Source organism: Pecten maximus, chromosome 5 (genome assembly GCF_902652985.1).
Source record: "Pecten maximus chromosome 5, xPecMax1.1, whole genome shotgun sequence".
Classification (NCBI taxonomy): domain Eukaryota; kingdom Metazoa; phylum Mollusca; class Bivalvia; order Pectinida; family Pectinidae; genus Pecten; species Pecten maximus.
Window position 1 is genome coordinate 39,269,041 of NC_047019.1, and position 122,830 is coordinate 39,391,870.

General features: G+C 36.4%; 3 protein-coding genes across 3 annotated transcripts; 2 read left to right on the plus strand and 1 right to left on the minus strand.

The window, feature by feature from the left end:
• The first annotated feature begins 6,068 nt into the window (after positions 1–6,068).
• LOC117327996 (biogenesis of lysosome-related organelles complex 1 subunit 3-like) lies at positions 6,069–12,687 on the plus strand. Its single transcript, XM_033885289.1, has 6 exons — positions 6,069–6,197; positions 6,653–6,764; positions 7,195–7,306; positions 8,995–9,014; positions 9,295–9,416; positions 12,058–12,687. Exons 1-6 carry the CDS (start codon positions 6,117–6,119, stop codon positions 12,190–12,192), a joined length of 582 nt encoding a protein of 193 aa, XP_033741180.1. The 5' UTR covers positions 6,069–6,116; the 3' UTR covers positions 12,193–12,687.
• A 2,922-nt stretch (positions 12,688–15,609) lies between these two features.
• On the plus strand, positions 15,610–51,760 carry LOC117327998 (splicing factor 3A subunit 3-like). The gene is made up of 17 exons (XM_033885291.1): positions 15,610–15,791; positions 34,053–34,100; positions 34,338–34,390; positions 34,692–34,797; positions 35,054–35,126; positions 36,261–36,352; positions 36,863–36,945; positions 37,339–37,411; positions 37,704–37,769; positions 39,833–39,901; positions 41,810–41,877; positions 44,156–44,266; positions 45,790–46,021; positions 46,443–46,553; positions 46,698–46,788; positions 50,181–50,236; positions 50,713–51,760. The coding sequence occupies exons 1-17, from the start codon at positions 15,696–15,698 to the stop codon at positions 50,788–50,790; spliced, it is 1,506 nt and encodes a 501-aa protein (XP_033741182.1). The 5' UTR covers positions 15,610–15,695; the 3' UTR covers positions 50,791–51,760.
• An 8,216-nt stretch (positions 51,761–59,976) lies between these two features.
• LOC117327997 (M-phase phosphoprotein 8-like) lies at positions 59,977–102,261 on the minus strand. Its single transcript, XM_033885290.1, has 15 exons — positions 102,085–102,261; positions 86,334–86,495; positions 84,775–85,242; positions 84,196–84,232; positions 83,029–83,658; positions 82,783–82,847; positions 66,651–66,690; positions 65,696–65,827; positions 65,293–65,390; positions 64,546–64,632; positions 64,105–64,259; positions 62,295–62,446; positions 61,810–61,937; positions 61,346–61,432; positions 59,977–61,013 (listed from the first exon to the last, which is right to left on the minus strand). The coding sequence occupies exons 1-15, from the start codon at positions 102,244–102,246 to the stop codon at positions 60,966–60,968; spliced, it is 2,451 nt and encodes an 816-aa protein (XP_033741181.1). The 5' UTR covers positions 102,247–102,261; the 3' UTR covers positions 59,977–60,965.
• Between the last annotated feature and the right edge of the window lie 20,569 nt (positions 102,262–122,830).

The following is a 122,830-nucleotide window of genomic DNA, read 5'->3' on the forward strand; positions in this document are numbered from 1 at the left end:
CAGGTCCAAATATTACATTCTTGGATCCTATTTGTTACCACGCGACACTCAAAACGGGATACACGCTACATGTTCTTTGTTGTCCCTACTTTTTAGCAAATCTCGCACAATGTAACGTGGATTATAATAAAATATATTGCATTTGTTTCATTAGTAGCTATATGTGATTGAGGATTATTATAATTAACAATACACTCATCTTATCTATAAAGGAAGCAAGGACTATGTAAGAAACAGATAACAAACTTCCATCTTCCTTTCAACCAGGTCCATGTTCGACTGTCTTTCTGTGTCCTACCAATCACTTCCAGTGTCAGAATTAGACGGTATGTACATTTATTTATTTGGTTGGGTAAGGTTATTAAACTGTGCCGTGATATATCGGTCATTCCGTCGTGATCGCCAAACCATGTAGGCATAACCGACTTCAGTTAGTGGCCATTCCATCGTGATCGCGAAACCATGTAGGCATAACCGACTTCAGTTAGTGGCCATTCCGTCGTGATCGTCAAACCATGTAGGCATAACCGACTTCAGTGAGTGGCCATTCCGTCGTGATCGTCAAACCATGTAGGCATAACCGACTTCAGTTAGTGGCCATTCCGTCGTGATCGTCAAACCATGTAGACATAACCGACTTCAGTTAGTGGCCATTCCGTCGTGATCGTCAAACCATGTAGGCATAACCGACTTCAGTTAGTGGCCATTCCGCCGTGATCGTCAAGCCATGTAGGCATAACCGACTTCAGTTAGTGGCCATTCCGTCGTGATCGTCAAACCATGTAGACATAACCGACTTCAGTGAGTGGCCATTCCGCCGTGATCGTCAAACCATGTAGGCATAACCGACTTCAGTTAGTGGCCATTCCGTCGTGATCGCGAAACCATGTAGGCATAACCGACTTCAGTTAGTGGCCATTCCGTCGTGATCGTCAAACCATGTAGACATAACCGACTTCAGTTAGTGGCCATTCCGTCGTGATCACCAAACCATGTAGGCATAACCGACTTCAGTTAGTGGCCATTCCGTCGTGATCGTCAAACCATGTAGGCATAACCGACTTCAGTTAGTGGCCATTCCGTCGTGATCGTCAAGCCATGTAGGCATAACCGACTTCAGTTAGTGGCCATTCCGTCGTGATCGTCAACCATGTAGGCATAACCGACTTCAGTTAGTGGCCATTCCGCCGTGATCGTCAACCATGTGGACACCAACAGCCAGGGTCATATGAGTACGGCACCCACTAGACACCAACAGTCAGGTTCATATGAGTACAGCACCCACTAGACAACAACAGTCAGGGTCATATGAGGACGGCACCCACTAGACACCAACAGTCAGGGTCATATGAGGACGGCACCCACTAGACACCAACGGGCAGGGTCATATGAGGACGGCATCCACTAGACACCAAGAGTCAGGGTCATATGAGGACGGCACCCACTAGACACCAACAGTCAGGGTCGTATGAGGACGGCACCCACTAGACACCAACAGGCAGGGTCATATGAGGACGGCACCCACTAGACACCAACAGTCATGGTCATATGAGTACGGCAACCACTAGACACCAACAGTCATGGTCATATGAGTACGGCAACCACTAGACACCAACAGTCAGGGTCATATGAGGACGGCATCCACTAGACACCAATGAGTCAGGGTCATATGAGGACGGCACCCACTAGACACCAACAGCCAGGGTCATATGAGGACGGCACCCACTAGACACCAACAGCCAGGGTCGTATGAGGACGGCACCCACTAGACACCAACAGTCAGGGTCATATGAGGACGGCACCCACTAGCTAGACACCAACAGCCAGGGTCATATGAGGACGGCACCCACTAGACACCAACGGTCAGGGTCGTATGAGGACTGCATCCACTAGACACCAACAGCCAGGGTCATATGAGGACTGCATCCACTAGACACCAACAGTCAGGTTCATATGAGGACGGCACCCACTAGACACCAACAGTCAGGGTCATATGAGGACGGCACCCACTAGACACCAACAGGCAGGGTCATATGAGGACGGCATCCACTAGACACCAACAGTCAGGGTCATATGAGGACTGCATCCACTAGACACCAACAGTTAGGTTCATATGAGGACGGCACCCCGTAGACACTAAAAATCAGGGTCGTATGAGGACGGCACCCACTAGACACCAAGAGTCAGGGTCATATGAGGACGGCACCCACTAGACACCAAGAGTCAGGGTCATATGAGGACGGCACCCACTAGACACCAACAGCCAGGGTCGTATGAGGACGGCACCCACTAGACACCAACAGCCAGGGTCGTATGAGGACGGCACCCACTAGACACTAAAAGTCAGGGTCGTATGAGGACGGCACCCACTAGACACCAATGAGTCAGGAACATATGAGGACGGCACCCACTATACACCAACAGTCAGGGTCATATGAGGACGGCACCCACTATACACCAAGAGTCAGGGTCATATGAGGACGGCACCCACTAGACACCAAGAGTCAGGGTCATATGAGGACGGCAACCACTAGACACCAACAGTCAGGGTCATATGAGGACGGCACCCACTATACACCAACAGTCAGGGTCGTATGAGGACGGCACCCACTAGACACCAACAGCCAGGATCATATGAGGACGGCACCCACTATACACCAACAGTCAGGGTCATATGAGGACGGCACCCACTATACACCAAGAGTCAGGGTCATATGAGGACGGCACCCACTAGACACCAAGAGTCAGGGTCATATGAGGACGGCAACCACTAGACACCAACAGTCAGGGTCATATGAGGACGGCACCCACTATACACCAACAGTCAGGGTCGTATGAGGACGGCACCCACTAGACACCAACAGCCAGGATCATATGAGGACGGCACCCACTAGACACCAACAGTCAGGTTCAAACAGTCAGGGTCATATGAGTACCAACAGTCGGGGTCATATGTGGACGACACCTACTAGACACCAACATCAGGGTCAGATTATATATTGGTCATACGAAAAAGTGTTTTTTCCCGAAGAAAAGTGTACCTCCCGGTGTCTATATATCGTTGTTGCAATATCGTCTCAATCGCTCGATGTAGCTGCTGCCGAAAAGAAGTGATGTCATGTTGAATTATTAACTAGCAATGGTACAGAGGTAAATAGTGGTCTATACTGGTCTATGATCTTACGAAGCTCCGCCCTCTAAGTTGATGGGCGTGGCTTGAACTGAAATTGCACCAACCGCGGTGCGTCAGCGTCTGCGTAGCCCAAGACATCTTAGGTGTCCCGCCCCCGTTTATCAATGTCCTCTCCGTAATACAAGTATACATGTCCTCTCCGTAATACAATTATACATATAACTTATCAATGTCCTGTCCATAATACAATTATACATATAACTTATCAATGTCCTCTCCGTAATACAATTATACATATAACTTATCAATGTCCTCTCCGTAATACAATTATACATGTCCTATCCGTAATACAATTATACATATAACTTATCAATGTCCTATCCGTAATACAATTATACATATAACTTATCAATGTCCTATCCGTAATACAATTATACATATAACTTATCAATGTCCTCTCCATAATACAATTATACATGTCCTATCCGTAATACAATTATACATATAACTTATCAATGTCCTCTCCGTAATGCAATTATGCATATACAAAACTTAGCAATGGTTTAATGATAATCAACATATTATAATAATCATAGTATTTTTACAGAGCAGAAAAGAAAAGGATGGATAGGGGAGGAGAGACTTCATAGACATAGACATCAAGACTAAATATTCTTAGAATATGAAACATAAAGTTGATAGAAATACTCTCATAACAATATATATAGCATTACACCAACGGAGGCAGAAACATCATCTGATGCGGAAAATACTTTGTGTCCCAACAACACATATAACTGAGCCTAAAAACAGACCCTTGTGTTAGAAAATTAGATTTTGGGACCTGATCAGCACATCTTTGCCAAGCGTCGTCGTATATACTAACGAACAACTGACAAACTTCCTGGCAAACTGTGTCGGTGAGGGCTGAGGGGATAGTATAGTTGGCATTGATAGGACGTTTAATCTGGGGAGGTGTTTTGTGACGCCACATACATACAAAAATCAAGGGGTAGAACATCGCACGACGAACGAAAAGCCAATTATGTTAGGACATTTGGACTAACAACAACGCAGAATCCATAGATAACAGACTGAAACAGGTTGTTGACTGGAAAGTACGGAAACTGTCCGACCTCGTAAATGGCACTGGTTTCAGAGATGCAAATGCTGGATCTCAGGCGTGCTCTACACGGTACAGGCAATTTTAGACTAACTCATCAAACTAAATCCTTTCAGGTCGACCCACATATTTGCATGGCAAGATAAAACATCTGAAACAATTCATTTCCATAGAGTTTTGGCAACCAAGAAACGTTCCCAAATCAGAAAGCTTTGTTATGGCCTCTAATGTTGAGTTTCAGTGTCCGAGGCCAAAACAATCTTGCGTCAAAAAGCCATGTCAACGCAAACGTGTGAAATCATCAAAATCCAGAACATAGATAAACTGTAGAAATCAGACATTTTCTTCATGGGCTAGTCTAGTATATTGACTTAACACTGACGTAAACCATGTATACACATTTTAATTGACTGTTGTAAAATTTTGCATTTTTGTGATTTTAGAGGTCTATGCACTGTGTAACAGTATAGTCCATTTCAGACTCGTCACCTCGTCAGGTGCGCTTTTGCCAGCGCTAATGTGAGAACTGAAATTTGTCTACTGTATCAGTCAACGGCCACGTGTACATTTCTAATCTATAATACTTTTGTCTTTATGTCATATGTAGATCGAATGATAAATCTTTCGTCTCCATTCGATATGAATGTGATATTTGAATGGTTAATTCTAGTCAATTTCAGACTCGTCACCTCATCATGTGCACTTTACATTCGGGCTTAAGTAAGAACTGAAATTTGACATTTAGTTGAATATAAACATTTTTGAATTTTTATTTCATATTGTTACTACGTATGGATAATGTACTTTATTAAGTGTGTACATTTTGGAGTTTGTACAGGGTTTTTTAATATAATATTTGATATACATCTAACATGGTTTTTATATGTGTGAAATGGATTATGAGATAAATTACTATTTATATTATATTTGTTGTTCGACAGAGCGACATGTTTACTGCTGATTTTAACGATATTCGAAATTATTCAAATACATAGTAATTTTATGAATGTATGTAAAACATCTCTATTTATGTAACAACTGGATTTTAACATGATATACAGACGTTTATATTTACAAGCTTAGAATGAGAGAAGACTTTTGTCTAAGAATTATTACATGCTAGCTTTTATACATCGACTTCACGCATTGCTTGTTACATACTCAATATTCTAAGTAATAAATTATTAAAATATTATTTAACCAGGTCTATATGCATAAGGGGAGATAGCCGCTACTTAAGTTAGATTGTATATGTACAATAGATTGATTAATTCATGGTGCTTTATGCCACAATGTTGCACTATTTTTTTTTTTATTTTATTTTTTTTTATTTTACAAGTTCACTTTCTCAAATTATAAGTTGGGTAGATTTGGGTAATTCGTCGCACCCTCATTATTTGGTAGGTATCCCTGAATGGGTATGTAATATTGAGCACCATTCTATAGTATAGGTGCCCCCAAAGATTTTGCTTCCTGAAATGGCAAAGATTAGTTTTACACCGATTTACCGATTTCATGACTTCCTGGGGGGAATGATTTGATGTTTTCTTTTCTTTTATTTACGTTTTCTTTTTTTGGTAAAATTAATGTGTTTATAAATTTTTTATCTATTTTTATCAAATGACATTTTTCTCGTCTTATTTTTGTCTTTATATTTTATATCATATATTTGCCTGTGCATAGTTGTACATGCATAACAAAGACTACTGATATATCGCATTGGCCTTATTGTGTTAGATAATCTCAATTAGAACTTGAGCAAGGCTATTTCGAGTCGAACAAGTGTTTGATTCTATTGCGGAAAAATAAGCGTTTTTGTGACAGTGGTTAGTTTCATTTCGTGGGAGGAGAACTATTGCGATGGAACCTGCTGTGCAGACAGTTGTCCCCGGTGAAGCTTCCGAGTCGGACGACGATGAAGTTGATGCTACAGTGACGAATGTTCGTCTTTTCTTAAATTATTTTGTGATGAATTGCATTAACATATTTCTTCAATTCCGTAAAGTTCAATCTCGTTGGTGTACCGACAATAAAGTCTGTGATAAATTTTAATGAAAACGACAAATTTCACTTTTGCCAACATTTTCCCATTTATTCATCCACTATTAACGTCTGACATCTGGTATTATATGTCGGCCATTGCACCTACCTCTTATATTTTTTATTGTTGAATAGTTTGGTAATCGTGTATGAAAACATTTGCAAAGTGTGGTCATTGGTAAAAGTGTTAAAATTTGTTTAATAAAATGCACTGGTAGATTTCATTCGTGTACATACGATAGGAAACTATCTGATATAACGAAGATCTTCACCCAGATCTTTAGTGAATTGATCATCCCTCCTGCTTTTCCCGTCCTGTATGATTTATTTGACATTTTAACCTTATGTTTATATAGAATACCACAGATCCTGAGCAGACTGTGGTATCTGGAGAAGCTTCAGAGTCTGAGGATGATGAAGCAGATGTCCCTACTAAACAGGACAGACCAGAATTTCCTCCTCTAAAAGGTTGGGGGAAATAATAAAAAATACCACAAATAGGTTGATCTACTCATTTTATGATCCAGCTCTGAGTTTCGAAACATTTCGGGGCCATATTTGTAATACAAATCACATGATTTTATGTAATGTCTGGTCAAATACTTTTTTCATCCAGAGGATTTTTCTGTATCAAGTGAGATCTTGTCAGCTCACGCTAAAAAAAAATTCAGTGAGACTTAATAATAATTAAAACTTTGATAATTGAAATCACCTTTTTTTAAGATTAATTTAGAAAACTAGAAATTATCATGTAATAGTTTTGTATATGTAGTTTCATAAAACAAAATGATGAAATATGTGTTGCTATGTAATGATATCGATTTACAATTTTGCATTGATACAAAGATAGAGACATCATGCAGGTTTGTGTTATTTATAACTTTGGTTCATTTTATAGTGGACACGAATGGTAAAGGAGACAATGATGATATCATTTCTGGAGACCAATTGTCAACCTCTACCTCCCCAACTCTAAAGTCAGCTGATGTCTATAGACCTAAACATGACACGTAAGCTAGTCCATCTCTCCCACCTATAACTTCCCAACCCAGCTGATGTCTACAGATCTAGTTAGATAGTCCATCTCTATCACCCATCAGTCCCCCACCCAGAGACAGCTGATGTCTACAGATCTAGTTAGATAGTCCATCTCTATCACCCATCAGTCCCCCACCCAGAGACAGCTGATGTCTACAGATCTAGTTAGATAGTCCATCTCTACCACCCATCAGTCCCCCACCCAGAGACAGCTGATGTCTACAGATCTAGTTAGATAGTCCATCTCTATCACCCATCAGTCCCCCACCCAGAGACAGCTGATGTCTACAGATCTAGTTAGATAGTCCATCTCTACCATCCATCAGTCCCCCACCCAGAGACAGCTAATGTCTACAGATCTAGTTAGATAGTCCATCTCTATCACCCATCAGTCCCCACCCAGAGACAGCTAATGTCTACAGATCTAGTTAGATAGTCCATCTCTATCACCCATCAGTCCCCCACCCATAGAGAGCTGATGTATAGATGTAAATACAACACAAAAGTTAAGCTGATCTCCCACTTAGTTTTTATACTCCCGACGAAAGACGGGACGTATTATGTTATCATGTTGGCGGGCGGACGGGCGTTCGGGCGGGCACATATGGTGTCCGGACCATAACTCCAATACTACTCGACCCAGGCTCTCCATACTTGACACAAATATACATCTTGATGAGCTGGAGTGTCGCATACCAAAATCATGCCCCTTACCCCCATATTTGCGAAGTTATTCCCCTTTGATGATTTTACTTGTCCGGACCATAACTCCAGTACTACTCGACCCAGGCTCTCCATACTTGACACAAATATACATCTTGATGAGCTGGAGTGTCGCATACCAAAATCATGCCCCTTACCCCCTGTATTTGTGGAGTTATTCCCCTTTGATGATTTTACTTGTCCGGACCATAACTCCAATACTACTCAACCCAGGCTCTCCATACTTATCACAAATATACATCTTGATGAGCCGGAGTGTCGCATACCAAAATTTTACAAGTAGAAGTTGAAATTGTAAAAATTATTATGATTTTTTAAAAATTTTGGCATATTATGGACTTAACTGTTTTTCCAATATTCTTGAGTTAATGTTTTGGTTAAAATTTTGTAATTGCTCACCATTCACTTAATAATGGTATTAGGAGGCTGATTCTTTGCAAAGAGGTTGTTTTAATATATATATTCTGTATATAACATGTGAACTAATTTTTGTGTTGTTGTGTCTAAACCAAGGTTTCCCATATTTGCAACATATATACATCTCGTCATTTAAAGTTGCCCTTCGGTTTCGACTACACACCATTATGTGTATCAATATCTCCTTCCAACTTTCCAACAATGATACTTCATTTTAAAGCATTACAACCTGTGAAACTACCCTCTTCCAAGTGTCAAATATTGCGGCGGGCGTATGTTGTGGCCCTCCAACGACCAACGGGCCCTTGTTTAATTAATTTAATATTGCTGAATCATTTTCGTAGTTGCTAGTTGAAGTATCATCATGAATGCACAAATGATATTTTTAATGTTGAACTTTAGTAAACTATAGCTAATAATATGGTTATAATGATTTGATTACAAAATGAATTTGATTTGAAGATACATACAGATTATTGATCACTTATATAAGTTGTATGATGAACTTTTTATATTTCAGCTTGCTCCATAGGAAATTAAGTAAGTAATTTCTTAATGGATGTCATGATTGATCTTTTTTATAAAAGGAAATATAATTATTGTAAGCAGTTTTAGTCTCCTGGTCAAATGTTGATTATAAGCTTATACATGTACAACATAACACAATATCAATTGTCACTCTGAAAATGTACTTCACACTGTACATAACCATGTCTTTCTTCAGCTCTTTAAAGAGATTATAATTTGATAACCAACCCAATATCAATATCAGCATGATGATAATCACAAGATTTGTATCAAAGTGATGTGAAATTTGTAGGGGAGAGGAATACCTCATTGAGACGCCATATTGTTGATGCTGTTCACCAGGCCTATCAAACGTCAACTAAAGACCTCCACAACACGACACAGCAACTCCACAAATCACAGAGTGTTGTCATGGTAAGGTTTACCACATATAAATTGTAGTGGTTTAATTTCTTTGGACTAATTATATAAGCTTTGTTGTGAAATTACCTGTTACATTCAACATTCTTTCAGAATTATTAGTTATTCAGCCATTTTCATATCCTGCTACATAATAATACGTCAGAAACACATTTGCAATGATAAAATACTTAAGCCCAAATAAACCATGTAAGTAATGCTGTATTTTCATAGTGATTATACAGTTAGGTAGAGAGTACATCTGTACAAACCCTAATTTTAAAAGAAGACTTTCTTTTTTCTTTTTTTCTTTTTTGGTAGATTATTCTTTCTATAACAGAAAGGCTTTTATTCTGGTTAAAGTTACTTCCCTTTCAAATTGTTCAGAGATTTCCATCTAAATTGATGTAATAACACATTTTTCAGAGCCCAGTGTGAAATTTGATACAGGATGTTGACAATGTTAAATTTGTGCTTTGTTCCATTTAATCAAAAAACTGTAATTTGCTTCAGAAGTAACAACCTTTAACTGTCTCTTGTAAATAAATTATACCTTCACAAGATTGAAACCTTTGCAGAAAATGCACCAGTAAGTCATTGTAAAGGCTGTGGTATGCTTTATTTATGAGAAATAATTGAAATGCTTTTAACGAAGACATACCAGGTAAAGCAAGTATACATGTTGTATCTACATTTTCTATGACGTCTGATAAGTTTCTGCTTCATGCAATATGTTAACACTACATGTATACGAATTATACAGCTTTGTAATTTGATATTTATAGTATTCTTACAATCATATTTGTTATTTACAAAACTTTTACAGAGGTTTTACAATCCAATTTGCTATTTATAGATTATTTACAATCCTTATTAGCCCACCATCATCAGATGGTGGGCTAATCAAATTGCCCTGCGTCTGTGGCCTGTGGTCCGTGGTCCGTCCGTCCGTCCGTCCGTTCGTCCATCCGTCCGTCCATCCATCCCTCCATCCCTCCATAAACAATTCTTATTATCATTATTTTTCAGAAAGTGCTAAAGGGATCTTTCTGAAATGTCATGTATAGGTTGCCATTGCTCCCTAGTTATGCATATTTCATTTTGGGACCAGTCGGAAAACAACATGGCCGACAGGCAGCCATCTTGGATTTTGACAATTGAAGTTTGTTATCGCTATTTCTCAGAAAGTACTGAAGGGGTCTTTCTGAAATTTCATATGTAGGTTCCCCTTGCTCCCAAGTTGTGCATATTGCATTTGAGATTGATCAGAAAACAACATGGCTGACAGGCCGCCATCATGGATTTTGACCATTGAAGTTTGTTATCGCTATTTCTCATAAAGTACTGAAGGGATCTTTCTAAAATTTAATATGTAGGTTCCCCTTGGTCCCTTGTTATGCATATTGCACTTTTTGGAACCAGTCAGAAAACAACATGGCCGACAGGCAGCTATCTTGGATTTTGACCATTGAAGTTTGTTATTGCTATTTTACAGAAGGTACTGAAGGGATCTATCTCAAATTTCATATGTAGGTTCCCCTTGGTTCCTTTTATTGCATTTTGGGACCAATCTGAAAACAACATGGCCGACAGACAGCCATTATTGCTAAATCTCAAATTTCATATATAGATTCCCCTTGTTTGAAAATTACTAGAGGGATGTTTCTCCATTTTGCACAGATTAGTAAGAGGAAGGGGAAAATAGAGAGAAGATCAATCTGACTATAAAGATCATTCAATGGTGGCGCCAAGATCCCTCTAGTTTACAGTACATTTACAGTGTTAACGTTATTTACAGTATATTTACTGTCCTATTTGTTATTTACAGTCCTATTTATTATTTACAGTATATTTACAGTCCTATTTATTATTTACAGTATATTTACAGTCCTATTTGCTATTAACAATACATTCACAGTCCTATTTGCTATTTACAGTATATTTACAGTACTATTTGTTATTTACAATACATTCACAGTCCTATTTGCTATTTACAGTATATTTACAGTACTATTTGTTATTTACAGTATATAATATTTACAGTCCTATTTGCTATTTACAATACATTCACAGTCCTATTTGCTATTTACAGTATATTTATAGTCCTATTTGCTATTTATAGTATATTTACAGTCCTATTTATTATTTACAGTATATTTACAGTCCTATTTGCTATTAACAATACATTCACAGTCCTATTTGCTATTTACAGTATATTTACAGTACTATTTGTTATTTACAGTATATTTACAGTCCTATTTGCTATTTACAATACATTCACAGTCCTATTTGCTATTTACAGTATATTTACAGTACTACATGTATTTGTTATTTACAGTATATTTACAGTCCTATTTGCTATTTACAATATATTTACTGTCCTATTTGTTATTTACAGTATATTTAGTCCTATTTGTTATTTACAGTCCTATTTGTTATTTACAGTACATTTACTGTCCTATTTGTTATTTACAGTCCTATTTGTTATTTACAGTACATTTACAGTCCTATTTGCTATTTACAATATATTTACTGTCCTATTTGCTATTTACAGTATATTTATAGTCCTATTTGCTATTTACAGTATATTTACTGTCCTATTTATGTACTGTTCTGTTTGGTACACAATAGATTTACTATCTTATTTGTTTTACAGGATATTTCCCACAACATGAGATTACTGACTAATGACCTGTTTTACCTGGAGGATAAAATTGACATCATAACAACATGTAAAATACTACCAGACATCAACATTGCTGTGCCTAGTACTTCAAATCCATCAACATAGTCCTGTCAGACATCAACATTTCTGTATCCTGGTACACTCATACACATATAATGACACGAACAAAAAAAATGGCTGCAGTTTTATGGAGATATATAATATTGTACACTTGTATTTATAAAAAACTTTATAATAATATATTTAACTGATCACCAATTTAAAGAATTTGTTTGTTTTTTTTTTTTTTTTTTTTTTGTAACATTCCTATGTTAATTGTTATTTTTTTACAGTAAATACTGTTGTTTGTATTAATATGTCACATGTGACTCATGAGAACATGTGTTTATTAGCCTTCCATCATCAGATGGTTGGCTGTTTGAATTGTCTTTCGTCCTTGATCTAGAACAGTCAATGTATAATCAGCACTTAATTGTTAGATTTGATATGTACATAATTATATCCCTTATCAAATGTTTAAACAAAAAGTAATTTGCCAAAGGCTTTGAAATTGAGGATGATTAATTCAAATGTGCAATATGAATAAAAATATAAACATTATTCTGTAGTCTAGTTGTTATTAACCATTATCAGATGGTAAACATTACTTTGTAGTCTAGTTTTTATTAGCTCACCTGGCCTGAAGTGCTGGTGAGCTTATGGCATGGCGCGGCGTCCATCGTCCGTTCGTCAACTTTTCCTTTAAAGCGCTACTAGTCCTAAACTACTCAGTGGATTTTGACCAAATTTGAATCGCTCCTTTAAATCGCTACTAGTCATAAAGTTATAAATGAATTTGAACCAAATTTGGTCAGGAACATCCTTGGAAGAAGGGGAGCAGAGTTTGTATAAATGTTTGATCTGAACCCCCAGGGGCCTGAGGTGCGGGGCCAAATAGAGATTAGTCTTTAAATTGCTACTAGTCATAAAGTTTTTAATGGATTTTAACTAGATTTGGTCAGGAACATCCTTGGGGGAAGGGGAACAGAGTTTGTATACATTTTTATTCTCATTCCCCAGGGGCCTGAGGGGTGGGGCCAAAAAGGGAAATAGGGGTCAATCCTTTAAATCGCTACTAGTCATAAAGTTATGAATGAATTTTCACCAAATTTGGTCAGGAACATCCTTGGGGAAGGGGAACAGAGTTTGTATGAATTTTTACTCTGAACCCCCAGGGGCATTTGGGGCGGGGCCCAATAGGGAAAATAGGGGTTTATCCTTTAAATCGCTATTTATCATACAGTTATGAATGGATTTGAACCAAATTTGGTCTGGAATATCCTTGGGGGAAGGGGGAAAGAGAGTTTATATAAATATTGACTCTGACCCCCAAGGGGCTTGAAGGGTGGGGCCAAATAGGGGAAATAGAGATTTGTCTTTATATCGCTACTAGTCAAAGTTTTAAATGGATTTGAACCCAATTTGGTCAGAAACATTCTTGGTGAAAGGGGAACAGATTTTGCATAAATGGTTACTGTAACCCTCCATCCCATAACTATGTATAGCATCGCTGGACATTAAGGGATAAACACAATTCTTATGTAAAAATAGGCCCAAGGGTCTTTCCCCACCCTAAGGGAATTAGTTTCTTTAAACACAATTATGTTGTAAAAATAATACATAGGGTCTTTCAGTCCCTTAGAGAGTATGTGTATTAACAAATTGAACATGAACATTATTTTGACGTTTTGTCAAATCAAACCAGGTGAGCGATACAGGCCCCATGGGCCTCTTGTTCACCATCATCAGATGGTGGGCTATCATCCTTCACCCATGGTCTGTTATCATTCTGTTTGTAAGCAATCCTTATCATCACTTTTTATTTATACTGTAAAGATCAATCTTTCTCAAATTTCATGACAAGCAGACATTTTGAATTCTGACAGTTTGATATCACCTTTTTTCTTGGAAAGTTCTTCATGGATCTTTCTCAAATTACAAATGTAGATTTCCCTTTGGCCTTTTGCATTATCCATTTTGAGACTGATTGGGTAACAAAATGGCTGACAAGCAGCCATCTTGGATTTAGACAAAATAAATTTGTTATTGTTTGCCTCGGGGGAAATTTTTCATGGAACTTTCTGAAATGATGTATGCATATTCCTATACAGTAGGTCTCCTTGTAAAATAGATAACTGATCGAATAAACAAATGGCAGACAGCAGCCATTTTGCATAGATTTGCTGTTCTTGTTTTTCTAATTTCACATATATATAGGCTCCCCTATGTTGAATTTTGAGTGATCCAAATAGACAATGGCTAACAGGCAAACATCTTAGATTTCAGTAGTTAAGTTTGTTATCGCTATTTCTCAGAAAGTGGAAGATGATCGAATCTTTCTTGAATTCCATGCTGATGGTAAATTCTCTTGCTGATCTAAAAAACAAAATGTCCAATAGGCCAATGTTACTAGCATCTACAACTTAAAACTAAACTGTATATGATAATAGCATGATAATTTCAATTTTCCAATTGTTATTTTTCCATTTCTAGACAGTAACATTCCTGCATCCCCTACCTACCATGTTAGACCCAGTTGATTCAGTATGCAAGGGTTTGTTAATTCCCTTTATCACACTAACTTTGACAGATGTTGACTTTGATGGAAAAAATAGCATTACAAGGTTCTGAGAGATGCAGCTATAGCTGGTTGATGAAGCCTGTCGGAAAGTTTTATGGTCAACATTATGATCTCATTTGGAAATCATATCAACATATTTGATGTTTGTTGATATGCCTAGTGGTTCTGTAATTGTCATCTTAAGTCGTCTTATTAAGAATGTCGTCAACATTTTTGGTAAAGTATATAAAGATACTTTATTCACAGTTTGCCCTCGCTTTATAAACTTTGAGTTCAAATTATGGTTTTAATATATTGGTATTTTGCTGTCAATTTTAGTTATCATTCAACTATTTTCTCAGGAATTAAGTTCCTGGCTGGTCTTGCAGGTTCCCTCTTTTTAATTAAGAGAAAAGACAAAATGCAACAAAAAAAAAAGAGAAAAGACAAGTCTAAGTACTGCATGTACACCAATCCTTAGTGATACTAATTAAATTAATGATGGTTTGGTTTTGTGCCATGTCACAGTTTATATATTAATACTGAAATGATGCCTAATAGGCATATATAGATGGAGAACAGCTGGCACTTATAACTCATTACTGATATCATTTTTGGGAGAAAAACATTATTCAGGGGAGGTAACTGTATTAATTTCAGGACAGTTGATTTTAAGACCTCTGAATGCAAACGTTAAAAGTGGGAGGCAACTTCAATGTTATCTTAACTGTAAATATTGTAAAAGAATTGTTCATTATTACTTTAATTCATTTTAATTATCTTTGAGTGATATAAAACAATGCTGGATTATGCATCTTTTAACACTTGAAAACGTTTTAGTTTCGTAAATTTCCAAATAAGCAGCTAGCTTTAGCAATTAGGTGATCGGAGCGCTTAATTTCAGCGTGGATATCCGTGTGTCTGTTAAGCATTTATTAGACACTGATCAACACGCATCGCCGGTGCGTATGTTGAATATATTCAGAGGAGGATTTGTATTTATCTAACGATGGAGGCTTTATTGGAACAGCAGCGTCGCTACCATGAGGAGCGAGAAAGACTTACAGATGCGATGACAAAAGAAATGCTTCATCCTGCAAAACCGGTAGGCACAATAAGTCTCGGGTAACTTAGCATGTGATGGCCACAAATGTTGATGTTTTGAAAACAACGAAACATTCTTCCGTTATATGCCACGGACAGATGATAATTTGGCTTATTGCCTGTAGGTAACATGCCATGGCTTTATTGTCTCAGGTTTGGTTAATCCGATAAATTACTGTTCACTTAATCGATATTCTATTTTCAATAATGAGACTAATTCGATATACACATTATGACATAGACTATCATAGAGACTTTTTATTATAAAATTAGACAAAACTATCTAGGCCTCTACAGTGATTATTTATACGGTAAACCTCCGGTTAATTCGAACAAAATTAAATAAATATTGACGAACTTGTTCGAATTATTCGAAATTATGCTTCAGAAAATAAGCGCGAGTTCGAACTATCCGAGTCTTAGCCCGAGTTTTCTCTGGCCCTGTCGCCATGTCTGGTGTAGGGCCAGAGCGCACTACTATTATCAGGTCGTGGAAACCCCTGGATCAGCGTATAATACATCGATCGGCCTATTATACGCCAATCGACCTATAGGTGTATACCGCGATCGACGTATCACGTGCATTTCGGGCCGAGCAAGTCATTACGAACAGAGTCGCAAGATGGTAAGTATCGGAGCGTGTTCTCTTGCTTTTACGAATGTCCATGAATGAACATTTCATGAATGTAGATGCTATGTAAATAATTTCAGATAATTGTGATGACCCTACTACAATATTAATTAAAATAAGTTTTAAATGCCATTTTATGCATTAAAACTACCCAAACCTGATTGCGAATTATGTCAAGTGTCTGACTGGTCCAGGTATGCCGCCATCTTCAATTAACCCGGATGTAGGGGCTCACTATTTCTCGGAATCTTCATCCGTTACAAAGGAGATGATGTTATCTATGGAAACGCAGTAGGAGCATATATGCATAGATAACCATAATTGTTATTTGGATGTCGAGAAACATGTTAAATCAACCAAACAAAGCACATTTCTTAACAATCAATGTATTGAACTAAGTTTTCGTTTATCATTAGTAATTATTTCAATGATGTTACATTTATGTGTTCAATTTTCGTTGTTATTGTTGTTCAAAACATACTGAAACTAATATTTATATGCAAACTAATTGAAATCCATAAAATAATTCCTGGTAACACGAACCTGACAAAGCTTTGCAAAATTTTAATTGTAAATATGACTACAACCTGGCGATTTTAAGGAATGTATTCAAATGAGCAATGATTTTCTTTCCACTAAAAATCAAATGCAAATGATTAAGCTAATAATATTTTGAACAACTAGGCTCGGAAATGTAGAATTCTACTTTTTTTTTATAATTTTATTGAAACTTAAGTAATATAAATGTATAAATTTTCAATTGTGGTATTTTGAATATTGTAATGAATAATTATATAACAATTAAACACATTTTGTATTCCGGTTTTAAATGTTTGTGTTGGGTTCTAAGTATAACGTTGCAATGTATGTCTACATGTATTTCTCAATATTGTATAGCACTTGTGGTTCACCGTAGAATACATGTTTGCATGAACTTATGTAATTTTACGTACCAAAAAGTCGGATATCTTCCGAATGCTACGCTTTCCATATACGTGTACTTCTGCAATGGCGGGTGATGTAACATGTGTACAGGCTGCTTCGTAGGAACTCGCAAGAATAAAGCCAACACAGGTGAATTTATACCAAAATGTTTAATGCCACGTCAGTTTGAGTACATATTGCATGCTTTTACAGCTTTTTCGGCTAGAAGTAAGACCAAGGCTGTGCGCACGAAAAATGTTTACCTGCGGTGATTGCATGATTTTGATTCGCCGTGTGACTGAGGCACAAACTGTGTCAAAAACGTGTCAATATACGTCGATCGCGGTATACACCTATAGGTCGATCGATGTATTATATGCCGATCCAGGGGTTTCCCCGACCTGATTATATGATACTATATATTATATACGGATGGAATAAAACACCCAGGTGGGACTAAATGGGTGTTCTGGGGTAAATACCTTATTTGACCTAATAAGGGCACCCCTACCTTTTTTCAAGGAAATAAATCTTTGAGTGTCAAAATGGTGTTCAAAAGTAATAATTCATGTGAAATGTTTTGCTACTTTATGTGTTCAATTTTCTTCAGCAAATTAAGTATTACTTAATTTGCTGAAGAAAATTGAACACATAAAGTAAACTGGAAGACAGTTTTCACCAAATTTTGTCTATTCCTACAGATGACATGTCAGTGCAAAGAGCACCCGAAACTAAACACTGTACATACAAATAATAACTTACCATCTTTATTTGAAGATAAATTAAAACTTAAAAGACTTCATTCTTGTTGATAAATAACTTTTGTTCAGAACAGAAAGCTAGTAAAAGACATTGTAAATCAATTATTAGGTCAAAGAAAACGATGTCTGATATGATCTGGGAAATCACCTGTGTCTATAAATAGAACACAAAAGAGTTCCATTTGAACATACAATGTAAATGGTGGAACACGTTCTCTGGTCTAAAGATCAGCTGGCATAGTTTACAAGTTTACAGGAATATTCAAGTGATGTTTAAGCTTAATATATGATAATGAACAGATATCTTCATCTGGAATATTTTTATGACTGCATATTTTATCGTTTCCACATGTACAGCCTTGGGTATTCTGCTATAAGGTAGAGTCTGTTTCATAAAACTTCAGAATAACTAATCTTAATAAGGGCGCCCCCCACTGTCAATTACCCGCGCCCTGCGCCCTTATTAGGTCAAATACGGTAAATATCTCATTTATCCATATATGTAAGGTAGGTGTTATGCCACTCCCGATTTTATTGTATTTGCACCAGATTCTTAGCGACACCAAACGGTGTCAGATAATTCCACGTTTTCATAAAGTAGTGCGCTCTGGCCCTACACCAGACATGGTGAAATGGCCAGAGAAAACTTGGGCTATCCAAGTCTATATCGACGAAAATCTCGGCAGAGTAAAATCATTTGACATAAACACATCCATTGTAAATCTGATACATCTGCCTGAACAATGGCATATTTATAAATAAGTAAAATGATAGTATTTTATTTAAATCAATGTCAATTGATCGTTAAACCTTCTTTCTTTCGCAATATTGTGCGAAGCTGCTCGAGCAATGCGTAGCCTATAGGCCCCAAAACAGTACAGGTTTCATTTGTGACACAAAAGTTAAACATTTGTACAGTATAATCTCTGCATGGCTATATTTTTTATCTGAATCAGAAACTATTGCGTAATTATTAGGTCATCTGACCCAAAGGGTCAGGATGACCTATAGTCATCGTGCTTCGTCCGTCGTCGTCCGCCGTGCGCCGTCTGTAAACTTTTTCTTTCAAAACGCTACTCCTCCTTAACCCTTGGGTGGATTACTTCCAAATTTGGTTTGAAGCATCATTGGGGGAGGGCAATCATATTTTATATAAATGAGGCTGGTCTGACCCCTGGGGCCAGAAGGGTGGGGCCCCAAAAAGGGAACTTAGGTGAATATTGCTATAAAATCCTACTCCTCCTTTACCCTTGGGTGGATTACAACTAAATTTGGTGTGAAACATCATTAGGGGAGGGCGGCCATATTTTTAGCCCACCATCATCAGATGGTGGGCTATTCAAATCGCCCTGCGTCCGTGGTCCGTGGTCCGTCCCTCCGTCCGTCCGTCCGTCCGTAAACAATTCTTGTTATCGCTAATCCTCAGAGAGTACTGAAGGGATCTTTCCCAAATTTCATATGTGGGTTCCCCTTGGTGCCTAGTTATGCATATTGTATTTTGAGACCAATCGGAAAACAACATGGCCGACAGGCAGCCATCTTGGATTTTGACAACTGAAGTTTGTTATCGCTATTTCTGAGAAAGTACTGAAGGGATTTTTCTCAAATTTCATATGTAGGCTTCCCTTGGTGCCTAGTTATGCATATTGCATTTTGAGACCAATCGTAAAACAACATGGCCGACAGGCAGCCATCTTGGATTTTGATAATTGAAGTTTGTTATCGCTATTTCTCAGAAAGTACTGAAGGGATCTTTCTCAAATTTCATATGTAGGCTTCCCTTGGTGCCTAGTTATGCATAAAGCATTTTGAGACCAATCGGAAAACAACATGGCTGACAGGCAGCCATCTTGGATTTTGATAATTGAAGTTTGTTATCGCTATTTCTGAGAAAGTACTGAAGGGATCTTTCTCAAATTTCATATGTAGGTTCCCCTTGGTGCCTAGTTATGCATATTGCATTTTGAGACCAATCGGAAAACAACATGGCCGACAGGCAGCCATCTTGGATTTTGACAATTGAAGTTTGTTATCGCTATTTCTGAGAAAGTACTGAAAGGATCTTTCTCAAATTTCATATGTAGGCTTCCCTTGGTGCGTAGTTATGCCTATTGCATTTTGAGACCAATCGTAAAACAACATGGCCGACAGGCAGCCATCTTGGATTTTGACAATTGAAGTTTGTTATCGCTATTTCTCAGAAAGTACTGAAGGGATTTTTCTCAAATTTCATATGTAGGCTTCCCTTGGTGCCTAGTTATGCATATTGCATTTTGAGACCAATCGTAAAACAACATGGCCGACAGGCAGCCATCTTGGATTTTGATAATTGAAGTTTGTTATCGCTATTTCTCAGAAAGTACTGAAGGGATCTTTCTCAAATTTCATATGTAGGCTTCCCTTGGTGCCTAGTTATGCATATTGCATTTTGAGACCAATCGGAAAACAACATGGCCGACAGGCAGCCATCTTGGATTTTGATAATTGAAGTTTGTTATCGCTATTTCTGAGAAAGTACTGAAGGGATCTTTCTCAAATTTCATATGTAGGTTGCCCTCTGTGTCTAGTTATACATATTGGATTTTGAGACCAGTCAGAAAACAACCTGGCTGACAGGCAGCCATCTTGTATTTTGAAAATTGAAGTTTGTTATCGCTATTGTACAGAAGGTACTGAAGGAATCTTTCTCAAATTTCATATGTAGGTTCCCCTTGGTCCCTGGTATTGCATTTTGGGACCAATCGGAAAACAACATGGCTGACAGACAGCCATTATCGCTAAATCTTAAATTTTATATATAGGTTCCCCTTGTTTGAAAAGTACTAGATCTAGAGGGCTGTTTCTGAATTTACACAGATTAGTAAGACTTAGAAGAAGGGAAAAGTAGAGAAAAGATCAATCTGACATGGAACCTATAAAGATCATTCAATGGTGGGTGCCAAGATCCCTCTGGGATCTCTTGTATATAAATGAAGTTGGTGTGACCCCTGGGGCCTGAGGGGCGGGGCCCCAAAAGGGGAACTTTAATGAAATTTTGCTATAAAATCCTACTCCTCCTTAACCCTTTAGTGGATTTCAACCAGATATGTTGTGAAACATCATTTGGGGAGGGCGGTCATATTTTATATAAATGAGGCTGGTGTGACCACTAGGGCCTGAGGGGCGGGGCCCCAAAAGGGGAACTTTGATGAAATTTTGCTATAAAATCCTACTCTTCCTTAACCCTTTAGTGGATTTCAACCAGATATGTTGTGAAACATCATTTGGGGAGGGCGGTCATATTTTTAGCCCACCATCATCAGATGGTGGGCTATTCAAATCGCCCTGCGTCCGTGGTCCGTCGTCCGTCCGTCCGTCCGTCCCTCCGTCCGTCCCTCCCTCCGTCCGTCCGTAAACAATTCTTGTTATCGCTAATCCTCAGAAAGTACTGAAGAGATCTTTCTCAAACTTCATATGTAGGTTCCCCTTGGTGCCTAGTTATGCATATTGCATTTTGGGACCGATCAGAAAACAACATGGCCGACAGGCAGCCATCTTGGATTTTGACAATTGAAGTTTGTTATCGCTATTTCTGAGAAAGTACTGAAGGGATCTTTCTCAAATTTCTTATGTAGGTTCCCCTTGGTGCCTAGTTATGCATATTGCATTTTGGGACCGATCGGAAAACAAGATGGCCGACAGGCAGCCATCTTGGATTTTGACCATTGAAGTTTGTTATCGCTATTTCTGAGAAAGTACAGAAGGGATCTTTCTCAAATTTCATATGTAGGTTCCTCTTGGTGCCTAGTTATGCATATTGCATTTTGGGACCGATCGAAAAACAACATGGCCGACAGGCAGCCATCTTGGATTTTGACCATTGAAGTTTGTTATCGCTATTTCTGAGAAAGTACTGAAGGGATCTTTCTCAAATTTCATATGTAGGTTCCCCTTGGTGCCTAGTTATGCATATTGCATTTTGGGACCGATCGGAAAACAAGATGGCCGACAGGCAGCCATCTTGGATTTTGACCATTGAAGTTTGTTATCGCTATTTTGAGAAAGTACAGAAGGGATCTTTCTCAAATTTCATATGTAGGTTCCTCTTGGTGCCTAGTTATGCATATTGCATTTTGGGACCGATCGGAAAACAACATGGCTGACAGGCAGCCATCTTGGATTTTGACCATTGAAGTTTGTTATCGCTATTTCTGAGAAAGTACTGAAGGGATCTTTCTCAAATTTCATATGTAGTTTCCTCTTGGTGCCTAGTTATGCATATTGCATTTTGGGACCGATCGGAAAACAACATGGCCGACAGGCAGCCATCTTGGATTTTGACCATTGAAGTTTGTTATCGCTATTTCTGAGAAAGTACAGAAGGGATCTTTCTCAAATTTCATATGTAGGTTCCCCTTGGTGCCTAGTTATGCAGATTGCATGTTGGGACCGATCGGAAAACAAGATGGCCGACAGGCAGCCATCTTGGATTTTGACCATTGAAGTTTGTTATCGCTATTTCTGAGAAAGTACTGAAGGGATCTTTCTCAAATTTCATATGTAGGTTCCCCTTGGTGCCTAGTTATGCATATTGCGATTTGAGACCAATCGGAAAACAACATGGCCGACATGCAGCCATCTTGGATTTTGACAATTGAAGTTTGTTATCGCTATTTCTGAGAAAGTACTGAAGAGATCTTTCTCAAATTTCATATGTAGGTTTCCCTTGGTGCCTGGTTATGCATATTGCGATTTGAGACCAATCTGAAAACAACATGGCCGACAGGCAGCCATCTTGGATTTTGACAATTGAAGTTTGTTATCACTATTTCTGAGAAAGTACAGAATGGATCTTTCTGAAATTTCATATGTAAGTTTCCCTTGGTGCCTAGTTATGCATATTGCGATTTGAGACCAATCTGAAAACAACATGGCCGACAGGCAGCCATCTTGGATTTTGATAATTGAAGTTTGTTATCACTATTTCTGAGAAAGTATTTAAGGGATCTTTCTCAAATTTCATATGTAAGTTTCCCTTGGTGCCTAGTTATGCATATTGCATTTTGAGACCAATCTGAAAATAACATGGCCGACAGTCAGCCGTCTTGGATTTTGACAATTGAAGTTTGTTATCGCTATTTCTGAGAAAGTACTGAAGGGATCTTTCTCAAATTTCATATGGAGGTTCCCCTTGGTGCCTCTTTATGTTTATTGCATTTTGAGATCAATTGGAAAACAATACGGCCGACAGACCGCCATCTTGGATTTTGACAATTGAAGTTTGTTATCTCTATTTCTCAAAGTACTGAATGGATCTTGCTCAAATCTCATAAGTAGGTTCCCCCTGGTCCCTTGTATTGCATTTTTGGACCAGTCTGTCCTCAAAACAACCTGGCAAACAAACAGCCATTATCGTTAAATCTCAAATTTCTTATATAGCTAGGATTCCCTTGTTTGAAAAGTACTGGAGGGATGTCTCAATTTGCACAGATTAGTAAAATGAAGGGAAAAGTAGAGAAAAGATCAATCTGACATGGAACTTATGAAGATCATTCAATGGTGGGCGCCAAGATCCCTCTGGGATCTCTTGTATATAAATGAAGTTGGTGTGACCCCTGGGGCCTGAGGGGCGGGGCCCCAAAAGGGGAACTTTGATGAAATTTTGCTATAAAATCCTACTCCTCCTTAACCCTTTAGTGGATTTCAACCAGATATGTTGTGAAACAACATTTGGGGAGGGCGGTCATATTTTATATAAATGAGGCTGGTGTGACCACTAAGGGCCTGAGAGGCGGGGCCCCAAAAGGGGAACTTTGATGAAATTTTGCTATAAAATCCTACTCCTCCTTAACCCTTTAGTGGATTTCAACCAGATATGTTGTGAAACATCATTTGGGGAGGGCGGTCATATTTTATATAAATGAAGTTGGTGTGACCCCTGGGGCCTGAGGGGCGGGGCCCCAAAAGGGGAACTTTGATGAAATTTTGCTATAAAATCCTACTCCTCCTTAACCCTTTAGTGGATTTCAACCAGATATGTTGTGAAACATCATTTGGGGAGGGCGGTCATATTTTATATAAATGAGGCTGGTGTGAGCCCTGGGGCCAGAGTGACGGGCCCAAAAAAGGGAACTTTGATGAAATTTTGCTATAAAATCCTACTCGTCCTTAACCCTTTGGTGGATTTCAACCAGATATTGTGTGAAACATCATTGGTGGAGGGTGGTCATATTTTTAGCCCACCATCATCAGATGGTGGGCTATTCAAATCGCCCTGCGTCCGTGGTCCGTCGTCCGTCCGTCCGTCCGTCCGTCCGTCCCTCCGTCCCTCCGTCCGTCCCTCCGTCCGTAAACAATTCTTGTTATCGCTATTTCTCAGAAAGTACTGAAAGAATCTTTCTCAAATTTCATATGTAGGTTCCCCTTGGTGCCTAGTTATGCATATTGCATTTTGAGACCAATCGGAAAACAAAATGGCCGACAGGCAGCCATCTTGGATTTTGACAATTGAAGTTTGTTATCGCTATTTCTGAGAAAGTACTAAAAGGATCTTTCTCAAATTTCATATGTAGGTTCCCCTTGGTGCCTAGTTATGCATATTGCATTTTTAGACCAATCGGAAAACAAAATGGCCGACAGGCAGCCATCTTGGATTTTGACAATTGAAGTTTGTTATCTCTATTTTTGAGAAAGTACTGAAGGGATCTTTCTCAAATTTCATATGTAGGTTCCCCTTGGTGCCTAGTTATGCATATTGCGTTTTTAGACCAATCGGATAACAACATGGCCGACAGGCAGCCATCTTGGATTTTGACAATTGAAGTTTGTTATCGCTATTTTTGAGAAAGTACTGAAGGGATCTTTCTCAAATTTCATATGTAGGTTCCCCTTGGTGCCTAGTTATGCATATTGCATTTTGAGACCAATCGGCAAACAAAATGGCCGACAGGCAGCCATCTTGGATTTTTAGCCCACCATCATCAGATGGTGGGCTATTCAAATCGCCCTGCGTCCGTGGTCCGTCGTCCGTCCCTCCGTCCGTCCGTCCGTCCGTAAACAATTCTTGTTATCGCTATTTCTCAGAAAGTACTGAAGGGATCTTTCTCAAATTTCATATGTAGGTTCCCCTTGGTGCCTAGTTATGCATATCGCATTTTGAGACCTATCGGAAAACAACATGGCCGACAGGCAGCCATCTTGGATTTTGACAATGAAGTTTGTTATCGCTATTTCTCAGAAAGTACTGAAGGGATCTTTCTCAAATTTCATATGTAGGTTCCCCTTGGTGCCTAGTTGTGCATATCGCATTTTGAGACCTATCGGAAAACAACATGGCCGAGAGGCAGCCATCTTGGATTTTGACAATGAAGTTTGTTATCGCTATTTCTCAGAAAGTACTGAAGGGATCTTTCTCAAATTTCATATGTAGGTTCCCCTTGGTGCCTAGTTATGCATATTGCATTTTGAGACTAATCGGAAAACAACATGGCCGACAGGCAGCCATCTTGGATTTTGACAATTGATGTTTGTTATCGCTATTTCTGAGAAAGTGCTGAAGGGATCTTTCTCAAATTTCATATGTAGGTTCCCCTTGGTGCCTAGTTATGCATATCGCATTTTGAGACCAATCGGAAAACAACATGGCCGACAGGCAGCCATCTTGGATTTTGACAATTGATGTTTGTTATCGCTATTTCTGAGAAAGTGCTGAAGGGATCTTTCTCAAATTTCATATGTAGGTTCCCCTTGGTGCCTAGTTATGCATATCGCATTTTGAGACCAATCGCAAAACAACATGGCCGACAGGCAGCCATCTTGGATTTTGACAATTGAAGTTTGTTATTGCTATTTCTCAGAAAGTACAGAAGGGATCTTTCTCAAATTTCATGTGTAGGTTCCCCTTGGTTCTTAGTTATGCATATTGCATTTTGAGACTAATCGGAAAACAACATGGCCGACAGGCAGCCATCTTGGATTTTGACAATTGATGTTTGTTATCGCTATTTCTGAGAAAGTGCTGAAGGGATCTTTCTCAAATTTCATATGTAGGTTCCCCTTGGTGCCTAGTTATGCATATCGCATTTTGAGACCAATCGCAAAACAACATGGCCGACAGGCAGCCATCTTGGATTTTGACAATTGAAGTTTGTTATTGCTATTTCTCAGAAAGTACAGAAGGGATCTTTCTCAAATTTCATGTGTAGGTTCCCCTTGGTTCTTAGTTATGCATATCGCATTTTGAGACCTATCGAAAAACAACATGGCCGACAGGCAGCCATCTTGGATTTTGAAAATTGAAGTTTGTTATCGCTATTTCTCAGAAAGTACAGAAGGGATCTTTCTCAAATTTCATATATATGTTCCCCCGGGGTGCCTAGTTATGCATATTGCATTTTGAGACCAATCGGAAAACAACATGGCCGACAGGCAGCCATCTTGGATTTTGACAATTGAAGTTTGTTATCGCTATTTCTGAAAAAGTACTCAAGGGATCTTTCTCAAATTTCATATGTAGGTTCCCCTCGTTGCCTTGATATGCATATTGCATTTTGAGACCTTTCGGAAAACAACATGGCCGACAAGCAGACATCTTGGATTTTGAAAATTGAAGTTTGTTATCGCTATTTCTCAGAAAGTACTGAAGGGATCTTTCTCAAACTTGTTTGTAAGTTCCCCTTGGTCTGTAGTTTCATCTTGGGACCAATAGGAAAACAACATGGCCGACAGCCAGCCATCTTGGATTTTGACAATTGAATTTTGTTATCGCTATTTATCAGAAATGGCTGAAGGGATCTTTCTCAAATTTCATATGTAGGTTGCCCTCTGTGCCTAGTTATGCATATTGGATTTTGAGACCAATCAGAAAACAAACTGGCCGACAGGCAGCCATCTTGTATTTTGACAATTGAAGTTTGTTATCGCTATTTTACAGAAGTTACTGAAGGGATCTTTCTCAAATTTCATATGTAGGTTCTCCTTGGTCCCTGGTGTTGCATTTTGGGACCAATCTGAAAACAACATGGCCGACAGACAGCCATTATCGCTAAATCTTAAATTTTATATATAGGTTACCCTTGTTTGAAAAGTACTAGAGGGTTGTTTCTGAATTTACACAGATTAGTAAGACTTAGAGGAAGGGAAAAGTAGAGAAAAGATCAATCTGACATGGAACCTATAAAGATCATTCAATGGTGGGCGCCAAGATCCCTCTGGGATCTCTTGTGACAATTGAAGTTTGTTATCGCTATTTCTGAGAAAGTACTGAATGGATCTTTCTCAAATTTCTTATGAAGGTTCCCCTTGGTGACTAGTTATGCATATTGCGTTTTGAGACCAATCGGATAACAACATGGCCGACAGGCAGCCATCTTGGATTTTGACAATTGAAGTTTGTTATCTCAGTTTTTGAGAAAGTACTGAAGGGATCTTTCTCAAATTTCATATGTAGGTTCCCCTTGGTGCCTAGTTATGCATATTGCGATTTGAGACCAATCGGAAAACAACATGGCCGACAGGCAGCCATCTTGGATTTTGACAATTGATGTTTGTTATCACTATTTCTGAGAAAGTACTGAAGGGATCTTTCTCAAATTTCATATGTATGTTCCCCTTAATGCCTAGTTATGCATATTGCGATTTGAGACTAATCGGAAAACAACATGGCCGACAGGCAGCCATCTTGGATTTTGACAATTGATGTTTGTTATCACTATTTCTGAGAAAGTACTGAATGGATCTTTCTCAAATTTCATATGAAGGTTCCCCTTGGTGCCTAGTTATGCATATTGCGTTTTTAGACCAATCGGATAACAACATGGCCGACAGGCAGCCATCTTGGATTTTGACAATTGAAGTTTGTTATCGCTATTTCTGAGAATGTACTGAAGGGATCTTTCTGAAATTTCATATGTAGATTTCCCTTGGTGCCTAGTTATGCATATTGCGATTTGAGACCAATCTGAAAACAACATGGCCGACAGGCAGCCATCTTGGATTTTGACAATTGATGTTTGTTATCACTATTTCTGAGAAAGTACTGAATGGATCTTTCTGAAATTTCATATGTAGGTTTCCCTTGGTGCCTAGTTATGCATATTGCGTTTTGAGACCAATCCGAAAGCAACATGGCCGACAGGCAGCCATCTTGGATTTTGACAATTGAAGTTTGTTATCGCTATTTCTGAGAATGTACTGAAGGGATCTTTCTGAAATTTCATATGTAGATTTCCCTTGGTGCCTAGTTATGCATATTGCGATTTGAGACCAATCTGAAAACAACATGGCCGACAGGCAGCCATCTTGGATTTTGACAATTGATGTTTGTTATCACTATTTCTGAGAAAGTACTGAATGGATCTTTCTCAAATTTCATATGTAAGTTTCCCTTGGTGCCTAGTTATGCATATTGCGATTTGAGACCAATCTGAAAACAACATGGCCGACAGGCAGCCATCTTGGATTTTGACAATTGAAGTTTTTTATCACTATTTCTGAGAAAGTACTGAAGGGATCTTTCTGAAATTTCATATGTAGGTTTCCCTTGGTGCCTAGTTATGCATATTGCGTTTTGAGACCAATCAGAAAACAACATGGCCGACAGGCAGCCATCTTGGATTTTGACAATTGAAGTTTGTTATCACTATTTCTGAGAAAGTACTGAATGGATCTTTCTGAAATTTCATATGTAAGTTTCCCTTGGTGCCTAGTTATGCATATTGCATTTTGAGACCAATCTGAAAACAACATGGCCGACAGGCAGCCATCTTGGATTTTGACAATTGAAGTTTATTATCGCTATTTCTGAGAAAGTACTGAAGGGATCTTTCTGAAATTTCATATGTAAGTTTCCCTTGGTGCCTAGTTATGCATATTGCGTTTTGAAACCAATCTGAAAACAACATGGCCGACAGGCAGCCATCTTGGATTTTGACAATTGAAGTTTATTATCGCTATTTCTGAAAAAGTACTGAAGGGATCTTTCTCAAATTTCATATGGAGGTTCCCCTTAATGCCTCGTTATGCTTATTGCATTTTGAGATCAATTGGAAAACAATATGGCCGACAGACCGCCATCTTGGATTTTGACAATTTAAGTTTGTTATCTCTATTTCTCAAAGTACTGAATGGATCTTTCTCAAATTTCATAAGTAGGTTCCCCTTGGTCACTTGCATTGCATTTTTGGACCAGTCTGTCCGGAAAACAACCTGGCAAACAAACAGCCATTATCGTTAAATCTCAAATTTCTTATATAGCTAGGATTCCCTTGTTTGAAAAGTACTGGAGGGATGTCTAAATTTGCACAGATTAGTAAAATGAAGGGAAAAGTAGAGAAAAGATCAATCTGACATGGAACCTATGAAGATCATTCAATGGTGGGCGCCAAGATCCCTCTGGGATCTCTTGTATATAAATGAGGCTGGTGTGGCCCCTGGGGCCAGAGGGGCGGGGCCCCAAAAGGGGAACTTTGATGAAATTTTGCTATAAAATCCTATTCCTCCTAACACCCATAGTGAATTATTACCAAATTTGGTGTGAAACATCATTGGAGGAGGACAATCATATTTTATATAAATGAGGCTGGTTTGACCCCTAGGGCCAGAGGGGCGGGGCCCCAAAAGGGGAACTTTGGTGAATTTTTGCTATAAATCTACTTCTCTCTAACCCTTGGGTGGATTAATACGAAATATGGTGTGAAACATCCTTTGGGAAGGGTGGTCATATTTTTAGCCCACCATCATCAGATGGTGGGCTATTCAAATCGCCCTGCGTCCGTGGTCCGTCGTCCGTCCGTCCGTCCGTCCGTCCGTCCGTCCCTCCGTCCGTCCCTCCGTCCGTAAACAATTCTTGTTATCGCTATTTCTCAGAAAGTACTGAAGGGATCTTTCTCAAATTTCATATGAAGGTTCCCCTTGGTGCCTAGTTATGCATATTGCGTTTTGAGACCAATCGGAAAACAACATGGCCGACAGGCAGCCATCTTGGATTTTGACAATTGAAGTTTGTTATCGCTATTTCTCAGAAAGTACTGAAGGGATCTTTCTCAAATTTCATATGTAGGTTCCCCTTGGTGCCTAGTTATGCATATTGCGTTTTGAGACCAATCGGAAAACAACATCGCCGACAGGCAGCCATCTTGGATTTTGACAATTGAAGTTTGTTATCGCTATTTCTGAGAAAGTACTGAAGGGATCTTTCTCAAATTTCATATGAAGGTTCCCCTTGGTGCCTAGTTATGCATATTGCATTTTGAGACCAATTGGATAACAACATGGCCGACAGGCAGCCATCTTGGATTTTGACAATTGAAGTTTGTTATCGCTATTTCTGAGAAAGTACTGAAGGGATCTTTCTCAAATTTCATATGAAGGTTCCCCTTGGTGCCTAGTTATGCATATTGCGTTTTGAGACCAATCAGGGAAAAAAATGGCCGACAGGCAGCCATCTTGGATTTTGACAATTGAAGTTTGTTATCGCTATTTCTCAGAAAGTACTGAAGGGATCTTTCTCAAATTTCATATGTAGGTTCCCCTCGGTGCCTGGTTATGCATATTGCATTTTGAGACCAATCTGAAAATAACATGGCCGACAGGCAGCCATCTTGGATTTTGACAATTGAAGTTTGTTATCGCTATTTCTGAGAAAGTACTGAAGGGATCTTTCTCAAATTTCATATGTAGGTTCCCCTTGGTGCCTCTTTATGCATATTGCGTTTTGAGACCAATCGGAAAACAACATGGCCGACAGGCAGCCATCTTGGATTTGACAATTGAAGTTTGTTATCACTATTTCTGAGAAAGTATTTAAGGGATCTTTCTCAAATTTCATATGTAAGTTTCCCTTGGTGCCTAGTTATGCATATTGCGTTTTGAGACCAATCTGAAAACAACATGGCCGACAGGCAGCCATCTTGGATTTTGACAACTGAAGTTTGTTATCGCTATTTCTGAGAAAGTACTGAAGGGATCTTTCTCAAATTTCATATGGAGGTTCCCCTTGGTGCCTCATTATGCTTATTGCATTTTGAGATCAATTGGAAAACAATATGGCAGACAGACCGCCATCTTGGATTTTGACAATTTAAGTTTGTTATCTCTATTTATCAAAGTACTGAAGGGATCTTTCTCAAATTTCATATGTAGGTTCCCCTTGGTCCCTTGTATTGCATTTTTGGACCAGTCTGTCCTGAAAACAACCTGGCAAACAAACAGCCATTATCGTTAAATCTCAAATTTCTTATATAGCTAGGATTCCCTTGTTTGAAAAGTACTGGAGGGATATCTCAATTTGCACAGATTAGTAAAAGGAAGGGAAAAATAGAGAGAAGATCAATCTGACATAGAACCTATAAAGATCATTCAATGGTGGGCGCCAAGATCCCTCTGGGATCTCTTGTATATAAACGAGGCTAGTGTGACCCCTGGGGCCTGAGGGGCAGGGCCCCAAAATGGGAACTTTGGTGAATATTTGCTGTTAAATCCTAATCCTCCCTAACCTTTTGGTGCATTACAACCAAATTTGATGTGAAACATATTAGGTGACGGCAATCATATTTTTTAATGAGACAGGTTTGACCCCTGGGGAAAAAAAGATGGGGCAAAAGGAGTGCTTAGGTTAAACATTTCTTAAAAATGGAATTCCTCCTTAATGCCTTAATTGATTACAACCATATTTAGTATGAAACATCATTGGGGAAAGGCAATCCTAATTGATATAAATGAGTCTTGTCTGACCCATTGGGACAGAGGGGCATCGCCCCAAAAATGGGAACTTGGCTAAAATTTTGCTTTATGATGCTGCTCTTCCTGGACAAGCTAAATGGATAAAAACCAAATTTGATCTAAAACATAACTGGCTGCGATAAATAATTGATGGTAATAATGCTGGATTGGGGTGTGTGTCCCTGCTGTAAGTGTAAGTGTTTGTCAGATGACCGTTAAGGCCCATGGGCCTCTTGTTATAATAAATGGTGTCTTTAATACATCAAAAGCATAGTCTACATAACTTGTTGCATTTACGAAAGCACCACTATAAAAATAGGTGAGAACATCAATATGTCTGCTTTTAAATATGCCCAGTCGTATTATCTATCAAACATATATTTGATACCTGCAAAATTATCAATCACTAATTGGCCTGGGACACCTGTGGTTTGTTTTGACTGGATATAAATGCTTAGCATGTCACTCAGCATGACCGGGTGGCCTATCCTTTCAACTTTACAGCAAGCGACACCTCACGTGGCCTGCTTACCTAGCGTGAGGTCGCAGGTTTTCAGATAATACCTTGATTGGCAATAATTAAGAGATGTCCAGTCACAATAAAATAATCATAATGCTAAGTTAACACTATATTTGAAAATACTCAGATGAATTTCTTAGTTTGCTATAACCACCAAGAATACAAATATCGCATGTTATTTATACATTGTCGGGGCCTAAATTAGCAATCAGCTGTCTCGTGCGTGGGGTATTTTGCAATGTAAAAAACTGAATTAACGCTAAAATATGTGGCATATATTAAATCACAGACGCATTCCAATGATCATGCATACATTCATCGGGACTGGGTTGTCGCGAGCTTTCAATGGAGTTTGCCGAAAAAAAACTTACTTTACGTTCTTAATTTGACAAGTTTGAACTATCCGAAATAGTGTCAGTTATAAACAACCAGAGTCGAACTATTAGTAGCTAAAAAATATTGTTTTTCTTGAAAAAAATGTGTGTTCGAACTATCCGCGTGTTCGAACTAACCGGAGGTTTACCGTAAGTCTTTATATATATTTCTCTCGGTACAACTATGACAGGAAATTCCAATCTATATCTTCGGATCACCAACACATAGTGTATATGATACATTGTGCTAATTAATAGATATATAACTTAGCAACACAAATGACGAAAGAAGACAACTTTTTTTGACTTGTGCCCTGACCGGGCCTCGAACTCACGATCTACGGCACCCAATCGCCTAGCCAGAAATACCCGCAGCTTATTCTTAAAAAAGAATGTTTTAATGACGCAGTGATGGTCGGCCCGATACCCTGACCTGATCATACAGTAGTATCTGGGTCCATTAGAAGGACCTATTCACCTGAATAAAAAATCTTGTGAAAATTCCCAATTTGCAAGTACAAACAATGTCACAGGGGTCAAATATGCTAAAATCTTTAAAATGACTTCTTCTTGATAACCAAAAGACCCAGAGACCCAATATTAAGTCTGTAGCATGCTGCTGCGATGAAGGGCTACCAAGTTTTGTTCAAATGGATGACCTCTATTCAAGGTCACAGGGGCCAAATGTGCTAAAATATATCAAAACTCAGGTGACTGTTAGGGCCCATGGGCCTCTTGTTATTATATGTGATCAATGATGAGCACAATATCATGTCTAATCTGCCATTTTTGGCTGGGCACCTTTATAACTTTAGCTTTTATACACCTGTATAAGAAAATTGTGCTATTCATGTGAATGTTTTGATTGATGCTTGATATATGTAAATAAAACAATGGAACCTATTTCCATTATATACGCTGTACAAGTGACTACATCTCTCAGGTTATCTGTCCACTCTCTGCATGCTGTGACTCTACCATAAATCAGGTCCCCTGTTCCTGGCTATCATTTAGTAGGTACTGAGAATACCTCAATCTGGTCTGTCCACACTTTGTGTAATGACTTCCTCAGGTCACCTGTTCCCTCTAAACATCATTATCAAACTGGATACACTAAAAGAATATATTCTTGTGTGGTAAAGTGACATCAAAATAATGTGTCCATGATTGATTTTCATCTTTTTCGAAGAAAGAAATTTTACTCAGGACAATGGTGATCAACATTAATAGTGATCCCAGAAACATTCCAGTATATTTTAAGGGAAAAACCCCATTATAAAATAGTTCCTAAGGTACAACAGAAGGCAAAAAACCTAATAGACATTTGTAAATAACTTTCTTTCTTTGATTATAGGGCAGAGAACAAATCAATTCTGATCACAGACTGAGGCATTTGCTTGATGTAAGTACAAAATTCATTTCCTAGTACATACATGTATGGTATTAAAGATACACATTGATCTCTTTAGCTTATATTAAATGTGTAATTGAAAATTTAATAAAATCAATACCATTGCTATAAATATTCCTTTTAAGTTATATAATTATCCTCCATAAAAGTGTCTGGTAATAGTCATGTATTAACATGGTACCTCATTTAATATCAGTTCCATTTTGAACCTGTAACTTTTGATTGTAGAGATATCAAGAAGGAACGACAGAACTGAAAGAGCTGTATGAGGACAAAGATGGGTAAGGAGAGAACTTAATACTTTTTTACGTTTAACTCATCTGTCATGAATTAAATGCCTATCAGATATGTCCTCTGTCTGCCAACTTTTGCTTTGAACAACTGGAACCAATATATATATTCTCAAAAAGATTCATTCAAGATGTTGTGCATCAGACTTTTGTATATACATGTACATGTAATGCAGACAAGCTCTGAACATTGGACTATTTTCATTATGCAATGTTTTATGTTAGAAATACTTTTTTTTAAATGTCACAATTCATTAGGCATAATTACATTGTATTTATATTTACATATCAGCTTAAGGAAAGAGGAAGTGCAGGCTTTATCAGGACCAAATGAGTTTGCCGAATTTTACTCCAGATTAAAGGGATTAAGAGACTTTCATAGAAAACACCCGAATGAGGTATGTAAATTAAACTTACAGTGTATTACATAGTATTGTGATAATGTATACATATCATAGGTTCCTATTTAGTGAAACCAGGGGGACTTTCAGTTAAGGTTTACTGTCTGTTACCAGTAATGTACCACTCTCCTGTCCCAAACATATCCAGAATTCACAGCTACCAGGGTTGCCTATTGATTTATCTAAATACCTGGCTGAAGTAAAACTGTCCTCCACACTGGTGAGAAAATGACAATTTATTCTGATATTCCAGATCAGTATACCTATGTCGGTGGAGTTTGATGAACTAGCAAAGGCCAGAGACAACCCATCAGATGAAGGACAGTGTGAGTAAAATTTCACCTTGTTATAGTAAGACACCTTGTTATAGTAAGACACCTTGTTATAGTAAGACACCTTGTTATAGTAAGACACCTTGTTACAGTAAGACACCTTGTTATAGTAAGACACCTTGTTATAGTAAGATACCTTGTTACAGTAAGACACCTTGTTACAGTAAGACACCTTGTTATAGTAAGACACCTTGTTATAGTAAGACACCTTGTTACAGTAAGACACCTTGTTACAGTAAGACACCTTGTTATAGTAAGACACCTTGTTACAGTAAGACACCTTGTTATAGTAAGACACCTTGTTATAGTAAGACACCTTGTTACAGTAAGACACCTTGTTATAGTAAGACACCTTGTTATAGTAAGACACCTTGTTACAGTAAGACACCTTGTTATAGTAAGACCCCTTGTTACAGTAAGACACCTTGTTATAGTAAGACACCTTGTTATAGTAAGACACTGATAAGTATCACTCATAGTAAGATTTCACCTTGTTATAGTAAGACACTTTTCCTGGTAAGTATTACTTAAACATCGATTATAATACCTCAGTGTATCCTTAACTACTGACATAAGTACTGATGTGTTTGGTATGCTGATCATAAGATCTGTTCGGTTATTACTCCCAAAGGGAGACAAATATTTGATCCCAGTTTGGTAGTGTATATTTTCTGGCATTAACTTGAAATAGTTTTCATTAATTCCCAGGGCCCAGTTGTTCAAAAGGTGATGAAGCTAATCACAATTTAACAACAATCTTAAAATTGTGATAAAAAAATTTCTGGTACAACTAACATCACAAAATTTTGTGAAACTATAACACACCTCAGTTTCTTCTTATTTGCCTATTTTAAGGAACATACACACGGAGGTTCTGAAGTAAAGGCGAAATAAAATTTTCACTGATCAAGTGATTAAGCTAATCAACTTTTGAACAACTGGGCCCAGATGTGTCTTTATCAAAAAAAGGAAATATTTTACACTAGGTGCCATTGTATGTGATGTTAATATTAAGACTGCATTATTAAATGTTCACTCTATCCCAATCAACACAGTTTAGTAAGGGAATGTTGAGTGTATTGGAATCAGGGTATTGGTCCAATTATGATCTGTGCATTTGATTTGCAGACCTGGCTGAATTTGCTGATGAAGAAGGTTATGGCAAATATCTTGATCTTCATGAGTGTTATGAGAAATATATCAACCTGAAAGGAATTGAGGTTTGTTGAGTCTTTGAATAAAACAGCAAATACCATTATAAATTACTTAAATTCTTTCTCTTTTTGTCTCCAATGATTTCATTTTGTTAGAAAAAATCCCCTTAAATTCAAGAACGTCTGTAACACTAGAGTAAATATAAATGATGTTTACCTTGTGTGTATCCCCTTTTATGATTCATGCTGAGAAGTATGATACAGCTACAGCTGTATGAATTATAGGTAACTACAAACCAATATGTTCCACCTCAGCGACATAGCTTAGATTTTGTATTTCTGGTTACATATAGGTTTATAGCCGTTTCTTATTTACTGAATGACCAGTCATCAGACTGATCTTGTGGGAGGACAACTGTATCACTGTATCAACTGTAGGTTTTAATTTAGTAGAAGTCTTATGAAAAAGTGGCAATAATTTGAAAGGATTTAGATCCATTATATTAGTCAAAAGCTGAATAAGTGTCAACTTTCATAAAGGGTGCTGTCATAATCTGTTATTATTGTCTGTTTCAGAAAGTAGATTACCTGACTTATATGTCGACGTTTGACCAACTGTTTGAAATTCCAAAAGACAAGAAGAATGCAGCATATAAAGAGTAAATATTCTGTTTGTTGTCTTATCACAATCTTTGGTAAAAAGGTTTTCAGGTTACACAGGCTCAGAAGCAGTGTTTCCATTTAAGAAAGAATATTGTATTAAAGATAATTGTTCATCTCCAAAACAGGTGCTTCTACCCTCAGCCTTCCAGGGCTGATTTATACAAAAAATCATAACGAGGTTACAAGATTCAGGAAGTCGGGCAAATGTAGCGGAAACATTAGCTGCATGGCTAGGTCATATGTCTCTTATATTATGACAATAATGACAATCATGCCAATGTTATATATTGTATTATTACAGAAATTCGTACCTACTGCATACTGTTGTAATGTTGTTTCAATTCTTATCAACTCAAGACTAGTGAATACATTATAAGATATGATTGTAGATATTTGCTGTTCCTGTTGGAGTACCTGGAGGGTTACACACAAAGGGTGCGACCTTTACTGGATATTGGCGACGTAAGTTAAACACTTCGTGTTCCAGTGAACTAGACAGTTATAAAAGTGCACATGGAGATACAGATACTTTTTTTGAAAAATCATATTTAAAATGAAAACATGGCTATACATTTAAAATCAAGCAAAATTTCACCATGAAAGCCACTCTAAAACAGTTGTGAGAAAATATTAACATTTGAAAATTATTATAGCTAAAAATCCAGTAAACACTATAAAATCTAGAGAATAATTGGGTAGATTAAGCTTGTCTTTAATGTACAGTCAAGCTGATATATCACATTTTTACCTACAGGAAATGGACAGTGTAAAGCTGGAGTTTGAAGCACAGTGGGTAGATGGCTCATTTCCAGGCTGGCCAGTAAGTTTTAGTCTATTATACTTTGATAATGATTTAATGAATTATTTTCATGCTCTTTACAGTGTTTCACTGAGATCAGCACTAGTGTCCTTTTGGTGTGTTATTAGCTCACCTGCCCGAAGGGCAAGTGAGCTTATGCCGTGGTGCGGCGTCCGGCGTCAACTTTTTCATTCAAACAACTTCTTCTCAATAACCAAAAGGCCCAGGGACTTGATATTGGGCATTTAGCATGCTGGGGTGAAGGGCTACAAAGTTTGTTCAAATAAATGACATTGACATTCATTCAAGGTCACATGGGTCAAATAGGCTATAATCTTCAAACGACTTCTTCTAAATAACCAAGAGGCCCAGGGACTTGATATTGGGCCTGTAGCATGCTGGGGTGAAGGGCTACAAAGTTTGTTCAAATAAATGACCTTGACCTTCATTCAAGGTCACATGGGTCAGATAGGCTATAATTTTCAAACGACTTCTTCTCAATAACCAAGAGGCCCAGTGACTTGATATTGGGCCTGTAGCATGCTGGGGTGAAGGGCTACAAAGTTTGTTCAAATAAATGACCTTGGCCTTCATTCAAGGTCACATGGGTCAAATAGGCTTTAATCTTCAAACAACTTCTTCTCAATAACCAAGAGGCCCAGGGACTTGATATTGGGCCTGTAGCATGCTGGGGTGAAGGGCTACAAAGTTTGTTCAAATAAATGACCTTGACCTTCATTCAAGGTCACATGGGTCAAATAGGCTATAGTCTTCAAACGACTTCTTCTCAATAACCAAGAGGCCCAGGGACTTGATATTGGGCCTGTAGCATGCTGGGGTGAAGGGCTACAAAGTTTGTTCAAATAAATGACATTGACCTTCATTCAAAGTCACATGGGTCGAATAGGCTATAATCTTCAAACAACTTCTTCTAAATAACCAAGAGGCCCAGGGACTTGATATTGGGCCTGTAGCATGCTGGGGTGAAGGGCTACAAAGTTTGTTCAAATAAATGACCTTGACCTTCATTCAAGGTCACATGGTTCAAATAGGCTATAATCTTCAAACGACTTCTTCTCAATAACCAAGAGGCCCAAGGACTTGATATTGGGCCTGTAGCATGCTGGGGTGAAGGGCTACCAATTTTGTTCAAATAAATGACCTTGACCTACATTCAAAGTAACAGGGTTGAAATCGGCTTAAATCTGTAAACAATAATTCTGCGATAGCCAAGAGCCTCCAAGACCTGATATTAGGCCAATAGAATGCTGGAATGAAGGACTAGAAAATTTTTAATATGAATAAAACTAGCTTACAATGATATTTGAATAAAGAGGTAATCAACATAGTATCTTTAGAAATGACCTCAATCAACTTCAAAGTTGCTGTAGAGCCAGGTGAGCGATACAGGCCCATTGGGCCTCTTGTACAGTGTAGATTGCTATTAGGATATTTTGGTGTGTTATACAGTGTAGATTGCTATTAGGATATGTTGGTGTGTTATACAGTGTAGATTGCTATTAGGATATTTTGGTGTGTTATACAGTGTAGATTGCTATTAGGATATTTTGGTGTGTTATACAGTGTAGATTGCTATTAGGATATTTTGGTGTGTTATACAGTGTAGATTGCTATTAGGATATGTTGGTGTTATACAGTGTAGATTGCTATTAGGATATTTTGGTGTGTTATACAGTGTAGATTGCTATTAGGATATTTTGGTGTGTTATACAGTGTAGATTGCTATTAGGATATTTTGGTGTGTTATACAGTGTAGATTGCTATTAGGATATTTTGGTGTGTTATACAGTGTAGATTGCTATTAGGATATGTTGGTGTGTTATACAGTGTAGATTGCTATTAGGATATTTTGGTGTGTTATACAGTGTAGATTGCTATTAGGATATTTTGGTGTGTTATACAGTGTAGATTGCTATTGCAATATTCTATTTTCATTGAAATGAATCATTTCCCTGTTGTCCTTTGTTATTAAGCATATTTTTTGGATTATCTTGTTTAGTAACCAAAATCCAATTTTTGATAATTTCATGTACTGATATATGTAAACTTGTCTCCCTTTACAGAAAGAGGCAACAGGTGCATTGGCCCACACAGGTGCCCATTTAGATCTATCTGCCTTCTCTTCCTGGGAGGTGAGTGGAGTATTGTTAAATATGTGTAACACAATGTAATAATACAATATAACACGATGTTATAACAATGTAATAACCCAGTGTAACACCATGTAATAACCCAGTGTAACACAATGTAATAACACGATGTTATAACACAATGTAATAACCCAATGTAACACAATGTAATAACCCAGTGTAACACAATGTAATAACACAATGTAATAACACAATGTTATAACACAATTTAATAACACGATGTTATAACACAATGTAATAACCCAGTGTAACACAATGTAATAACCCAGTGTAACACAATGTAATAACAAAATGTAACACAATGTAATAACACAATGTAATAACACAAGTGTAACACAATGTAATAACCCAGTGTAACACAATGTAATAACAAAATGTAACACATTGTAACACAAGTGTAATAACCCAGTGTAACACCATGTAATAACAAAATGTAACACAATGTAATAACACAATGTAATAACACAATGTAATAACCCAGTGTAACACAATGTAATAACAAAACGTAACACAATGTAATAACACAATGTAATAACCCAGTGTAACACAATGTAATAACAAAATGTAACACAATGTAAAAACACAATGTAATAACACAATGTAATAACCCAGTGTAACACAATGTAATAACAAAATGTAATAACACAATGTAATAACAAAATGTAATAACCCAGTGTAACACAATGTAATAACCCAGTGTAACACCATGTAATAACCCAGTGTAACACAATGTAATAACAAAATATAATAGCCCAGTGTAACACAATGTAATAACCCAGTGTAACACAATGTAATAACCCAGTGTAACAAAATGTAATAACACAATGTTATAACACAATGTAATAACACGATGTTATAACATAATGTAATAACCCAGTGTAACACAATGTTATAACACAATGTAATAACCCAGTGTAACACAATGTAATAACAAAATGTAACACAATGTAATAACCCAGTGGAACACAATGTAATAACCCAGTGTAACACAATGTAATAACCCAGTGTAACAAAATGTAATAACACAATGTTATAACACAATGTAATAACACGATGTTATAACATAATGTAATAACCCAGTGTAACATAATGTTATAACACAATGTAATAACCCAGTGTAACACAATGTAATAACCTAGTGTAACACAATGTAATAACCCAGTGTAACACAATGTAATAACCCAGTGTAACACAATGTAATAACCCAGTGTAACACTATGTAATAACCCAGTGTAACACAATGCAATAACAAAATGTAATAACCCAGTGTAACACAATGTAATAACCCAGTGTAACGCCATGTAATAACCCAGTGTAACAAAATGTAATAACACAATGTAATAACACAATGTTATAACACAATGTAATAACACGATGTTATACACAATGTAATAACCCAGTGTAACACAATGTTATAACACAATGTAATAACCCAGTGTAACACAATGTAATAACCCAGTGTAACACAATGTAATAACCCAGTGTAACACAATGTAATAACCCAGTGTAATACAATGTAATAACAAAATGTAACACAGTGTAACACAATGTAATAACACAATGTAACACAATGTAATAACAAAATGTAACACAATGTAATAACACAATGTAATAACACAGTCTATCACAATGTAACATGTTACATGGGTAAGAGCAATATAAGTAAAGGACTGTAACAAAAGATCTCATACTGTATTTATTTTCAAAATGTTCACATATGATTTAAATACTCAGAAACTGAGTGTACTGTTATCAAAATGACTGACTTCAATTTCTTATTGGTAATTCAGCGGTAGAATTATTTTACAATTGTTCAACATTTCCATGGTTTAAAAATATAAGAAAAAGTTAACGAGTTTGCAAATTAATGACTATATTTTGTTTTTGAAGGAATTGGCGTCCCTGGGATTGGACAGATTAAAGAGTGCCCTGATGGCGTTGGGGGTCAAGTGTGGCGGGTAGAGTATTTCATTTCTGTGTACCTTATTACAGCCAGGACCCAAACCAATCCTTCTCAGAATTAATCGCCTCTTGATACCAAACAGCCATGTGTGGGGAAAATAACTTCCTACACCAACCCCTCTGAATTCTGTGTATCAAACTGATTTTGTGCTCAGAATGTTAAAAAATATTTATAAATCTATAGATGAATCTATATATAAATCTCTATCTATAAATTCTATATGTCGGTGAACTTGAAAGCAACACATGTGAAAATTTATTTGACTGATGTTTTAATTTGTATATGTAATGTTCGAAACAGGAACTATATCGGGAACATCACTGGTCAGCTTAATTCACTTCTGCAAACTGTACCCTCCCTTAACTGACCAGATGTTCATGTCCCTTGCAATTTTCTCAATAACATTATTAATTTCATATTAAGATTGTCAATGTTGTAGATACATGAACCATGTCATTTAGAAAATCTGTGTGACAGCAATCTGAATGATGTAGAATTTGTATTTAATTAAAAAATTGCTTCATTAGAGTACACTGTACTCTAAATATCGGAGATACTTATACTGGTACAGCTGTATATCTAAAATATTTCTCTTAATAGAGAACGACTTTACAAGTGTCCAAAATAGTTATCAAAAAGAGTAAGAATTAAAAACAATAACTGTTCACACGTTCTCACAAATAAGAAATGAATGGGGATTCAATACTACTGTTGCGTTTCTGCTAACCGTTTATTTCTTCTGACACCACATCGTTACGTTAATCGATGAAATTCAAAACAAAACATACACAGGTATATAAAATTCCTTCAGTTTTATTAAGATATGACTTTCATTCAAAGTACTTGCCAACCAAGATACTATATCAAATTCCAATCCAATATATACTCCAGGAGTAGAACGTATAAATTCACAAATAATTCACAAAGTAAATAAGAAAGCCTGAAGTTGAATAAATTCCAGCAGTATCTAAATAAAATCCACTCCAATTCCTTTTAGAAGTAACCAAGATGAAGAAAATAATTGCACAATAAAAGGTTCTGTAAAGTTCCTAATTACATATCACTAAACTAGACTCAAAAATATAAACTAAACTAATCTACACATTTCTATACACTCTATCTAAAATAAGCACATAACAATCCAATGTCTCTCAATTAATAAGACCTACGTACATGAATGTATATACTCTAAGCACTAACTCTAATAACTCTCTAAAACTAACTCCTTTGTTCCAGACTCGCTCTGAAAACTCCTCTAACCACTCGATGTCGAAAAGAAAAAAAAAACCTACTCTAAGTTAACAGACCTTTATATATGGCCAGCAAACTATTCTTGACCAGTGACATCACTTACTTAACCCCACTACCTACACAGTAGATGCTGAACTTAAACACCAACACAGTCTAATCAAAGAATGACATCATGGTCAAGTTCTATATATACAACCTCTAGGAACCGACTATAAACAGATCATAACCTCATACTTATTTATACCACAGCATGGGAAGCTATTTTAAGGCAGTCCACCCAATGACCACATACCTATTTAAACCAGAGCTGAGAATCTATTTCAATGCAACCCCCTGGATGATCGCATACCTATTTATAAACCAGTCCTCGAGAGGCTATGCATATACCAGTCCTGGAGACTGACCACGGGTCTATTTATAAACCACCCATACAGACCTAACCCAGCCTCTGATAATATATACACACCAGCCTCTGAGAGTGACCACCAAGGTACAATATATCATCCCCAGAAGGAACTGACAACTATTCACATCTAACATACTTAAGACCTAATAATTACACCACAGGCTTAAACAACCTCCACTGGTGTTAACTCTATCAATTACTAATTAAAACCTTATCTCTGACCTTCACAGTCGCCAAGGCCATTTAGAGGCCACTTCCATACTACCACTAAACTGACCATCTACAATTAACCTCTTACTTGTTACTCACCTTAAAAATTGGAAACAAAGTAAAATCCAAATAAATGAAAATGAGAACCTCGCACTACTGTATAACCTTTTTTTTTCATTTTACAAAGATGTTATTTAATTACATGTAACTCCGTGGGTATTGGGCAGGAGGCTAATGCCTTTATAAACCCTCTCCCTAGATTATATCTTGTTCTGGTCATTAACAAATATTGGTATCTCCTGGAAATTATTTCTGTGATTTAATTTAGTATTTATTAGAAAATTGGCCTATTGATTTTATTTACAATTCCTTCAAAGTAGTAAAATAAGTGATTTTTCTTTTGTAGTACTTTAGAGGAACGAGCTATACGATTATTTAGCACAAAAGGCAAGAACTTAGAAGATCTGGACCCAGCATTGTTTGCAAAATCTAAACCTGGTCGGGCAGGCAAAAGTCGGTAAGATTTCCCAGAAGATTATGTAACTTTCTATACTTGTAAGTCCTAATATTTCTCTTTTTACAGAAGCCTAGGTAACCTTGACCTAGTTTGACCACTTGTTATATATAGATCTGTCGGTAACCTAATTGTGTGAATCTCTAGCTTGATCAGAACAGTCGTTTGATTTCTGATCTACAGTCAAACCTGTCTATAGCGACCGCCCAAGGGGAGGCAGAAAAACGGTCACTATAGACAGGTTGCCTTTATAGACAGGTCAAAATTATTGCACCAACCAATTTACTTAAAACTGCCATAAATAAATTGTCATTGAACAGGGCATTCAGAAGACCAGTCAGAAGTTAAATAAATGCATAAACTTTATAAATCTGAAGGGTTTAATATTTAATGATTTGTGGACCCACACACAAAATATAACTCAAAATGGTCTTATAGATTTTTTTTTTTTTAATTTTGTTCTGAAATAATGCTATATGTATCTATCAAATTATCTCCCTTTCTTTCATAAATAAAGAAAAAGAATACACAATAATTAATTAATTAATTATATTTGTGTTCCTACTAATTATTTCATGTTATAGTCTTACTTCTTAAAACCAAAATATTTTTTTCTGACCCAAATTTTTATTTTTATTAGTATTGACTAATTAAAGATGGCGGCAGTACAAACGCTAGTATCGACAGCTACGATTAAGAAAGGCAATATTGGCTTTCATGTGAGTAAATCTTGTTGACAGATTTGACCAGTGTTTGTTATTGAAGTGGTGTATCCTAGTTGTAATCACAAAATTAACTGTCCGTGTCAAATGAAGCCACCTATGCACAGTTGTAATGTAATACCGACACGCATGGTGACCCGACTCCCCTCTTACCGAGCCCCAGGCCAGGGCAGCTACAGTAATTATAGGCTAATAGGTGGTAGGGGTCTTTTGTTTATATACTCAGGCCAGGGTTGTGGTGCTCCTTTGTTTGTATAATCAAGCCAGGGTCGATGTGTCTGAATTTTCCGGGGATTTTATGAGGGATGACTGCCGAGAGCAGAAAATGGCTGACAGAAATCGGTCGCTATAGAAAACAAATTAGCGACCGCCGTTCCGAAATCACCGGTCGTTAGCCACATTAGACAGGTAGTCGCTATACAGAGGGTCGTTATATAGTAAAATCTCACGGGGAATCTTAAAACCGGTCGTTATAGACAGGCAGTCGTTATATACAGGGGGTCGTTAGAGCAGGTTTGACTGTATTTTCAAACTAGCCGGAATAGATGTCATTGAATGATTTTACAATTTTTGTTTCCAAATCTATGGCTTTGTACAGTCATGTATTTGTATCAGCTACTACTATGAGCAGTAACTAATAATTAACATAATGTGCATGTATTTTGTAGCATTTTTGATTTTTTTTTTCTTCTAAATCTTGCAAAATTCACATTTGATATCAATTTCCATCCTATTTGAAACCTTTGTTTGATCTTTCTTCCTAAGATGACGTGTTTACACTGATGTGATTATTATGTGTTGTAGAGATACAGAACGACAGAGGGAGATAGGGCACCTTGAGGGCCAGGTGTACAGGTTTGCAGAAATACTGGGTGAACAGAGGTCCTCAACTCGTGATAACGTTCAGAGAAAACAGGCACGGACTGGTGAGGAGAGAGAGGAGTCTGATGATGAACAGTATGCAGAGTCAGATTCAGATGATGATGATGATGTACCATACAACCCAAAGAATCTGCCACTTGGTTGGGATGGAAAGGTTTGTGTTGTGTATAATGATGTGTATAATTATGTTAACTAAATAGTGGATACCACGAAGCTACCACTGCCGACATGATAATATAAAAAACTTTTTGATTTGCATACCTCTAAATAGAAGTTATAGATCAAAGTTAAAGACCACATTTCTACATTTCTTTTTGAACAAACTGTAAACAATTCTGATACCAGTTACTTCAATAAATGGTATTAGAGATGTTTACAGTTTGTTAAAATGCAGTTTGTCTTTCCTCTGTAAATGAGAGAACAATACTTTGATACTGTTTTTTATGAATTGAATCAACACAGGTTTGTTTGTCATTCCATTGTGTTTCAGTTCCAATGTAACCACTTATTCCTAACATTTTAAAGTATTTTGATATTGATCTTGATTAATTTTTTGCATTGGTTTTATTTCACAGCCAATCCCATACTGGTTGTACAAGTTACATGGCCTAAACATCAGCTATACCTGTGAGATATGTGGAAACTTCACATACAAGGGACCTAAGGCATTCCAGCGACATTTTGCTGTATGTATTCTCTAGCATTGATTTAAATTTGGTTCATTATTCATCCATATAATGGATATCTTTATGTAGAAACTTGGAAAAAATGTTTTCATGGTTGCTTTTTGGAATAATCCTATATGAACGTTATGGTTTTTTGATTGACAGGAATGGCGACATGCTCATGGAATGAGGTGTCTTGGGATCCCAAACACTGCTCACTTTGCCAACGTCACACTGATAGAGGATGCCCTAGCTTGTAAGTTAAGGCTGTAACAATAACGGTCATACTGGTCATACTACTGGTCATACTGGTCATACTACAAGTCATACTGGTCATACTACTGGTCATACTGGTCATACTGGTCATACTACTGGTCATACTGGTCATACTACTAGTCATACTACTGGTCATACTACTGGTTATACTAGTCATACTGGTCATACTGGTCATACTACTAGTCATACTACTGGTCATACTAGTCATACTGGTCATACTGGTCATACTAGTCATACTGGTCATACTGGTCATACTAGTCATACTAGTCATACTGGTCATACTACTGGTCATACTGGTCATACTGGTCATACTACTGGTCATACTACTGGTCATACTAGTCATACTGGTCATACTGGTCATACTACTAGTCATACTGCTGGTTATACTAGTCATACTGGTCATACTGGTCATACTGGTCATACTACTAGTCATACTGGTCATACTGGTCATACTACTAGTCATACTACTGGTCATACTAGTCATACTGGTCATACTGGTCATACTGGTCATACTAGTCATACTGGTCATACTAGTCATACTGGTCATACTGGTCATACTAGTCATACTGGTCATACTACTGGTCATACTGGTCATACTGGTCATACTAGTCATACTGGTCATACTACTGGTCATACTGGTCATACTGGTCATACTACTGGTCATACTAGTCATACTGGTCATACTGGTCATACTAGTCATACTGGTCATACTAGTCATACTGGTTATACTACAGGTCATACTGGTCATACTGGTCATACTGGTCATACTAGTCATACTGGTCATACTGGTCATACTGGTTATACTACAGGTCATACTGGTCATACTACAGGTCATACTGGTCATACTACTGGTCATACTGGTCATACTACAGGTCATACTACTGGTCATACTACTGGTCATACTGGTCATACTACAGGTCATACTACTGGTCATACTACAGGTCATACTGGTCATACTACTGGTCATACTACTGGTCATACTGGTCATACTGGTCATACTACTGGTCATACTGGTCATACTACTAGTCATACTACTGGTCATACTAGTCATACTGGTCATACTGGTCATACTAGTCATACTGGTCATACTACTGGTCATACTGGTCATACTGGTCATACTACTAGTCATACTACTGGTCATACTACTGGTCATACTACTGGTCATACTACTGGTCATACTACAGGTCATACTGGTCATACTACAGGTCATACTGGTCATACTACTGGTCATACTACAGGTCATACTACTGGTCATACTGGTCATACTACTGGTCATACTGGTCATACTACTGGTCATACTGGTCATACTACTGGTCATACTGGTCATACTACTGGTCATACTACTGGTCATACTACAGGTCATACTACTGGTCATACTGGTCATACTGGTTATACTACTGGTCATACTGGTCATACTGGTCATACTACTGGTCATACTACTGGTCATACTACAGGTCATACTACAGGTCATACTGGTCATACTACTAGTCATACTGGTCATACTGGTTATACTACAGGTCATACTGGTCATACTACTGGTCATACTACTGGTCATACTGGTCATACTACTGGTTATACTGGTCATACTACTGGTCATACTGGTTATACTACAGGTCATACTGGTCATACTACTGGTCATACTGGTCATACTACTGGTCATACTGGTCATACTACTGGTCATACTACTGGTCATACTACAGGTCATACTGGTCATACTACTGGTCATACTGGTTATACTACAGGTCATACTGGTCATACTACTGGTCATACTGGTCATACTGGTCATACTACAGGTCATACTGGTCATACTGGTCATACTACTGGTCATACTGGTCATACTGGTCATACTACAGGTCATACTGGTCATACTGGTCATACTGGTCATACTACAGGTCATACTACAGGTCATACTACAGGTCATACTGGTCATACTGGTCATACTACTGGTCATACTACTGGTCATACTGGTCATACTACAGGTCATACTGGTCATACTAGTCATACTGGTCATACTGGTCATACTGGTCATACTGGTCATACTACTGGTCATACTGGTCATACTGGTCATACTACTGGTCATACTACAGGTCATACTGGTCATACTGGTCATACTACTGGTCATACTACTGGTCATACTGGTCATACTACTGGTCATACTACAGGTCATACTACTGGTCATACTACTGGTCATACTGGTCATACTACTGGTCATACTACTGGTCATACTAGTCATACTGGTCATACTGGTCATACTACTGGTCATACTGGTCATACTACTGGTCATACTACAGGTCATACTACAGGTCATAGTACAGGTCATACTACTGGTCATGCTGGTCATACTACTGGTCATACTGGTTATACTGGTCATACTACTGGTCATACTACTGGTCATACTGGTCATACTACTGGTCATACTACAGGTCATACTACTGGTCATACTGGTCATACTACTGGTCATACTGGTAATACTACTGGTCATACTACAGATACTACTGGTCATACTGGTCATACTGGTCATACTACTGGTCATACTGGTCATACTACTGGTCATACTGGTCATACTACTGGTCATACTGGTCATACTACTGGTCATACTACAGGTCATACTGGTCATACTACAGGTCATACTACTGGTCATTCTGGTCATACTGGTCATACTACTGGTCATACTGGTCATACTACTGGTCATACTACAGATACTACTGGTTATACTGGTCATACTGGTCATACTACAGGTCATACTGGTCATACTACTGGTCATACTGGTCATACTGGTTATACTGGTCATACTACTGGTCATGCTGGTCATACTACTGGTCATACTACTGGTCATACTGGTCATACTACAAGTCATACTGGTCATACTACAAGTCATACTGGTCATACTGGTCATACTCTGTACTGTGGACAACTGGTATTCTCACTACACAACCTAAAAAATCCACATCTTTATAAGTTTAACATCTTCATAATTTCAACATCATCATCAGCTCACATCCTGAAAGCTAAGCTAGCGATTTCCTAACTTGTCGCTGTTGATTACTTACTAACTGTACATGGATATGTTATATGAATGCACATTTTTTGCTTTGAGTTACCTCCCTTAGGCTTTGCAAATTTCTTTTTCCTAACACTAAAATAAGATAAAGTGGTAAAATTTATCTGGAAAATGAAAGAAATTGGCAACATCTGTTACTGTACCTTACTTCGCTGAGCTTGGTAACATCTGTTACTGTACCTTACTTCGCTGAGCTTGGTAACATCTGTTACTGTACCTTACTTCGCTGAGCTTGGTAACATTTGATTGTACTCTACCTTACTTTGCTGACATTGTTTGCTTCATTTCATATTTGAAATGATATTTTTCAGTGTGGTCAAAAATCAAGTCTACCAAGGAAACAGACAGATGGAAGTCAGAAACAGAGGTTAGTTTCTTGAGATTATTTAATTTTTTGACCATCTTATCATTTGTATTATAACATATATTTTAATGGTTATTTGATGTATCTAATGTATCAAAGTTAATATTCAATTTTCTTATCAACGAGAACAAATTGTTTTTGATACACATCCTTTTGAAAATTGAGTTTGAGATTGGCTATTTTCCATAAATGCATAACCTAGATTGGACCTTATTTTTCTCCCCTACTCAAAAACTTTGTCGAACCGACAGTCCAACCTGACAGGTTCAGTATAGGTCAGTAGAACTAATGGCTATTTCTGTCACTTTGATAGGTTTGAAAAAAAATACCATAAAAAGTTTGATAAAGTAACTCCCTCAGTTCTTTACAATCTTACACAATCCATTACATGATCACCAAGATCAAATAGGAGTAGATCTTAAGTTTGAATAGGTTATAGATACCCGATTCAATGTTAAATTGTGAATTCTCTTTTACAGGAAGAATACGAAGATACAAGTGGGAATGTATTTAATAAGAAGACATATGAGGATTTAAAGAGACAAGGTTTATTATAGTTCTGTGGAGTACAGAGGATGTGGTTTGTTGGTCCAGATATTAAACTAGAATTGCCATCGATACAGAGGGAAACATTGGCTGTTATAAGCTGCTTACTGGAAATGACGTGTTGGTCGGGATACTGAAAAACCTACAAGTGTCATAAATACATAGGTAGGGATAGTCAGTTAAACTGTGTACCGCAGGACGAGTCTGGATACAGGCTCAAAACAAAAAGTCTCATTGATCAGGTTCTAATACTAGATTCAAGTGCAATTTTTCATTCATAATCAGAAGAAAATTAAACTGTGAATATTAATGAGGATGTTTCTCCATTTTTAGCAGGTTGTCAGGTTCATTGCACAGAATTCCATATTGCTGTTTCTTGGAAATATATTTTTGAGGTTGACAGCTCAAGATCATTTGTACGAGTAGATCAATGACAAGCAATTACTTCTCCCCTGACATCTCATATACATATGTAATGCCCTAGTGGTTTCGTTCCTTTAGGGATTGGGATGTCATACATTAAGTTAGAGCTTCAGGGTTATAGGGTCAAGGTCACAGTTACTATTTTTAGCACTTGACCAATATAACTTGAACGAGTTAAGTTTCAGGGTTGTAAGGTCAAGGTCATCAGTGAATGTTGAATCACGAAGGGATTTGTTGATTGCAATGTCTTGTTGCCATCTAAAATAGGATTAATGTGACTTCATTAACATATTTCATAATTTTGACAGGTAGTAATGATCTTACTGGTCCTTCATATACAAATGGTACAGACCTGTAAATTATAGAAGTCTCCCCTGTATTACCTGTGACAATTCTACTGACATCTAGCCACTACATCTGTTGTGGAGAAATACACATGTAATATAATTGTTTTAAATGTGAAATCATAATTCGATATATCACTATTCTTCATTCAGAATCGGTACTCGCACATCATGTACAAAATATTTTTCATTAATTAAATGACTATCAACATAACATTGCCTTCACGTTTTTGTGTTTATTAGGTCATCTGACCCGTCCGTCGTCGGGCACCGTTAAGACTTTTTCTTTCAAAACCCTACTCCTCCTTAACCCCAAAGTGGATTATTACCCAATTTAATGTGAAACATCATTGGGAAAGGGCAGTCATATTTTATATAGATGAGGCTGGTCGGATCCCTGGGGCCAGAGGGGCAGGGCCCCAAAAGGGTAACTTTGGTGAATTTTTGATTAAAAACTCTACTCCATCTTAATCCTTGGGTGGATTACAACCAAATTTGGTGTGAAACATCACTGGGTGAGGGCAATCATATTTCATATAAATGAGTCTAGTGTGACCCCTTTGGGCAGAGAGGCAAGGACCCAAAAGGGGAACTTGGTGAAAATTTTGTTTTGAAACGCTACTCCTTAATGGATTTCAACCAAATTTGGTTTGAAACATAATAGGTGGACAGCAATCATATTTTTTTTATAATTTCAACCATATTTAGTATGAAACATCATTGGGGAATGGCAATCCTGATTGATATAACTTGGCTGAAATTTTGCTCCAAGTTGCTGCTCCTCCTTTATCCAAAGTAGATAAAAGCCAAATTTGATCTGAAACATAACTGGCTGCGTATAGACAATTTATGGTAAGTTATGATAGGTTTTCATCTACGTGTCTTACGCTTCAGAAAGTCATAGCCCAATTAAATACTCTCCACAAACACATTTTGTGGGGGATAAAAAGGCAGGTTTTTAGCAAACCAGCTTGATATTTGATAGGTTTTCATTTACGTGTCTTAATTTCGTCTTTTGAATAATTTCTTCTGACTTGAAATCTTCCAATCTGAAGTTGATTTGTCATAGATAGTCGTGACATCTGTTCACAAGGTCATTTTCAGTCAGTTGAGGTGTAAAGCATTGTAATAAAAGACAAAAACATTCATCCTTTACTAGATATTTATTAAATTTTATAAATAACTTTTTAAGAATAACAAAAATCTTAAATGAAAATTGACACACTTTGTCATTATCCCTCTGAAAATACTACATCAACAAAGTATGATAAAAATCATAGAAGACAACTGTAATAATTAACATGATCTGACTATAATACAAATGCACCACATGCTACAGACTTAGCAAACGGACCAACAAATAGAGGGAGATAATGCATGACAAACTTATAAACACTGGCAGAAGTCTAAGTAATCTTTAATGATTGTGTAAAGAGAAAAAAGAACTCCAACTACAAAGAAATGAAATTTGGTGATTTATGAATAAATAATTTTCAAGAACATCTCCCATTGTTTTGTTGGATAAGCATGCAACGATAGACTATCAAAACAAAAAAACAAAAAACAAAAATTGTTTTGCATTACTTAGTTTTGTGTATTCCATACCTCCACTCCAGTCCTTACATAAGTTAACACAAGGACTTGGACAAAAAAATACAGTATTAGTAAGATTGCACAATAGTTCTATCACTGAAATTAAATAAATTCTCATCATGATGTTTTGAAAGAATATTAAGGACTGGACCATTCCAGATATAAATATATTGGAGGTAATTTTGTGACCCTACCACCTTGGGTCTCTCTATAAATGTGACCACAACACCTATACCAATTGAAATTATCAATATAGTGTCTGCCCTCCAGTATATCTATACGCGGGATAGTGTTACCTTACTACCACTGTAAACAAACATTATATTAACTCAACTTCAAACCAAGTTATAGCATGATCAACTATTAAAAATCACAGAAGAAATTTTTCAAACGACATGTCATCACCGACAGCTCTGGTGTAATATCTTTACCCTGTCGGATACAAATGCATGAAACAATGATTCCCATGGCTATACCAAACAGAGGGACATAGCACAGGAACTTGGCACTAATTCCCTGCCAACAGTCCTCATACGCATTACCAATACATATATGGACTGCTGTTTAGGAATTTGATCCTGTTCGACCTATAAAAGGACTGCCAAAATCTGTTTCCCATCCTAATGATTCCATCCGTTTAGATAAGACAGTATATACAAATTTTGGATACAGGAGAATGATTGATTTAACATATATTTTATGTTACACATATCTCAAACATCCTCAGTTCAAACAAAGATAACTTCATCTCAATTCAAACTAAGATTACTTAACATGATTTCAGCATATTATAATATTTTTTTTTGGAAATATCGAAAGAACAATATTGTGTCCTTACATTAAAATGACAAAACAACTGGACTAAATGATCAGGTTAATATAGTGATCTGAAGAGAAGGATATAAAACACGAGAACATTCTTCAGCGAGTATTTCTACTGTTACACCTCACCACCCATACAGTCCTTGTGTACTTTTGATTTATTTAGAGTCTTCAAAGTGTTCTAAAACAAAGTTTAGGGATCTATAAACAATGGCATGTGATAATAGATAAAGAATTAACATAATCGGTAGGAACGGATTTACATCTGAAGAAATGTATACATTTTGTATTTCTTAAAACTTAACCAAGATGAAAAACACTTGTATGACATATTTTATCATCCATCATAAAGTCATTATTATCAAGTGATATCAATCTAGCAGAACATTGTATTAACTTTTCAAAAAATAATTTTAACACTTCACCATTCAACACTTAAAATCTGAGTGTACCAGCATCCTATCATGGTGGCACCCGTTCATCTTCACAAAAATCTAACATCAAGCATGCATTTCCAGCAGCAACATTTACAATGAAGCACTCTCCAAAGATTCACAGGAAGCAAAGCAACAAAGTTCACACCAGTCTAACACATGTTACCTATACCATATTAAATAAACATTAAAATGTTAGGTTTCAATATACAGTTTATAGTTTAATTTAGTCCAAAATCTTAATTTATAAATTACTTCAGTCATGATACCAGGTACTTTAATTAGAAACTTTACACTTGTACAAACTTTTAAAACATGTCAGCCATTTTTCAGAAAGCAAAATAAAACCCTATCAATATTCTGAAATTTGATTCCAAAATTTAAATTTCATTTCCTGAAGTTTAGGTATTAAATGTAATGATAAGGGTTTGAGATGAAATCTATAAGTTACATTCAGAAGAAACTTCTAATACAGTTAATTAACAGAACAGTATTGTATCAATCTTTGTAATTTCTTTCAAAATACAATGGGAACTATACAAGATGAATTTTTATCACTTAATTTATCATGATTCTGGAATAAATGTTTTATGGAAGCACACTGCTATATTATATTCCCATGATGCGGAGAAACATTCCAAGGTATGCCTTTCCAACATTTCTTTTCCAATTCTCCATTACTTGGCCTTATTAATAGTAAAATGGCAGTACAATAAAATGAACTTTGACCCAGTGAAGAATGCTGTGATGAGCACCAAATATTCAAAATAACTGATGTGATTTACTTTGGAGGGGTTTAACATAACCTGTGAAAACCTGTTCTAGATGTACATACTAGTTTTAACACTTATATTAAAGTAACCAAATACATGAAAAAAATAAATGATCATTTCATACACAAAACAAGTTATGAATGAAAATCACTGATATGTCATTTTCAAGGAAATTTGTCAACATTTCCATTATTTACACACACCATACCAATAGTTAACATTGACTTGAAACTTTGTATGTACAACATATGAATTTGACAAAACATTAAATCACATATGCTGAGACTTTTTCTATGATTTTATGTGTGCATGATGACATATTGTGACTTAAAAGCTTTGACCACATTAAACATTAAATACAATACCAACATGATGGACAATTTGGTTAAAAACTTCATGATAAATCATCATCTATCGATTTCTAACCTACATGTATAGATATTTTTCTGATGTATGTTCTTATGGACTTTACTCCCATTTAAAAGTATGAATCTTTCTTTAGTATATGATGGATTTATGATATCAAATAAATTGATTGGTTTCAAATTAATAAATATTACTGAACTTCACCCGATGTGCATGGAGTTAACGTGCATTTCTATAAGTTTTACGAAGCATTGGATGTTGTGAGGGAAACACAATGATAAAAATAATATACGTCTTCATATATCAATACAATTGTTGATTTCATTTCCTGAGTTAATTTTAGCCACTATGCTTTTAGTATTTCTGCATTTTAATAAAGAATTAAGAATGAAAAACTTTGAGCAAATAGCTATAGGTAAATATGTTTTTACTATATTTTGTACAAATTGTGCCACCTATTTATATAACTATGGATAGTTTCATTAACAAATGGAGTGTATTTAAGACTAAAGAGAATTTAACACAAACACACAAAACTACATAACATAAACTTTTAACAATCGGCATCCTTCTGGGGACTTTGCCGAAACATTTTTCTTTATATAATATTGCAAACAAAAAGCACCAGTAGCCCACATCACAACTTAACTGCTTTCCATGATAGAGAAGACTACGAAAAATACATTACTTCAGGGAATTATCACAAAACATACCAAGGAAAATGTACAGAACTCATTAGTGACTATATACAGGAACAGCGAAATACATTTCCAATCCTACAAGTTTTCATCTTCAGTTGAAAAAAAACTTTAAATAATGTATATTTGTAGTATAAACAAGAGATCCCAGAGGGATCTTGGCGCCCACCATTGAATGTTCTTCATAGGTTCCATGTCAGATTGATCTTTTCTCTACTTTTCTCTTCTTCTAAGTCTTACTAGTCTGTGTAAATTCAGAAGAAACCTCTAGTACTTTTCAAACAAGGGAAACCTATATATGAAATTTAAGATTTAGGCACCAAGGGGAACCTTTATATGGAATTTGAGAAAGATTCCTTCAGTACTTTCTGAGAAATAGCAATAACAAACTTCAATTGTCAAAATCCAAGATGGCTGCCTGTTGGCCATGTTGTTTTCTGATTGGTCTCAAAATGCAATATGCATAACTAGGCACTGAGGGGAACCTACATATGAAATTTGAGAAAGATCCCTTCAGTACTTCCTCAGAAATAGTGATAACAAACTTCATTTGTCAAAATCAAAGATGGCTGCCTGTCGGCCATCTTGTTTTCTGATTGGTCTCAAAATGCAATATGCATAACTAGGCACCAAGGGGAACCTACATATGAAATTTGAGGAAGATCCCTTCTGTACTTTCTCAGAAATAGCGATAACAAACTTCAATGGTCAAAATCCAAGATGGCTGCCTGTCGGCCATCTTGTTTTCCGATCGGTCCCAAAATGCAATATGCATAATTAGGCACCAAGGGGAACCTACATATGAAATTTGAGAAAGATCCCTTCTGTACTTTCTCAGAAATAGCGATAACAAACTTCAATGGTCAAAATCAAAGATGGCTGCCTGTCGGCCATCTTGTTTTCTGATTGGTCTCAAAATGCAATATGCATAACTAGGCACCAAGGGGAACCTACATATGAAATTTGAGAAGCTCCCTTCTGTACTTTTTCAGAAATAGCGATAAGAAACTTCAATTGTCAAAATCCAAGATGGCTGCCTGTCGGCCATCTTGTTTTCTGATTGGTCCCAAAATGCAATATGCATAATAAGACACCAAGGGGAACCTACATATGAAATTTGAGAAAGATCCCTTCAGTACTTTCTCAGAAATAGCGATAACAAACTTCAATGGTCAAAATCCAAGATGGCTGCCTGTCGGCCATGTTGTTTTCCGATCGGTCCCAAAATGCAATATGCATAACTAGGCACCAAGGGGAACCTACATATGAAATTTGAGAAAGATCCCTTCAGTACTTTCTCAGAAATAGCGATAACAAACTTCAATTGTCAAAATCCAAGATGGCTGCCTGTCGGCCATGTTGTTTTCCGATCGGTCCCAAAATGCAATATGCATAACTAGGCACCAAGAGGAACCTACATATGAAATTTGAGAACGATCCCTTCAGTACTTTCTCAGAAATAGCGATAACAAACTTCAATGGTCAAAATCCAAGATGGCTGCCTGTCGGCCATCTTGTTTTTCGATCGGTCCCAACATGCAATATGCATAACTAGGCACCAAGGGGAACCTACATATGAAATTTGAGAAAGATCCCTTCTGTACTTTCTCAGAAATAGCGATAACAAACTTCAATGGTCAAAATCCAAGATGGCTGCCTGTCGGCCATCTTGTTTTCCGATCGGTCCCAAAATGCAATATGCATAACTAGGCACCAAGGGGAACCTACATATGAAATTTGAGAAAGATCCCTTCTGTACTTTCTCAGAAATAGCGATAACAAACTTCAATGGTCAAAATCCAAGATGGCTGCCTGTCGGCCATGTTGTTTTCCGATCGGTCCCAAAATGCAATATGCATAACTAGGCACCAAGGGGAACCTACATATGAAATTTGAGAAAGATCCCTTCAGTACTTTCTCAGAAATAGCGATAACAAACTTCAATTGTCAAAATCCAAGATGGCTGCCTGTCGGCCATGTTGTTTTTTGATCGGTCCCAAAATGCAATATGCATAACTAGGCACCAAGGGGAACCTACATATGAAGTTTGAGAAAGATCTCTTCAGTACTTTCTGAGGATTAGCGATAACAAGAATTGTTTACGGACGGACGGAGGGACGGACGGACGGAGGGACGGACGGACGACGGACCACGGACGCAGGGCGATTTGAATAGCCCACCATCATCAGATGGTGGGCTAAAAAATCAAATGTTAGGTAAGTTATAATTAAAATTATTTCCTAGTTTTCAATTTCACTTTCTTAATGAAGGTTCAATACAAAACTACCAGTGATCAAACGTTTTCATTTCCTAGAAATTCTGCAAGTCTGTGTCAAATACTAAATAAAAACTTATAGGTCTAACCAGTACAGACTCATCTTAACAACACAATAAAGAGAAATATATAGATTTATATATATATACAACTAGCAGACAGTGATGGTACAGTATATGTATCCATCACTAGAAATATCACAATCGTTTACACTTATCAGTAATACCTAACCGGTTATCTGGTCACCGTCTGTATATTCTCAAACTGTATCATAATAATAAGTTTCCAATCTTTGATTATAACGTAGAAATCACACATGATTATGCTATTCTAAAATCATTACCACACTTTTTAAGAAAAAAAAAACCCAAAAACTTTATTAATTTCTTAACCTTATTGACTCTCATTATCATAGGAACAAATCTTAAATTCTAACTTGTTGAGAAGATTTCCTGAAACACAGCATTTTATATTAACATTCATAATTGGCATAATGGGGATGTCACGGGGATGTCATGCCTCAGTAATCACGGGGATGCTACCTGCCTCGGTAATATAAGCAGCTGTTTTTGCATTGTTATGCATATAGTGATGATTCAAAGTGATGTTAACAATATCCAACATGAGTATATATTTAATATCACTATTTAGTGGTAAATACTGTACAGATAAAATATAGTGTTTACGACAAGGTATTACGCCTGCCCTGGTTGCCCTCCTCAAACAAGTGCAAATATAGCTCTAGTATATACATATACTGGGTACAATGTACATTTAAGTTCTTGTGGTATGTATAATTTGTACAGTGTATACATGTAAAGCTTAACATCAATAGTTCACCTGCTTTCACATGCTGTACAATAGTTCACCTGCTTTCACACGCTGTACAATAGTTCACCTGCTTTCACACGCTGTACAATAGTTCACCTGCTTTCACACGCTGTACAATAGTTCACCTGCTTTCACACACTGTACAATAAATCACCTGCTTTCACACGCTGTACAATAAATCACCTGCTTTCACACGCTGTACAATAGTTCACCTGCTTTCACATGCTGTACAATAGTTCACCTGCTTTCACACACTGTACAATAGTTCACCTTCTTTCACACACTGTACTTAACTTGCTAAAGCTGATCGATCCTGTACATACCAGTATTACACACAGTACATGTAATATACAGTATAACATATAACCGAACCCTCAATGTTACTTATATATTTACCATAAATATACTGTAACAGATTATGATGAAGAAATTATTTGGTTCTGAGAGCTTTACTTTCAACATGTTTTACTACATATTTCAACTACCGATACATTACCTGTTAAGCCTGTATTTGTATACACATACACGTAGTAAATGTACCTGTACACACATACACGTAGTAAATGTACCTGTACACACATACACGTAGTAAACGTACCTGTACACACATACACGTAGTAAACGTACCTGTACACACATACACGTAGTAAACGTACCTGTACACACATACACGTAGTAAATGTACCTGTACACACATACACGTAGTAAATGTACCTGTACACACATACATATGTATGTAGTAGATGCAGATACCATAGCCTATTGGCCTGTATATATTTTATAGTCTGAGCCAATATTGCTTGAGACTTTTTGGAGTCAATAATGAAACCAGTGCCAAAATAAAACTATCTGTACCTGTATTTAAGCACAATTCCCAAAGTTTGCAGCAGTAAAGTCTAAAAATTTGCTTCCGAATCAATCAATTTTCTTTCCAAATCAAGACAAAAAAATCTCCATCCCAAAATACATAATGAATTATCAACCCAGTCTTTGATAGGATGCAACTTTACAGAGGCAAGAGTCTTATCTCTGGCTGTCCGTGCCAACATACACAGAGGCCTATGGGCTATGGTATTGGCTCACTGCACTTATATATCAGTACCATGTCACACACATAAAGTCTGTTAAGGTGACCAGGAGCTTGGTTCCTGTGTGTTTATCACAAATCCCTCAAACCAGAATTTTAATATGTAAACTACCAAGTTTGTGAACAAACATGAACTAGGTTCCAACTGTTGTTCAAACTTGCCGATACCAAATCTTCACAATGATAATGTTATTATAATTTCTCCATTTTGTCTTCATATGTGAGATCAGTGGAAGAGGAAACACATATTTCAATGAATGAGATCAACAAGTATGGAGTCGGTGGAGATTTCTTCTGTGATGTACGGGACACTAAGACTACCCCCACACAAATCCATAGAATCCCCCTCCACAAGTGTATGTGCAGGATCACTTCAAATTCCTTGGACATATCTATGTTAGGGACACTCTCCATACAAATCTAAACATCTTTGTCTGGGAGTCATGGGAAATTTCGCCACACAAATCTTTGTGTTTATGTCCGGGATATTCTCCCCACAAAAATCTGTGTCTATGTCCAGGAATCTAGTACAATCACAATCTAGGTGTCAATTAGCTGGGCTTTGTATGCACATACCACTAGTTTTGCCTGCAAACAACAAAACATTTCTTAAAAATATTTTAAATATATATCACTGTCATCTTTAAGTTTACTGATTTCAGACGACTAAAAGTGTCTGTCAAAGCAAGTTCAGGTTTTGTAGTTAAATCCTTACAAAAGCCTGACTTCAAAATATCATTTTCTTCAGTATCAACTTGTGACTTACTTTTATCGCTAATAAGGCAGAATAACCAACATGAATTTACTTTAACTATTGATCTATTGTAACATTACAAAACTCTGACCCCAATATAAGGTAAATACCTCACTTCCATCTTTAACATATAGAAACAATGACCTTTGACCTCTATACTACGAACCTTTGACCCTGGAGCTGGTACCGTATTGATGATAACCTCATTCCTTCCATGTTGTAGTGGACAACAGGACAACACGAAGTTGGCTTCCTAGAAAGTGAAACAAACTTGACATGTTATCAATATTTACTAAAACAGTACCAATTTATAAAAACCAAAATCAACATTATTTTTTAAGTTGTACTATCTTTTGATGAAAATGAACTAAATGCAGAGTTTAACCATGTTCAAAATGTCTGAAATAGGATCTTTTAAATACAGATTACTCCACGATATATCAAAGACAACCAGAAACAGGCCCCATGCGAGTACTGACGTCCTCAAAAGTTTTAGCCTGAAACAGACCTAAAAAAGTTGAATCGTAGTGTGACAGACAGACCAACGGACATGGTGACAGTTATACATGTATGCACGCGACCACTTCCGTGTAGCCTAACAGTGACATGTAGTTTATATAGGATGAGTACCTCTGTAAGTGGTGGCTGCTGGACACCGTTGAGTGAGACATTCTGTACAGCACAAGGGCCATAGAACCTGCAGCGGATATCCTGGGCTGTAATTCGAGCATGGGCCACAAACAGAAGGTAGCCTACACCTGAGGATGAAAAAACAATGACAATCAGATAACTAACAAATAAATGTACAATAGATGTCTATTTCGGGCCTACTATTTATCCATTAAACTTTTATTTTACAACAATTGTGAAAAATTTAAATCAATTTATATCAATTGCTCTCATTGGTGTGGAACGAAGTGTGACAGATCTTTAATACTGTGTAAGGAAACCAGATGACCAACAGAAAAACCCATGTGGCTGACTAGGTGAAAATTAAGTGAGATAATGCTGTGTTATCTGACCAATCAGGCCTTCAGACAACATTAAGTAGTCATGCAATTTTTCAAAGCTTATGTTAATACTTGGTATGGATAATGTCTAATATTGATATCAACCTGGTGTGTTAGCCTGAAGTTCATGTTTGAAGTTGACAGAAAACTTTTCTCCCTCGGACAGCGGGAAGCACTGGAGTGGGAAGAGAGCACTGATGATTTTAGCTGTACTGTTCAATGTGATAGCAACTTGTTTGTCAAACTCATTGGTTAACCTGTAAATAAAAAGTACATTTATGATAATTGAAATAATAATACTTCACATTACATACTTCACATAACATACTACTTCACATTACATACTTCACATAACATACTACTTCACATTACATACTTCACATTACATACTACTTCACATTACATACTTCACATTACATACTTCACATAACATACTACAGTGGAACTTCGTTAACTCAAAGTCGACGGGACCACGAAAAAACTTTGAGTTATCCGAGTGTTCGAATTAAGCGAGTTATCGTTTTTGGTGAAAAGTTTGGGTCAATATTTGTCAACATTATATAATCATTATAACTTCGCTCTGTCGCTCATCAGTTTAGTGTGAAGACTGGTCAATACATGTAAATATATATGTAATGTTTCGTTATGTCACTTGTTATTTGGTGTAGTTTTGCCGATATACAGTCACGATAAAGTTTCTTTCACTTAGTCATGTCAATAACGATCTGATGTGCAAGTCATGTTTGCAAAAGGTAAACGATAAAACGGAATTCGACAAAATAACAAGTTATTAATGTCAAAACAAATAACCGTTTAAGTTCAACACAGATTGCATACAAAACGTAACAGAACCATTACCTTTTATTGGACATATATAAAATACTGTTTGATCGGCCTACTTACTTTTTATTGATAACCACGCCATTTCCATGTGTATTAGCACCGGAAGTTGGGCTGCGCATGTGCGTATAAAATGTTACTGTAACTGAGTTGGCGTTTTATCCGATTTAATAGACAGCACTGACCGTTACAGTTGTACTCTGAACACCTCGGCAGTAATTACGCTATTGTTTCAGCAGTTTAAAGATTTAATAGGCGCCGGTGACTGTGTCATTTCTACACCTGTAAAAAACATCAGCCGGGTAGATCTACCGGTGTGTCAGAGATTAGTTCCGCTTGAGCGAACGGGTAGATGAGTTGTTGACTATCGTGTGTACTGATATCGGCGACCGCCTTGGGAAATTACCTGATGTAAGTAAAGCAGTACTTTTTATCACCAAGACTTGTTGTTATAAGATTCAACCGACAATTTCTTTTATGAATTTATGAAACACTTATAATAGCATGTAGGTTAGTAGTGCCGATATGTTCAGTATTACAAACGGAATTTAGCTCTTAAAAAATGTCGGCGTTTGCCACCGATCGACGAAAATTATACTTCGAGTTATTCGAACATTTCAAGTAGGATTTTTATTGTTGGGACCAAATTTTTACTTCGTATTATCCGAGTTTTTCGAGTTATCCGAATTCGAATTATCCGAGTTTTTTTTACTAAGATAAAGAGAGAATTCGGCCGGGACCGGCGAGGTACTTAGAGTTAAGCGGGGTATTCGAGTTATCCGAGTTCGAGTTAACGAAGTTCCACTGTACTTCACATTACATACTTCACATTACATACTTCACATTACATACTTCACATTACATATTACTTCAAATTACATATCACTTCACACTACGTAATACTTTAAATCCATATCAACAAAATCTTTTCTGGGAATTGTACATATACAACCACCACAACACCATGGCATAACAATATTTGACCGTGTTTTACTGCCATGGATTATAAAACAGGTGATGCAGTTTACAACTGCCCCAGTACTATGCTTCACCGAGCTATATGTTAGGTAGCTACCTGGAGATATAATCGACAATGATGTCCTCAATCTCAGTCAATCTCATCATTTTGGCGTACGTTACTGCTGTAAATCCGGAGTTGTTCTGAGCCGAGAAGTTAGCACCATGCTCCAACAAAAACTTCACAATTTGTTTATGGCCTCTTCTCACTGCCTATAATGTCAAATTATACACATATTACATTGTTGTAGACATTTTGAAAATGAAGAGAATTTATATACTGTATCTTTAATCTAACACTAACAAATATGAGTAGTCATTACTTCCTATCAAAGTGACTGAACAAACAAAAACCAGAAGGAAATATTTGTCATTCACATCAATACTCCAAAAATGTGAACATTACCGGTATACATATATGTATAAAACAGAAATTTTACTTCATGTTAACACATTACTAACAGTAAACATGCTGGTTGTTGTATATTCCCAGACATACCTTCATTAGTGCTGTTTCACCTGTTGTCTGCTGCAGATTGACATTGGCTCCAAGTTCAACTAGAAGTGCTACTGTGCATATGTGGGCCTAAAAATAACGTGATTAAATTCAGTTTGATTAAAAAACAATAAAAATTCTACACATGTATACAAAAAAACCCTTCAAATCAATTACAGGTAGATTAGTAGAATTAAAATAAGATTTTTTTTTTTTTTTTTTTTCAGAAAATATAAACATCAGTGTTCAAAATCTATGGAACTTATATATAATAAAACAAATACACAAACCAAGTATTTTTAAATTATAGTTCCACAAGTTCTCCAAATGTGAATTACAGAACTTACTAAATAAGCTTAATTATTTCATATGTCATGAACCTTCAGGCAAGTAATACATCAGCTTATTAAAAGACACTCCCAGGAACAACTTCCATATCACCATAAACATGAATCATAAAGATTTTCACAACAATTATTTTATAATTATAGTCTGTCACTTAGAAATAAGATCATTGAAGTGATTTTGATACAATATTAGTGTTGGATGTCTGAATAGTATTGCAGGGGCTTCATGAACTTCAATGTTTACCCTCTCAACAGAACTTTTACAATTTAATGATGCAATGAAATTGATCCAAGCTTCAGACACCAAATAACTCCCAATAAACAAAGCCACATTGGGATTTAAATGTACCGTATCAGTGTTAACACACATTTGATTCATGGTGTGTGTATTGTTACGACTTACATGTTCGCAGGCCAGCATGAGGGATGTTGTGCCATTATGCTGCTGCGCATTGATGTTTGCTTTGTGGTTGACTAGCAGCTCTGCTATATCATCATTACCTAAAATAAAACACATTACAAGCAATTCAATAATATTAAGTACAACACAGTGAATTAAAGAAATATAATCACATGAAATTAAAACAAATCACAGGAACTATCATTTCAAAAATCAATACTATAAATCTCAGTGGACTACAATTATCATTTTCAATCTTAGGAATTTTGTATCCAGTAACCTGTTTCAAAGAGAAAACATTTCCGAAATACTGGAACAATGTTTTGACTTAAGTTAAGTTTTTAAGATGTCGACTGTCAGTGGAATAGTTTGATCCACGAGTGGCACTACTCAAATGGGGCCTCACCATTTTGAGCTGAATACATCAGCAACGTAATCCCCAAATCATCCACAGATTCCACATCAAACTTCTTTTTGCTGCTCAGTGCCTTTTTCACCAACAAATAATCTCCTTCCATTACTGCCTGTCTGAAGTTTTCTGACAAACCAAATAAATGAATGAATGAAATACTGTATCTACATTGATCCTGAGCTGTACATTGACACATCCTTAATGTAACTCATCAAAACAGAATTAAAGAGGGTTACCCCATGTACAAATTGTCAAAAATTATTACAATTAAAAGATAAGTATTCATTATTTTGTAACAGATATGGCCCCCAGCATGGCTTTAATTTGTTGTGACTTTTTGAGAGATGGACTACAATTCTAAGCCAGCATTCTTATGGCAATTAAAACATTGCTTTGCTAGTACGGCTATAATATCCACAAGCACAAGCTGAACATTTGGTAGCCATGGGTGTCGGGTCCAGTCATTTTGTGATGAAATTTCTTTTGTGTATAGCAATACTGTATCAAATCAGCTACATTTTGAGGCTAATAAGCCATATTCTTCCAATGTATCCTTTCAGTAACCTACATGGGATTGCAGGTAAAAAAATAACTATTTCACATAAAGAAGAAATGTTTCAAAATGATTAATCAGTAAACTCCCATTTCATTATAGCTTAATGAAACTTTTTAAGGGTTTCCTTTCAACAAGCTCAGGAAAACAATAAGCAAAAATGTAAACAGATTTCTAAATGTATATACAATATAAGTAAAACTATAAATCAAGCTTCTTTATCAATGAACTTCACAAACTTGGAGCCCCTCACCTTTTTCCATCTTCACAAAAAGAAAATGTCCTGTAAGGGGCATAACTCTAAGTGACCCTCAAAATTAAAGGTATCAAACCCCTAAAATGTAACTAGCATTTTATCATTAGGTATTTTGTAGAAATACCGGTATGTATACTCACCATCACTTATATCAACAATTTCTTCTCCATCATCAGCATTCTGTTAAGAAAGAAAAAAAAAATCAATAAAAATGAAATATAAATATATATGTGGCCACAAAAAAAGTTCTACCCCCGGACTTTGCCTCACCCGGTACATATTTCATATTACAGTACTGTAAGAATGCTATTTGTTTTCATTTAATCTCATAACAATAACTTATAGCTATAAACAAGTAGTCATAAATCCCTAATATGTTAATTGATGAACAGTGACAATTTAGGTACACAGGCTTTCCCTACCCTTGTATCAATGAAATAAAATGGCCAATTGTTTTATTATTATTTATAAATTACTTTAATCATATATAATGAGCAAACTTTGCCTGTAGGGATACATATGGGTAACCAATGGATGCTAAAATTCATAACTTTCTGACTTATAAGCAAGATGAATGAGTCAACAGATTTTAATTGCATATAGGCAGAATACTATGGCTGATCAGAAGAAGCAAATATTGTGGGGTATTTCATAATTTGTGCATACTTTCAGTATAAAGATGTACAATACAAACTGATAATGTGCCTGTGTAGTGACCTGAAACATCCCTCAATGATCCAACTCATGCATCAGAGATATAACAGATACTACAGAGCTGTATTCTCTTAAAGTATCTGTACATAAACCCCACAAAACCTAATCACCAACATGTCTCCATTACACCTTATATTATATGTCCCAACTGCACCTTATAACCAACATGTCTCCATTTTATTTTATAACCAACATGTCCCCATTACACATTATACATGTAACCAACATGTCCCCATCTTTCACCTTATAACCAACATGTCTCCATTTTATTTTATAACCAACATGTCCCCATTTTATTTTATAACCAACATGTCCCCATTACACCTTATAACCAACATGTCCCCATTTTATTTTATAACCAACATGTCCCCATCTTTCACCTTATTATAACCAACATGTCCCCATCTTTCACCTTATAACCAACATGTCCCAATATTTTTCTAAAGCACAAAATACTATAGTAAGAGTCAAATAAAAAAAAAAAATGTCATGACCGGCAGACACTTCAAACTATGTGTATGCAAACTACAAGCCTTTTTTAACAACCATAAAAAGGCTTCGAGTTTTTTCACATAAACCTTCAACAGCATCTGCCGTTAACAACAGAAGATTGTTTCTCTTAGATTTATGAAACAAAATACAACAAAATTGTGTCAACTGCATTGAGAAATGTGTATGTTGGAAGCCCAGGAAATTCATTTTCCTGTTCCTTCTATGTCTTGGAAGAAGAAGCCCTCCACTGAAATATTGATTTCTTGGTAAACTTTATAGATTTCAGACTCAAAGGCTTCTCCTCCAGTTTCATTTGCCTGGTGCCATGAATACATCTATCTTAGTATAAAACAGTCGACTGCTCTTGTTTTAAAGAAACATCTCTATCATGATCAATGTTTTGCAATTCAAATTTTGATGTTGCTTTGGTTTCTAAGTGTTCTAGCTTTTCATCACTTCTAAGAATGGTGTATAGCAGCTTCAGCTGGCTTGACAACTCGGCTGATTTATGTACCTGGCATACAGTGTAGGTGTGGAGCACTCTACCCTATACCATGACTGCTGCATACAATACCACTTCACACTCTACCCTATACCACGCCTGCTGCATACAATACCACTTCACACTCTACCCTATACCACGCCTGCTGCATACAATACCACTTCACACGCTACCCTATACCACGCCTGCTGCATACAATACCACTTCACACTCTACCCTATACCATGCCTGCTGCATACAATACCACTTCACACTCTACCCTATACCACGCCTGCTGCATACAATACCACTTCACACTCTACCCTATACCACGCCTGCTGCATACAATACCACTTCACACTCTACCCTATACCACGCCTGCTGCATACAATACCACTTCACACTCTACCCTATACCATGCCTGCTGCATACAATACCACTTCACACTCTACCCTATACCATGCCTGCTGCATACAATACCACTTCACACTCTACCCTATACCATGCCTGCTGCATACAATACCACTTCACACTCTACCCTATACCACGCCTGCTGCATACAATACCACTTCACACTCTACCCTATACCACGCCTGCTGCATACAATACCACTTCACACTCTACCCTATACCACGCCTGCTGCATACAATACCACTACACACTCTACCCTATACCATGCCTGCTGCATACAATACCACTTCACACTCTACCCTATACCACGCCTGCTGCATACAATACCACTTCACACTCTACCCTATACCATGCCTGCTGCATACAATACCACTTCACACTCTACCCTATACCACGCCTGCTGCATACAATACCACTTCACACTCTACCCATACCATGCCTGCTGCATACATTAATGACTTATCAAGCAAATCTGTATTTTCAACATAACATTTCAAATCCTTGTTTTTCAAGCAAATTTTTATTGTCATGTCAACACATACTTCACTTGTCAAGCATGCACCGACTGTACCAAAACCTATATCTGTATCGAAGCATATGCTCTGTAAAGCCTTATGAGCAATATCTAAATCAATTCCTATTTTAATACAAATGCCTACACCATGACTTATCAATCTAACATGAAATCAATCCTGTTTATATTTCAATAATAAACCAAGATCTTGGGACAGTATATATCCCAACTGTCAACAGGCTTCTCAACCAAATTTGTATTTTTCCATTCTTCTCTTAATACCAACACACTATCTATATATATAGCATTGTCAAGTAAACTTGTATTTCATTTTTAACAGGAACATATGTCCATGTCTGTTAATGACTTGTCAAGAAAATTTGTATTTTCATTTTAACACCTACTCACTAATACAAAAAATAGTGCTAGAAAGTTTGATCCAAATTTGCCTCTATATCTAATATAGCTTGAGGGTTATACAAAATGATTAATAGTTGTAGAAACACTAAACTGCTTATAAGTCATCTCATTCTGAACTAAAATTGCAGACAATTTCAATAACACGAGGTAGCATATTACGATTAGCATATTACGATTAAGGAATATGAATCAGATACGTCATTAATTACAAATAGACTATACTATAATTATGTACTTTATTACAAAGTATACTTATATTTTGAAAATTGTTTCACAGATTTTGACAATCAACTGATACCAATGAAGTTATGGTGACACAGGAATGATATTATAATAATATCTTCGATTCTAGAATATTACTATTGAAATACACTAGAATAACAGAAGTATAAAGCGACAAGAATATTGAGTTATACTGAAACAACAGTATAAAGGTGAAATAATGATACTGAATTACACTGAACGACAGTCTAAAGGTGATAATATACTAAGTTATACTCTAAAGACAGTATAAAGATGATAATTCATACTGAATTATACTGAATGACAGTATAAAGGTGATGATATAATAATTAAATATACTGAAACGAACATATAAAGGTGATAATATGATAATGAATTATACTGAAACAACGGTATAAAGGTGATAATATGATACTGAAACAACGGTATAAAGGTGATAATATGATACTGAATTATACTGAAACAACAGTATAAAGGTGATAATATGATACTGAATTATACTGAAACAACGGTATAAAGGTGATAATATGATACTGAAACAACGGTATAAAGGTGATAATATGATACTGAATTATACTGAAACAACGGTATAAAGGTGATAATATGATACTGAAACAACGGTATAAAGGTGATATGATACTGAATTATACTGAAACAACAGTATAAAGGTGATTATATGATACTGAATTATACTGAAACAACAGTATAAAGGTGATAATATCATACTGAATTATACTGAAACAACAGTATAAAGGTGATAATATGATACTGAATCATACTGAAACAACGGTATAAAAGTGATAATATGATAATGAATTATACTGAAACAACGGTATAAAGGTGATAATATGATAATGAACCATACTGAAACAACGATATAAAGGTAATATAATTATAATATAGCTGTGTTAAGATGACAACTACAATTCCTTAACCTCGTTATGATCATGATGGCCTATCTTTTCTACACACATATCTGTGTGTCAATCAATTCAAGTTTAATGGGCAGGTGTCCTGCTACCTCCACGTGCATTATGTAACAGAGCAGTTGTTTCACTGGGGTGGACCAGCCAGCCATCAGAGCCATGCAGGAGATGGATGAAGCTGGTGACAGTCTTCAAACCCAACATGATTATACTCCGATCAATAACTGGTAAATATCTGTTCCCAGCCAACGAACCTAATCACAAGTGCATATATATATCAACCTTAACCACAGCAGGTTAAATGCATGCAGAAAAATGACCAGCAGCAACATGAAAACCAGATTGTTTTCATCTAATTTTATAATTACTAATCAATTTTTTTATCATGTTATATATATTATCTACTTCCAATGATGGCCCATGGTACAACCATGAAGTACAAAAGATTGTAGACACTTCCACGATAGTCAGGGTTATAATTATTTCTAATGGGTTGTACATCATATCTACACTTAAAATATCATTCTAACTGTGTTGACTATACAGTCACTAGAAATGAGTGTGCATGTATAAAACACAGTCTTTTCTTTTAAAGAAATCCAGTCTGAAGCACAAATTGAATTCCAAATCAGTGGATCATAACATGATAAAAGTGTATTTACAAATAAAAGTAGGTTAATTGCTCCTTCATGCTTGATTTAAACGGGATGAATATTTTATCAGGTTAAGAACATGTAGGTATAAATATACAAAGAAGAATGATTGACCCAATATTCTGACACCTCGAGACGTACATAAAAGTCTTCAGCCCACAACGTTAACCCAAATAGTTTGAAAAGAAATATGTATGTCCTTCCATATATCATCTAAAATGTAAGGTTAAAACACAATAAAACTTTTACTGACTCAAAATTAAAAAGTGATGATATAAATGCAACAAAGGGGCAAATGATGTTCTAGTCAATCTGAACACATTAAACTTGAACCAATACCAACACTAGGTACCGATCAATATATATAGGTCATGTCATATCTATAGTGAATTAACGGAAAATTTGGTCAACTGTAAACTCAATTTCAGATTTGCACTTCAAAAGAGGGCTAATCCAATTAGTTTATGTGTGAACACACACACACATGTAGTGGTATTCTAGATCAATACATCAGCTGGTCATTGCACTGGGATACAGATGACCATGTGTGGCCGATGGTACAAGGCCCCCGGGGTCATTGTCCACTCTGGCCATGGACTGATGGAGGCCATGCATCTTTTACTGAACATAGATCGATAAGGCACTATTTGGACAGATCTGGTTCAAAGTAAACTAGCTTAGATGTTAAAAGCTATAGAGTTTCATGCCTTTTATCTTTCTTCAAGGGCAACCTCCAACATTTACAATGTAGCTAGACATATTCATCCTTAATTGATGCTTTAAAATTCAGGTGAATAAAAAGACAAACAAAATATCCATCTATATACCATATAGCAGGAATGAAACATCCTAAAATTATTATATTTCTATATAAAAAAAGACATGCCAAAGAGTCTTGTCACTGTAAACACTATTTGTCATAACTGATGTTGTGGATGATGCTATGTGACCATGTCATGCCATAATCTTGATAGCTAAAACTGTATCTCCATAAGAAAAACAACAAAAGAAAACATAATAATTGCAATAAAAAGAAAAAGCATTGAAAATGCATGTGTATAAGCATGTTTCTCAGGTTATCTGACAAATAGAATCTAACCTTCGTACTCATGTTATATTGGATTTAGGGAATTAATTTATTCATTTAAATTCACATTGATATGAAGACTATGGCATTAGTAAATTTGCTCTAAAAATTCAATATTCTGACATGAGCAATTGTGTTAGATCCTTCAAGATTAAGATAATTCTGAACAAGATTTTTTTTAACTTGTTATATATCTCAGACTCAAATTACCCACATCAAACCTAGAAGACTACATAAAGCTTCATGTACGACAGTAGTCCTGTTGATGTCAGTGCACTGACCTCTGGATCTAGTGATGGGGTGGTGATCTATAGCTCCGAGATTGATTTCCAATACACATGTAGTTTCTGACCTACATGCATTACTAGTTAAAATATTATATTGCGAAGTCGATGTCCTATCGGTGATGTGTACCTAGTCATAAAACTGATGTCTAGATCCACTGACCATTCAGAAAACCAATCAATGAGATTATCTTTCAACATCAAAGAGTGTCTCATTTCAATATAATCAAATGCAACCATAAAATGACAGAATTCCTACTGAATATTCAAAGGACAAAAAGACAAAGTACTTGAGCGATGGTATGAAGAACACTCAGAAGACGTTTGTTGTACAAGCACTGATGCACATGCAGTAATGTAATAATGTTTTTGATGTATTTTGTGATGTACAACAGAGAATAACTTGAGCTTGGTTGGTTTACTGGTTCTGAGGCTATCTAGGTGATACAAGAGGGTAACATCCATCCCCCCTCTGGTCGTGAGACAGGTGTCCTGTATCCATGATCCGTGGACCAGACTACTCCCTGGAAGGACATGGGTCTGGTATCTAATGTAGGCTGGGTACAGTCTACAAGCAGTCTTCTTTAGTTAGATGTTGAACATGGTCACCATATGTACATGACTTGTGAGGAGGATTGCCCTACTTTAATCTGGGGGGTCACTGAGAGTCTAGGTAAGGCTGATCCCATCAGTACAATAATATTGATTTTCCCTGATCTACAGAGCACAGAAAATAACCTATACCAGGGTATTGTTTCCATCTTCAAAAGAGCTTTTCTATAATATACCACAGTACCAGCTACTTTCTACTTCATCAGGCTTTCAAAGTATGCCTAGGCTTACGTAGAGATTATGAACAGAATTATGAAATCATCACTCTCATAAACATATATATATGTTTTGTTTGGGATCTTTCCTCTTCCCAGACTAACTGTATGATCAAACAAGCAAGCATATTGCCATCTTTGAGTAACTTAAAAGTATTATTTCACTGAAATTTCATAACTTAGACACATGTACAGCGTGATAACACCTAATCACCCAGTTACAAAGTTCACAACAGACCAAATCAATCACTGATCATGAATCAATGTCATAATTGACACACCTGTATAATGTAACCTACCATTGGTTATATATTATATAGCCTAATGGATAATCGTATCAACTAGAACATAGATGGTAATCTGTGTAAACATGATCATGAAGAACTGGAAAGTACAGATGCCAGTCATTCCAATTACAATCAATTCAAGACAACAAAAGTAATGAGGCCAATCACACTGTATATGATTATGGTCTGTTAAAATGAAGAAGAAAATAAAAATAAACAAAGAAAAAACGAGGCATTTGCCTATGAAGTACGAGGCATTTGCCTATGAAGTTAGTATATACCGTGAAAACTGATCTGATTATATTACTAAGCTGGAAATACTGATAACATATTTTTCACCTATTAACCAAAACATAAACAATTCAAATCAGCTTTGAAAATGACATCAAGAATTTCTTATTTATTGACTACAGCAGCTGCATATGCTACCAAGTGATGGTCTATAGCTACCTAGTGATGGTCTATATCTACCTAGTGATGGTCTATAGCTACCTAGTGATGGTCTATAGCTACCTAGTGATGGTCTATATCTACCTAGTGATGGTCTATAGCTACCTAGTGATGGTCTATAGCTACCTAGTGATGGTCTATAGCTACCTAGTGATGGTCTATAGCTACCTAGTGATGGTCTATAGCTATCTAGTGATGGTCTATAGCTACCTAGTGATGGTCTATAGCTACCTAGTGATGGTCTATAGCTACCAAGCGATAGTCTATAGCTACCTAGCGATGGTCTATAGCTACCTAGCAATGGTCTATTGCTACCTAGTGATGGTCTATTGCTACCTAGTGATGGTCTATAGCTACCTAGTGATGGTCTATAGCTACCTAGTGATGGTCTATAGCTACCTAGTGATTGATGGTCTATAACTACCTAGTGATGGTCTATAGCTACCTAGTGATGGTCTATAGCTACCTAGTGATGGTCTATAGCTACCTAGTGATGGTCTATAGCTACCTAGTGATAGCTCTATAGCTACATATGGATGTTTGCCTGGTTTTGATCAATCAATGCAAATAATCTTAGCTATTATAATTAATTAATATATCAATCAATATAGTCTCTATTCTCCATTTATTTTTACAACATGCAGAAAATTAGTATATGAAGAAATTATCATATTTCTGATCACATTGTACATGGGTGATTTTCCCCCTACATGCAGTATATCGGTAAATAAACAAATTATCGTACTTTTGATCATAGTATTTAGGGCAATTGGATCTCCCAACAGAGACTTTTATGGAGGTAATCAAGTTCTAGCCATGTCTCCCATCATAGGAATATTTAAGTACAGGAACCTATTCTAGACCATCATAACAACATAGCATAGTAAAAGGCTTTGCTGTGGTTTGTTTTCAGCATACCAATGTGCCAACTAACAGGGCTAGCCTGTACAACTGACAATGCCATCACTGTGGGGTGTCCTACTGACCTATATTGATCACCTATATATGTTACTATTTATAGACAGGTTGATGACCAGGTCTGACCTTTCCTACCACAGGCCTTGTTGAAGGCAGTGTAGCATGTACACACCACTTCAGCTTTACCTGTAGAATACTCCCTAGCCAGTACACAGTGTTTTATGACTCTAGTGTATACAATCTTTTACATAGGTAGTGGTCCCTGACCTGTAAATATTATACATACATGTATATATATGTACATGATTTTGTATATACTAAAAGCTGGCCATTGCTCTCTTGACCCCTATTCTATATTACAGAATCTAACAACAGTACACCATTTAAAGAAGAAGAGAATTTAACCCTCTTTGGATTCCGTACATGTATAATCGTTGTAACTTAATGTTGCAAGCCAGGTGAAGGATCACTATCTAATATACTTTATATATATTTTTTTTAAGTTCAGAATCAGTATTGATTTTCGCCATCTTCCAGGTATGTCAACCAACAGTACATATTGAATCCAGACAACCCAGCATCATTTATTTGGTATTTTTAATGTAAGAAAACCAGTAATTATGTTTTGTTCTTACTGTACGGTAAAACACTTTAACCTACGGTATATCCTATAATGTATCCCGACTCTATAGTAAGTATCTGTACGGTAAAACACTTTAACCTACGGTATATCCTATAATGTATCCCGACTCTATAGTAAGTATCTGTACGGTAAAACACTTTAACCTACGGTATATCCTATAATGTATCCCGACTCTATAGTAAGTATCTGTACGGTAAAACACTTTAACCTACGGTATATCCTATAATGTATCCCGACTCTATAGTAAGTATCTGTACGGTAAAACACTTTAACCTTCGGTATATCCTTTAATGTATCCTGACTCTATAGTAAGTATCTGTACGGTAAAACACTTTATACCTTCGGTATATCCTTTAATGTATCCCGACTCTATAGTAAGTATCTGTACGGTAAAACACTTTAACCTACAGTATATCCTATAATGTATCTCGACTCTATAGTAAGTATCTGTACGGTAAAACACTCTAACCTACGGTATATCCTATAATGTATCCCGACTCTATAGTAAGTAACTGTACGGTAAAACACTCTAACCTACGGTATATCCTATAATGTATCCCGACTCTATAGTAAGTAACTGTACGGTAAAACACTCTAACCTACGGTATATCCTATAATGTATCTCGACTCTATAGTAAGTATCTGTACGGTAAAACACTTTAACCTTCGGTATATCCTTTAATGTATCCCGACTCTATAGTAAGTATCTGTACGGTAAAACACTCTAACCTACGGTATATCCTATAATGTATCTCGACTCTATAGTAAGTATCTGTACGGTAAAACACTTTAACCTTCGGTATATCCTTTAATGTATCCCGACTCTATAGTAAGTATCTGTACGGTAAAACACTCTAACCTACGGTATATCCTATAATGTATCCCAACTCTATAGTAAGTATCTGTACGGTAAAACACTTTAACCTACGGTATATCCTTTAATGTATCCCGACTCTATAGTAAGTATCTGTACGGTAAAACACTCTAACCTACGGTATATCCTATAATGTATCTCGACTCTATAGTAAGTATCTGTACGGTAAAACACTTTAACCTACGGTATATCCTATAATGTATCCCGACTCTATAGTAAGTATCTGTACGGTAAAACACTCTAACCTACGGTATATCCTATAATGTATCTCGACTCTATAGTAAGTATCTGTACGGTAAAACACTTTATACCTTCGGTATATCCTATAATGTATCCCGACTCTATAGTAAGTATCTGTACGGTAAAACACTTTATACCTTCGGTATATCCTATAATGTATCCCGACTCTATAGTAAGTATCTGTACGGTAAAACACTTTAACCTACGGTATATCCTATAATGTATCCCGACTCTATAGTAAGTATCTGTACGGTAAAACACTTTAACCTACGGTATATCCTATAATGTATCCCGACTCTATAGTAAGTATCTGTACGGTAAAACACTTTATACCTTCGGTATATCCTATAATGTATCCCGACTCTATAGTAAGTATCTGTACGGTAAAACACTTTAACCTACAGTATATCCTATAATGTATCTCGACTCTATAGTAAGTATCTGTACGGTAAAACACTCTAACCTACGGTATATCCTATAATGTATCCCGACTCTATAGTAAGTATCTGTACGGTAAAACACTTTAACCTACGGTATATCCTATAATGTATCCCGACTCTATAGTAAGTATCTGTACGGTAAAACACTTTAACCTACGGTATATCCTATAATGTATCCCGACTCTATAGTAAGTAACTGTACGGTAAAACACTTTAACCTACGGTATATCCTATAATGTATCCCGACTCTATAGTAAGTATCTGTACGGTAAAACACTTTATACCTTCGGTATATCCTATAATGTATCCCGACTCTAGAGTAAGTATCTGTACGGTAAAACACTTTATACCTTCGGTATATCCTATAATGTATCCTGACTCTATAGTAAGTATCTGTACGGTAAAACACTTTAACCTACGGTATATCCTATAATGTATCCCGACTCTATAGTAAGTATCTGTACGGTAAAACACTTTAACCTTCGGTATATCCTATAATGTATCCTGACTCTATAGTAAGTATCTGTACGGTAAAACACTTTAACCTACGGTATATCCTATAATGTATCCTGACTCTATAGTAAGTATCTGTACGGTAAAACACTCTAACCTACGGTATATCCTATAATGTATCCCAACTCTATAGTAAGTATCTGTACGGTAAAACACTTTAACCTACGGTATATCCTATAATGTATCCCGACTCTATAGTAAGTATCTGTACGGTAAAACACTCTAACCTACGGTATATCCTATAATGTATCCCGACTCTATAGTAAGTATCTGTACGGTAAAACACTCTAACCTACGGTATATCCTATAATGTATCCCGACTCTATAGTAAGTATCTGTACGGTAAAACACTTTAACCTACGGTATATCCTATAATGTATCCCGACTCTATAGTAAGTATCTGTACGGTAAAACACTTTAACCTACGGTATATCCTATAATGTATCCCGACTCTATAGTAAGTATCTGTACGGTAAAACACTTTAACCTACGGTATATCCTATAATGTATCCCGACTCTATAGTAAGTATCTGTACGGTAAAACACTCTAACCTACGGTATATCCTATAATGTATCCCGACTCTATAGTAAGTATCTGTACGGTAAAACACTTTAACCTACGGTATATCCTATAATGTATCCCGACTCTATAGTAAGTATCTGTACGGTAAAACACTTTAACCTACGGTATATCCTATAATGTATCCCGACTCTATAGTAAGTATCTGTACGGTAAAACACTTTAACCTACAGTATATCCTATAATGTATCCCGACTCTATAGTAAGTATCTGTACGGTAAAACACTCTAACCTACGGTATATCCTATAATGTATCCCGACTCTATAGTAAGTATCTGTACGGTAAAACACTTTAACCTACGGTATATCCTATAATGTATCCCGACTCTAGAGTAAGTATCTGTACGGTACTCTAACCTACGGTATATCCTATAATGTATCCCGACTCTATAGTAAGTATCTGTACGGTACTTTAACCTACGGTATATCCTATAATGTATCCCGACTCTATAGTAAGTATCTGTACGGTACTTTAACCTACGGTATATCCTATAATGTATCCCGACTCTATAGTAAGTATCTGTACGGTAAAACACTTTAACCTACGGTATATCCTATAATGTATCCCAACTCTATAGTAAGTATCTGTACGGTAAAACACTTTAACCTACGGTATATCCTATAATGTATCCCGACTCTATAGTAAGTATCTGTACGGTAAAACACTTTAACCTACGGTATATCCTATAATGTATCCCGACTCTATAGTAAGTATCTGTACGGTACTTTAACCTACGGTATATCCTATAATGTATCCCGACTCTATAGTAAGTATCTGTACAGTAAAACACTTTAACCTACGGTATATCCTATAATGTATCCCGACTCTATAGTAAGTATCTGTACAGTAAAACACTTTATACCTTCGGTATATCCTATAATGTATCCCGACTCTATAGTAAGTATCTGTACGGTACTCTAACCTACGGTATATCCTTTAATGTATCCCGACTCTATAGTAAGTATCTGTACGGTAAAACACTTTAACCTACGGTATATCCTATAATGTATCCCGACTCTATAGTAAGTATCTGTACAGTAAAACACTTTATACCTTCGGTATATCCTATAATGTATCCCGACTCTATAGTAAGTATCTGTACGGTACTCTAACCTACGGTATATCCTTTAATGTATCCCGACTCTATAGTAAGTATCTGTACGGTAAAACACTCTAACCTACGGTATATCCTATAATGTATCCCGACTCTATAGTAAGTATCTGTACGGTAAAACACTTTATACCTTCGGTATATCCTATAATGTATCCCGACTCTATAGTAAGTAACTGTACGGTAAAACACTTTAACCTACGGTATATCCTATAATGTATCCCGACTCTATAGTAAGTATCTGTACGGTACTTTAACCTACGGTATATCCTATAATGTATCCCGACTCTATAGTAAGTAACTGTACGGTACTCTAACCTACGGTATATCCTATAATGTATCCCGACTCTATAGTAAGTATCTGTACGGTAAAACACTTTAACCTACGGTATATCCTATAATGTATCCCGACTCTATAGTAAGTATCTGTACGGTAAAACACTTTAACCTTCGGTATATCCTATAATGTATCTCGACTCTATAGTAAGTATCTAATGTTGTTTACTACATAGTCATCACAGGATCATCATTATTCTTCTGATCTTTAGCCAATCAAATCTGGCCGAAGGGGATAGCCAGACCATAGGTAATAATACAATGGGTGTGTTACACGGAAGTAGAGCACACACATACAGTGTCCTGTACATCACTTAATAATGGATTTATTATGTTAATAGGTAAACAAGGAAACAATCAAATTCAAGTATTATTGATCACTCTTTCTGATATTAATGTAAGAGGTAGTCATTGATTCCAAAATAATATGATACACAGTTTAATTAATTATTTAAATCATTCTTTATGAAACTTCTATATCTGTAGGTTTTATATCATTGATTGAATACCTAGATTACCTTCTAAGCCTAAAGGATTTGCCACCCTTAAATATTATAGTAACTACAACATATCATGGATGGCCAGCAAGTAGTATGCTAATAGTATATCTGTACAGTATGCATTTGTACACACAATTATGTGTACCTTTATACACTAAGTTACTATTATTATTGATATGAAAGGTTTGGGCGAATGGCCAATGGACAGATTCCTGATCTGTACACAGGACCATTGTTCTATATCTCTGCCTACATCACAGCTGAAACTTACTCATCCCAGTGTGAACTGAATCTATATAATTTACTGTATGTTAAGAAGTTTTATACCGGTACATACATTATATATGTACTTAGGGAACACTTGTAGTTAGCAGTGATAAACACACAAGACATTCCTATTATATTATCTTTACTAGTACTACGCTCAATGAGTAATTCTGACCAGCAGAAACTGTGGTTTATGCGCATGCGATGTAATTTAACATGGATAATTGAAACTTTCATGAAGTGTGGCCTGAAATATACAATATTTATAAAATTATTTAATATTATATTGTTTGGAAGCAGAGTTTTTTCCGCAGGCTTCTTGGACCCGATAATGAGCCAAATTCCCAATCAAAATTATTTAAAGTTTTAGCCAAATTCCCATAACTTTTCAGTTTACTCATGAAAATTTCCTTCCTAATTCACAAATTCCCATCAAAAATGAAATAATCAGGAGTTGTCAGATGACAACATATATAGCTCACTGAGTGGGTTGAAATTCGGACTTAGTTTTGTAATGTAGGTCAGTCAAATGTGACGGTCAAGGTCAGTAGGTCTGCAAATACAATTAAGTACTAATGGAAAGGATTATATTTGTCACAAGAAACACGCATGTCAAATATGAAAGCCCTTTCTCAGTTAACATACAATGGCAAAGGTTTAAGTTTTTAAAAGTAGGTCAAATGTCTCCGTCAAGGTCAGCATCTTCACCAATATAATACCAATGGAAAGGTCTTGTCAAATGGAAGGAACAGCTCAAACACCTACACACTATCCTCATTATCTATTTATGTCTATGGCCAATACAGATGCCAGGGATATAGCAATAGCTTCCCTGGACTTCGTCCCAACGAGATAAAAAGTCTCCATCACAAATCAGTGGGAAAAAACCTGTGAAGTATGACATAACCTGACAGCCACCTACATACAGACTACCTACCAGAACATCTCGGTTCACACAGTTCTATCATAAATAATAGTGACAAGTGACAGTGGATGGGGTTTTAGCAAATTGTCACAGCTAAACTAACTAGAAATCTCCACAGTAAAATCACAGCAAAGAGCTCTGGGTATTTATAATATAGCCCAATTAATTATAAACTGACTTACTAATTTACCATCAAATCACTGCCAACAATGTTGTCTATATAGTCACTAAGTACCTAACTGTACTAGAAATGTTCCCTGTCTTATTACATCTGAAGACTGATAACTACAATTTTTAGAGTATTAGAACTTTGTTACTCCACTGCATTTTAATTCATCTGCTAGTTGTTTATTGCTTCTTACAATTATCAAGTGTTAAGGAGATATCTACCAGGCAAATGCTTTTCAATAGTTTTACAGCCTCTGTATGTTTTTGTCATACAATATACATATGTATCAGTATATTGATCATGACAAAATTTTTACAAAAATATGTTGAATGTATTGCATACCATAACGATATAATGCGAGAATCAATACCATAGTTCTTCATAATTGCAATTTAAACAGGAAAACTACCCATTTATTAAGGGTAATCTTTAGCGTTGTGTTCCACTCTCTATATGTAAATGAGCCATGGGAAATATGTCATTCACATATACTGTATATATATTTATAGCCAGTTTGTTTTGAGGAATGGTGGACTGGTGACCAAACCAACAAACCAGATCGAAGCCCAAAGTCAATCAGACGTACTGGTTGCTGCCATGAAGGCAAATAAAAGGACTAGGTAACCGAGTCAAAGTGTGTCTGTTAGACAAAAAGCAAAGATAGATTTAACGTGAAAAGCCACCATGAATTGGTAGTGAAACTTCTCGGCACATTATAAACAAACCCATGGTTTTCTGTTTATCATCCGGGGATGTTATTCGGTGCACGCATGGTTGGTTCTCGTTGTTGATGTAACTGAGCAGATTTGACAGAAATTAAAAGAAGATAAGCCAATTAAGGAACGTAAAAGTTAACATGATAAAGTTTTATATCTATATACGTAGAGAGGCTTTAACTAACTAGTTTTCAGCCTAGAGGTACAGGGTTTGGTATTACATACATTGTGATTTGATTTGGTACTGTACCTTTTGTTTATCCAAATCGTCCAGGTCTATATCATCTAGTTCAATATCAAAGCTTAGGTCAGCACCTGAAAATGACAGCCATTTAATTGAATTTAATTGAATAACACCAATCGCAGCGACTCATTTTTTTTTACAACATACTTTCATTATGGTCCTATCATGATACAAATAAGCATCATAATTCTAAATGTGTGTCAGAAACAGGAAGAGAAAATTTCCAACAATGACTTCCACAACACCACTCACCTCTGCCTTCTGATTTGGTACTTTCTGGTAATAACGGTAAGAATGATCCATTCCAAATATCGTCTAACGGCTGTGAGAAATCCACAGAATCACGCCTTTTAACACCTGATTTATTTCCCCTATCGGAGTCTTGACTAGTAACACTACTGACGGAACTACCCATGCCACTATCGGAGAAGTCAGAGTCTTTTCGTTGTTTACTGGGTCTAGCACTACTTGAATCAGAATTATGTTTTCTCTTGTGTCCATTGTTACCGGTAAAACTATTGTCTGAATTATTGGACAGTCTCTGTCTGTCTGACCTTGACCCTGTATCGTTGGGAGTACTTGAGGCGAGAGCCTGCAGCTGCCGATTTTCACTCGGAGATTCCACAGACATTTTCCTTGGAGGTGTACTACCCCCTGACAAATAGGACTTTATAGGACTAGACGGTTTATCAATCATAGCTTCCCGTTTTAATGTGTCAATTTTTGGTGTTTTGGATGAGCCTGTTTCCTTGCTGTCTTTAGAGGTCACAGATTTGACTTTCACACTGGTAAATGAGTCTCTTTTCTCTGTGTTAGATTTGTCTTTCAAACCTGAGGAGGAAGCACTTAGCTTATGTTTCTTGGGCTTCTTTGTCTTCACTTCTGTAACAGTATATAAAACCCATCATTTAAATTCTCTGAATAAAATGTCTTCTACATGTACTGGACAGCATCATAATGACAGAGAATCTATCTATCAACATAAACAGTATGTTGTTCATATTTTTGTACATTCATACTGTATATGACTTTAGAATACTTTTATAAATAACAAATGGAATATTCAGTACGCAAGCTCTTCAAATATGAATGGTCAACTGATACAAAATACTTTTATTTACTTTTAAATAAAGCCAGCTGTATCTATGGGTTCCAGGCATACTCTTACACTACTGTATGCATATGTGTCATATGTCAGTCACAGTAAAGCTTGACCTTGACCAGACTTACTTCCACATTAAGGATAGATAAGAACTTGGTTTCTAGATTAGGAACTTCCTAAGGTAATTATTTTTATCAGTCATATATAAGTGAATCTGAAGACAATAATCTTATCTGTAAAATGTTCAGTCTGGCTGGCCAGTAACCATAAATCGTATGTTAGAGGAACCCAGTCATAATCAGGTTATATAAACATACCATCAGTAAACTGTTCATTCTCTCTCTTCTCTGTGGACTACAAAAACAGAAATTACATATTAGATTATAAGCAATACACTTAACATATGTAAATCACAAGGAGATATCTGTGTGAAAGTTTGCGTGCATATTAAACCATTTCATATTGTTATACTCCTCTCTGTTTTACCACGACCTGCTATTCTTATTTAACCAGTTGTTTATTACACCAGTGTATTTTATTTCCAGTTAATCAAATTTTAGTCAGCATAATAATACGTTGTTTCTCTTTCTTTTTAAGTAACTTATTAGAACTTCATACCTACTGTATTAGCACATTTACCCTATATACTACAATTATGTTTGTTATTTTCATTTCTACCTTAGTAAAATTAACTCTAAGAACTTCATTTCATCTCCACAACTACTTTAAAACATGTTAAGCCTACAATACCTAGTGTGTGTACCTTTTTTTATTAACTTTTACCTGACTTAGTAACAAATTCTAAAAATGTTATTATTCATCTCCATAACTACTTTATTCGCAGGTTTAGCCTCTAATATTAGAGTGTGCATCTTTTCCATTTTTACCTGACTTACATTAACTGTTAGAACTTCACTTTTCTCTCCATTGCACATTTCAGTCTGCACTGATTCTTCGCTGCCATTGTAACTGATGGGCACAGAGTCTCTACTGATGTTTTCAATATCACTGGATGAGGAGTCGGAATCAGTCACAACACTGACCAGGGAACTTTTTGAGGAATGTTGCTTCGGTCTCAGTCTGCTTCTTCGTCTGCCTTTATCCCTTTCTCTGATGTTTCTTGAGGAATTCTTCTTCCCTCGTTTTCGATGGGTTTTCTCCTCTTCATCCTCATCTTCATCCTTTGGTGATTTAGGAGCTCTACCCCCACCCTTTACACGAGAATACATGTCTGTGGCAAAGAGGTTTAGACGACCTTCTTCCAGGTCCTTCCAAAAGGTGTCCTTCAGTGTGGTAGGGATTTGTGCTGGAGACCCCTCCCGTGAATTGTCTGGTTCCACAAGAATACGACCCTCCATCATGTCCTGTATTGCACAATAAGAAAATCATGTATTCTCGTTGTTGCTTTTTTTTTTAATTTTCAATATCAATCATTACATACATTAAGCAGCAGACAATCAAACAGGTAATTCTTCTTCAAAGATATTATTTTACAGTTGACAATATTTATGATTAATTATACAACATAAAATCCCAGACAGCAGTAATAGGAATAATTTATTTAACCATAGAAAATAGAATAACATTCACATATTTAAATTACCTGTCAAATTTTCATTTATCAATCATGATAAACAACTTGAGACATATTGGGATTGTATTGCTTGCTGTTTTTAAGTGCTGGCAGCAAACATATTCCACATTTGTTATGGCCTTCAAATTGAGTATTTGTTTGCTGAGTTCATCAACCCGTGAACAGTCAGGGTCATTTTGAGTCTCCTTGTAGTAGTTGGTGACCACCTCACTGAACAACATTCAAGAGGGCTGTTGCATGCCATTCAGAGCAATTATGATAAGGTGTCATGCCCAAGGACACAACCATGACAGTACAGACCAAGAAACACAAACCAACACAGGTAGGAAGAGACAAACCACACACCTCCGATCTTCACTTGAGGTTATGTAGCTGACGCTCTAACCGACTGAGCTATCTCGACCCCTTTCAAAGTGAATTCTTTAACTACAGAAAGCAAACTTAGCAGTAAGCATGCCAATACCATACAGGCCAAACATAATAATTTTACACCTTACAAATTCTTGTCGACAGATTTACATTTATAACATTCTAGCAAGTGAGTCTCATCAATCATTAAACAAATAATTAAAAAACAGCACAAGCACAACATCCTTATATATGTAACAGCCCAAAATATAAGACCCTACAGCTTTCTGTTTATTCAACAGAAGTTACTTTCAGGTAGGTCATAGTATTAATTTGAACAAACTTGATAGACTTTTACTGCTTTTGAAAGTCAATGTCAGAGGAACCTTGAAACATAAATAATGAGGATCATCCTTTACGCTGACTTGCCCTTCAGGAAGGAGAACTAAAATTGCAGTCAAGTCTTCAGTTGACTATTTAGCCAATTCTAATATACACTAAAGAGTAACATACTTTTCTTTTCTTTCTTTCTGTTGCTCTTTTCAATTGCTGCTCTTCTCTCTTCTTCTGAAACTCCTCGATGAGGTCGAGACATGACTGTAGATTTTCTATCGGTTCCCAGGTGTCGTCGGTAGCTCCGTACCCTCTCCATCGCACTTTGTACAGTGTCTTTCCCTGTAGCACACAAAATTAGTCATACTGTTAGAAACATATTAACTACTGAAAATATTTGGATACTACCTGTGATTATCTCGGGTTTAATTACACAAAATCCTGTGGTCATCATGATTTCTGTTACAACACTAGTCTGTATCAGTCATTTACTTACAATTATAAACATGGTGTACATAAGCCTTTCGTCTATTAAGGAATTATAAATGTCTTCATAACTGAAGTTCTTGATCTAAATCAAACTGTCAAAAGAGAACTGATAAAATAAACTTTGGTTCACAGGATTTAATCTAAGGACCCCAAGGTAAGTTTTCAATGCATTTTACCACATGATACAAAACTAATTTCTCCGATCCCCTGGATTTTATAAATCTGGTTTACTGTAGACAACTAGATATATTCTCCCTGTTATTTTACAGTATGTACCTTACAGGTATGTGTATATTTCAACTAATTAAAACATAAGCAATATAATATGCACATTGTTAATAGTTTATAGAAGGACTCTGTTATTAGCATCCTCACAATAATTGCCTCAAGGAGACATTTTCTGAGGTGTTAAGTTGCAATCAAGGACAAAGATGAACTTCTCCCCAAAGACCAACAAGGTTTCTTATTTAAACTTGATTGGTTTAAGAAAGAGTTTGATTTGATTAACATGGAAATTCTTATTGAAGAGGGATGTTAATTATAGGTATAGTACCAATATGAATTACCAGGAAGACGTTTTCAGTATCATAAATATATTGTCTTTAGACCTAAACTCAGATGTGCAGCAAGGGTTAGCTGAGTGCAGTCAGTATAGTAAAAACATTTCAGCTTCAAAAAACACCCAGTAAGTGAATTATGAATGATTTGAGATAAATTGCCATTTTAATCAACACCTGCTGTGAAATATATACAAGACATGTACCGGGTGGCACATGTTAACCTCATGATCAGTAACCATCTATTTTTTTTTCTTGATGATAAAATTGTGGTTATGACAGACAGAACTGTGGTCACTAATAGCGGCATGAAATATACAGTCCACATCTGTGAGTACAGCAACATCACACCCCCCCCCCCCCCCCCCCCCTCTACAGGTAGTGAGGAAATATGAATGTGGTAACTAATAGCAGCATGAAATATACAGTCCACATCTGTGAGTGCAGCAAGATTTTCTCCTTTTTTTTCCCCCCACAGGTAGTGAGGAAATATGGCTCCTGCTAAATTCACTGAAGAGATTACAGGAGCGATATGATATACCTGGGACCTTTAGCTATAGGACCCAACCCAGATCTGCTGTAGTATCAATTTCCACTTCCACCAGTCAAGTGTCCAAGAGTGTGATACAGCTCATTAAAAGAAAGGCTAGTTACCAAAAATGTCTTTTTTTTCACACATTAAACATTAAATCAGAATGGTGCATGCTCTTTTTTTCCTAACCTACAAATGTACCCACTCAAAGCTCATCACCACCAGTTCTGAATGGAGACAAGCTGCAGTGACCTTCATTATTCTAGAACATTTATATTATTTCTGCCCCGACACTCAAGAGATTTTAACAATATTATTTCAAAATGGACAACAATGTGATATTAAACAGTATATTTTTTTTTACAATAAATTGACAGCAAAACCTACCTACATAACTAGGAACCTTTTATTCAGACTGTTTTTTCAATTATGTAGTTACGTTAAAATTTTTACCTATTAAAGTAGTTTTACTGTCCAATATCAATTTGTCTGTCGACAGTTGTCATGACATATTCCTCTCGACCTTTACAATAGGAAATCGGTTATTATAACTCAAAAACGACATGGCCTTACTGTTATCCCAAACAACAATCCTTACTGCACTACCATATATGGATAAGTCTGATTATTACCTCAGTAGTTTTTAAGGCCTCTCATGATCACAAATAATACAGGTAAACATGTTGTAAGACTGATCAACAGTACTAAAATTAAACATTAGGACACAGAATAATGACATTTTTGGCATTCCTCTATAACTTCATTTTAAAAATTTGTTAGAACAAATGAATTATACAAACAAGTCCAATTTATTCATGTTTTTTTTACATTAGATTTATGATGACAAAATTCATATATGTATGTATAAGAATTGTTTTCTGATAATAATGATACAATGTATTGCATAACATGTTGACCTACTCAATAGTAGAGAAAGTTGAAGTATTTTGTATTAACAGGTATATTTACAAAATTTGCATTAATATCATGAATGTATGGTGTATATAAAATGTCTACACACATGTAATGTACATTAGGTAGTGACCCATGGTATGATATAGTTACACAGGTATACCTAAATGTGGCACTAATTACATCTGCCCAGGTAATGTAGACATTATATGCATTGTGTCTGCAGGTATATGTGGTTCGGTCCAAGTGTGCTTGAGTATGTAAATATTCAAAGAGCCTAAATTTAAAAATTCCTATATATTTATAATACTTCTAACAATAAAACACATATACCTTAACATTGCCCCTTGAATCAGTTTAACATGTACGGTAATACCAAGCTTAAACGGCACAGATTTGGATTACAAAGCCAACATGTACGTACGTCAGGGTTCAAAATATGTACACGTTAAAAAGGTGTAGATCCTCCATACATTCTTTATTATTATCATTTTTTTTGTAATACCAGGTGCAAATGCTTACATGTTAGCTGTGTAATCCAAAGCCGATATCTTTCAAAAGTAGAATTGTATTATTTTATGTATTCTGTAAGAAAAGAAAATTTTGAGGCAAGTTTTAACAAACTGTCCTGGTAACACGCCCTTTATTGTTTTGTAATTCCATCCTCTATTTAGCATTTTATAAGCAATCTTTAAATTTAATATCTTCATCCATTTAGAGAAAATCTGACACCTTGCCAAAATCTGAAAGCCTAAGAAATGCCCATGCACATGATTTTTCAATAAAATGTCAGTGCTTGACATGTACTTATAGTTAATTCATGCACAAAATAAGAAGTCCATTACAAAAATCAACAATAGTTTGCACAAACACAGTAAAGCTATTAAAAGGCATGGAATATTTCCAAAATCTACAAAATCTAAATTGCTACACATAGAAATATTGATTTGAATCGATCAGCTGTCCGTGTAATCAACTCCTCTAACCAGATGGGCCCTACAGCTAACAACTCCAAATATTTATCCTAGGAAACATTAACCCGAGATGACCTCTAATTACTGTGACGCCAATACTATTGTCTTCCAATAGGTGTTGACAAAGAAATGCTTCAAACACACTTTGATCAATGAGATCCCAGGTATAGAATAGTCATTGGAGGAAACAAATATATGGTGTTTCAATAGAAACAATTTATATCCCCTTCGATAAATCTGAGATAGTACACACATGATGTAACTGATTACGTTCAATTGGGAAAGATAACACATTTTGGTATTGTTATTTTTCAGAAGTACCATACAAGATTGTAAAAAATATTTATAGTACTGGGTAGTTTGTAATTTTATTCCTGGTAATCATATATATATATATATGTATGGTTCATTTTACGTAGTGATAAAAAGACTACCTGTGTTACTGTGCCAGGGGAGGTAAAGATCAGCTGGGATACCTATCCAGGATACCTCGAGACTGAGATAATGACTGACAGTACCTAACTGAATGGCCTGGGGTAAGTCAAGGGGTGAATCACCGCAGTAGAATTCATACTGGCTGATGATCTATTTCTCCAGACTCTATATAACCTAGCTAAATCTGTGAAGCTTTTATAACATGGTCAGCCTGGAGAGAATACAGGTAGGCTGCAAAACCAGTCTTTTTATCTTATCTATAGCCAAGGGTCAACTCCATTTTCCTAGGAAATAATATACTAGCATGTGTTTTTGGCTACAAAATTACTCCAATATCCTGACATGTCAAAATATTTTGCCAGCAAACTAGACTTTGTCTATACCTACACAGGTGTTTTATGTACCAAAATAGCCTGCCGGAAATAATAAACAAACATAGCCACACCCCAACATGGTGCCAAGATGCACATTATGACATGCAATTATTGGCAACCCCTTCTAACAAGGTATGCAAATCTGGTAAAAACCAAAACAAATATGCAGAACACCAACTTCATAAACCAGACTTTATAGTATTTCAAGTAAGCATGAATTCTTTCATTTTTTTTTCATCGGGGAACTCTTTTAACTGCTCAGTATAACTCTTTCTTATCCGCGAAAGAATATCCCTCAAAGTGCCTTTGTGAGATTTTTGTATCAATTAAATGTCTGTAAACAAGACTAAAAATCTTACAATAGAAATACATGTAACAATCTGGCCAGAAAATAATATTACACATAGACAATTAGATTCATGTTTTTGTGACTGGCGTGAGCCCTGTAGTTTGTTATCTTATACATTGGGAGAGAACATGTTATATTACATTTATATAACAAATTAACATACATTACACACACCGCAACATGAATACAGCCAATAGATTTATTATATTGTGATGTTGTTTAATTTTACTTTTTTTTAATGAAATTGTGTTTAATAACTGTTGTATATTTACTTTAGTTTGATACACATAAATTGACGGCTGTCTCTACCATCTGTATTTATAAAGATGAAATGAGACAATTATTTTTTTATCTCTGGGCGATGTTTGATGTCGGGCTGTGAAGCTGCAGTCAGTTTATTTGAGTTTACATATTCATCCAAAGTATTCTTTAATTAAAGGAAATGCTGCATATGTTTACACACTGACAGACAGATTCCATGGTTATCTGTTTAGGTTTTTTATCTGCAGGTCTAGTAGGCACATGTACTGGTGGTATGTGTGTACATGTACACTCTAGTTACTATAAATAGCCGGGGAGACTGACTGACATAATGACACACATATCCAGCAGCAGGCCTGTGAACCACACACACACACACACAAATCCATAAACAATCTGTCTGGAAGCTTGAGAGAACTGGCAAAGCCAGGAAGACATGGGTGTGGGCTCCAGGACGCCACAAGTACATGCAGATTGATGACTACAAAATACAAATAAATACCATCTTCAGCTTGACACAAACATTTTCACCATTACATAAGCATGTTCTAACTCTAGTGGAGGAAGACCTGCAATAGCCCCATAGACAAACACAAACATTTCCACCAAAATGGACCACCTGGCTGTCATATCAAAATGTCAAAATGGATAAAAACAATTTCAATTAAGTACCTCTATACAGAAACCACCTGTCTACCATGAGCACATATAATTATACATCAGTTTCAACAAATTAGGTCAAATGTTCATGTACAAAAAAACAAATAACGAACCTATAAACGGTATATATCCTGGACCGTCAGGTCAGTACAGTAACGTACAGGTAATCCTGGACCGTCAGTACAGTAACATACAGTACAGTAACGTATCAGTTACCAGATACGTGTACAGTAAACGTATTAGTTACCAGATATACGTGTACAGTAAACGTATTAGTTACCAGATATGTGTACTTCCAAACTTTTAAAACAGATTCCTCTCGAGATTAGTAACACTTTCAACGATCTTGAATATCAAATTATATATGTTGTGTGACAATCTAATATACTAACATTAGCCCTTAGCAATTAACTGGACCAATTTATTTGTCTACAACTGAGCATTGTTCAGTGAGACACATACTTAAGATTTAGCCTTTCTCCTCCAAAACAGAAACTTATGTATTTATCTGCGACATTTTATGCTTCAAACCCAGACTTTTCATATATGCAAAGTAGGAAGGTGGTAGGCACCTGCTGTACGTTGCACCTCATACATATATATATAATATGCACCATGCACAAAAAGGACAAAAGGTAGTGACCAAACTTCTCCATTTGTGCTGCTTAATCCAATATACCAGAGGGAATTACAAAATACGGGAATTTGGGCTCTCCTCCCTTGAGGAAATAAATGACTTGAAAATAAGGGAGATTTTGTCTCACACCGGGAGGTATGGCATGTATATGTGGCCAGTACAAAAATGATCTTGTTCAGAAAGTATGTTGGAATACTAGGAAACCATACCGTTATTGTCCTTCTATTCAGCTCCACATTCAATGGAGGCAAGTTGGAGTATGTAGTTCAGAGTATTACAATGTGTAACCAATGTGATAAACACCATAGCAACAGTATCTGCATAATTTACATCTTAAACATTTTATTCTGAATATGTGGACATACCAAGCAAATACAAATGATAATACAGGCAATCATTGTAAGTGATTTGTATGGTCCACATCTCAGATATGCCATTAAATTGGTAATTAAAAGACCATAATATCAAACTGAACTGAAAGTCAATCCACTGTATATATTACTTGTAAGTACAATATACATGTGAGATGCTTTATATAGCTATCAGATCCGTGACATTTAAAAACGAATTTCCATGACAACCAAACAGATATGAAGACATTTGGAATGAAGTGTTTGTTATATATTTTGTTATGGTGTATATTCTGATGCTGCATTGTATAACAGTGGATCATTATATGCAAGTGTCATGTTTGAAAGATAACAGAAAATATATATAGTGCATCTCATATTCAACATACAATAGCATACTTAAAGGAAGAGCTTTTCACATTTTTTTAATCAGATTTTGTTCATAATTAAATAATATCTAAATATTATATAAAATATTTTGTCTGATTCAATAACAAGTCTAAACTGTGTATTGGTTATACAGTATACTTTGTACTTAATATTTATAATAATATATCAATCTAGATGTTTGAATTGAACAAAGGGAAAAGTATGTGGTTTAAACCAGTGTGTCAATCTTAGAAAAGAACTTATCCTTTATATGTACATGATGTTACCAGTCATAAAAGTAGAATACTTGTTGCCTGATATCATATAAGATACTTGCATGTGCACTGTGTATACAAGTTCCTTTCACCTTATTTCTGCACACATCTACACTACCATTGGATAATAAAATATAGTTTGCTAATATAAGGAAACTGACACATTATCTACAAGGGAAAAAGCAATTATGTCTACCAGGATATTGTTGGTAAAAGATTATTTTTTCTCAATGAAGGTTGATGGTTTTTAGGGGGAAATGAAATGATGAAATTTATTTCTTTTCCAACATTTAGATTCACACCTGAATGGCAGTGTTGATCACTTTAGCTGATTTAGAATCAGTTTGTCAATTACAAAAAACTACAGCTTCCCTTCAGAAATCGTCGTTATTACATCATATGGGTATTCCAACCCAGACAGCTCTGTCCTATAAGCTATCACTTAGCATGTACTCAATATCAGTCTACAGGTGTTCATAGCCTGAAAGGTCTAGCCAATCAAAGTGTCCGTTACTTCATGACATCACATTATGTATAACAAGTGGTGATATCATTATATAACAGAATGCTATATAGTGGTCATACAATATGTACATCTACCTGTAAAGACAATCATTTTCTTTCATTAACCTTGAAGTGACCCTTAATAGTAAACTATATATCCTTGGAAACCATTTTTGTAAAAGACTTCTTAATCCACTGATCTTCAATGTTACCTAGCACATTCTATCTATTCCCAAACTTGAACTCCAGTCTGTGAATTTGAGTTATATTGAGTAAGATGCAGTAAATGGAGAGCACTGAGCAATACAGACACAAACATGCAATAAATTCCCATCCATTCCCAACTGTTAAAATCTTCTAAACCATGATATAGGAATAATTAACTTTCTAAATTTCCAACATGGCAGCAACAACAGTAAATGAATAAAATTCTAACACTAAGCAGAAGCAGGCAATGAAAAAAATTCAAAATTGCATTTTAGAATGTGCCAGAGAAGAGGATTATAGAAGTATGGAGTGTGATTATCTTAGCAATGTGAACACTGAGGGGAGTGTGTATAGATTTTCGAGAAATGTTTCAGCAGCTGAATAGACAAAATTGTGTGCAGCAGCTTTGGTAGCAGCATGGAAGTATGGCATCAGTGGTAGTGTGTGTGCGTGTGCAATAGATGTTGGTGCTGCTGGGTGGTGACCAGACTTGTATTGATTTATACACTATACACACATCCCCCTAACACTCCTCCCCCCTACATCATTCATATTAGGGGCAAAGGCCCTATTAGCATAATACACATTACCTGTACTGCATATACAGTATGTAGCTTATACAAGGTATATTTCATTCTGTATATTTTTGTGTCCTTTAAAACACTAGAAGACAACCAGAAAATATCTACAAGATATGAATGCCCCAATCCTATGCAACAATACATAATAATTCAGTACAGAAGAGTCACCTTTGACCCTTTAACCTTGACCAATGACCACCAGAATGTGATAAGGTGTTGAATGTTATGTTAGGACACAAATATGTACAAAATCTGCAGAGTGGTTCCTAAGACATTGTTTGGAATGAGATGGGACAGGAGGGACGAGTAACAACACTATATCCTAAACCCCCCCCCCCCCCCCCCTCAACATGGGGAAAAAAATAACATACATTTTATCTATACTGAAACAATCAGGTCATAAGAAATGTAGTATATAAGTGGGTACATATCTGCTTCAGATGTCTTCCATTTGAGTTTCACAATTCTGATTTTTCTCCCACCTGCAACTAGCTACCATTACAATTTTATTCATGTTTTATGATCGCAGTGTTCCTGTTTTCTGACTTCTCAAATTTACATTTTGGTGGTTTATCCAACTTGAAGGAAGACTTCATTTCCTTCCTTGCACAAAATCTAAATCATGATGGAAATTATCCAATGTTGTAACTTGCCAGCATTGAACATGAGATTCTAAAAAGGCAGATGATGTGGAATATGAGGAAACACAAATGGCGCTTTCAATACCCTGCACAATCTCAATCAAAGAGACAAAAAGAATATTGTGGGATTAACAACTTGTGTTCTAAAGCTCCAAATAGCCCAAACAGTATATCAACAAAATACCAATTTCCATAATGTTCACTAAATATTAAAAATTACAAAAAAAAAAGAATGCTTTTCTTCCAAATTTCCCCAATAAATGATTACATTCCTCATTAGGATTTTCAATAGTTTTTCTTAAATACCCAGGATAAAATAAGTAAGAATATAAACAGGACACAATTACTGAAAGACATGTCAGCTTAACTAAATTTAACACAGAGTACCCAGCTTAATTATGATGTAATTTCAAATATAAATGTGAGGTTTTTCAAAATGAACAAATTGAAAATTCAATTATGCAACTTAAATTTTGATATAAAATTCAAATTTATTTTGAAAACATTTGATAAAAAATGTTTGAATCTTTGTTAAGCTGATGGATCTCTGAACAAGCAGAGTCTGAGCTATAACAATGAAGTACCAAGTGTTTTGTGTTTGCTATGGGGTATAGTATAGCAGTGGAGCACCAGAGGCATGGTCTAGCACATTTCTCTTGGTAATGTGGATGTGATTGGATCCCAGATAGGGTCACGCATTGTATTGAGTGTACACAATCAATATTGAACCATTGTGTGTGTACACAAGAATTTGTAATGCGTTACATAACTGATTTGTACAAAAGTAGATCAGGTAGAATGACTTTCTACAATATTAGAAAGGTTAAGGTTTCCAGACACATTACAGCACTAAGCAAAAATACATTATAATACCTGTTAGAAATAAATGCACCTGTTGTATTATTTACCACTATGTTAATCTTTACCAAATTACCACAACAATAACCAAAGCAAAAATGAAACAACACTTGTAGGTCTGTATGAATTCAACTAAAAATGTCAAGGTGAAAAAAAAATCAAGGTATAATTTGGAGGTTGATAGTGAATTATGCTAATTTCTCTCGACTGCTTCAGTTCAAAACACAGCTGGACTAGATTATAACACTACGTGACACTAGAGTCTCCCCTTGGAGATGGTGTCTGCATTCTAGTTAATGCAAAAATCTTCATAATGTAACCATGGTGACATAGTGGAGTGTCGCTTCATTTTTTCACCAATAAAGTCATAGCATCAGAAACAAAGTTGGATCAGACACAGTATAAATTACATTCAGCATATGCATTTTTATTCTGGCTGGCAGTGCAGAATCCAATTAACTGTAATTTTGTTGAAAATAGAAATCACAGGAGGTCTTGTAATGCTACATCATTATGTTTGTAATCAATGGTCATTACAAAAACTGCATATTTCAAAGAAATAAATAAGAAAAATAACCCCAAAAGATTATAATGAAGATAAACATGAAATGGAATGCGGATTGATTTGAAATTCTTCTTTTTTTTTCACTAAGGGAAAACTGTTGAAAAAAGGTTCTGTTTGGCTATGACTGCAAACCACAAAACCCGATAATTTATGTTACAAATCCAAAAAGTCATGCCACAGGTTTTTCATATAAAGTAATTATCAACTATAGATCTATATATATTATATGTTATCATTAATTTATCCTTATGACGTCTCAAATGTTTTAGCTATCATTTTACAAGACTGAGCATTTCATTTAAAAATTGTTTTCCCAACACAAAATTATTATTTTATCACAAGCATAATCATTTTTTTCAGTTTCGGATCTTGAGGAGCCTTTGAGCAGCTATCTTATTTTCAACAAAAATCAATAACTGGTTCATATTATTAACCGATATATGAACACAAACTTGTATCAATACAGCCTTTGGGTAAATACTAAACAGATTTAAAATACTTCAATTAATCAAAGAAATGGCCAACAGGCTTTCAGTAATATATAGCCAATGGGTCATTACAAATCAGAATCTATGCTGGTGCATGTAGAGTAGGTAAATGTCGACTTCATTGCTCACTGACATGCAAACCCAGATCAAATCTGCAGCTGGATTAAAAATGATTCTGTCAGCATATTCATTAATCACAAGAATCCAGGTAGTGACCTATCTGTACATGTATTGATTGGTGATCGACTGGCATGGATAGGCCTGGGATAATCTCGATTATATCTCAGCTTGATTAATCTGCATCAAACAAACAGAATATGCACGCTCTAATCTCAGTTTTTCAAAACTTCAAATACTGGTATGTATTTTTTGTCATGTATGAGCACATACATATTCAAACTTTAGCCTTTCATTTCAATATAATTCCAGATCAGGGAGAGGAAAATGGAATTTCCTCTGTTGATACAATATAAATGTACCATTCTCTACTAAGTAAGCAACTTATTATTTGTAGTGTGTAACCAAAGCAGAAATCAAAATGGCTAGCACTTGATCCATTATGGGGCCTGATGTTGACAGGAAGGACAGAATGTGGCACTTAGTCATCTAATGTCACTGCCCACTCACTTCTTGAGAAGTATAGATCCCTGAATATTATACATATATACACACAACCACATTCTGATTATTGTGTATGCTTCACAGCACAGGAACTATTTCCATGTATACACTGTACCCCATAGGATAGGTCAGTATTGTAAACACACTTTCTTCAGATGTTTTTACAACATTATCAAGAGACACTTTATATTTGAGTCATGATGGCACTTCGATTCACAATACATTTTTTTTGTAGTTATCTGTATCAACTCTTTCAAAGATATAATGAACACAAAAATTACATGTACTTGACAGGTTGATTCTCTTTAAAACCAATTTTTAACATGTTAGTTAATAATATGTTTCAATTTGCAAAAATACATTTATGAGGTCTTATACATTTGTTTCTTTCACATTCAATGATTTTTTTTCTGCTGAAACTTTTCTTCCCCTATATATTGTCTTCAATATGGATTGGGTACAGGTTGTCTTGGGTTGGTCATGTGATGCAGATAGCTGTGATCAATACTCCATGTGACAGGATCCCCCCTCCCCAACTGCATATTGGAAATCACCACCAGCCAACCAGTATAGATTCTGGTCTCAAGTGTTCCCTTCTTTCCTTGGATGAGGAAATGTTGATGCTGCTGGCATTTCAGTCACTGCTGCCAAACCGGTTACCATGATAATGATTTATACCAGTCACCCAGGAGATCCATTCTCAACAAAGTTCCTTCCCTTGTTTGCCTGCATGGCACAATCAATTACAATCTCAAACTGTTAGCAGAATTATGGATTTTATAGATAAATTTTCAGTGTTTACATTGGTATGACTCTGGGAAATGGAGAACAACTTTAAAACTATGCCATATTAAGGTATGCATATAAGCTGAATAAAAGAATTTCTCCATCACTAAATTCTAATTCAACACATAATGTAACCAGAGATCTATTAAAACATTATGTATAAATATAAGCTTGACTTTTAATCAATGGAATTGTTGAAACCTTTATGCTTGAGTATCACCAGTTCAAAAAGTGAAGTATTAACTGTGTATAATGTATAAATCAAAGACTTTAATACATTTAATACCGAAGACTTTTATAATACCACAGCATATAAACACCTTGACCTTTGTCTTCTAACAAGTAGCTTTACCAGCTACTTAAAAAACATTGGGTATATGTAGAGGATAGTGAATTAATTCATGCCATATATTATATAATTACCTTGAAGGGGTCAATGTGTCTAGAATCTAGGGTGTCCCTTAAAATAAGCTTGTCATGTTCAAATTTCACCGTCACATCCCAATACACAGATCTAGACATGACAACAGTTGTGTCTTTATCATAAAAATGTTTGATTGTATTAGCTAGCCTATATGTGTGTTTCATTGTAAAATCTAGAAATAAATAACCACTTCATTTGTCATTACAATTTCAATCCAATTGCACATAAAAGTTTTGATGGCAATACATCAATTATACAGTACAAACATTTAGCACATAGTGGTTCAACAGTTTAACTAGAGTATTAAATTATATGCTGGATGCAAGCCCACTCTCCTAAGTTCTAATGTTTTATGAATAGACAAGTTCTTTGTATAATCTTAGAGTTATAGCTTACAAAATGGAAATAATGATGTCATTAAATAAATTCAAAAATCTGTGTTGATAGTCAATACTCTAGATCATTGTCTACTTTCCATCTGTTACATAGGAGTCAATGTACTGTCGTATCCGTTACATGTATGCACCTCTGCTCGGACCCAGAACTATCTGGGTACTCAAACTCCTGTAGCTCTATCTAATAAATTGTGAAAAGCTATAGCATGAATGAATCTTATCAGAACCACTGATCATCAATTATTAATTCTCATTGTCATTTTTCTAGAATGACCAAGCTGAAGTGGATAATTCAGGGAATACAATTTTACCAGTATTGCTATATAATAAACATAATTAATTAATAGTTCAGAATCATTAACACTATGATAACCAATTATTAATGTTGCATCAAAGACGTACCAAAATTTTGGATAGCTAATGGGTACCTTACTTCAAAGAAGAAAACCAGCCAGATGAAGTTCCCTTCATTAGTTACAAATGTAAAGTCACTAACTATATTAAATTTTATAAAGTTATAAGTTATAAATTGTACAGTGATTGAAACAGTAAATTTTCACCAAATATCTTTGTTTTTCTTAAATATCATAACTGATCGCACTACAGTGGGTAAACACTAAACAGCAGCCATACAATAAATTATTATTAAAAAGAAAACCCACCAGCTTAATCAAGATTAAAATGTATCATTTTTATGACATACCAATAGTAACAGTATATATGTATCTGCTGCAGGACTGCAGGACAATGTGCCAGATCTGTCATGATCAAGTCTATAACAACTATGTATCCGATTCTATAGATATCAAATATAGTGTATTCAATATTGAGTTTGAGTATGTCTGAAACACAGGGTTGGTTAAAAAAATATAGCTTAAAAAGAAAACCTGCATCACAGCAGACTTTTGCCAACAATATTTAAACTTAGAATATTGACTGATCATTTCTAAAGGCACAATGCTGCATAATCATGATTTGCATTGAATGTAAAAGCAGTCTGTTCCAGACTATAAAGCACAAAAACCACACAAAGAAACAATCAAATGTGCAATCATGTAACATCACGTATAAACTTGTCATAGTAGACAAGACTTTATCCACTCAAGATGTACAAATGTTTTTTTTATGAATCTTGCAACCTGCAGACAGTATAAACATGACTATGTATACCAATACACATTAAACAATTCAGTAGCAGAAAAAAAAATAACAGGAAGTCTATATCCGAACTTTATGAAGCAAATAAGTAATAGCAACATTGTGAAAAAGATACATAATATCAGTTATATGACAAATTCGCATATGTACAATATTTTTGCATAGGTCACTAGTGTAATATACCATGGAGTGTTAATCAGTAGCTGAGCCAGTCAGAAACTGAATGAGACGTCACAATGTGGACAATGATGCGACGTCATTTATTGTAAATAGTGCAATAAAATGGCTGCATCCTGTTTGACTTTATAACCTGTCAAAATGTAAGGTTTCTGTTTTTAGTTGATTAAACTTGTCTCAAAAGTTTGTTATTTTTGCTTGTCAATGCTCGTAAAAGAAATCCTTTTAAGACTTGTTTCATAAACTCATCAAATGAAAATTGCTATTTCAAATAAGAAATAGCCTTTAAAATAAAAGAATCAAACTCATTTTGGGAAATTTTCTTAATGTCCACGCTGAAGAATATTTAAATCATAGCATATGGAGGTCTCACATGTTCTCTATATCCATGCAAATGTAGAATATGTCATATGGCAAAGAATACAGGCCAGCTGATAAGTTAACACTGTATATAATCGTGTCACAATTGTACATAACACCACCACAAGTAACTAATATATTGCCATACATGGATCTCAATAAGATGCATCAAGTGACAACACCTAAAATCAAGGCCAACTTGTTTAACAAGAATAATTTCGAAATGATATACAGCAGTCAGGTCAATGAAAAACAAGACAAAGTGAGATTGTTTCGGCAATGGTTGATGCGTTAGGCCTACACTGTAGGGGGGGGGGGGGGGGGGGGGGTATGGACAAGGGTATCTAATTTAGATGTGTGTAGACCTACACTATTACAAGTCAACGACCGACTTGCAAGACAAAGTCAAAATGTGTTTATTAGGAAAACCCAAATCTGGAGGGAGAATTTAGTTGCCGCTGCCTAACAGTACATCTAATTTCACAAGTGTGTCACCGCCTGTCCCTACTTCTCTATCTAGGTTGTGTTTACATGCAGACGACGAACATCTACATACCAAACATAATATTACGGTTTACAGAAACGTAAACGTGTTTGGGTTTTATTATCAGACAAGAAAGGTTTTATGTATTAACTTAAACGAGATACGATAAGTCCGGTATATGTGTGCACGTGTCACAAGATGACCTAAGTGACCCTAATCTAGCCCCTCTCCATTGTTGTAAGGCTAACGAATACTCGTCCATTTCCTGCCAAATCGGACACATTCCATCACTAGGGAATTTTCGTCAATGTTTCTAATTTGGTATATATTAGCTATTCAGATCAAACCCACATGCATAATTTAATGAAATCCAACTTAATTCCGCTCTTCTTCCATACAACTTAATTCAAATATGTGGACTTTGCTAGGGGGCACTTCAGAAATAGGGTCGTGTATCGTTAGCCGGTATGTCCCTGTGTGCACCCTACACAATGGAAATACCACTTACGCTTGCTTTAGACATCCCCATAATTCTCTCCACTTCGTATAATTCCTCTTCTGATGATTCTTCACGTTCCGACAAATCGCTTCCTGCAATAGAGGCCTTTTTGTCGTCCGAATTCTCCATCGTCGCGAAGTTCCCTGGCGCACCTTCCATCGTCTCCGCCATGATTCCATTCAGACAGCTGAGTTGACAGGAAGAAGAATGGGCAAGCCCAAACGAGGGTGTACAGGGTATTGTGATCGAGTCCTAGGTGGCGCTCCTTTACTCTGAATTATTATTTCAGCCATTTTGACAAAGAACCAAAATGAAGATATAATCATGTCTATATTTTCATGATAATTTCTATACACGTATCTTTATTAAGAAAATATAGGTTGATTATTATAATATATGTTACCTGACAATAATGGACCCGCCCGGTCTGGGTACTATTTACATATGAAAGAAAGCGGCGTGCTGTGTTTATAAACTACTTTTCGGGTCATCGACTACTCAGTGCAGTGGCACAGACTCGGTGACGAGAAAGTGGGCGGGGCGCTTATGGATTCTGGGTCACAGAAGGTGAAATCGAAGAGAGACATACTTTATAGGGACGTTTTACATATGTTCTCCAGATTTTAATAGACTTTTCCGATAAAGACTATAAGCTCACCATGTGAAAATCGCTTAGAAAAATGCCAATATAAACAAACCGGGACGTAGTCCTTAGATGAATATTAATAACCCAGACCGAACTTTTTCGTATATAAACTATTGCGGAAAGGAGGAATGGGAGAAAGTAATTAATGCTTAACACTCCGTCAAAAATGATAAAATATCAGTACAAATATTAAAATATCATGTAAAGTCAACATTTTTAGTCGGTTGAACCCTGGGGCACGGTCAAACATGTCGCAAGACAAAAGAACATTTCAGGTATAAATAGTTTTGTCTTGGAATTAATTAAACCCCTTTTATTTCATCCTCTCAAACAACCACGTGCTCCACTCTTGGTCAAAACAGAGCTCTCTTTTTTTAAAGCACTAATTGTAAAAACAAAACAAACAAGAAATATCTTTAAAACAGATAAACGGCATAGTTTTAATGCTGGTGGTTATAACATAAAACTGCTTGTGAAATAAATGAACGAACTAATGTGTTTCAGCACAGAAAACAAAATTATATCAGTTTGAATGATTTTTGGTGGTAATAAGACTGCATTTGAATCAGGAATATGATTTTATTAATGTATTATTTGAAAAGATACATCCACTTATTCAGCTTGCAATCAATCTTGACTTTATTTCGTTTTTAACTGCATACCTGCATTTTTCATTTACCGCTACATTGACCAATCACATACTTCATCTTGACCAGTAACGCCACCTGTCGCGTCATATCCGGGCCAAAAGAATATTATACGGCTATGCCGAAAAACAAAAACAAAACAAAAACTGAAGGGCAGTAGATCTACTAATCCGTCAAGCGGACATCTGTTCTTTTCAATACGATTCTAATTGCGTTAAGAGATTATATAGCTTATTCTGTGGACCGGGTAAGAACAGGGAACTCAATATTTTCCTAACTCTCATAATGATTATTTCAGATTGGATATCGTTTAAAAGTGAAATGCTTGTTTTATTTACTCTATGCCAATTATATTACCACATCTAGCCTATATCATTTTCATTATATACTGTACATATCTGACGGGTTTTTTTTCAAGTTTCAGTATATAAAAGCAATTCGGTCGAAACTCAAAACTGGTCCAGACAAAAAAATAAATAAATGAACTAAACACGTTTGACTTGGGAAGCAACACTGTTTCGTTTTATACAAAGTACGCCTTTGACAAACGGCGTTAGCTAAGTATGCAAGAGTTATCACCCTTCGTTCAATACAACAACAGCCATTCCAATCACCGTTGTTGACGCCATTGTAAGTCTTCGGCTATTATCGACGCATCTACTGTAATGACTGGTGTTGACTTCTAAACCAAAGGATTTTAAGTCAGAAGCCTCGAATATCATTATGACAAATACTGGTTGTGTAAATAACCCATCATATATTAAATAATGAGCATTAAAACATGAAATGCACATACACGATTAAAACTTTGAACGGCATAGGACAAGTAAGGTGTTAGCCTCGAATAACTGTAGTTGTGATAGTGGATTTGGTTTATTTGATTTATTTGTTTAACGTCCTATTAACAGCCATAGTCATTTCAGGACGTGCCAGGTTTTGTAGGTGGAGGAAAGCCGGAGTACCCGCAGAAAAAAACACCGGCCTACGGTCAGTAGGCTACCTGGCAAATAGGTTTCGAACTCGCGATCCAGAGGTGGAGGGCTAGTGCGCAATGTCAGGACACTTTAACCACTCGGCCACCGCGGACCCGTGTGCTTGTGGAAAGATATAAAAGTCGCCAATCTGGACGTTTGTATTAAGGTTCTTCCGAGATTAAAGTTGCGGAAAGTGTCTATTTGATAATTTGTAACAATAAAACATAGAAAAATCCCAAACCGCTTCTTTATTTTGATCATACATGTGCTGGGGACACTGTTAATATTTCCGTTATGCCGACTTTCGGCGGCTTTATAAAGTGAAACCTCGACAAACTTAAACCATGATAAGTTAAACTAGATCTACATGTATACCCTCATTTACAGTAATCGAAAGATACGGTTTTTTTTCTTTTTAATTTTTGTTAAAAAAATATGTAAGCTTTCGAAAATAGCATACTTCATGAAATTTACAGTGAACAGAAGATATGTTTTCAGCACAGTATGGTATTGTGTAGGGGGGGGGGGGGGGGGTGAGCGGGAGGTAATCAGAGCTAACCAATAGAACACCATTACGTATGATTCCCTAAGATGACGATACATGTTATTTCAAAATATTTCTCGACGTCGAACTACCGGAGACAAATCAATATTTACAAGTTTCGCGAGGCTGTGAGCTTTTGAGATCGATTCCTATTTTGACATCAGTTCATACAGGTGTTTTGACAGCTTATCTCATCCTGATGTTATAGTCTGGTATCATGTATGACGTTTTAAGGACTTTGAATATATACGGATCAGATAAATTCTTGATATCAAAACGTCATTTCTTGGCATCGAAAAATGGAATTCTTAATATCATTTCTTTGAATTTTGATAAAAGATCACGTATCGTCAGTAAAACGGTGCCTCGTTATCGTCTATTTTATTTTTATACAAGAAAATTAAATTTTCATATCAAGAAAATATGCACTTTTCGATACAGAAAACGGTTTTCTATCATACCAAAAATAATGACTACAACACCTCCGGGTTACTGGGAGTCATTGTGGCAGTGCTACAATGTCAATACACAGAACAGTATGTATTGTGTCGGTCACAAGTACAGAGGGATGTTCCATCACCTCGTCCTGATTACTGTGTCTGTCAGTAGTACAGAGTGTCGTTGTGAGCTAGATCTATATGGCGGGTGTCGTCGGTGACCTAGATCTATATGGCGGATGTCGTCGTGACCTAGATCTATATGGCGGGTGTCGTCGGTGACCTAGATCTATATGGCGAGTGTCGTCGGTGACCTAGATCTATATGGCGAGTGTCGTCGGTGACCTAGATCTATATGGCGGGTGTCGTCGTGACCTAGATCTATATGGCGGGTGTCGTCGGTGACCTAGATCTATATGGCGAGTGTTGTCGGTGACCTAGATCTATATGGCGGGTGTCGTCGTGACCTAGATCTATTTGGCGGGTGTCGTCGGTGACCTAGATCTATATGGCGGGTGTCGTCGGTGACCTAGATCTATATGGCGGGTGTCGTCGGTGACGTAGATCTATATGGCGAGTGTCGTCGGTGACCTAGATCTAAATGACGGGTGTCGTCGGTGACCTAGATCTATATGACGAGTGTCGTAGATGGAGCAGAAGTTGCTTACCCTTCCGGACTCACGACCCTATTATCTTTTTACGTTCCCAAAGGTCTCCGAATATATCCATATTTAGTTCATTTTTTATATCGATTTAATTTAGATTTCTCTTTTTATTTAGTTACTGCAACATTGTCTGTGTTTAAAAGGACTTATTGCCAGCGGATAGTTCTGGGTTCCTAATATGGGATATATAACTCGGTGACATGTCGCTATGGTTTTATCGGTTCTGTTTTAAACACCGATTTCTCGTGACACCATAACTCACAATAAAATCTGAGCTATCTATAACGACCGTCGGCCGTCTGAACATGTCGACCTGTTGATGATTAACAGATCTGTATATCACTGGGCACGTCTGGTGGTCCGTGTATCGGTCCTGTGTTCACTACACAACCTCTCCGATCAATGGCCACGCGTTTCTGGTGCTATTTGTTCGAGTTAATTACACAGAAGTTAGTTATCGAGGTTAATTATCAGTTCATATTTCAAACGACCTGCACTTGTGTTGGTGGTGTGATATAGCCACCTTCATTTATTTTTTTAGCATTTGTTTTTGAAAATTGCATTTAGTGAGCTGTAATGTTTTCGACCAGAGGCAGAAACGTTAAATATATTACCACTACCTGTAGGGAAATATTTTCTAGGTTCATCATAATTAAATTAATCATTTTGCTGTCAGACGGACAGAAAGATAATATACTTGTCCAGGAACTGGTCGACATAAAGACCAGGAATAGAAGGAACGTCCAAACCCTACGTGAGCCCGTGTTTCTCGGAATACTCGCTGACCCGGTAATCCATATCCAATATCGGATAGTGATGGACAGAGGTTTTGATAGCTTGTGTTGAGTATTTAGGATATATGATAAACAGTGACGATAAAATATGTAAAGTTACCAGAGTTACCCTGATACAATATGTAAAGTTACCAGAGTTACCCTGATACCATATGTAAAGTTACCTGAGTTACCCTGATACCATATGTAAAGTTACCGGAGTTACCCTGATACCATATGTAAAGTTACCGGAGTTACCCTGACACCATATGTAATTTTACCGGAGTTACCCTGACACCATATGTAAAGTTACCTGAGTTACCCTGATACCATATGTAAAGTTACCTGAGTTACCCTGATACCATATGTAAAGTTACCGGAGTTACCCTGATACCATATGTAGAGTTACCGGAGTTACCCTGATACCATACCTAAAGTTACCGGAGTTACCCTGACACCATATGTAAAGTTACCAGAGTTACTCTGACACCATATGTAGAGTTACCGGAGTTACCCTGATACCATATGTAAAGTTACCTAAGTTACTCTGACACCATATGTAGAGTTACCGGAGTTACCCTGATACCATATGTAAAGTTGCCGGAGCTACCCTGATACCATATGTAAAGTTACCAGAGTTACTCTGACACCATATGTAAAGTTACCAGAGTTACCCTGACACCATATGTAAAGTTACCGGAGTTACCCTGACACCATATGTAAAGTTACCTGAGTTTCCCTGACACTATATGTAGAGTTACCTGAGTTACCCTGATACCTAAAGTTACCGAAGTTACCCTGACACCATATGTAATGTTACCGGAGTTACCCTGACACCATATGTAAAGTTACCGGAGTTACCCTGATACCATATGTAGAGTTACCTGAGTTACCCTGATACCTAAAGTTACCGAAGTTACCCTGATACCATATGTAAAGTTACCGGAGTTACCCTGATACCATATGTAAAGATGCCGGAGTTACCCTGATACCATATGTAAAGTTGCCGGAGTTACCCTGATACCATATGTAAAGTTACCTGAGTTACCCTGACACCATATGTAAAGTTACCTGAGTTACCCTGATACCATATGTAAAGTTACCTGAGTTACCCTGATACCATATGTAAAGTTACCGGAGTTACCCTGACACCATATGTAAAGTTGCCGAAGTTACCCTGACACCATATGTAAAGTTACCTGAGTTACCCTGATACCATATGTAAAGTTACCAGAGTTACCCTGATACTATATGTAAAGTTACCGGAGTTACCCTGATACCATATGTAATGTTACCGGAGTTACCCTGACACCATATGTAAAGTTACCGGAGTTACCCTGATACCATATGTAATGTTACCGGAGTTACCCTGACACCATATGTAAAGTTACCAGAGTTACCCTGATACTATATGTAAAGTTACCGGAGTTACCCTGATACCATATGTAAAGTTACCAGAGTTACCCTGACACCATATGTAATGTTACCGGAGTTACCCTGATACCATATGTAAAGTTACCGGAGTTACCCTGACACCATATGTAAAGTTACCAGAGTTACCCTGATACTATATGTAAAGTTACCGGAGTTACCCTGATACCATATGTAAAGTTACCAGAGTTACCCTGATACCATATGTAAAGTTACCAGAGTTACCCTGATACTATATGTAAAGTTACCGGAGTTACCCTGATACTATATGTAAAGTTACCGGAGTTACCCTGATACCATATGTAAAGTTACCGGAGTTACCCTGATACCATATGTAAAGTTACCAGAGTTACCCTGACACCATATGTAAAGTTACCAGAGTTACCCTGATACCTAAAGTTACCGGAGTTACCCTGATACCATATGTAAAGTTACCAGAGTTACCCTGATACTATATGTAAAGTTACTGGAGTTACCCTGATACCATATGTAAAGTTACCGGAGTTACCCTGACACCATATGTAAAGTTACCTGAGTTACCCTGACACCATATGTAAAGTTACCTGAGTTACCCTGACACCATATGTAAAGTTACCAGAGTTACCCTGATATCATATGTAAAGTTACCGGAGTTACCCTGATACCATATGTAAAGTTACCGGAGTTACCCTGATACCATATGTAAAGTTACCAGTGTTACCCTGATACCATATGTAAAGTTACTTGAGTTACCCTGACACCATATGTAAAGTTACCAGAGTTACCCTGATACCATATGTAAAGTTGTCAGAGTTACCCTGATACCATATGTAAAGTTACCAGAGTTACCCTGATACCATATGTAAAGTTACCAGAGTTACCCTGATACCATATGTAAAGTTACCAGAGTTACCCTGATACCATATATAAAGTTACCGGAGTTACTCTGACACCATATGTAAAGTTACCAGAGTTACCCTGATACCATATGTAAAGTTACCGGAGTTACCCTGATACCTAAAGTTACCGGAGTTACCCTGATACCATATGTAAAGTTACCAGAGTTACCCTGACACCATATGTAATGTTACAGGAGTTACCCTGACACCATATGTAAAGTTACCGGAGTTACCCTGATACCTAAAGTTACCGAAGTTACCCTGACACCATATGTAATGTTACAGGAGTTACCCTGACACCATATGTAAAGTTACCGTAGTTACCCTGACACCATATGTAATGTTACCGGAGTTACCCTGATACCATATGTAAAGTTACCTGAGTTACCCTGACAACATATGTAATGTTACCGGAGTTACCCTGATACCATATGTTAAGTTACCGGAGTTACCCTGACCTTCTAGTTTACTCCTGAGGAAGCTGCTGTGTACGTCAGGCCTTTGTCACGACTACCATCCGATACTGGTAGATCTTTACCGTCATTTATGGTTACTGCGAAAAAGTCAGGGTCAATAATTCGACCTGCCTCTGACACCAACCTGTTTAGACGTAAATTGATATATCAAGTCAACTTATTTATTTTCCAATAGTTTAAATACTTCCAAATACACTGATCAAGGACGTTGCTCACAGATGGAATATGCGAACGTTTGTTTTCAACCCGTAGACATCGTGAAAAGGCAAAAGGAACAAGCTACATTTTGGTGGTTTGGCTTCGGTTCTTTTAGTTCTTATATCTACATTATATCTAGGTTATGTGACATATAAGTTAGGACTAGCAAGTAGGTGATGTACGCGTGTGACATTATAAGTTAGGACTAGTCGAGTAGGTGATGTACGCGTGTGACATTATAAGTTAGGACTAGCCGAGTAGGTGATGTACGCGTGTGACATTATAATTTAGGACTAGCCGAGTAGGTGATGTACGCGTGTGACATTATAAATTAGGACTAGCCGAGTAGGTGATGTACGCGTGTGACATTATAAGTTAGGACTAGCCGAGAGGTGATGTACGCGTGTGACATTATAAGTTAGGACTAGCCGAGTAGGTGATGTACGCGTGTGACATTATAAGTTAGGACTAGCCGAGTAGGTGATGTACGCGTGTGACATTATAATTTAGGACTAGCCGAGTAGGTGATGTACGCGTGTGACATTATAAATTAGGACTAGCCGAGTAGGTGATGTACGCGTGTGACATTATAAGTTAGGACTAGCCGAGAGGTGATGTACGCGTGTGACATTATAAGTTAGGACTAGCCGAGTAGGTGATGTACGCGTGTGACATTATAAGTTAGGACTAGCCGAGTAGGTGATGTACGCGTGTGACATTATAAGTTAGGACTAGCCGAGAGGTGATGTACGCGTGTGACATTATAAGTTAGGACTATCGAGTAGGTGATGTGCGCGTGTGACATGATAAGTTAGGACTAGCCGAGAGGTGATGTACGCGTGTGACATTATAAGTTAGGACTAGCCGAGTAGGTGATGTACGCGTGTGACATTATAAGTTAGGACTAGCGAGTAGGTGATGTACGCGTGTGACATTATAAGTTAGGACTAGCGAGTAGGTGATGTACGCGTGTGACATTATAGATGAGGACTAGCCGAGAGGTGATGTACGCGTGTGACATTATAGATTAGGACTAGCCGAGTAGGTGATGTACGCGTGTGACATTATAAGTTAGGACTAGCCGAGTAGGTGATGTACGCGTGTGACATTATAAGTTAGGACTAGCCGAGTAGATGATGTATGTGTGTGGTATTGTACTGATCCATATTGACACCCAACTTTCTTATGAAGTCAAGCACTCTCGAATGACGTAAGACGATTTGAAATGTCAAAGTTACGAACGTTGGGCTTTGTCCGGGACGTGGCAGCACGCATTGTGGAATACATTCACGTGTAGATAAGTGTTCGAGGAATATCGTTCTTGTTGTTTAGGAATGAAAACAGTTAATAACTATTTTTTTATCATCAGATTATTAGTGGAAACTTCGGTTGCAGTCCGCATACCAAGGACAATGATGAGAGGTACTCAAATTGGAACTTTATCACAAACGTTCAAGGTGTTGGAGAGAAAGTCAACAATTAGTGGTATCGACTGTTAAGGTAAGTCACCCAGTCGAGGAAGCATGTTTCCATATTCATACTATTACTCCATCTCTACACAAACACGATATGATTTAAATGTGATGAAAACACACACTACACAACACAAGTTAAACGACAAGTACGGACACATGTAGGATAACCTCTTATCCGACAAAAGTTGATAACAATTGTTTGTTTATAAACAATAAGTTGGAGAGTATTAACGATGTTGTGTCGACATATTTAAAGCATATTTTTCAGAATAAAACAAAACCGATTTCCAACATTTTTTATCTGGAAAGTAAGACATGCATACACGAGTATATGATATCTCATGTGATTTTCTTCACGAGATATCTGGTATATATCTGATGTGATTTTCCTCACGAGATATCTGGTATATATCTAACGTGATTTTCCTCACGAGATATCTGGTATATATCTAATGTGATTTTCTTCACGAGATATCTGGTATATATCTAATGTGATTTTCTTCACGAGATATCTGGTATATATCTGATGTGATTTTCTTCACGAGGTATCTGGTATATATCTAATGTGATTTTCTTCACGAGATATCTGGTATATATCTAACGTGATTTTCTTCACGAGATATCTGGTATATATCTAATGTGATTTTCTTCACGAGATATCTGGTATATATCTAATGTGATTTTCTTCACGAGATATCTGGTATATATCTAATGTGATTTTCTTCACGAGATATCTGGTATATATCTAATGTGATTTTCCTCACGAGATATCTGGTATATATCTACCTTGATTTTCTTCACGAGATATCTGGTATATATCTAATGTGATTTTCTTCACGAGATATCTGGTATATGTATATACACTTTTTTCTTTTATTTGGAAAACTATTTCTTTTCTGGTAGATGATTCCTGAATCTCCGATTTCAAGTTGATTTGCACTTTATCATTCAAGACTGTTCCTTTTTTGTTTGATAAAATATTGAAAAACAAAAAGTGGAAATAAAAAATAGTATAACGTTTGTAGATCTTAGTGTATGTAGATTAGTCCAATGTCTAGTAAGAATGTACAAGAGACACACAAGACACCTTTCAGAGTAGAGATAGCTACAGTAGAGCTGAGTCAAACTGCACCATACATGTAGCTGTTTCGTCATTCTAGGACTCGTCAGTGATACTAACGGGGCGCCTAAAGTGTTTATACATAACAGGCGGCCAGTCTAAATATACCGAAAGAAATATTATAATCTGAATGGGTGTTGAAAAAGAACCTTAATTCAACACATTTAATAACTTTCAATATTGGATTTGAAAATATCACAAAAATAAGGATACCATGTCAATGCATGATAGTGATTTAGAAATAAACAAAGATTACGTTAAAATGCTGGAAAATTGATTTAGCGAAACCGAGTTATGCGATCCCAAGTTATATATTCCATCATGATATACATAAATGGTGTGAAAATATATTCTGTACTGTCAAAATGCTTTTTAGAGTCTATAGGAGTATAACGTCGAAAATCAATTTTGTTTTAAAACTTTGTCATGTTTTATTTTGTCAATAAGCCGCTTGCTTCCGATTTATCATTTCTTCTGAACGGTTTTGTCAGTTAAAAAAAAAGCATGTGAAAACTATAAGCTATGTACATAATGTACGTGTACGAGTGTACCTCTCTAACATACAGTGATCTCGTCAATACCGTTATATTTTGAAATATAGGTATTAAGCAATAGAATGTGATGTTTGGTAGCCGATAGTCGTTGTTTTGTGTTTTATAATAAGAACTCCCGTTTTTATGTGTGTTTCTCGCTTGGAACACATCCACCTCACTGTATGTGTAAATGGTCTCTTTATTTTTGGAATCAAATCTGACTTAAGGTCACCCGGATCACTCTTAATCTACATCTATAACCACGAAGACACAGTGCTTTACTGGGACCAATTAGATCTTTACTCAAGGTCTTTTGCCTGCCAGACCTGCTGTATCAAGATGTTCTAGACAACCTTGAGCAAATCCTCTTGAAGTAGAAGTAAAGCGGCAGCGTGGGGTTTGAAATCATTTATTCTCTGCATGGGAGGCTATCTGCAGCTAGACTTCATCTAATTAGTCATTTTAAGGCGGAAATATGGTTGGCATTATCATGCGTGAATTTAAAAAATGAAACAAATGTTTTATGCAAGTGACATGTTTTCTGTTGATGATGGCAATTGAAAATTATCTGTGGTTATTTTGAATATTTGAACGATATAATTTACATAAATGGACAAGTAGGTCAGCCGTTAATGAATGGGGATGCATTGTCCTTGGACTTAATGGGGATAGATGTAGGAGGCAGTGTCGGTGTTGTGTAATGCCTGCGCAGGTGCCCGTCGAGGTAGGTCGTTATCAAACTTTGATGTGGAACCACATGCATATCAATATCGATCAAACATCAGGTCGAAGACAAAAAGTCGTTTTCCGACTAGGTCATTCTTTTAACTTGATATTGATTCAGCTTAAAATGCGGATAATAACTTTGTCGTACCTTTGTTGTTCAAATTAGATTAATCAAAGCCGGGGTTGACAGGTGACTGTATAGTGTGGTTGTTGTTACGTACGAGACCTAGGTGTACCCGGGATCGTTATTGTTACACACTTATAACAACGTGTACAAACCGTAATTTAATTTCACTTACATTTAACTCATATGCAGCCAATGTTATTAATTAGTCAACATATAATTTATATTCTTCAGACCTTTCATTTTTTCGCCATTGCTTTATAAAGTTAATAGCTATAAAATTCCTGCCGAAAGAAATTCCACTCGAATCCATGCAACCAGTGGAAACGTGAATCTTACACGGATGTGTTTAATAATAAAATAATCAGCTGGCCTTTCTTGTATACACATTAAATCAGATTTTTTATTTACCAGTGTCAGATTATTTATTGACTTTCGCCAGCTGAAATTACAGATTCTGTAGAAAATGTCAACACACTTTGAAAGTCGGGTATAATAGCATGTCGCTTGGTGGACGGCTCTGCCTCCTGTAAGTATTGTACCATTTGACATTTTAACCGAATATTTATATGAAGTGTACTGTTCGGTGATTTGTCACTCATTCGTCTATTTAGGAAAAATGTTAGTCGTTTCTGAACAACAATTGCATTCTTAAAGTATTTCGACAATTTTGAATCGTGTGACAACACGGTAGATATGCGTAGTATATTTTGCCGTGTGCTTTTATATATAATGTAGTTCAAATTTCTTAGATCTGCATGGACAGGATAAATTCTTGTCAATTTGGGTCACTTTAACATATGCCAATTACAATTATACACTTTGTCGGTCCTTATGTTAGGGCTGTGGTGGTCGTATCCTACTGTCAGGTATCCCATGGGTTCAGATTTACCCTACTGTTAGGTATCCCATGGGTTCAGATTTACCCTACTGTCAGGTATCCCATGGGTTCAGATTTACTCTACTGTCAGGTATCCCATGGGTTCAGATTTACCCTACTGTCAGGTATCCCATGGGTTCAGATTTACCCTACTGTCAGGTATCCCATGGGTTCAGATTTACCCCACTGTCAGGTATCACATGGGTTCAGATTTACCCTACTGTTAGGTATCCCATGGGTTCAGATTTACCCTATTGTCAGGTATCCCATGGGTTCAGATTTACCCTACTGTCAGGTATCCATGGGTTCAGATTTGTCGTCACTGCTGTGGGTTGATATTGGTAATGCTGAATCATAAATATGTGACCACTTTTCAGGGAAACAATCCCCGAGGCTATGCATGAATAAAATAAAAGAAACCTTGCAGTGTTTTGTTTTCGCTGCCATGAAGGATTGACTTCTTATTCGCTGTACACATTACACTTTAATACAGAATGAAATTCGTCTTCTACTTCAGTTGTCAACTTACAATTCTATAATATCTCCTGTTCCGTTCGATATTTCTATAACGAACGGTTCCAGAGACAGTTCCTTACCGTGGCTCCAGAGAGTACAGTGTTCTCTGCCGGGGTAAATTCCAAAACAAACCTGCTATTTTCCGCTCGGTCCTGTATAACTGCTGTGATAGTGTTGTCTCTCTTGTTTTATCATTTATTCGTAATCATGGCCATGTATAACCTCATTTCGTTGTCTCTCTTGTTTTATCATTTATTCGTAATCATGGCCATGCAATCGGAACCCCTCGTCATTTTCTCCGAAACTTCGCAGACGGAGGCGAGGTGTTCCGATTGCATGGCCATGTATAACCTCATTTCGTTGTCTCTCTTGTTTTATCATTTATTCGTAATCATGGCCATGTATAACCTCATTTCGTTGTCTCTCTTGTTTTACCATTTATTCGTAATCATGGCCATGTATAACCTCATTTCGTTGTCTCTCTTGTTTTATCATTTATTCGTAATCATGGCCATGTATAACCTCATTTCGTTGTCTCTCTTGTTTTATCATTTATTCGTAATCATGGCCATGTATAACCTCATTTCGTTGTCTCTCTTGTTTTACCATTTATTCGTAATCATGGCCATGTATAACCTCATTTCGTTGTCTCTCTTGTTTTATCATTTATTCGTAATCATGGCCATGTATAACCTCATTTCGTTGTCTCTCTTGTTTTACCATTTATTCGTAATCATGGCCATGTATAACCTCATTTCGTTGTCTCTCTTGTTTTATCATTTATTCGTAATCATGGCCATGTATAACCTCATTTCGTTGTCTCTCTTGTTTTACCATTTATTCGTAATCATGGCCATGTATAACCTCATTTCGTTGTCTCTCTTGTTTTACCATTTATTCGTTATCGTGGCCATGTTTAACCTCATTTCGTTGTCTCTCTTGTGACAGTGTCTGTAGTTTGTAGTTTTTACTCTTAATTTAAAGACTGCGACTTGTAGTCATATTTTATCGATATCGAGTTAGATAAGTGGCATTGCTTCTGTTATTGTTCCTATTTCTCTCATTTTATCGATATCGAGTTAGATAAGTGGACTTGTTGATGTTATTGTTCCTATTTCCACTCGTTTCATCGACATCGAGTTAGATAAGTGGACTTGTTTATGCTATTGTTCCTATTTCTCTCATTTTATCGATATCGAGTTAGATAAGTGATCTTGTTTATGTTATTGTTCCTATTTCCCCTCATTGTATCGATATCGAGTTAGATAAGTGGTTTTGTTTATGTTATTGTTCCTATTTCCCCTCGTTTCATCGACATCTAGTTAGATAATTGGACTTGTTTATGTTATTGTTCCTATTTTCTCTCATTTTATCGATATCGAGTTAGATAAGTGGACCTTTTTATGTTATTGTTCCTATTTCCCCTCATTTTATCGATATCGAATTAGATAAGTGGACTTGTTTAAGTAATTGTTCCTGTTTCCCCACATTTTATCGATATCGAGTTAGAGAAGTGGCCTCGTTTATGTTATTGTTCATATTTCCCCGCGTTTTATGGATATCGAGTTAGATAAGTGGTCTTATTTATGTTATTGTTCCTATTTCTCTCATTTTATCGATATCGAGTTAAATATGTGGCCTTGTTTATGTTATTGTTCCTATTTCTCTCATTTTATCGATATCGAGTTAGATAAGTGATCTCGTTTATGTTCCTTTTTAATTTGTTAATTTCTCTGGTATATCTATTCTCTTAAACAAACAGTCGACGTAATTAAACCTCACTGGAATGTAAAAATGAAATCACTTCAATTTTGACAAGCTTTGCCAATAATTTTTAATTATCTTAATAGTTTATTGCCGCCACATTTGGCTAACTAATTAACGTTTTCACATTAGTGTTTGCTATTCATTAATCACAGTTAAACCTTTATTTATATTCGATGACCATTCCGTGCCGGTCTGAGACGTCACCCCATTAGGGCCATAGGGAGCCAGTCTTTACGAGACATAGCGGAATGTGGGGGTTTAAACACAGAAATGTATATTAGAGTATATACTATATATACTATATTGCTAATCACGGTGGCCGAGTGTAAATACACAGGTGATGATTGACAAAGGCGTATTTCCTCGTATTGTTGCCGATCAATCGGGACTAGTTGTAAACTAATGCTAACTTGGGTCTGTTGATGTTGACTTGATGTCAATATTTGATAACATATTTTAACTTTAGAATAGTTTTAAATAGCATTTATATCGTTCAATTGGAGAAGACTATTTGTGGTAGTTTTCAAGTGAACAATCTTACAGGAAACTATTGGAGAGAGCATGGCTTCTGAGGAAACATACCTACTTGTGAAGAGACATGTTGATGACATTGTAAAAACATGATTTCTAAAGTGATATTGATGGGACTGTTACGTCTGTGGAAATACACGACGTGGCGAGAGCATTGCTCCTGCTTGGGCGCATAAGGAATATTGACGAGAACTGTAGAACACAAAGAGAAACTGGACAGAACGTTAGGTACTTACACAGTGTAATGTAGACTGTGACCAGGCACAGTGAAATGGATTTGATACACCCAAATTAGGTATGTAATGAAATTCTTTATGCATGCAGTACTTTATTCAAATACTTACATGTACATATTTTACAAGAAAATATCGCACGCCGTGTTATCCAATTGCATCCTTTGGACTATTGATATTTTGAAAGGGAATGAATTCAAATTAGTTATCTAATATGCCTGAGCTGTCATATTGAATGTCTTGAAGTCTTTCAGGATGATAATGATCATCGACTATCTACCGATCATGCCTGCACTGACTGATCTTTTAATGGAAGCAAACTTATGTTTTGTTGAATTGACATGGAAAAGCACTCACTTCAGTACATATATACAGTACTACCTATATACAGTACTACCTATATACAGTACTACCTATATACAGTACTACCTATATACAGTCCCGACCAGTCGTCCTATTAATGTTCAGCTTGTTCTATAAATGGTGCTACCGACATCGGGAATACTATTATCACACAGTGGTAATTTTAGTTAGATACTCTTCTTCTCACAGCAATCATTCACTGTGTCGTGTGTGGCCATTGCTGGATACAATTGTGGCCCATGACATAGAAAGCTGACACAGTTGGGTATACTTCAATGAAAAAACTTATGTGAAATAAATTAATGAGTCTGTTATGTATGGTCCTGTAGGCACAGAATGAACGGAAGAAGGCTGACCGATCAGTACCGCCCACCTGGGGAATTCATATTATTATTGCGAGGCAATAACACTTCCCATGGCGGGGAAGGGGGTGGTGAGAAAGCTTTGCAGTGTATACCGTACAAATCTATTTGTAGTTATTTTGAATTACAAAAAAGTTTTCTGTATCATAAAGATTTTTAACATTTATTCAGTCAGCTACCATTGATCATGACATTGACACGATCAGTAGTGAAGTCAAGCAGGATTGTCCGAATACAGTAAATTTCTTAATTGAAACTATGGCTTATAATTTGAAAATCATCTTTATTTTTGCCTGATTTGTTTAGGTTTAGAACTCAATATCGGAGAATTCCTTACTGATTTAAGGATGGTTTTGTTTGGGATCGTATTGCTGTAATTCTAGCAAATATGAAAATGTTGCCTTGGATTTGTAAATAAAAAAGTCGTGTGTTGGTGAGGGTTTTGGTATCTATATACCGATCCAATCGGTTCATATTCTGTTCTTCAGTGAAGACGTGTCAACAACGGGTGATTTCTTTCAAGAATGAGAGAATGAAACTTAGCTGATATCATGATGATCCACCATCACGGCTGATTAAAATATCATGCTTCCAATTTTATGTCACTGCTCCAAGTAAATTGACAGTATGAAAATATCAATTTGCAGAGAATTCCTCATGATCATAGTTTTTCGAAATCTTCTAAACGGATATCCTTCTGAAAACATTTGAAAATGTCCAGCATTTTTCTTATCTTCATTGCCTTTTACTTTGTGTTCCAACGCCGAGTCTCTATGGTATCACGAGGCTGTAATTAACGCACTTTGTGTGTTGTACTTCAGAATACGTCATAGGCAATCAATGCTGTACACGACATTTGGCCGTGAAGTTGTGGATTAGCGTTAATCCTACTATTGGTCTGTCTTGTAGTCATCCTAGTTCATATATATTGATTGGATGCGTACAGTGATTTATTCATTGTTCAAACAAATTGTGGTTCTGTCAATAAAACTCAGCATGATCGAACAACAAAACCTCTTTGCATTCCATCTTTTTATTTTTACCGAGATTTGAATCTTCAAACATTTTTCAATCAGAATCAAACATGGTTTGACTTATATATTGTGCCACGTGCAGCTTATCGATAAGCCCCGGATGTAAATGCCCTTATGTCAATGTTTGTTGCCCGAAAGTCGTCACAATCAAGACAATATACCAGGATAAACAGTAAACTAGAGATGATAGGAAGTCGTTATTACACCGGGATGGTGGGCCTATCCACAGTTTATATAAACAAACAGTGTGTACCGACACGGCCGCTGGAGGAGCCCATATTTCTCAAGGGAACAGAGTACACCTTTAACTCCTATATTCTATCTTTATTAGAGATTTTTATGATTCGGTAGAAGCCATAATCTGTGATATAAGTAAGGGCGCTAGTCATGATTTATACCATCGATTCAGTCATGGATATCGCAGTTTAAACTGGGATTCTTCGGTCCTTCAATGAAAAGGACTTTGAGTACTTTGAGAGCTGATGTACACGATAATAACATGAGAGTTGATGTTTGGTACACGATAATAACACGAGAACTGATGTTTGGTTCACGATAATAACACGAGAACTGATGTTTGGTACACGATAATAACACGAGAACTGATGTTTGGTACACGATAATAACACGAGAACTGATGTTTGGTACACGATAATAACATTAGAGTGGATGTTTGGTACACGATAATAACATGAGAGTTGTGTTTGGTACACGATAATAACATGAGAGTTGTGTTTGGTACACGATAGCAACATGAGAGTTGATGTTTGGTACACGATAATAACACGAGAACTGATGTTTGGTACACGATAATAACACGAGAACTGATGTTTGGTACACGATAATAACATTAGAGTTGATGTTTGGAACACGATAATAACATGAGAGCTGATGTTTGGTACACGATAATAACATGAGAGCTGATGTTTGGTACACGATAATAACATGAGAGTTGATGTTTGATACACGATGATAACATGAGAGTTGATGTTTGGTACACGATGATAACATGAGAGTTGATGTTTGGTACACGATAATAACATGAGAGTTGATGTTTGGTTCACGATAATAACATGAGAGTTGATGTTTGGTGCACGATAATAACACGAGAACTGATGTTTGGTACACGGTAATAACATGAGAGTTGTGTTTGGTTCACGATGATAGCATGAGAGCACGATAATAACATGAGAGCTGATGTTTGGTACACGATAATAACATTCACGATAATAACATGAGAGCTGATGTTTGGTACACGATAATAACATGAGAGCTGATGTTTGGTACACGATAATAACATGAGAGCTGATGTTTGGTACACGATAATAACATGAGAGTTGATGTTTGGTACACGATAATAACATGAGAGCTGATGTTTGGTACACGATAATAACATGAGAGTTGATGTTTGGTACACGATAATAACATGAGAGCTGATGTTTGGTACACGATAATATCTAGAACTTTTTATATATGATATTGTTTCCCACTCGATCAGAAACACCAAACATGATAAAGAATACGATTAGTAAGTGTGATAGGAAATATTCAAGTTTTGATTTCCTGACAAGTACAGACCTATTTTTATTGTTACCTCCTGGACATTGTCCATTTACCTGTTAATTTAAAATTTTGGTCATTAGTCTAGTGTCACATACAAGCAGTGACGGAGGGGGCCCTAGTAGTCTGTGTTAATGAGACCAACACACGTGAAGTACTTACTTAATGTGGACGGCCTCAAGTTACACAGGTAACATACACAGGTAAACAAGGGTAATACCGGAAGTTCTTACCTGGGACAGACAGGTCGATAGACAATCACGAAACGATAAAATTGGTCTTCATCAACTAAAGGAGATATCTCCCATGTGAACAGAAGCAATGTCAGTTTAGAGCTGTCGAAGGTACAATACAGTATAGGATATATTCTAATCTGAATACCGAATAAAGTTGGGATGCTGGAAACTAAATGTCTTTGTGCAGAACAATACTGGATACAGCATAATGCTTGATTCAGTAACTTTATCTCAAGGACAATATTGATTTCAGTTTGATTTTTGAAAATTGACGATGGCGGATGCAACATGATACTGGGAGTCTTAGGCCGTTGGATAGCAGTGGATCAACTTGATTATTGATGTAATCTTAATTTGCAGGACCTTTGCTAATGATACAGCAGGGAGTCAATGCTAGTTTCCTGCTGTTCATGTGTGCTACCAAAATAACACTATTAAAATGGAAGTCGGGAAAGTCAAAACTCTTTTTCTTTAAGAGCGCCTGTGTATCTCAAGCAATGATATTTTATATGCTCGATTTCTAGAGAACAACCAGGTTAAACTTATTTAACGAATGTTTGACAGGGCCGCTGATCAAAGATCCCAAATCTTTTCCTTGTCCTTCACTAATGTTTCACAGGACCAATGTTCTTGAAGTCCTCTCACATTTCACCAATACATCACAGGACCGCTCTCCAGTGATTTCCAATGTTTTACCGATGTTTCTCAGGGCCTCAAAAGATCCCTTTCTCAAGATCACTCTTCAGAAGGTCTATATCTCACGACCCAGAGATCTGTTTGACATAAGACCAGTGTATCAGAGATTTGTTTGACATAAGACCACGGTATCAGAGATCTGTTTGACATAAGACCAGTGTATCAGAGATCTGTTTGACATAAGACCAGTGTATCAGAGATCTGTTTGACATAAGACCAGTGTATCAGAGATCTGTTTGACATAAGACCAGTGTATCAGAGATCTGTTTGACATAAGACCAGTGTATCAGAGATCTGTTTGACATAAGACCAGTGTATCAGAGATCTGTTTGACATAAGACCAGTGCATCAGAGATCTGTTTGACATAAGACCACGGTATCAGAGATCTGTTTGACATAAGACCCGTGTATCAGAGATCTGTTTGACATAAGACCCGTGTATCAGAGATCTGTTTGACATAAGACCACGGTATCAGAGATCTGTTTGACATAAGACCAGTGTATCAGAGATCTGTTTGACATAAGACCAGTGTATCAGAGATCTGTTTGACATAAGACCAGTGTATCAGAGATCTGTTTGACATAAGACCCGTGTATCAGAGATCTGTTTGACATAAGACCCGTGTATCAGAGATCTGTTTGACATAAGACCAGTGTATCAGAGATCTGTTTGACATAAGACCCGTGTATCAGAGATCTGTTTGACATAAGACCAGTGTATCAGAGATCTGTTTGACATAAGACCAGTGTATCAGAGATCTGTTTGACATAAGACCAGTGTATCAGAGATATGTTTGACATAAGACCAGTGTATCAGAGATCTGTTTGACATAAGACCAGTGTATCAGAGATCTGTTTGACATAAGACCCGTGTATCAGAGATCTGTTTGACATAAGACCCGTGTATCAGAGATCTGTTTGACATAAGAC

What these genes read in the sequence shown, in the direction of transcription:
- LOC117327996 (XM_033885289.1), top strand. Translation starts at nt 6,117, where the DNA reads ATGGAACCTGCTGTGCAGACAGTTGTCCCCGGTGAAGCTTCCGAGTCG. An exon ending in TATAGACCTAAACATGACAC is followed by an intron (nt 7,307 to 8,994) that starts GTAAGCTAGTCC and finishes TTTATATTTCAG; the next exon opens with CTTGCTCCATAGGAAATTAA. An exon ending in CTTGCTCCATAGGAAATTAA is followed by an intron (nt 9,015 to 9,294) that starts GTAAGTAATTTC and finishes TGAAATTTGTAG; the next exon opens with GGGAGAGGAATACCTCATTG.
- LOC117327998 (XM_033885291.1), top strand. Translation starts at nt 15,696, where the DNA reads ATGGAGGCTTTATTGGAACAGCAGCGTCGCTACCATGAGGAGCGAGAA. An exon ending in CTGTATGAGGACAAAGATGG is followed by an intron (nt 34,391 to 34,691) that starts GTAAGGAGAGAA and finishes TTTACATATCAG; the next exon opens with CTTAAGGAAAGAGGAAGTGC. An exon ending in AAGAATGCAGCATATAAAGA is followed by an intron (nt 36,946 to 37,338) that starts GTAAATATTCTG and finishes ATATGATTGTAG; the next exon opens with ATATTTGCTGTTCCTGTTGG.
- LOC117327997 (XM_033885290.1), bottom strand. Translation starts at nt 102,246, where the DNA reads ATGGCGGAGACGATGGAAGGTGCGCCAGGGAACTTCGCGACGATGGAG. An exon ending in ACGATTTGGATAAACAAAAG is followed by an intron (nt 66,691 to 82,782) that starts GTACAGTACCAA and finishes CTTTCTTAACAG; the next exon opens with AATGCTGATGATGGAGAAGA. An exon ending in GATGTATTCAGCTCAAAATG is followed by an intron (nt 65,391 to 65,695) that starts GTGAGGCCCCAT and finishes GTTTTATTTTAG; the next exon opens with GTAATGATGATATAGCAGAG.